This window comes from Penicillium roqueforti, assembly GCF_015533775.1.
Source record: "Penicillium roqueforti strain LCP96 04111 chromosome Unknown scaffold_42, whole genome shotgun sequence".
Taxonomy (NCBI): Eukaryota; Fungi; Ascomycota; class Eurotiomycetes; order Eurotiales; family Aspergillaceae; genus Penicillium; species Penicillium roqueforti.
In genome coordinates, this window is record NW_024067606.1 from 1861 (window position 1) to 136669 (window position 134809).

Here is a 134809-nt window from a genome sequence, read left to right on the forward strand (position 1 = left end):
TTAGGTAGTCTATATCTTAATTTAACCTCTTAATAGAATAGCTTAGTTAATTCTATAGTATCTATTATAGTTAAAACTAGGAAGAAAAGGTACTATTTTAAGAAGTAATCTATAATAACTAAAATAGTATCTACTATCTAACCTTTCTAGATTAATTAAAGTAATCCTATAATAAAATCTATTAATAACTTAGTAAAAGGCTTAGATAGAATTAGTAATAATTTAAGCTTATTATAGGGTTAATACCTTAATACTTATATAGTTTAATAGACTCTATAAGACTTAATATATTTTTTAATATCTTATATATTTACCTAGTAGTAGTTATATTTTAGTAATTCCTCTATTCTTATATAGTTAAAATACCCTATAATAGGTTTATTATAGTATAATTATAAAAGCTTTATATATAGGCCTTCTTTTTTAGGTATATATATATACTCCTAGTACTATAGTAATCTAGTTATATTAACTTCCTAGCCTTTTAAACCTAGTTTCTAGGCTAAAATATCCCCTTTTTAGTAGATTATTTCTTAGTCTTCTTATTAAAGCCTAGTAACTTATTAGAGAATATCTTTAATATCTATACTAATAGACTAGATAACTACCCCTATAGTATCCTTAATACTAAATAGTATATCTAGATTATTATAGAGTTTTCTCTATTTAGACTAATTATCTAATTCTATACTAATATATTTTATATTTATCCCTATAGGTATACTAGATCTAGGACTTTCCTATATAGCCTTAGGCTCTAATCTAAATTATAAGTTATATTTATTTAATATATACTCTAAGTTATATTCTTTTAGATTATACTCTAGATCTATATCTAGATCTTTTATCCCTATAATTCCCTAGATTATAAGAGTAGTAGTATCCTTAATCTAACTTTAGATTAGGAGTTCCTTACTTATAATTTAATTTTAAATTAAGATTATTAATTCTATTCCTAAAGCTATTTACTTAGAATTTAGAATTCTAGATAGCCTATCTATAGGATTTATCTTACTTAGTCTATACTTTATAATAAAGTTAAAAGGTATAAGAAATATATATTAATATATTTATCTTCTATTAAGTTTCTATTAGATTATAAATATATATAAATTAGTATAATTAGAAAGAACTTTAATAGTATACTTACTACTATTAAAGTAGTATTTCTAATATTAAAAAGAGTATATAATAGTAAATAGTTCTTAATCTAATATTATATAGTTTAATTCTATACCTAAGAACTTTCTTAACTAAAAGGTAACTAGATACTATTATCCTTCTAGGTCTAGTTATAAGAAAATACCTCCTATTCCTTTATTTAAGGTATTAGTTTTTAACTAAATAGGTTACTTAGGATTAAAATAGTAAAGGAGAGATATAGACTTAAATACCTCTTTTAGGTTATAAAATACTACTAATTTAGTACTAATTAGTATAATTTAGCCTAGTTTCTTTCTATTTTTACTTCCTTTTAATATAGATATTAGAGGTAAGGAAATATATAAATATCCTTTAATAAAGTACTAATAGAAATTATAGAATCCTAAGAATACTTAGATATTATAGTAGCTTTAAGGTTCTTCCTATTCTTAGATAACTTAGATATAATCTAGGTCTATTTTTATACTATCTCTATTTATAATAAAGCCTAGGAATTTAACTTCCTTTTAATAGAAAGTATATTTAAAAGGTTTTATATAGAGCTCTACTTTTCTTAGTTACTTAAAAACCTATTATAGTACCTTAGTATAGCTTTTATAATTAAGTATAAATATTAGGATATTATCTAGATATACTATATAAATAATATTAACTAGCTTACCTAATATTATATAAATATAGCTTTAGAAAGTAGCCGGTATATTTAATAAACTAAATAGTATAACTATATATTTAAAATAGCTATATCTAGTATAGAAAGCTATCTTCTATTTATTACCTTCTTATAGTCGAATCTAGTAGTATATATCCTTAATATTAACTTTACTAAAGTATTTTACTCTAAAGAGATAATTTAGGATTTCTAAAATAAGGGGTAATAGGTAGCGATTCTTAATTATAATATAATTAAGACCTCGATAGTCTATATAAAGATATAGACCTTTATCTTTCTTTAGAATAAAAAGGATTGGTATACCTATAGGACTTTTTAATAGTTAGATTTACTTCTTTTTAATATTATCTATAAGGTAAGCCTATAATTCTTTAAGCTCTATCCTAGAGAGAGGATAGATTAATCTATAAAGAAGGGTTTTACTTTCTTTAATTTTAATTATATAGTTAGATAACTTAGTTTATAGGAGAGTTCCTACCTTTTTATAGTTAAATATATTATAATATACCTCTAATTTAGGTAGAATCTTAGAGGTATTAAGGTAAGAATAGTTACTATCTTTATCTAGTAACTAGATTTCTTCTAGTATTTTAACTAAGGTATAAATAATAGCTATATTCTATAATACTTTTATAAACTTATATAGATTTATTAACTTAAAAGCCTTAGCCCTAAACTACTAGTAATCTATACTTAGTTATAGAATAATATTAAATTTATTAATAAATATCTTAGATAGGAATATAGGGCTTCTTTCTAGATATAGGTCTCTTTCGATACTAATATATAGCTATTTTATAACTTTTTCTATATTCCTAGAATCTTTAATAGTAAATTTAACCTAATATATACTATATATATATAGCCTTTCTAAGGTAATTCCTCTTAATAATAGAGAGGATAATAGAATAAGAAGAAGTTTTTAATTATAAGTAAATTCTTTACTAACTATATTATATTCTATACTAATATTAAGGTCTATATATATTTTATTACTATTTTTAAAGGTAATTAGTATATATAAGTATATAGTAGTCCTAATAAGTAGATATTAAGCTAAGGTACTAGGATTTACTCTAGCTCTTTTACTTTCCCTAATACTTAGGATTTACTTTCTTTTATTATTTAGACTAATATTTAGATAATAGCTTTCTAGGGATATTTATTTACCTAATAATTCTTATCTCTATAAAGGAAATATACCCCTATTATAGTAGTTTTAGTACTATTTCCTTAATCTATTATTAAGGTAGCGTTTATTCCTAAGATATTTAATTTTATATTTTAGTATTCCCTATATCTATAACCCTTATATTAATCCCTTCCTTTTCTATAATTACCTCTATATCCTTCCCTAAAAGTAGTTAGATTAGTAATAGAAGAGCTAGATTAGGACTAGTTTAAGGTTATTTTAATAGGGTTTTCTTTTTACTTCTTAGACTAGGATTACTATAATTAGTCCTTTCTTTTAGAAGGTAGAAAATAGATATAGAATAGGGTAGATACTAGTTTTAATATTTTATCTCTAGTCTTTAGTAAAGTACTATTATTAGATATAATTATTATATCTTTAAGAGGTTTCTATAATTTTATAAAGAGGGTTTATACTTTCTACTCCTTAATAGTTTCTAGTAGGTAATACTCTAGTAATTTAAAGTAGGTTTTAAAGATACCTAGGTCTTAGTATAGGTATATCTCTACCTTATTAAATAAGACTAAGATATCTATAATAATATTATAGGAATTTTAGAGTAAAGTCTTAGTCTAATCTTTAAATACTTCCTAATTCCTTATATTTCTAGGATTATTTTATTTATAAATTACCTATTTTCCTTTATAGTTTATATAAAGGAAATTTATAGTAGTTAAAACCTTCTATTTTCCCGAAATATATTTCTTTAAGGCTCCTTTAAAAAGGATATTAAGGTTATTTAACTAGTTTTCTCTATTTTTAATACTATAGTTCTTTTCGAATATTATAATATCTCTTTTAATCTTACCCTTCTAATTATATTTACTTTCTAATATTAAATTACCTTTATTCCTAGGTTAGTTTAACTCCTTTCCTCTTTAGTAACTCTTAAGCTTTCTCTAGTTTACTTCAATAAGTTCTTTAGTAATAATAAGTCTCTCTTAGAATACTATTTTAGCTTTAAGGACCTAGATTCTTTCTTAGATAAGTTAGGTAGTTTCTACAGTTACTTTAGGAGGATTAATTAGATTTTCCTAGGTCTAGGATTCTATTTATTCTATTCTAATAGTTAGAGAAGTAGTTCTTATTTTATTCCCTAGTTAGGGCTAATTCTTAGGGAGTTCGGTATTTCCCTAGGATTACTAATAGGTTAAGGGAGCTATTATATCTTAGGTAGTTAAAGAAGAAGAATTAGAATTATAAAGGTATACGTTATATAGGTATACAGCCTATTAACTAGGTAAGATATAAAGGGCTTTATAGAGGGAATACAATATATTAATAGTATACTAAGACTAATTCTTACTAGTCTCAGAGGGGCCCCTAGGGGGTCCTAAACTATAAGGAAATCTATCTGCCTATATTTATATAACGAACCCCTCACGGATCGACATCGAAACAGATGTATGATAATATAGATATTCCTTCCTAAGCCTATATAGGTTTACATGTGTTTCCCTCTTATACGGACCTTTATCTGTTACATATAATCTTATATAAAAATATAAAAATATACTCTAGGTATACTTAAGACCTATTTAGTAATCCTAATACTAGGATTATTATATAGGAATAATATTACTTTATCTATAGCTTCTTTTAAATAAATTAATTAAGGATAGATAGGAATTACTAGATAAATAAAGGTATATCTATACTATATACTTAGGGGTATAGTAGCTTATATCTTGAGTAGACTATACTTATATTTAATTAGTATAATTAAATATTATTAACTAGAATACTAGGCTTATAACTATTAAATAAAAGAGAGGCTATTTATAATAGTATAAATCGTATATATACTTAACTAAAGGGGAAAATAAGTATATATTATAGGAGTATTTCCCTCTAAGTTTATCCTACTATATATTTATATAATTATAGTAAGTAGCTACTAACTACTAATTATAATAAGAAGTATAAAGAATATATAGAAGTATACTATTTTTGGTCGATATACTATAGATCTAACTATTTTATAATAGTATAAATCCTCTCTAGTTTTATAGATATACCTTTAGGTATAATTAAGAAGCTAAGGAAAGCTACTAACTTTATATAAAAGGTATATTTCGCTATCTTTATATATAACTTATATATATATAGTCTATTTAGTACCTTATATATATTATATATATACTATTCCTTAGTTTATAAATAACTTTCTGTTTCGTTGAGCATATCGCGCGTTTCTTTGAGTTTGGACTCAATCTCCTCATTGTCATGCTTTAATGAGTTAAAGTTGCCTGTGATCAAAAGTAGCTCTTGAACCTTGTGGCGAAGGCTAGTTTATAAATAAATAAAGATATTATTAAGATATATAATATAGTAGATATTAAGTAGATTACTTAATATTCTATTAATATATAATTAAAAGGTTATAGGTATATTTACTAATCTAAATAGTATAACTATATACTTAAAATAACTATATTAGGTTTAGAATATAGTCTTCTATTTATTACCTTTATAAATTTAGATATAATAGTATATATCTTTTAAATTAAGTTATATAAAGATCTTTATATTAGATAGTTAATCTATAGTCTTACTAATTAATAGTAAGGAATACTAGTTCTTAAGATTTAATATATTAAGTCCCTAATCTATATATAGATATAATTTTCTATCCTTTTTTAATATAAATAAAATAGGTATATCTATTAAGCTTTATAATAACTTAATTTAGCCTTTCTTAATATATTCTTTAATATAATCTTAAAATACTATAAGTTTTATCTTAAAAAGAGAGTAAATTAATTTATAAGGAATTTATTTACTTACTTTTATTTTAATAATATAATTATATTTATTACTTTCTAATAAGTTCTCTATTTTTTTAAAATTAAAGATATTAGTCTAATCTAAATATTAGATAGGTAAAGCTTTCTTTATACCTTATATTATAATAAAGAGTAGGATAGGCTTACCTTTTATAATTAAATAGGGATATATTATAAGTATAAGGGCCTTATAGAGAATCTCTTATATAAAGGCTATTATAGTTATCCTTTTAATCTTTTTATTAAATAAGTAATAATACTATACCTAGTTTTTTTAGTTAATATTAGGATTAATAGCTTCTAATTAATTAAATCTAATAATTAGGTTATATCCTATTATCTTAACTACTTTATAAGAGAGTATATATTAATATACTATATCTCTACTATTTTATAGTTTACTATTTAGCTTATAGGAATTATAGGAATAGACTATAGAGCTATCTATAGCTATAATAGATTTTAGGGAGCCTATATCTATATATAGAAGGTACTATTTAACCTAGTTCTAATTTATAAAGGTCTTTTTAACTCTACTATCTATTAGTATCTATATAATATATTTAGTAAATAAGCTATACATATAACTGAGCTATATACCCTAACCAACCTACTGGAATTTAAATGTATTTATTTTAACCATAATACTATTAAATTTATTAAACTAAAAAGAATCATTTATCTAGATATCTATTGATCTTATGCCCTATCTTTCTATACCTACTATACCTTAGTATAGCCTATAGATATGGTTTTAACCCCAATTAAGTACTTCTACTAACCTAGTAATTATTTTAGAAGCTTCTTAGACTAAAAGACCCTCTATAGTAGGTATTTACTATCTATATTAGGTCTATTTTTACTTCTTCTTCTTATTTTTAGTATATAAATTACTTATTTCTTTCTTAAGAAGTATAGTAGATTATATAGTTATTTAATAGGCTTTTAAAACCTAGTTAATTACTAAATTTAGTAAGCTTAGAGGGCTTTTTAATCTTATCTAAAGTAATACTTTAATAGATAAAGCCTACTTTTATAATTAAATATAGTTTATAGGGATTTTAAGATCCTAATCGCTATCTTAATTAAAGGAAGGGATTAGTATTTAAAGAAGGATATTAAGCTTTAAGATTATCTAATTAGATATAAATAGTATTAGACTAATAGCTAAGAAACTATTCTTAATAGCTTCTAATTTAAATACTTTAATTTATATAAAGGGATATATTTTAAGAAACTTAAGTTTATTAATATAATTAATTCTCTACTATATTTTTATTTTAACTAATTAGCTATATAATTATTTAAAGACTATAAAACTATTAAGTATTAAAAGTTAATATCTTCCTATTATATATAAAAAAATCGATAGTATAAAGAGTTTCTAAAGTTAATAAAGCTTAATTTTATTAGATATCTAATTATTTAGATTAACTTTTAATTATTAATTACTAAAAAGGCTATTAAACTAAGATTTAATAAAGACTTTACCTTTAAAAATAATATATAGAGAAAGGACCTACCCTATTATATTTATATATTTAATAGTAGTTATCTACTATTAATTTCTAGGTTATAAAAGTAATCTTTAACTATAATATTTATTTCTAATAATAACCCTTATAATTACTATTAATCCTATTATAAAACTAGTTTTATTAAAGTTATAAATATTATTTAGATTAATTTTATATTAAATAATAGTTTTTTTAAATAAGATTAAACTATTTACTAATTACTTTTAAGTCTTTATATTTTATATACTTATAATTATAATATCTTAAGAATTAAGATAAGAGGTTAGGGTACTATTTAATAAAGTTATAAACCTATTTCTTACTAACTAAAATAACTAGGATAGTTTTATATTATTAAAGAAGAATATTAGCTATTTCTTATATAAAAGAATATTAGGGGGATATTCTATATAAATCTATAGAAAGTATCTATTTCTAAAGAGATTCCTCTTTAATTATAGTTAATTTAGAAGAATTAGTATATAAAGTTATATATTATTAAATACTATATAAGTATATATAGAGTATAGATTTAGGTATATTAAAGATATATACTATCCTATAAATAGATATAGTCTTTTCTTTCTTAAAAGCCTAGATAGCTAATAAGATCCTATCCTCCTACTCTATTAATTTTATAGGTAATTAGGGGTATTTTAGTGGTATAGTAGGCAGTTAAATTAACTAAGTACTAATTTACAGACGCGTTTTAGTTAGGGTATATAGCTCGGTTATATATATAGCTTACTTACCGAATATATTAGTTTATTCTTTATTATTAATTTTAATACTAACTTTATAAATAAAAGTAAGTTTTAACTTATACTTAATATTATTAAGTCCTAATACTACTAATACTATAAATATTAAGGTAATTAGCTTTTTAATTATAAATTCCCTTTAGTCTCTTTATAGATATTTATATAGTAACCTAGCTTTCTATACTTAAAGTAGTTATTATAGAGGATACTATTAGGATTTATTTTTTATTTATTATATTTATATTTATTATTAGATTTATTATCCTACTTATCCTTACCTTTACTTTTAAACCTATCTTTATATTTCTTTATCTTTAATATAAATAAAGTATAAGAGTTAAGACTAATATCTAGGCTTAGATCTAATTTAGTAGTATTATTTTTACTATTACTAATACTTTTCTCTTTCTATATATAAAGTAATTTCTATTAGTTAGAGATTTAACTTTCTATTATAAAAAGATATCTAATATATATTTTATATATTTCTAACTCTATATACTATTTTAATAACTTAGTATAAACTATATTAATTACTTTAGCCTAAAGGTATTCTTTCTAATACTATTAATTATATAGGTACTTTAGATAATAATAGATAGTATTAAACTATATTATAAATATCTATATAGATTAATATTATTTCTATTATAAAATACTATATTCTAATATATTATTTTTATAGATATTTTAAGGATTATTTATAAGATATAGATAGAAGTCCTAGAAGTTTTATTAAATAGTAAATTCTTTAAATATCTTTATATAAGACTACTAATTATTTAATTATAGTCTTTACCTTATATAAACTAAAATTATACTATTACTAATATTTATTAAAATATAATTAAAATTAGTTAATAAAGGTATAGTATTATTAAGTTATATTTCTATAAAATAGTTTAATATTTATAGATTCTCTTAATATATAAATATAATATCTTTTAATAACCTATAGTATAATATAGTTATTTATATTTATTAAAATAAGAGACTTTATTTACTTTAAGATTTCTAATTCTATAAAGAGGTTTTAGTATTCCTTCCTTATCTTAGTTTCTTTAATATATTTCCTTAGTTAATTAAGGGTTAATAAGAAAAGATTTATAAGATATTATACTAATATTAGGTCTAATAGTATAGTAGTTTCCTATATTAATTCTAAGATATCTATAAAAAGATAGTTTATAATAGAAAGAAGGATTTAATTAATTAAAGCCTATTTATTAGGCTATAATATTATAGGGAGTCCCTATAACTATATATTATAAGGGTTTAATATAATATAAACTAATATAAATAAAGGGTAGTCTCTATTAGGTAATCTAAGTATTTAAAAGCTATTAGAACTAGACATCGGCAAAGCCCACCCGGCCTATAGCCCAGCCTAGCCCAGCCTACTAATGGGCTGGGCTTTGGGCTGACTTCTTCGGCCTACACTAAATTATGGGCTGATACCCTAGGCCTATAGCCTACGATAGGGGCCTATATGGGCCTTATATAATATAGTGATCTACCTATATAATTAATGCAATTTTAGGCCTGTATTCTTATTATAGCGCTCTCGTCTAATTATAATTCATATATATGCTAAGTATATACCTAGTATAGTTACTAATATATATTTAATAATATATCTCTGCGATATTCTAATATATATATTTCTACTATACTAATGATTATCTATAAATATTTAATAATTTATCTAATCTCTGTATAATGTAAAATCGTCTGATCTCTATATAATGTAAATTGGTCCCAACTTATTTGTATAATTATACTATAACTAGTAATAAATTATAGTTATATTTAATTAGTTAGATACTCTCTACTATTTAGTATTTAAATCCTATTTTTAGAATTAAATTATCTTAATTATTAGTGGTAGTTAAATTGATTAGACTAATTTATATTATACAGAGATTAGACTAATTTATATTATATAGAGATTAGACCAATTTGTATTATATAGAGATTAGACGATTTTATATTGTATAGAGATTAGATAAATTTGTATTATATAGAGATTAGACGAATTGGTAAGGTGATCTGGGAATAGCTTTATTTTTAATATTTATAGATAGATTATTTTTTTTAGTATTTGTGCGTAGATTAGATAAACTAGTTAGGTAATCTAGGAATAGCATTATTTTTGGCATTTATAGATAGATAGATTAGATGAATTAGTAAGGTAATCATGTTTTTTACCAGACTAAAATAAGTGATAAAAACCTGTAATTTATTAATCTTATATAATCTGACTTATGAGCGCCAAGACCTGTATAAAATACAAAAATGGGCTAAAATAGGCCTATTATGGGTTTATGGGCTTAGCCCACTGGGCTATGGGCTGGGCTGGGCCTAGGGGAGCTGGGCCCATAGCCCATGTGGGTTGGGCTATGGGCTGAAATCTTGGGCCCATGCTGGGCTTTGCCGATGTCTAATTAGAACTATAAGACCCCTAGGTATAGAATACCTAAGGGAATACTATATATAGGTTTATATATATTCCTCTCTTATACAGACCTTTATCTATTATACCTAATACTTGACTACCTAGCTATTTACCTATTTAAATACTAGGCATTTGACCCCTTAAGAGTATATTATAAAGTATTGTGCCTAGTTCTACCATACTCTAATAATATATGATAATAAAGATATTCCTTCCCGAGCCTATATAGGTTTATATATATTTCCCTCTTGTATAGACTTTATCTGTTACAGCCCCCTCGAGACTGGTAAGAATTGGTCTTAGTATATTATCAATATATCATGTTCCCTCTATAAAGCCCTTTATGTATTACCTAGTTAGGTCTTATACCTATAAAGTTTATACTAGTGTGAAAATGAGTGAGACAGAACTTTTGAAACTTCTAGTTAATACCTTATCCCTGCTCTTCCATTTCCCTTATTTTATATAAGCATAAATCATGGCAAGTGACAACCAGTGGTTCCATAGCTCAGTTGGTTAGAGCGCTGTGCTAATAACGCAGATGTCGAGGGTTCGACCCCCTCTGGGACCATTTTTTGCTCCTCTTCTATCAGTATCCGTTCCCGACCGCCTTTGGACTTTGATCGATCTTATTCTTCCCATGTTCTATCAGCCTCATCTCTTACTTTCTTAATGATGCAAAGCTCAAATGGTTAAGCTATTGCAGCTTCAAAAACCATCTGCCTTCCTCTTAGTAATGAATGGTGCAGACCTCTGGTAGATCCTTTGATATCGCTTTTTGCGGAGGATATCTATTTTGATCTCGAAGAGAACGATCTTCCTTCCCGGACGAATGAAGAAACTGAAGAGCAGCTGGAGCTTCGAAATAAGATTGTTAGATATCTCAAGAGCAACATGTGGGGGAAACATAATGGATATATCCAGTTCGGTGATAATTACGAGTACGATGTCTTCCCTATTGTTCTATACTAGTATCTAAACGATAGATCCCTTCGTGAGAGAAAGAATACTATCCATAATACTATTAACAGTATTTTTCCAGCTATTTGAGAGACACTCCCCTCGGCCGACTGCCTATACTATTGAGTGACATTTGGAGTATTACCCTCCATCTACTCCTGTACTTATCAGACGAGATTATTTGTGTGAGCCGAACTTGTTCTATGGAGAACGAAGTGTAAGTAATAGACGAACCCCGAACCCCATCCTCTTCAAAGTATATATATTAATTAAAGTTGTCTTATTGACATAGCTCGATGGCATTTATTCTGGTGAAGACCATGTTGATCGTTATTACAAACCACAAGTATAGGGTTAGCAGCAAGAGGAAGATCAGTGGAGATATCATATAAGAGGAAGTTTCTAGAAAATACTCCTCATTCCTTCGGATGGAAGTAGGCTGCAATGACTGCGAAGACGATTACCATGACGATAGAAAAAAGCTACCTGCTAAAAAAAAAGCCAGAAACCGAGAAGTAACTAGAAGAGAAGCTCTCGGTAAGGTATCTTGGTTGTGTCTGAAGGAGTAAAGAATGCGACTACTGTGCTGTGTTATAACCTGCCTTATAAAAGAGCCTTTTAAGATACTCCAGGAGATACCTACTAAGAAGATACTTACCAGTATTCTCGAGAGGATAAAATAAGATTTTCATGAGCGATATGAATCCTTCCTTGACAGCTATAAAGTGAGTACATTCGGTAGAGGAAATACTATAAGCCGCCCTTATACCAAACACAATCTCAACTTTAACAATCTTGAGATCCGGTTCTGTTGGGATCGATGAGTAAGTCCAATGCTAGTATCCATAAGCTATGGCCTAACATCTCTTAGATTACGGGCAATAGGTAGGTACCCCGAGGAAGAGGATAACCCAGGAGTCTACCTTCATATCTTATAAACCTAACAGAGAAAGTTTTGGTTGTATATTAGCCAATCTATTAAGCTAATAGACCGGATTTACAAGCACTGTGATAAGGTATACTGTAGGCTAAATCCATCACTTTATTACAGCGTGTGGGATTCCAGCTCTTATGCTTCGGACGCCTTAAAGCTTAACCAATGGCCGAGCGGATAGCTTTTCTCTATGTTAGGTGATAAATTTTCGTTTTCCCTATTGCAAAATCCTTACAGCTTTCCTGGCAGGTCGAAGATTAAGTTTTTTTTTTTAACCATTGCTTTCGAAGACCCCCAGGTCTTTCCTTTAGCGCGTCAGGTGTGTAGTATATATCCTGCTAGTAGGTTAGTTATTGCCGTGGAAGCTGTCAAAAAGGGTGGAGATGATTGGGTCTGGCCTTTTACTCATGGAAAGAGGGCATTTCTCAGTATGAACAGACTTTGACGAATTTCAAACACCTATGCTAAATCCGAAAAAAAAAGAAAACGATGTAAATATAACCCCAGTTAGTTATAGGGGAAACCTATATAGATGCTACCCCTTGGTCTATCCTTGGCCGGATCTGTCTACTCTATAGCCCGATGCGACACAACCCGTTGGTCCGCTAGCACAATGGCAGTAATGGATGATGTAGGATTCTACCTGAATATATAGATAAGAACAATATTCCGAAAGCTTTAAGTACCTTATTCCAGGGATCCAGGGAGGTATATATCAGCACAAAGTCTAAGTTTGATGGGGGTAGTCCATTCGCAAACGGTCAGAACCCAAAGAACCAATCAGATAAAAGAATATGAATCCTAGCTAATGAGACTACTCCAAACAGACTGTAAAATCTGCAGAACCCGAGTTGATGGATTATTTTATTTGAGATAGCTGAATGTTCTGCATCTGTACGTAGATGGTGCTTGAGGCCGTAGTGGTGATATAAATCTCACCCCCGCACGCTATCTCTCTCTAGCTTATTGTCTATTTCGATTCGCACAATCATGCAGCACTGGCTGAATCATGTAAAAGTTGCCTGTTGTGCTATGTAATCGGTTCCATAGCTCAGTTGGTTAGAGCGCTGTGCTAATAACGCAGATGTCGAGGGTTCGACCCCCTCTGGGACCATTTTTTTTTTCGGACAGAAAATCGCGATAATGCGAATGTATTGGTCGATTTCTTACAGCAGAAATATCTCTACATGGTCCGAAATGTATAATCTGGTACGGAGGTCCATTTCAAAAGTTCTGTCTCAACCTTTTCTTGGCTTTTTTAAATAATACACTAGCGTGTAATGGCATATAGCTACTACAGCGGGACCTCTGATATATTAGACCAGCCAAGGTACCTAAATAGACCGCCTTCCTACCAAATATTCTGCTGACGAGTTTTGAACTAGTAGAACTGGCAGAATTAAGAGGAAGTTTTTTTAGGTACATTTCTTAAGCCGAATATTTCGGAGGTCCTACCATATATACTATAACGAGGGGTTCGATATCAAGAACTAGGGCTAAGGCCTAAGAGAAAGTATGGGATGAATTGCCTTAGATGTATATTCCGGCTTAGATTGTAATGATACCCTTCTATATTAAGAGTTGCTTTAGAAGGTGTAAGGTAGTTGGTTTGTTCAACTATATAATGTATGTTGTATTTAATCAAATTAGAACGAGATAACAGCAATTTAAAACAGCCTTACTATATTAGGACTAAGTTCATACTAGCGTGAAAATGAATGAGACAGAACTTTTGAAATGGACCTCCGTACAGAGTACAGAGTAGTTAACCAGTTAACTTCGTTAGGACACAATTAATAAGCAAATGCACAGATAAAAGTCACACGGGCGGTCTGTAAAATGACCTGTATAGAAATAGTATCGATGTTGGTTTCTGACATTCTGAAAATTGTGTTTTAGTGCCTCTGCACCCACCACCTCAATGATGTAAAAAATGCTGGCTGTATTCTATAATCGGTTCCATAGCTCAGTTGGTTAGAGCGCTGTGCTAATAACGCAGATGTCGAGGGTTCGACCCCCTCTGGGACCATGTTTTTTTTCCCCGATCTACTGCAAAATGAACCAGCACGCTGTTGAATAAACAAAATTGAAAAGATCAAAAGCTGAGAAATTCGGTTCCGAATGAAAGTGTAAGCGGCGCGTAGACTGGTGTTCTGCTTATTCGAAAGGAAACGATCTCGTTGAGTCTTGTTGTATAGACGACGAAGTTGATCAAGATTTGTAGGGGAGCGTGTACATTGGAATTATAACGGTATCGAGTTGTGGAAGAACTATGACCTAAACTTGGCTGGCGATATTAAAAGAAGTTGTCGTAGTAAAAACCGAGCTGTTGAATTTCGAAGGCTGGTCTTGCACGAATGGCCTACTTTGCTGACTGGCTGACCGGTACATTTCTCTAGATCTGGAAGAAAACCCCGGAACAGTTTGGCGGGGTAGAAGAAGAAAAAGAAGGAGGTATAGCCTGCTAGAGCTGCTGAATCTTGCTATACGATTATTAATCGTGGCGGGCAAGAAGCTCTAAAAGCTATTATATTAACTAGCTGTCTCCCACTTTGCAACTTGCTTCTTCTTCCTCTCCCCATTTTAGTTATTCTGAATTCAATGCACTCTTCGTTTGAAAGACCTGGCATGTCACACTTTATACACCTTTTTGTTTTCGTCTGCTTTGCGTTCTAAGATGGATCTATCTCTGTACTGCCAAAACAACCTTCTTTATACATAGGAGTCATTATCAAGATACCAACGTGGAGGATAGTATCCAATCAACCTTGAAAATACATTTAAAGATGACCGTTACAAGATATATCACAAGTTAGAATGGGGTGGCTTTTCCACGGTATAGCTTACGAAAGACAGAGAGTCAGTTTACCCCATACCTCATTTCTAGCTAATCTTATACTAGCCGAAATCAATGGGTCTCCTTGAAAATCATTACCGTAGATTCGTCGCTACTAGAGCTGGAACATTTGGTAAATGTAATGGCAAAATTTCGAGGGGAGCTTTCTTCAAACTATATTGTTCAGCTACTTGATGCCTTCGTCTACGAAGGCCCTAATGGGTTATACCAATGTCTTATATTTAGCTTAATTGGTCCTATAGTTTATCAGATCGTCGCGGAACACTACAATAATAACGAAAAACTCGAGCTGGAAACTACGCCCTAAATTTCGAAGTAGCTTTTGAAAGCTATTAAATATATTCATAGTACTATTATGTATCATGAAGGTCAGGGTACTTCCTCCTCTATAGTTATTTTCTATAGTTAGCTCCATTTTACTTACGACTTGTTAGATATTAGCGATCAGAATACTATATTCAGTTATACTAATTTATCTAAAGAGACTAAGGAGCAGCTTTCGATATTCTTAGATCCCTAAAAGTTGAGCCGCTAAAACGGATTGATAGTATACCTCTAAGCAATAATTTGCGGGCCCAAATAGTCGAGACAGCAGACTAGATTAGATAGGTAGATAAGGATTAGAAAAACATTCGGATCCTCGATTTCGGAGAGTTTCTATCAAGGATATAAACCCCTAAAGCTGGCCTAGCTGTGTTCATTAAGGGTACCAGAGACATTCTTACCGATTACTTTGACTATTACATCGATTTATGGCATATAGGTTATATAGTATCTCAATATATCATTTATTTAAAGAAAATATACTCACAGCGATACTAACTATAGATTTATTAATTCTTATTCACAACCTGGTCATTCTGGTATTCCCGAATTAGTTTCGGAGACGACTTATTAATTGGTCAAATGATTGGGTTTATAGAGAAGTTACCAGCTGAATAGAAGCCTGAGTAGGAATCGATTAGGAAGATACCTAACGATAATAAGCCGAAAGAAGGTAATTGAACTGATCCATATACAGAAGTACTACTAATTTTGCTCGAAGATTATGGAACCTCGAAGCTTGAACAGATGTTTGCTAGTTTAGCACCTGGTCTAACACTCAAACCTCTACTTCGTGTGATGCAAGGATTAACGCGATTCTTACCGTCTACTCGCCTTACTGCAGAAGAGGCACTTGATTTGCTAGGTGACGCCCAAGATTAATAGATAAATTAAGCAAATAGATCACACCCCTTTATTGGAACATTATTTATTTGACATAAATGTTAACGTAGCAGATTGAAGAATAGAGTAACACGTTCATAATCAACATCTGACCCAGGGGGGCCTGACTTTGGGACCCCTCTGGCCGGCGCAGCAATAGCTTCCAAGTCGACCTTTGTCATGCCAGGGTGCAGATGGATATCATACGAAAGTGTAGTTCCATCGCCAGATGGATGAAGACGCTGCATACCCACGAGTGTAACAATTTTTACTTGTCGTTGGGAAGTACTAGCCGCCAAATGAAGCCTGACCGTCAGTATACTATGCGACGGAGGAAGATGGACCGTGATATTCTGTTGAGAAACAAGCGACGAAGGCGGTATATCTAGACAGAAGTCCGGTTGTAACGACAAAGAGGCATGTGTAAGAACCCGAACGTTACGAATCAAAGCCATCCTTGGGTCTGGCTCATAGTTAGCTGGAAGTCCTGCAAATCCCAGTGGGAGTCAAACCTTGGCCTGATCGCCTCAGAAGCGAATCCATGGGCGATGAATCAAAATGCGGCTTGTAGGGAGCACGTGCTAACAACGGGTCAACAAAGGCCGGGAGCTGAGCAACACTTCGCCAGGCGATAGAATGCCTCCCAAGCGTAACATACCTGAAGCGGAAGATGAATGCCGAGTGACATTCGAAGAGGCATCAACAGATGCATTTGGGGGATTTTGCGAAGTGAACATCGTCAGGGCGGTTGCGTTGGTCATCGAGCTCAGTAAACCTTGCGTGCTCATAGAACTGTTCTGTTGTTCCTCTGAGCCAGATGGTGTGTTTGTAGTGCTCGACCTAGGGCTGTCAAGTTGCCCCCCAAGAGACCATCCTCGGGGAGTTCTACTACCTGCTAATCCAGCTCCGGGAATATCCTGCGTATGGCCTTGGGATTCGTCCTTAAATGTGACATCTGAAGATTGCCCATCGTTTTTGGATAGTGTATCGGAGCTCTGCCCAGGCAGTTTCAAGGTTAACCTCTGCGCCATTAGGGGCACAGCAGTGCCCACTTTTAATCTGATGCGAGACATCTCAGGGGTTCCATCTACCTCACGGGGATTCGGAACAAGCTTTTTGGCTTCGGCAACGCGTCGGTGGAAGTGATTCTGGGCTCCAATGTTAGCCTGCCGAAGGGGACGGATGGTAAGAGCGTCGCGGTATCGTCTCACCTCCAAAACCCCTGCGAGAATAGAGATATCGCTGTCGTCTTCATTGTATTCCCTAGCATTTCGCCATACATAGCTGACCTCTTCTTCAAAGGACTGCCACGTAGGATATGCGGTGGTTCTGGATGAATTCTTCCTACTGTCTGTACCGCGAACTCTCTTTTGGATGCTTCGTAAGGACACGGGATGTTGAATAATCTCATAGTAATCCCGGTACAGATTCCGGTCTGGTTTCCCAATGAACGGGTAAGAAACCTCCTGGCCACTAATTCGGGGCATCAGCTTCAAGTAAAGGACCAAAATCAGTGATACCTACTCAGAATCCTTGAGCCGGGTCAACTCGGACATAATCTTGTCCTGTGCAGCCTGAAGACTGTCACCTTCAAAATCTCCCTCGGATTCGTCCTGCGACTCCGGGGTTCGATCTGCTTCCTCTGGTGGCTCTAAATCCAGATGCGACGACGCAAGATTGGACTCATCGGGAATCATGAGATCATCATCCTATCACACGCACCGCAACTTGAATTAGCGATTGAAACATGTGGCCCGATTTATAGGCGCAAAGCAACGATATAGCATAGTGAATAGAGTCGAACTGCCGGAGTTGTAATGTCGCGATTGCCCTCCACTCGAGTGTCAAGGGCTAATCGATATGTATTAATGTAACAAATTGGATACTTACGGAAACCTTTCGGCGTTTCGTTCTACGAAACTTCATATTTGGGGAAGCTGCGGCAGCCCGTCGCTTTGAGGTCATGTCTTAGTCCTGATAATGTCCCGAGTCGCGAGTCGAGTCACACATTGAAGATAGCAATATGTGACTGAAGACCACAGGAGAAGTGGAGATACAGATTTAATAAATAAAGGGTCAAAATTGATTGAACAAATTACAAGTAGTGATAGAGTATGGCAAAAGGGAGATATTTAGACATTCCTCATCTTAGACGTGTTGCAGACGCGTCTACGGCCCCGGGGTCATCCCGCCTTATGTAAGACTGGTGGGCCACGAGATATCATAGTACAGAATGGTATCATACAGTACTGTAATTAAATTTGTATACAAACAACTGCAAATCTGATGTACCGGCTTTTGCAACGGTGTAATTTTGGTACCAGCTACATACATAGTGCATGTGACTATTTTGAGTATGATCATGTGACCAAAATTGGATCGACACCTGAGGCATCAATAGTTTCTCTCCCCCACTATTTTCCCGAGTCCCGCAAAAACAAGTCCGGTGCTTGTTGTTTTGACAACTCACATCCACTCCTTTCTCTGTCGCGTCACTTTTATTCTCACCCGATCATTCATCCTCCGTACCTTTGATTCCTTAATATCAGATCATCTTGCACAACCTTAGGGTCCCTACAAGAGCACTGCGAGCGTACGTTTTTAGTTGTCGCTACATGCGATAATCATTCAGCCACATTGTGAGCCGCATCCTCAAGCTATTTATTTACTGGCCTTCTTGTTGGAACAAATCGAATTGACGTTGACAATCTATACAGTTGAGAGATCCTTATACTGCCATCTCTTCTCATTCCACTATCCAAATGGACATCGACCCAGCTAGGCGCAACAAGAAGCCCCGTCTCCTCCTGGAGACGGAGCGCGAGAAGCTTGATGAATTTGTGGACTCTATTCACTACTCGGCAAGGTGAGGACTCTATGGCAATGCGGTAGACCCTCCATTGACTCTGTATAGATACAACGACGACAAATTTGAATACCGCCATGTGCAGCTCCCAAAGAATATGCTCAAAAAGATCCCCGCAGACTACTTTGACAGTTCTAAGGGCACTCTGAAATTGCTTTGGGAGGAGGAATGGCGAGCTCTGGGTATTACACAAGTATGTTGAACATAACTGAAAGATGTGCAGGGGTTCTAATAATGTGTGCGCAGAGCTTGGGATGGGAGCATTACGAGGTGCATGAACCTGAACCTCATATCTTATTGTTCAAGTCGGTTATTTGCGAACTGTTCCCTTAGATGTATCACTAACCGTCTTGTAGGCGCCCTCTTAACTACCAACCCCCTCTGCAACAATAAGTTTGGCGTTATGCTTGGAAATATGAGCAGTTGAGAAGACATCGCTTTATGTTCGTGCATGGCAGGCACATGGGTTCGCAATATTGCCTATTAGCGTCCACAAAAGCTTCATATTTGAAGTTCTGGAATGACACCAAGTTCCATTTTCTCCTTGCCCGCCATTTCATTGACACGCTAAACCAGGCTATCTCTCAGTCTCTCTATTATGTCATACGAAAGACCAACATCTGTCTTGTCATAGACACCTGGACTGTTCTAGCATGACCATTAAATCGCGTTTTTGGCCAGTCATTCTCCCTACTAGGCTGTGATGAGGCTGCTACGGATGATGAGCTTCTCCACTTCCTGAACTTGATGTGAGAATCTAGAGATATGATCTCAGTCAAGTTATCCTAGATTGAAGAATGCTGTGGGAGAGACATGGACCTCCTCTGCTTGGTATTTCTAGTCGACGCTAGAGGGGGAAAAAAACAGACCGAGTATTTGCAAAGGGAGCGGATATACCTGGACTACCCATTGATGTCGTTGGTCATTTGTTTTCCAGCTTTAATTGAGTATTTCGCTAATGGTTAGCAAATCAAGTAACATCAAGTAACTTCTTCTCTCATCTATTTCCACGCTGCCTGCCACTTTCGCCCGTTCGTCGCATGACGTCTTTGTTGCGCATCTAATTTGTCACGCTGAGGGGACATGGCTTATTGCCCTAGATTGTGACTGGAATAAGGATCGGTTGCGCTGATCAAGTCAGCACATGGTATAGGGACTATAGTGGCTCGGTACTAATATAGCTAGATACATATGTATATCGTAAATAGCTCTTTGGAAACGTCATTTCAACCCAAGGTTGGTCGACTCCTAGTACATTAGACATAGGAAGACACAGATACAGTATTAATAATTCTTATAGCCATCCATGGCTGCTTATGCATAAATATAGAAGTAGTCGCAAATTTGTGGTAATTCTTTAAGTCACTATGGAAAACACGTATGTACATCGTATTCATACATAGGGCAAAATGCTCCACGCACATTTCATGAACATCAAGGGAGACCGATATTGAGGTGAAAGTTCTGGGTATATAGGATCAACTTCCCAATGCCTCCTGTCTCCTCATATTCAGATCCTTGAGCGTCATTTCCACTGTTCGCCATCCACGCTTGGCTGGATCATACTCGCCTTTCACCTCGTATCGACAAAACCCATTAGGACCCTTCAACCCAACTGGACCCGTGATAAAGAAGGCTCCGCGGTGAGCAGACCGTGATGCCTGGGCCTCTTCATGGTGTAATCGTAATTTGAATGCCTCTGATGCCAAGTGCAAATCCGACCCCGGGCCGAGGTCTGGTAACGGTAGCCGCTGTAATAAAGATATGAGTGAGGATGGGTGGTAGTTAGAATTCTCGGTATTAGGCGGCATATTTTCTTTGAGTCCGTCAGTCAGGGGAGTTTGTAGCTTAGATTGATCTTTCTGGCCAATCCAGTTCCTTCTCTCATCGGTAGGCGCGGCAGAAGAATCATCCAACAAATCAACGGCATCTAGCGACTTCCCTGCGGGTTTCCTGAAACGATCAAGTTGCCTCAGCAAGAGCACCAGATATGCATCTCTGATTGCTAAAGCAATATGAACTGGTTTCATGAATGTCTGTAACCTGTCACCTATCTCGGGGTCCATCGGCTTTGCGACCCACGATATACTGTCGTTCTTGATCTCCACCCTGTCTGCCGTCAGTATAAGAGCCAAGCTTTTAGAGATTAGCAGTACATACCCCGAGCGCACATATCCAGGAGGGGCACGGTCTGGAAATTGATGGACAAGCCAGAATCCCGTGAGGGAGAGAGGCTCGCCGAGTATCGGTGACATATGCCTCCCCGCGTTATCTAAAACGATTGTGGCGAGTTCATCTAAACTCGTAAGCGAATGATCTTCAACGGGTTTTGAATCGAATCCTTACCCCTAAGCTTCTGGAGCTTCTTCCGATCCTTAGAAAATTTCACAAACTCTTGCCACTCTGGATCCGATGTAGTGTATAGCTCGCCTTGCTGCAAACGTGACCAGGCAAGCGGAATGAATAACGCTCCCTCGTTTTCGACCTCTTTCCCGGTGATTTCGCCGCTTCCAACGGAGGTTCGACGCGGAGATGTCTTCTCCGGGTTGGCCATAGGAGATAGATCAGCATCTTCGGTATCGTCGTCAAATCGTATCAGTACGAAGGTGCTCCAGAGGTAGAATGCGGTGCCGTACAGGAGACATTTTGATATGAACGACCTGAGAGATTCTACGTTAGTCTGGCTAAAGAGATCTTGATTTGGCTTGAAATGGGCATCTTACCTAATCCGAGGCCGCCTAAACCTCACATGTCGCACATTTTGTGGGTTTAAGAAGTTGGAATGAGCGTGTGTAGGACCGAAGAGAGACGAGCGTGCGTGAGGACTTCGAAGCAGATACCTGAGCCGGAGCATTGGGAAAAGCCAATCCCTACAATGATTCTCACTAGAGTATCATCTCAATATGAAAAAATAAGGAATAGATAGAATCCTTGAAGCCTGATATGCACGAGGATTTGTGTTGCGGGTTTGCTAATAATGGCAAAGGGTTCGGCGGTTTGGTGGATTATGTAACGTGCGGCGTTGCGGCGTCAGGGAGCCTACCATAGACGTACACTACAATATATGTGTGTAGATAGGTGATGATCTCTCAGAATGAATAGTATTACTACCAGAATAAACTGTAAGCTTAAAATCTATGACATGGACCGTAGCATATATCGATAATTGGTTGAGCACTCAATATACATACTAGACCACGTGATAGCTTAGTGATATCTTATCGGATGCCCCAAAGTCGTCCGTAGCCAAATGGTATTCTGTCCTCGACTCCGTTTGTATCCAACAAAACGCTAGATACCCTCAGAGGAGAATCTTGGTTTGGGAATCGCCACATTTGCCAAAATAGTCTTGTCTTACCTCCGGCCCTCCCGATTCTAGCAATATGCGCTGGGTGTCCGCCTTCCTTGCCCTGGCATTAACAGGTGCACTGCAAGCAAATGCACTGGATGCTACAATCTTCACGTTTCCTCCCAAGACTGCAACCTCTTCAACTGCTAATCTCCAACAACAAACAATATCAGAAAATGAGGCTCAGCTTGTCTTAGAGCTTCGCATGAAGTCCTCTATAGCATCGGTCCTCGGAATGGTGGATGCAGACACCGTGAACCGCTTGAATCATTTCACCCAGGATGATCTCACTCTCTTTGGGGGAGCCACTGGGGGGATTTCTCTTGAGAAAAGCTTCTTTGTTCTGGAAGGGATCGACCAGGAAGTTGGTAAGTGGAAGCGGACTCACACTTGACTTAAAAACTTTAGCTAAGATACTCTACAGCCCTAGCCATGCAAAAAGCCCAGCCCAACCATCTTCATATTCCTCAGATTTCCTCACCCTTTATCGAATTTGATCTCCTGGAATCATTTATCGAAAGCAGCCTCACTGCGAAAGGGGACCGTGGGCAAATCTGTACATACTACAACGATGCTAACAGGGCTGCGTCATCGACATCCCAGGTAGCAAAGTCAACTTTAATAATCTTGGGGTTCCCTCGCTAATCTTTCAATTATACCAGACTCCTAAGGAATGCCTATCCAGGGACCCTATTTTTGCTGATGAGTCTGATATGCTTGTCCATGACTTCCTTACACTAGTTGATTCAGTGGAATCCTGGATAAGCAAGGATCACAGTTATTCAGCTTTGAAGTTGTCCTTTAAGGTATCGAGTTTCCCCTGCCTAATTAGTGAATGATTTCTGATTCCACGTCACCAATTGCAGAATGCCTCTGGTGATTCTCTTCTCAGAACCAAGCTCCTAGAGACATTGCTCCTTCACTTAGCTAGAATACCGTCGACCAGCAACCAGGAAATCACGATATTGGTTCTACCCGCTGGTGTTGAATCAGAAGGACTTAACCGCCGAGGCGCGAAGCAATCATCGGCACCAGTCACCCATCCCTTCAGAAGGTCGGCACCGCTGCAGTCAACCCTAGCGCCTGTCTGTCATGCTTCGAACTCTTCGTGTGCCGAATCAACCAATGACTGTTCCGGACACGGTTCCTGCTATCTGAAATACGGCTCGGGTGTTGAGGGAACTACAGGCAATTGTTATGCATGCCAATGCAGACAAAGTGTTGTTCAGAATAGCGATGGTACCACCAAGACAGTTCAATGGGGTGGATCGGCTTGCCAGAAAAGAGACATTAGCTCACCTTTCTTCCTCGTTGCAGGCGTCAGTCTGCTTGCCATCGTTCTAGTTGGGAGTGCGATTGGGATGCTTTTCAGTATGGGCTCACAGGAGCTACCCAGTGTCATCAGCGCTGGTGTAGGAGGCCCTAAGTCTCAGATGTGAGCATAGGGGAAGCTGTGTAGGTGTTAGGGTGTGTTTTTCCTCTTTTCTTTTTTTCTTGGCCGAGGGCTTCATGTTCTTTACCTCATTCATCCCTCAACCTTTAAGCAAAAAATTTTGCTTTACTTTGTTTCTAATTGCCCCTTCCCTACCCTGCGTCTGAGGGAAACTTTCGGTCAATACAGCAGTACATATATGTAAGGTGGCACAATCTATTTATAAGGGGCACGCGGCTATAGCAAAAGAATATATTGTATAGCATGTACAAAATAGTACTCTCTGTATGTATTCGAGTAATGCGCACCAAGAGATATATAGATATGCATAACCCATTCAGCCTGCTAAATGGACTAAGAATCGGGGGGAAGCAGTGGCTGCCAGTAGCGCCGTAGGACAAGAGGGAGACAAGACAATTCGTGAATCATCAGCCGCAAGAATAAAAGGTCCCCATGATCCAGACGCGCCCTAGTCCAGTTGCGCAAAGATCGATAAATTACACATATCAAGTCATAAACAAGGAAAATATAACTCCAGCCCACATTCCAGATGTGGTTCCGGCATGAAAATGAGTTGCAGATTAGTCAAATCGCGAAGAGTTATGAGAAGGATAGCACTCAAAGACCAATCATGTGGTACCAGCTTCGACTTGACGAGGTGTGCGTCTTTCCGAAGGCAGTGGATCCACAGAAGCCCCAACTAGAGGTGGTCTTCTTGAGGAGGGAAAATGGAAGGAAAGTTGGCGGAGTCGAGTAGGAATCAATCGAGACCAGGTGGATTGACCCGATGAACCCGAGGCATGGGGTGGGTCCCAAGGCTGATCACGCCTACTCTGTACATGCTGTTCTCGGTTTGGAGATACGCTTCTTTCCTCTGGAGATGTCGATTGGAATATTCGGCTAGGCAAGCCCATCTGGCCTCTGAATCCGCTTGCCCTGCCACCATTCCAAGCAACTCGAGGGGGTCTGAGGATTGCATCCGGGTGGTTCGAGGCTGTACGACGACCCTGACGATCTGTGACAGACTGTGCTTCGGTCTGTGCACGGGGTTTGGGGACATAGTAATCGGCCTTGCATAGAGGGCAACATGCCCTTCTGCTAGTAAGCCAGGGGTCGACGCATGAAGCATGGAAAGCATGGCCACAAGTAAGTCCCCGGATATCATCATCGTCCTCAATGATATCTAGGCAAATCGCACAAGAATCGCCAGGGTTGGGCAGAAGATCAGCAGTAACAGCATTACCAATGTAGGCACCTTCATCATGTTCCCCAATATCCGTGGTCATGTTTTCATTGGTCAAGGAATGCTGCCATTTCTCTTTCTGTATACCTGCACCAGTGGACTGCCGGTTGGAAGGCTTTGAAGATACTGCAGGGCCCTTCTCCGAAGTCTGCACCAGAGGGCCATCTTGTACCTCTTGAATGGGGGGTGGTAAGGTATCAACGGAATCCACCCGTACATGGCCCTTGGTAGACGGTGATATTGCAGCCGTGTGAACCCCAACCGCCTTTGTCACGATATCACTTTCATCCTTTAGGCTCTGTGGCCTGCTATTTGGGGCTGTGATACCTCCTTCTGTTGAAAGGCCCTGGTTGGCGCGAGATGATCTCCACACTTTGTACTTGACAAGTGGGAACCGCCCGTTGACTTCATCCATCGTCATTAGCCTTTTTTCCCTTCGCCTGCGATGAGTTCGTGGCATGGTGACCAAGTCTATGGGCTCTCCTACTTCTTCACTGCGGAGTTGACGATTTCGTTGGTTATATCGAAAGCAGTATTTGACTCCAACAATGATCCTGCGATGACCGTCAGATGCCATCCCTGAAACACTGGGAGGCTGGCCTGTTGGCCTGGGCAGGGGGTATATGAAGCAACGTACCATAGATTTGTAAACACAACACCAAACCCAAGAGCGACGAAGAACAATAAAGGTGAGCTTGTAGCATTATTCGAACTCGAACCCTCTCCGTCGCTACTAGCAGTGGTGGTGGCAGCAGCACTACTAGAGGCTGATGTTGGCGTTGAAGACATTCCAACCGAAATTCGATACGAAAAGGATCTCACTCGGAACGTTGGCGCTCGGATTATTGTTGGAGTCTCAGTTGCCCAAAGTTCGATCCTTCATGCCTTGAGTTGTGTGTACAGGGCAACCCTGTATGTAAGTTTGGGTAAGACTCCAGCAGATTAAGTCCAAGGCGACGAGAACGTGGACGGGAATGATCCAGGTTATGTACCCTATGTGATAGACTGGATATTTGGAGATTAAACCTGATGGTCTGTCATGGATGATTGACCGTAAGCAGAGCACACAGAACTTCCTACGAAGAGAAGGTGAATGCCGAGGGTCGGTGTCATATCATTATCAATAGCAAGAGCAGAAGGAACCTGGAGGTAAAGAGAAAGAAGAGGAAGAGGAAGCGAGATAGAGAGATAAAGAGATAGATAGAGAGAAAGTGGATCAGGGCAGGACGGAGGCCTTTTGATTTCTGGGATGCATGCGGATCGAGACTCGACACCTGAGGCTGTGAATCACGGGACTGCCTTACTGTAAGGTACATCCACATTTGAAGGGGGGATGAGACCAGGGCTATTTACCTGCCCCCTTTCTTTCTTTTTCTATTTGAAGATGATATTATTACATACCTGGCTACCTTCAAGGGTACATATAAGCTCGTATGCATATGTACACTACTCTATGAATCAGTATAGCTATATGTAATGTAGTATGGATACAGTACAATATATATGATATACTACTATACACACAATGTGTAATCAATTCACTACTAGTTCTTTAGATTGAATTATACGGTAAGAGTGGCTTACATTAATGTGTTGGTTTTGTGGGAAAGCCCAATTAGCCGACCACTTACCCCTCGTAAAGTGAAACAAGAAAGATGTCCTATATAGACATACATATATAATATAATGTAGTTATATGCTGGAAATATGGTCAATATCAAAGTTTCACACGGCTGCTACACCGCTCCGTACTTCCCGAAACCTCTAGTTCGGAGATCTATGAACTCTCCCCTTCATCACATCTGCACACCCCAAGTCTCATTATGGCTGAACCCAATCCAGTGGTTTTCTTTGATATTGCCCTTGGAGGTAAGTCAATTTAGTTATTTTCATGTCGGCTCTAGTGTGCGGCATCGGAGTACATAGTCTGGCATGGCGAACTCTGCTAAGTAATATAATCCATACAGGCGAGTCTCTAGGTCGAGTGAAAATGGAGTTGTTCGCCAATGTCACTCCACGAACTGCGGAGAATTTCCGCCAATTCTGCACCGGCGAGAGCAAAAACCCCAAGGGACAGCCTCAGGGCTACAAGGGAAGCAAATTTCACCGAGTGGTATGTGATGAAGATCCTTGGATGGCGATGCGGAATTAATGCTCATTGTAGATCAAAGACTTCATGATCCAGGGTGGAGATTTCATCAATGGCGATGGGACTGGGTCATGTACTATCTATGGCACCTCGAAATTTGCCGATGAAAATTTCACTCTCACACATGACCGTGCCGGGTTATTAAGTATGGCTGTAAGTCTGAATCTCGAGACCGAGGGGGATGTTTACCCCGAAAGGATCTTTTTACTAATACCAGCAGAATTCGGGCCCAGACACCAATGGTTGCCAATTCTTTATAACAACCACAGCCACACCATTCTTGAACAACAAGCATGTGGTCTTCGGCCAGGTGATTGATGGGATAGATATCGTTAAAATGCTTGAACACACCCGTACCACCAAAGACAAGCCCAACCAAGACGTGACGATTGTGCAATGTGGAGAGATGTAATAATAATTACAATAGCAAACACGTCCTACAAATCCATAGCTCCTAGAATTGCAGGAAAATAATTTGAATCGTGGGAAATATATCAATTTCATATGGCTTTAGTAACCAGGGCTCTTCTGATATTCCATAGTGGGCACAGACGTGATATAAAAAAAAGTAACTTCACAGAATCCCGTCCTCAGGTCTAGAGCTTGAATTTATTCAGATAATCCGCAGCCAGTGAGATAGCCTCCTCGACCTTGTCAGCGTTGGTACCGTTACCAATGGAGGTAGGTCCTTTTCCTCCTGCTTTTCCTCCAACGGCGCCAGAGACGACGGCCGCCCAGTCACTTGCCGAAGCACCTTGGTCACTCAGTGCCTGTGTCCGAATTAGTATAAGAATCCATATGTAGTAATATTCTACCATTTGATTTCCCAAATGCAAGAAGGGTAGGGCTGATGTGTTCTCTTACTCACCTGAGAGATGTAACATCCGTGTGAAACCCGGCCTTGTTCAGAGTCGGCCGCCAATAGATAAACACTCTTACCCTGCATCTTGGACTTGACATGGTTGAGAGATTCACTGACAGCCTTGGCATTGGCAGAAATCGGAAGCTGGACCACAAGCCACGACTTGTCTTGGTTTTCAGGAGCCTCGAAATAGGAGGTGATAGCGTCGACGGCTTTCTTCGATTCCAGTTTTTGTTGGGCCTTTTGATCATCGAGAACTTGCTTATTGATCTTGGCAAACCGTTCGCGGAACTTGGCCTTGCGGACGGCGGAGATTGCAAGCTGGTTGAGATCCACCTGAACTTGCTTAGCCTCCTGCTCCTTTTCAGAGCCCAAAGGCAATGCATCCAGCCGATCAAGGCGCTGTCCGAATTCCTCGGCAACTCTCTGCACCTCATGTGCATCCTCTCCAGTGACGGCAATAATTCGGCGAATTCCCTTGGCAATGCCACTCTCCTCCAGGATGATCAAATCCTTGATATCGCCTGTCTTCTGCACATGTGTTCCACCGCAGAACTCAATGCTGACTTCCTGCCAACGGGGATCTTTGACATTCTGCAGGATCTCCTCCAATTCCACACCGACAGAGACAACACGAACAGGATCAGGGTAAGTCTCGCCGAATACGGCCCTGACGCCAGAAATTTGCTGGGCAGTGGCGAGCGGAAGTTCTTGGGAGTAGACAGCACAGTTTTGTCGGATATAATCAGTCGCCTTGGCTTCGATCTTCTCAAGCTCGGCGTCAGAGATTGCGCTCTTGTGGGAGAAGTCAAACCTAAGCTTCTCGGCGGCCACCAGGGAACCCTTTTGATCAACACCATCGCCTAGGATTTCCTTCAGAGCGAAATTCAGTATATGGGTTCCGGTGTGGTTATTTCGGATGGGCCAGCGTCGGAGCTCATCATACTCGCAAATGACAGAATTGCCGACACTGAATGATCCGTATTTCATGAAGCCGGTGTGTAAAACGTATCCGGCGTAAGACTGTACATCGCCAACTTCAAGCTCCGCTTGTCCGTCGATGATTATTTTGCCGGTATCATTTTCCTGACCACCCTGTTCGGCATAGAAGTTCGTACGGTCGAGAATGACGCCAAGCTGTGCCCCCTCAGGAACATCGTCAGTGCTATTGTGAAAAGTTTTCCCGTGGTAAATAGCCTTAACGTGAGAAGTGATATTACCCCGGCCGAATTTAGGCGAATCATCCGTTTTTTGTACGTCGTTCATTTTCTCCAGGTTGCCTAGGTCATGGACATCAAGCTTAACTGTGTTATCAGCAGCCTTCTTTTGACCCTTACTAGCTTCCTTTGCCTTCAAGCGAGCCTCTTCAAATTCGACATCGTCAATGCGGAGACCACGTTCCTCGGCCATGATTCGAGTTAGGTCAACAGGGAAGCCAAAGGTATCGTACAGTCTCCAAACATCAGCGCCATGGAGCATATCGGTGCCCTTGGCTTTAGCATGTTGGGCATATTGCTCAAATTGGCGCTCACCTCTATCCAAGGTCTTGGCAAATGACAACTCTTCCTCGTCTAAGATTTCGATGACATCTTGCTGCTTGCGCTTGAGTTCAGGGAACATTTCACCCAACTGATCCACAACAGTCGGCACTAGCTTAGCGAAGAAATTCCCAATATCGACCTGGAAATATTTCCGCGCATACCGAGCTCCTCGGCGTAGGACACGGCGAATCACATAGCCACGGCCCTCGTTGTTGGGAATGACTCCATCCGAGATAGCGAACATCAAAGTCCGCACGTGGTCTGCAATAACACGGTAGGCGGTGTCAATTCCATCGGCATCGTCGGCGCCAAAGTGGCCGCGGTATTCCCTGGCCCCAGTGGCATTCTGGATAGCCTGGAATATAGGAGTGAAGACATCGGTATCGTAGTTGGAAGGTTTGTCCTGGAGAATTGATACCAGTCGCTCGAAGCCCATTCCAGTGTCAACATGTTTGTTGGGAAGGGGTCTCAAGGAGCTATCCGGCTCGCGGTTATATTGGATGAAGACGTTGTTCCAGATTTCCAGCACATTTGGGTCGTCTTCGTTGACGAGATGAGCAGCGTTGCGTCCACCGATCCGATCGTAGTGCACTTCACTACAAGGTCCACATGGGCCCTGGTCACCCATTTCCCAGAAGTTGTCTTTCATGTCTCCAGGAAGGATGTGAGATTCAGGAACGCCCACCGATTTCCATATTTCTTTGGCTTCCAGATCCGGTTCCAATCCACCAGCTTCATTGCCCTCAAAATAAGTAACGTAGAGGCGATCGGGATCTAGCCCATAGACTTCCGTCAACAGGGTCCACGAATAAGTGATAGCTTCTTTCTTGAAGTAGTCGCCAAAACTCCAGTTGCCGAGCATCTCAAAGAAGGTCTAGAGACTTTGTCAGCACTTCTTCTGGTGAATGATAGAAAGCGAGTTTCTATACTGACATGGTGATAGCTATCTTTGCCAACATCATCCAGATCCTGTGTCAGGTTAGTCAGTGTACCATAAGACCCTCTTAAAGTTTATCAAGGCACACCCACGTTATGTTTTCCACCGGCACGGAGACACTATCCAGTTGTATCAGCAACAGTCCCAAGTCGGATGTTTTGGTGAGTGTGAATTATCCAATACCTTTTGCGAGTTCGTTGCGCGTTTCATCTTTCCAAAGTCTGATGAGGCGTCAACGGTGCCCAGGAAGATGGACTTGAACTGGTTCATTCCCGCATTGGTGAAAAGAAGAGTCGGATCTGACAGAGGAGCGACGGGGGAAGAAGGGACTGTATACAAGAATAACTTCAGGTCAGTCCATGTCGTTGGCGGGGGTGGAGGGGTAGGCAAAAAAAGAAGAATAATGGGCTCAACGCACCGAATGTATGGCCATTTTGTTTAAAATAATCTAGAAAGGTGTCTCGGACTCGTTGAGCAGTCCATTCTGGACCGAGAGAAGTCATCCTGTCGAATGTGGGATGCTTGGTTGACAGGGAGTGAACAAGGCAAGGAAAGAATGTTCTGGGTTGATTTCTGCGAAAGAGATGAGTCAAAGCCCGTTCCCCGTTCGTCACCACCCCAGAAACCCGCATCGAGCAACGAAATGCACTTGACCCCAGATCTGTGCACTTAGAAGTTCAAACGCTTTTCTTTCCTTTTCTTCTTCTTTAATTATTAACCCCACACTTCCAAACACTCGCAAGAGAAGGAGAGAGAGATAGAAAGTGTGGATGGCGGGTGAGGAAAATCACGGGAAGAAGCGCCCGGCCGAAGCTGACCCCGACGGCGCGCAACCGTTAACGAAGAGATTTGGACACCTCCGAATAGGTAGGCAATTGAACTTGAAAGAGTTGTGGAAGTTGTCAAGTTAACATATTTGTAGAAAATAACGTGCCAATCTCCGCTCGGGCCAAACCCAAGGGGCATATCCAACATATCCAGCCTATCCAGCCTCACATTGACCAATATGACCAACATAATCAACATAACCAACGTAACCAAGACCTATCCTCCTCAAACGATGCAATGATCTTGGACGACACCAAACATACGACCTACATTCACAACCTGGATCAAGAATTAATGGAAGCCGACTCTCCTGGCTTGGTGTTTTCACCATTCGCAGAGAAAGTGCTCTCAGTCCCTCAATCCGTTCTATCCGACTCGAAGCCCTCGGGGAAAGAACTCGTTCTTTATACGGAACCATCTTCCCTCACGGTTCCCAAGGAAAAGGATAATGTTCGAAAGGCAATTCTTGAATCTCGAGCGCGAGCTAGAGAGAACAAGGTTACGGAAGATTTATACGATGATCCAATGGATATTGATAGTTAAAAGTAATTAGGGATAGGGAATGTATAAACTTGTACCTTTAGGCATACAAATGTACGTGATCTACATGGTAGTACATGGGTGTACTGGACTCTACGGAGTACATATCCAAGTAGTTATCAGATTGCATACCCGTATGTAAATTACCGATCCCCTGTAATTTACCGTAACCGGACTCACGTGACTCACCGCTCCCGAAAAATTTTCTGGTTTTTTTGTGTGGCTCCGACTAAATATGCACTCGGCTTGATAAAAAAAATTTCCTCTCTCCCCCACCATCCCTCTTCCCATCCCTCCCTCAAAATCACATCTACAATTTCATAATGGCCGATTCTGAGGTTTACGACGGTGCCGTCGGCATCGATCTTGGTACGTTTTTGCTCTACTAAATTCGACCGCACAGCTGCTAATTGCCTTTTTTCTTTTTCTTCAGGCACTACCTACTCTTGTGTTGCCAACTACGAGGGCACCAATGTCGAGATCAGTACGCTTCCCCCCTCCAAATATTCGATCTTTCTCTCGAATACTGACTATTTGATCAGTTGCCAACGACCAGGGTAGCTACACTACCCCCTCCTTCGTCTCTTTCACCGACAAGGAGCGTCTGATTGGTGATGCCGCCAAGAACCAGGCCGCTATGAACCCTGCCAACACTGTTTTCGATATCAAGTGAGTTGGAAAAAAAAAAACATCAAAAAAAACCTCGCGCAGCCTATCAATTCGCGATATGCGCATTCTCCACAATTCCAAATTCGTTCTGACTCTAATGGAACAGGCGTCTGATCGGTCGCCGCTTCGATGACCCCATTGTCAAGAAGGATGTTGAGTCCTGGCCCTTCAAGGTCATCGACCAGGGTGGCAACCCCGTTGTCCAGGTTGAGTACCTTAACGAGACCAAGACCTTCTCTCCCCAGGAGATCTCCTCCATGGTCCTCATGAAGGTATGGCGAAATGTATATCTCATATTTGTTGGATTTGTTTGCTGACTATTTGGGCCAGATGAAAGAGGTCGCTGAGATCAAGCTCGGCAAGAAGGTTGAGAAGGCTGTGATCACCGTGCCCGCCTACTTCAACGACAACCAGCGTCAGGCCACCAAGGATGCCGGTGCCATCGCTGGCCTGAACGTTCTCCGTATCATCAACGAGCCTACTGCTGCCGCTATCGCCTACGGTCTCGGCGCCGGCAAGTCTGAGAAGGAGCGCAACGTCCTCATCTACGATCTCGGTGGTGGTACCTTCGATGTCTCCCTGTTGAACATCCAGGGTGGTGTCTTCACTGTTAAGGCTACCGCTGGTGACACTCACCTTGGTGGTCAGGATTTCGATACTAACCTCCTTGACCACTTCAAGAAGGAGTTCCAGCGTAAGACTGGCAAGGATCTCTCCGGTGATGCACGTGCTCTCCGTCGTCTTCGCACTGCTTGCGAGCGTGCTAAGCGTACCCTGTCCAACGCTACCCAGACCACCGTCGAGATTGACTCTCTCTTCGACGGTGAGGACCTCAACTCCTCCATCACTCGCGCCCGTTTCGAGGACCTCAACGCCAAGGCTTTCTCTGGAACCCTCGAGCCCGTCCAGCAGGTCCTTAAGGATTCTGGCATGCCTAAGAACAAGATTGACGAGATCGTCCTTGTTGGTGGCTCCACCCGTATTCCTCGTATCCAGAAGCTCCTGAGCGACTTCTTCGATGGCAAGAAGCTCGAGAAGGTAAGACAAGACAGCACTACTTGATCTAACGTCAAAGCCAGTTACTTATCTTTTTTCCAATAGAGCATCAACCCCGATGAGGCTGTTGCCTACGGTGCTGCCGTTCAGGCCGGTATCCTCTCCGGCAAGGCCACCTCGGCTGAGACCGCTGACCTGCTCCTCCTTGACGTTGTTCCTCTTTCCCTTGGTGTTGCCATGGAGGGTAACATTTTCGCCCCCGTTGTCAACCGTGGCCAGACTGTCCCCACTATCAAGAAGCGCACCTTCACCACTGTTGTCGATAACCAGAGCACTGTCCAGTTCCCCGTCTACCAGGGTGAGCGTACCAACTGTGCTGACAACACCTCCCTGGGAGAGTTCACTCTTGCTCCCCTTCCTCCCATGCGCGCCGGTGAGGCCGCCCTCGAGTGTGTCTTCGAGGTTGACGTCAACGGTATCCTGAAGGTCACCGCCACTGAGAAGACCTCTGGCCGCACTGCCAACATCACTATCTCCAACGCTGTTGGCAAGCTTTCCAGCTCCGAGATCGACCAGATGGTTGACGGTATGTTTCTCCCACTAACACTAATATTTTTGACTATATGCTGACTTGACAATCTGTAGACGCTGCCAAGTTCAAGACCAGCGATGAGGCTTTCACCAAGCGCTTCGAGTCTCGCCAGCAGCTCGAGTCTTACATCTCCCGTGTCGAGGAGATTGTCTCTGACCCCGGTATGTCCATGAAGCTCAAGCGCGGCAACAAGGAGCGCATTGAGTCCGCTCTCAGCGACGCCATGGCCCAGCTCGAGGTTGAGGACTCCACCCCCGAGGACCTCAAGAAGAAGGAGCTTGCTCTTAAGCGTCTGATTACCAAGGCCATGGCTACACGGTAAATGCATACATGGGAAGACATGAACATAGACTTATGGCCAACGAATTTTTCCTCTTTCCCGGGACTCTGCTTCTCAGGGAATCTGCGCCATGTAGACCTTGGGCAGGGTTGGTCTCTGTCGCGCTTTGTTTATGAAGCCGGGCAACTTGGGCGCAGTTTTCTTTTCTTGAAAAGTATGATTTGATTTGTTTTTTGTAGACGAAGTTCGCCATCTGCAATTTAATGACATTGTGATGATCTCCTCTCATTGTAATACTTGGAATACCGGGTAGTTCTACATGGTAATATAGTGTATGATATTTTTGGCCTCGAGGCGGAAGCGCGGGGGTAACGTGAGAGATACTTCTGGACTGCGCACCTCCGCCCTGGAACTTTTTACAACAATCGCTTCCACCATGCAACGCATTATAGCCCAATCAATTCGCTCCTCTTGTCCTCGTCTTGTGGAACACCCTCAAACGACTCGATCTTTATGTCTTCTACCCCGAGCCCAGCGCGCCGTTCCTCTGAACCGGCGTGAGTTTGCCAACTCGCCTGCCTTGTACAAGAAAAAGGACAAGGCCAAGAAAGCTTCCGCTTCCGCTTCCGCTTCTGAGCCAGAGGAAAGCTCCAGTGCTCCTTCTGAAGATCCCTTTGATCTTTCCCAATTGCACAATGGCATCTCCACGGCTGTTGCTCGGCTAAAAGATGATCTGTCCAAGCTTCGCGCAGGAGGGCGGTTCAATACCGCAGTCCTAGAGAGTTTGAGGGTCCATCTGAGCAAAGACAGCAAAGATTCGGTCAAATTGGGAGATCTGGCGCAGGTTGTGCCGAAGGGTGGACGCATGATTACTCTTTTGGCAGCCGAGGAGGATGTAAGTTCATGATGCCTTGTTAGGGCGTGAGCCTGCTATTGCTGTCCCAACGAGCCAACTCTAATACATTTCGAGCAGCACTTGAAACCTCTTACTTCAGCGATCGTCTCCTCAAACCTCTCCTTGACCCCTCAGCCCGATCCTCACAACGCCCTCCAGCTCAACATTCCTATTCCGCCACCTACAAAAGAATCTCGGGACAAGAACGTTCAAGCCGCCAAGCAAGCATTCGAAAAGGCTGCCGGTTTAGTACGTGACTCTAGAGGTGCCATGCATAAACGTCTTCAGGATATGCAGAAGAAGAAATTAGCTCGGCCAGATGACGTGCGCAAAGCTCACGATCAGATGGAGAAGATTACAGACCAGGGTCAAAAGGAGGCGAAGGATGCATTCGAAGGTGCCAAGAAGACATTGGAACAGGCCTAAGCCAGGAAAATAATGAGAATCATAACATATGGCATGGCAATGGCCGATTGTAAAAAAGACTTTGTAAATCTAGGTACAGACAGAGGCATAATTGGGGAAGATATGGGGAGGATATGGGAAGAACAGAGGAAAACCCGATCAACGAAATAAATATAATACAAATCACTTCTAGCACTTAGTTCACATATCCTCAGACACTCTTGGTCTTGCGGCCAGCAGAAACAAGAGATTCAATTTTGGCCATGAACTGCGAGGTCTTCCCGGTTGTCTGGTAGGTCCCGTTGTTCCGGAGGTTCTTCAACACCTCTCTCAATACGGCATGCCCATCTTTCCCGACTTCAGACGTGGGGTAGTTTCCCTGAACGAACGTTTCCATGAGAGACTTGGTGCTTTCCGCGTCGATGGGACTAAACTCGACATTCCGTGGCTCCACAAGGTCACCCTTGCGCTGTGAAATTCGATCGGCACGAAGCTGAGCCAATCGCTTGGTCTCTTCCAAAGCCTCCGCCTTCTCGTTCTCATTGTTGAAAAGAACGCTCTGGCCCTTCCACAGGCGCCTTCCAAGCTCATAGGGCGGGATATAGCCGTTGGCAATGCGGCCGCCCAGGCTGGAAAGCTTTTCGTAGACGGCAGCCGAGCGCGAGTTCACGTCTGTAGGAATTGAAGGCCATGTCTCTTTCAAAGTAGAGTAGCTGATCTCCTGAGGCTCATAACGAATAGGCGTTGGCCTGGATTTGATGATTTGCTCTTGAAGAATTTGATCAATAGCCGCCGCTTCGCTATCTTCGCCGTCGTCATTCTCAGGGGTTTTTGCGTTCCTGCGCGGCCCATTTCGGTTACCCTTGGCGCCTTTGGCGAAGGGTTTAGGTTTGCGATTTTGAGGTTGATTGCCGCCTCGAATGTCGCGTGATCTCGGGCTGCGGATAATCTTAGGTTGCTCTCCACCGCTAGCTCGTGCGGCTGCAAAAGATCTAGCGTCAATCACTCGAGGAGGACGAGTTTGATACTGGTTGGTGCGAGCTGGCGGGCCATTGGGATTGCGAGGCCGGTAGGAAAGCGTGGCCGATGAAGAGCGGGGATTGGGTTTACGGTTGTCTAATGGGCTTATGTTAGAATTCAAATTCCAGATGGCCGAAATAGTTGCGCTACTGCATTTATTTTGCCCAGTGCGGCTTCCCTTGGATGTACCTACCGGATGGCTGGGCTCGATTTTCGGCGGCCACTGTACGAGTACAGGAGAACTGGCGAGCAGGTGTAGAAAGACCGAGTTTTGTCCGTTCACAGTGCAGCGAGATCTGCCTCAGCTGTGGCCGAAACATGTTGTATTCTGAATGAACTAGGTCGTGTCCCTAGAACGTTTTGGTAAAGAGACGCGGAAAGATTGAACGAATAATTGCAGTCACGTGAGGCACCGCCTTCCTGCCCGCTCCAAGTAAACGCAGCCAAGTCTTCCTTTGGTTCATTGCAATACCTTTCGACTGTCAAAATGCTTCGTCGAAAGCCAACGGCTATTGCTATTACTTCTGAGGACATTGCTGCCTTTGAAGAAGCTAGACTTCGCAAACTGTCTGAAGAAAACAAACACCCAGAACAGCACGCAAAGGCAACCTCCAATGTCAACATCGACCCCAGTGATGAGCTGAAACCACTTCCAGGTGACAAGGCTAGGATTGTCCGAACCCGTGAAGAAAGAATAGGCATTAGTCGACGTGGTTGACTGTCTACACCACGATCTCGAACCCCTAGACCACCATTGCATGTTGGAAGGACTTGTTCCACACCATGACATTTGGATATGAGGTACATAACCCAATTTTGATATGCTTGCATGTATTTCTTGCCCTTTGAAACATTGAATTCTCTTTTCGTCACATCATTCACCATTAACAAGAAACAAATAGTGCAGGATCTTTGGCGTTGAGGATATGACAGTCTCATACATAACACACCCACCATCTTGCTTGTATGAAAGCGTATGACAGAGAGTGATCGAGCAGTCATAGAGCGTGGTTTTTTTTTTTTGAGCATCAGATCACGGCATTCCTCTGATATATCAATCTAAATATGCCAACATATCTCACCATTTCCCCTATGGTTACCTATTGGCTAGGACGTTGGTTTAACCCCAGAGAAGCGGAATGGTACATTGGAATATCTTGTTAATAAAACAACACAATGCATACTACTTTGTTCATCCAGATCACCTCCATCGGGCATCTTGGAAAGGACCAATCCTTTAAGTGACCTCTCTCTTTTGGCCTATTTCGAGATATGTTTGTTCTGATCAGAGGCTTTAGCTTGAAAATAGACACAAAGCATCAAAAATATTGACGAGCGAGGATGACCCGAGAATCCATCTCGTATAGAACAAGAGTATTTCACCACTCCTCCGCCCAATCTGAATAGTGTCTTTTCCACGGGTATCAATTATTTTCTAAATGTAGTCTACTAAATAGACCAATTCATGTAAGCTGATGATGTATAGCAGGGTTCAGGCATCAACTACTATCCTAGCCGGTGAGATATCATGATGGTTGGACGTGTCTACCTCAAACTTTTCCTCATTGAGCCATGCTTATGTCCCTTGGCGGTTGTGACGTGATAAAGAAAAACAGAGCAAGATCGCACAAAAAAGAAAAAAAGAAAATAGGGATATAGAGTGATAATAGCAATGGTTGCCTGGGATACTTAAACAAGAACCCGCAGGCCGTAAAATCTGGCGACTGAATTGGAGAAAAACAAGGTCGTAGATGATTTGGGTATATGTGCGTCTCATCCTCTTTGGCGCTTGGACATATTGTCGGAGGTAACATCAACTGGGTAATTCCACCGGCGTTTCAGCCCTTGTGGATCATACACACTAGCAACACTTTGTTGCCAGTCTCGCGCTGAAAACACAACAGGGGGTACCTGGAACTGAGGAGGCGAGAGAGACTGGGTAGACGTGACAGAGGGCACTTTGTTAGGTGTCTCGTACTGGATGGGGTATTGGGAGTTCATAACATTTTGTACACCTGGCACTGAATTGTTTATAGCCATTGGCGGGGAGTTTGCGCTGACGGTAGAGGGGTTCACGGAGAAGGCCATATCCCATTGACTAGAGCGAAGGATCAGTAAGAGACCAAGCAGAAGGTGAATCATTTACGTACGTGATAATTCGGGTCGGATCCCAGTGGTCTTCATCGACCGACGGGGCATCTAGAGGATGAGTTGTTTGAGGCTGATGGGCAACCATTCCGAGGGATTGTATCTGAGAAGATGTGTCGGACTTCGAGTCTTCAGCATCAGTCGAGATCGGAGGGGTTACCGGAAGCGGATTGTAACGCACTCTAGATTGGAGTTGACTCAAGTGCGGATGATAGTGTGCATCCATAGGTGGACTGGGATGGTAGGGTTCCGAAGGACTCCCGTATGGGAAACTGGGCTTCAACTCGAAAGGACGATGCATGTCGGCGGAGAAAGCCAGCCTCAATGAATCGATTTGAGCTTGAATCTCAGGCATGGGCCAGGCTGTGGAGCACGTCTCTAGAATTCTCATATGACGGGTGAAGAATTCACGGGCATCTGAATTGAACTCAGGGTCGGGGGAGGTAATTGCAACCTGCTCGCATTAGAATGGGTTTGCTATGAAAAAAAGAAGAAAGTCCCATAAATTGTTGAATGCTTACCAGGTGCAGCATCGTACAAGTCAGGATACAATATATGGCAAAATTGATGCCTCTTTGCATGTAAAGTAGGCCAGATAGCCCGAATCTTTGCAAGATAGCTTCTTGTAGTCGACAGAGGCTTTTTGCCGAGGAGTAGCATAGTGACATATGAGTCTTCCATTCACCACCGGCCGCAAAAGATTGAGAAGCGAAGAGTTGAGGGCGATGTAACATAATAATGGCGAGATGGCAATGGGAATGCATATTGCCCACAAAATGGGATGGAAGCCACGGTGGGGAGCCATCGGCAGGATAATTGACCTGCAGGTCTGGAGGAAGGTTACGAAGCCATTCTGCGAAAAGCGGGTTGATTTGTACGAATCGGGCATCTGCGCCCCAGTCCTTTTGCTTCTTAACTTTGTGATAGATATCTGTAATGATGCGGATGTGATGTGCGTTGCGAACGAAATAGGCGTATTGTCTTGAGCGGTCGATCTCATAATGATCGAGACCTCTGATGTCTAGCGTCGGACGCATGTCCACCGTCTCAGGATCAACACCGTAATCCGAACGGCCTACTTTGATCAGAAGCTGGTTGATTTAATAAAGGATGCGACGGAGTAGACTTACCTTGGGGCCCACCGATCATCACCTCAACCACCAAAAGAGCCTGCCACACTCTGGTGTGCACCAAGCATTCGATTGGTCCGAGTTCACAGGGCTTGCCATCGGCGTGATTGCTGTAATGTTCATGAATGTCCAAATCTTTCGCCATTGAGACAATCGTCTTAACAGTCTGCCAGGATCGATAATAGTATCCTTTCTTCGGCAAAGATTCCCTTGCTTTTAGTAGCAGAATTAATGCTTGGATAGTACTCAGACGTGGTACATCCATGAAGCTAGTCTCGTGTCCTATGAAACGTCAGTCTTTTGAAGATGGCTGGACGAATATCAAGTATCGACTCACGGTTAGCCAAAGCAAGCCACTGAGCGCCTTCTGCAGGTTCATCAGATAAACGGCCCGCGCAGGCAAAAAGGGCCTCGAGAAGGAGAGGAGAGATAGAATGGCGATCATGCTGCCATTGATAGTACAGATGGGCACGAGATACGACAGGAACATAGGGATGTATTTCATCAAAGTAGATCTTGAAATAAGCCATAACGTCGTCTTCGGCAGGCATGAGCTCAGGGGGGATTCGAATCGTCACGCCCGATCCCGTTCTGAGAGGTGGAAATTGCTCTTCAACGTCGTCTTGGACAGGGGCGTCGGGCTCAATTCGATCGGTGCGTTGCCTTCTAATGTATGGGGCTATCGAAGGTAGAGTGTTAGCGGGGAAATCCGTAGAACGGGTAATGATGCCATACCAATCCCACTCTCGTCAATCTTCAACTCCCCAAGTACATCACTGAGGTTTTCTGCAGTTGACTGATCGTTATCAATATACACATTCCGATCCGATGGACCCATGGACGAAGTTTGCGGCCCCGGAAACATTTGAGACTGTTGGAAAGTCTGGTGTGACATTGTCATTTGTGGTGACTGAAGATCGTTGTAGATGTTGGGTTGAGCCTGAGGAGGGACGAATTGGGAATACATGCTCATGTGATCATATGAGGGGATAGTATTCATGGTTGGTTGACTGTTGTCCTTGAAGACCGGAGCTGCTGGAAATGTATGAGAACCCTCGGCTGCGGCGGAGGGGCCTCCGGTCTCTAGAGTCGACTCGCCCTGGCCATCAGGGAGAAAGTCCCCATCTTGCCCGATGGTCGGAGGGACACAGACTAGCTTTAGACGAGTGCATGCAGAACAAGGCCATGTATTTGTCGTAGCCGCATCACATTTGATTTTCCTTTTCCGGCAACCGTTACAGGCTCGCATCACTAAACGTCAGGCTTGTCAGTATGTTTTTGTTGACTTGCGATGGACACTTTTCCTACCCTTCAGCCTCTTATGTCGGTTATGCTCATCAACGAACACATAGTCTACACCGATGAATGGTTAGTTGTCAATGAAATGTGTAAGGGATAGATGGTGCTTGAGGGTCATACTTTTCTGGCCTTCTCTCGGGGGGCCCGTTGGGGGCGCAAATGAATAACCTTGCATGCTTGCCCGTTTGATAACAAGTGTCGGGTTTGTAAAATGGCGTAGACTGTGATGATAGAGGCAACTCAAGTTGGTATTGGGACTATCAGGGTATCAAGAAAGGAAAACAAAAACTGTGCTGGGAGGCCTATCCACAAGGACCTGCCTCGGGAAATTGAAGGAGTGAGAGAAGGTGGAGGTCGAACCTCGCTCTGCGAGATGGATCGAACTGCACCAAGAGACGATAAGGCAGGATGGTGGAATCTGTGGGAGTAGTCGAGGCGCAAGCGGATTAATCGGGGCAGACAACGGCTATGGTTGCAACAAATTCTAGAGACGTTGCTCAATGACAGATTTCAGGTTGTCCCAATGTTGCGACCAACTTGCTGAGGCTTCGCGGGAAATTGACCGGCAGCAGTCGCCAAAGTCCCGAGACGTGCAAGTGTCCTGCGAGGCTGTTATGGGTTGGGAGATTTGCGCTCTCGTATATCAAGCGCGTGGGGCTAGACACGGAAACAAGATCAGGCCGTCTTTGGTCTCGAATGTATGTAATGAACAAATAGTCGAATGCTGTCATAAGTACCGGGCAGATTAGCGTCGGTTCCCACACATATGATCCAGATCAAATAAAATCACACAGAAAAACATTGAGAGTACCCCCGAGGCAGCTGCTTACGATTCAGGTAAATAGAAGGGTTTCGGGTGCATATCCATCGATGTCAATGTCGCAAAGTACTCCGCATTCGAATCAACGAGCCTGGCGCATTGCATCTCAGTAGGGAAGAAGCGGAAGAAGCGCAGAGCATTAGGAAGAGCAGCAACGCAGGTTCACAGGTGGAGGCATAGAGACATTGGCGAATAGGCTGTAGTAGTTCAAGAATCCCCGGGGAGAAAAAAGAAAAGGGGAAAATTCGAGCTTGTTGTGAGAGAGGGAGGGAGGGAGAGAGAAGGTCAGAAGCTGAGGGGTGGGAGGTACCGCGGGTGCCAAGTGTGGAAGAGGATCCAATAGCGCCCGCCGCTGTGGATTTAGGGTGGAGGGGCGATCCGGACTGGTGATTTTCTATATTTTCTGTTTATGAGGTAGCTTATGGAGATCTAGGGCTGGATTTATTCTGGCAGAGACATCGAGGAATTATTCCAGTGGATTGTCGCGTATAACATACTACGTACACCTATATAAGGTAGGGTTATATAGCGGTTGATGAATCAGGGATGAGGGAGTCTCCACTTAGGAGCGATACTGTTACCTTAGTGAATCAGTAGTAAGTTTTATGCTAGTTGACTACTATTACAATAATTATCATTATGTACGTGGTTATATAGAGTGCCGGGTATACGGAGTACCTAGTACCTAGTACCTAGGTACATATGTACACCTGTAACATATGTACCTATAACTATATGTAGTGATTCAATTAGGGAAAAAGCAATCCAAGAATAAACACAAGTGAATCTTTCTGAAACAGCCCCAATTATTCGGGAAAAAGACACGTTCTGTGAAACTCGAGAATCAGCCAAAACTGCCGTGACTTCGGACACATAATGAGTTTAAAGCCAAACTCGGCCTGTCGATCAGCCGCGGGGATTGTCAGGTTACATACGGACGGAGTAACTTTAGCCCTATTCTGAGGGATAGAGTGGGATTACTAATGATGCATTAAGATTACTAATGATATACTAATCCAGACAATATAACGGAGGAGTTAAGTAGGTTTATCATGGATATTCCAATTAGAACTCTGGCAAATTAGATATGCTGCTCATCAAATCCCTCAAAATATAGAATCCCTTTTCACAGACTGTCCCCAGGTACTCCATACTCCATACGCCGTACGCGGAGTCATCCAGTACTCGCACGTGGACAGGATAAGCTGATAAACGTTATCGCCGCAATTTTTACCCTCAACACACTACCTCTACTCGACCATAGACCACATTACCCCTACCCCTCGTTCATCATGGCGGAAATGCAAAATTCAAACCCCACGATCCTCAATGCCGCTGATCTCCCCACGCGGTTGCGACCCACCACCACTCGAAAGTCCGAATATGGTGGTATCTTTACATCGGCCCTGCCCCTCGCCCCAGTAGACTTCGAGAGTCCTCCGTCATCGGACTCGGAGGATGACAACCTACTAGAGGAGCCTATTGATGAACAGGAAATATATGGTAAGCCTCTCTCTCACATATCTCTCCCAGGAAAAGAAAAAGCCCATATGTCCGAGATGATTGGCCTAGCTCAAGTCCACTAAAACCGTCAGACCTCATCTCGTCAATCTCCGATCCGGAACACCCCATCTCACTCGGTGAATTAGCCGTGGTCTCTCTCCCAGATATCATGATCAAGCCAACCCTCCCTGACGTCCCTGATTCGCCTCTTCAAACTGTCACCGTGCTGATCACGCCCACAATCACTCACTGCAGTCTGGCAACCGTCATCGGTCTTGGCGTCCGTGTTCGTCTGGAACAATCTCTCCCCTCCAGATTCAGGATGGATGTGCGTATTAAGGAAGGTACACATAGCACCGGGGACGAAGTTAATAAGCAGCTCGCCGATAAGGAGCGTGTTGCTGCGGCCTTGGAGAATGGTGCGTTGATGGGGGTCATTGCCAAAATGATGGAGACCTGCCACTGAAATTTCAAATACCCTTTGTATACTATAAGCCGGGTCCTCGAGGTAACGAGCTATCACTGGCAGATAGACCAGGCCCTCTTGTGTGACGACCGCCTACGATGAATGACTCTTCCGGATTTTTAAATGACTTGCATTGGAATGAGTATTAGAAGTACATATGAACTTTGATACCACCATAAGATTGATCAAACCGGATCAAAGGACTCCTCCTGTAGCCAACCCTATTTCGAGTAGTGAAATTTTTTGAGGTCATGAGTCTAGCACGCCACTTTCCTTCAAACCCTTCCAAAGCTCCGGCTCCAAAAACTTACTCACAGTAACATCCTCGGCCAGGCCCTTGCGTCTCCGTGTTTTCAAGACAAAGTCACGCGCAGTAGCCATGGCAGGAGCCATCTCCAAGGGCTTGAGCTTGATATCACGGTCCAGTGGATCACCAGGAACCACACTCCACTTATCGAAGACAAGGTTTACCATAGCCTGACCTTGTGTGTGAATTCGAAGATCGGTCTCAAATCCAAACGAGTCAATCACTGGGATCAAACCGCGTACGGAGTAAAGAGGAGTTCCCGCAATGGGACCATCCGACAGGACGTGACCTCTTCGGCGCGACAAGACTGTGTACACCGAAGCCACGGAGTCTGCAGGTCCTGTCATTGTGACAGAGTAGATCGGTTCCATGAGACGCGGAGATGCCATAAGGAACGACGAGTATACAGCACGACGGGCTGTAGGGATGATCTGGCCTCCACCGCGGTAGATAGCTTGATCGGCCAGGGACACGTCCGTGAGCCTAAACTTTGTGTTTCGAATGGCTGAACTTCAATTAGTCTCACATTCGTCATATGCGAATGAGAAGGGGGAAAGAAAACTTACGTTCTTCACAAAGAGGGCCTTCTCGTGTACCCCAGCTGAAGCCTTGGGTGATAGAGTCCCTGACAGTACCGAGAAGTTTCTTATCCACTTGAGAGGGTAAAGTGTCATCTTGGAGTATGTTGGGACCCATTTCATCCGGTCCAAACGCCCAGATGCTTCGCGCTGCAAGCTTATCCCAATCGTAATTTTCCTCAAAGTATCGAGCAACCTTCCGAATAGGGTCCTTGATACTGACTTTACCACTTTCAATATCCTCTGCAATCCCATCATCCAAAGGCTCCGCAATCATCGTGATTTTATTTTTCTTATTCGGAGTGATTGAGTAACACATGATGGCAGAGGTTTCCACCACAGTCTCACAGAAACGTGTAACGGGGTCGGAGACCTTGATCTCCATCTCCGAGTATAGTTTCCGGAGGTCATGGAGCACACAGTCCATGTAAAGCTCGCCGGTTCCTAGAACCACATGCTCGCCAGACTCCTCAACTTTGGTTGAGATGAGGGGGTAGCTCTTGTTAATTTTCCGCAATCCATCCAACATTTTGGGAAGTTCGGATGGATTGACCGGCTCAACGGCGACCTTGAACACTGATTCGGTCATGTGACGAATCGGGCGGAAGATGTACACATCCTCGTCATCTTCAAGCTTAAGGGGTACCAGCGTCGCAGTCTTCACAATGGAGTTGTCGACACCACCCAAAAGAACCCAATTTCCGGCGGGGACACCGTTGGTCGGGATATTGTAACGCGTTTCCGCAATCCACGTGTCGGAGATGGTTGCTACCACCATGTCTTCTTCATCTTCTGGCGTGTAGCCCTCGCCGAGTACACGGACCTGCTGACCAGGCCGCGCTGTGCCACTCATAATTCTTCCAAAAGAGTAGAAGCTTGCGGCATCAGTACTGCTGAAGAGTTTGGTAACATGTATTACCAACGGTCCGTTTTGATCACAAGCGAGCATCGAGGCCCCAATTTTGGTATCCACGGGCCCAGTGTAGTATCGCTCCAGGAACCTTTGGGCACCTTCCACCGGGGAAGGAACGTGTTGAACAACCATGTCCACGAAGCCAGTGGCCGGCCCGAAGAAATTCTCACAGACTAGACTGAGCAGCTCCTTGGCATCAATCTTGAGCTGAGATGGCTTCAAATTGACGCCGACGCTAGCCAGAGTCTGTTTCAAATCCTCGGGACTCTCGCTAAGTGTGTGGGAGTAGAGTTTGTAGATCGGCTCCAAGACAAACTTGACGAATGACCGCTTTGCGTTCTCCTCCACTCCTTTGCGAGTGAACTTTCGGCTCTGGGGATTGTAGAAGATGTCACCCCAAAGTCGCGCGGCAAATTCTGTCGAGTCCAAGCTCGGATAACTGTCTGCGTACATCCTGGCAAATGACTGCAATGTAAAGCACCAGTTCATTGAGCTTGATGCGAATCCAACATTGCCCTTCTCGGGGCTCAGTCGGAGTCGCTCGCCTTGGCCTGGCAAAACGTTCTCAATAATCGTATTGACCTCTTCGATCACATGCTTCAATTTGAAATAGGCATCATTGGGAGGAAGTTTGAGCTCCAGAATAAGTCGATCCATCTTGTTGACTACCAAGGTCAAGGGGAGACCTTCCAATACTGCATGCTTGATAATTTGCTCAGTGTTCGCCTGGACACCCTCGACAACATCCACAACTAATACCGCACCATCAGCTAGGCGGATAGAGGCAGCCACCTCATCAACAAAATTCACATGCCCGGGGGTATCAAGGAGGTTGAGCAGGTGAGATTTGCCTTTGGTGCTTGGAAGAACGAGACTCATCGGTGCCGATTTGATTGAGAGACCGCGTTCTCTCTCTAGGAAATGAACGTCTGTGTATCGCAGTTGTTCTTCTCTCTTGCGTCCTGTGCGCTTGTCCAGCCGCTCTGTTAGGTCGTGCGTCTGTTTGACCAACATATCCATGAAAGCGGTCTTTCCATGATGCAGGTGACCGACGATTGCAACGTTTCTTATCTGTGATGGGAAACTCAAGAGATCTGACATGAACTCCCGGGAAAAGTATACAGGTGGGAGTTCGGTCTCTGCGATCGCAAATTTCTTCTGCTGGACGGGGGCAATGATGGGCTCCGACAATGGCTGAGCATCTTCCTCCTGGACCATGGTTTCAACATCCTCGCCGTAGACTTGTTGTGCGCTGGGGTAGTATTGCTTGTCTTCGTGCAAGATGACCGCATTTGAAGGACCCTCTAGACGTGAGATTAGTGAGATTGCAGGCTTTGAAGAAGACATATTGACATACCATCAACTTCCATCAACTGTAGATCATTTATCTCCTCTTCTTCTTCATCGTCAAAAGCCTCATCGAACTTAAAGGCTTGAGGTTGGACATCTTCATGGTGCTCCTCGTCCGATTCCGCATCGCCGATGTAGTTACCAAATCTAGGCACAATTAGCAAGGCTCCAGATTTAGAGAGTCAAAAGAAACATACTCATCATAGAGGTCATCCATAATGAATCGTAGAGAACGCGAGCGTGTGAGGTAAAAAAAAGAGGGACCCGTAGCTCCAGACGCGTGATGCCGGAGGATCTCAACTTTCACCTGGTCCGAGCGTCTCTTCGGAGTACTCGTGCCTACACCGTACAGCTCCTCACTCCCCACCATATAATTTACTCTTATAGATGCCCCTCCCTCTTTGATCTTTTGGATCTTTCTTTACTTCTCTAAAATCCTCTCTACTTCTGTATACTCTTCCGGTCTTCCCTACTTCCACCACCTTTTCTTTCTCCAAAATGTCTTCTCTTCCTCCTGTCTACATTGTTTCTACTGCCCGTACTCCCGTGGGCTCTTTCCTGGGGTGAGCATGCTTGCATTCGTCTTTTCCCCCTTGAAGACTTGATCTGACATCGGTTACTGTAGCTCCCTGTCTAGCTTGACTGCTCCTCAGCTTGGTGCACATGCCATTAAGGGTAGGGCATATACCCCAAGCTATACTATACCTATTTTCAATGCTAATAGTAACTTGCAGCCGCTGTTGAACGGGCCGAGGGTATCAATGCCTCTGACGTTGAGGAAGTCTTCTTCGGTAACGTCTTGTCTGCTGGGTAAGTTATCTTTGCTACATCTTATACTGCAATTGAGATTGACGTATTCCTTATAGTGTTGGACAAAATCCCGCCAGACAGTGCGCCCTCGGTGCTGGCCTTACCGATTCTACCATCTGCACTACTGTCAACAAGGTCTGTGCTTCTGGCCTGAAGGCCATCATTCTTGGTGCCCAGACTATCATGACCGGAAACGCGGATATTGTTGTCGCTGGTGGTACCGAGTCCATGTCTAACACCCCTCACTATCTGCAAACATCTCGCAGCGGTACCAAGTTTGGTAGCCAGGCCCTAGTTGACGGCATCCAGAATGATGGTTTGACTGATGCCTACGGCAAGCACGATCTCATGGGTGTTGCGGCCGAGGAGTGTGCCGCGGAGCACGGCTTCAACCGTACTCAGCAGGATGACTATGCTATCCGCAGCTATGAGAAGGCCCAGGCTGCCCAGAAGTCCGGTGCATTTGACAACGAGATTGCCCCTATTGAGATCCCCGGCTTCCGTGGCAAGCCTGGCGTGACTGTTTCCCGGGATGAGGAACCCAAGAACGTGAGTTCCTCTTGTTCTCTGCGTTAGATTTATTGTGACGTTCATTGACCGTTCTTTGCGACTTATAGCTCAACCCTGAGAAGCTCCGCGCTATAAAGCCCGCCTTCATTCCGGGAACTGGAACCGTGACCGCCCCCAACTCTTCGCCCCTGAACGATGGTTCTGCAGCCGTTGTCTTGGTTTCGGAGGCTAAGGTGAAGGAGCTGGGCCTCAAGCCTATTGCCAAGATTCTAGGTTGGGGAGATGCTGAGCAACAGCCCAGCAAGTTCACTACTGCTCCTGCTTTGGCTATCCCCAAGGCTCTCAAGCACGCCGGTGTGAGCCAGGAGTCCATCGATGCCTTTGAGATCAACGAGGCCTTCAGTGTTGTGGCTCTTGCCAATATGAAGCTCCTTGGTCTCTCTGAGGATAAGGTCAACATCCACGGTGGTGCAGTCGCCATTGGACACCCTCTTGGTGCCAGTGGTGCCCGTATTGTGTCTACCTTGCTCGGTGTCTTGAGCGCCAAGGAGGGCAAGCTTGGCTGCGTCGGCATCTGCAACGGTGGCGGCGGTGCCAGCGCCCTGGTTATTGAGTCTCTTTAAATAGTAAATTCTGTTAAGGAAAAAAACAGAGATGTGAAACGACCTTCGATCTTTGCATATGAGATACCAATTTCATTTTTGACGGGGAAGATACTCGGTGGTTTTCTGCAGACATACCATACCCATCCTGCAGCGACGAACATTCGCAGTATCAGTACCATTTCTTAGTATCTAGAATAGTTAATGAAATATCTTGTATGTTTGTGTCCTTCCAGTTGTTGCTTCGGGGGTTGGTCTGAGATGAAGTCAGAGATTCCAGCATTTCAACACCAATGTACTCAGTTTAATATTGTTGGTCACTAGACTATTGGATGGCATCAATGTGTTTTAATAAATGATACAGGGTATGTCTGTAAAGCAGTCACTCTGCCCCAGTGAGAATATTAACTTCATTAGCCTGATTTTGTGTACATCTCCGCTAAATTTAGGACAGCCATGCTGCCTCAAACCCGAAAAAGACAAGAGAACATTAAGAAAAATCGTTTTTGGGAGAGAAATATGAAAGAGTGATATCGGGGATGCTGTAAGACATATGCCTCTGTAGACTGCATTTATATCGGTGGATATACCAGCCCTGAGTGTTGCAGTGCGTTGTCCCGCTCGAGTCATCAAGTCGGCATGTAGATAATGCAAGTGTTCCATGTGTTTCATGAGAATCCCCAGAATTAATATATATCAGTATATAATTCCTCAAGTGAACATAGTATTATTAATTTGGTATACATTTAGAAAAAGTATCGCATGCGTCGTTAATCTATCAGACATTATAATTGAGAAACCCCACAAAACAAGAACTCATGCTTTCAAGCAAAGGCTCCGACGAATGCCATGAGGAGAGCACCGCAGGCAACAGAAACACATGCCTCAACGCGTCGTCTGCCCTTGAGGGTCTCATAACTCGACTCACTCAAGAAGTCCTCGGCGAGGAGTTCCACCAGGCCCGCGAAGAGCAAAAGACCGCTGCTAATGGCATTGGTGATGCCAACCATTAGCAAACCTGTTGCGCTGCCAGGATCGTAGAGGTTGTGTAGAACCAAACCGATAGCCTGGCCAAGAGGAGTTGTCGTTCCGTATGCTAGTGACATAAGCCATGGTTTCATTGAATTCGGCGCGAACAGATCCGGTATGAGCGACGCAATCCGAGATCCTAGGGCAAACCCTTCAAAGGTCTGATGAAAACTGATTGCAATTAACAGAACGACAAAGGAGGTGCCAGTCGCAACACTGAGCGCCATGCCGATGAAGATGCTGTGAAACAAAATGCCAGCTTCCAAGAGGAGGCACTGTAGAAGCTGACGTTGCGGATTCTGGATTGGCACATCTGTGTCGGTCTGCTGACAGTGGCTTTCGCTTACACGGGATCGATGCCGGTGGACAGGCTGTGACTGCGCAGAATGAGCTTGTCCACTGATAAGTCCGTCGTCATCCATGTAGTCATCCAGTCCATCAAGGTCATCTTCATCGTCCTCTTTATCCGGTGATGAGTCCGCCAGGTGAAGGCGGTCCGATTCATGGGACGAGCTTGAAGCTCTCGTCGTCCGCAACTTGGAGTTGTGTCCCATGCTATCTAGATTGAGATTATCTGAAACCTGCCGGGCCTCTAGGCCCGAGTAATCAATATCTGCGTTCCCCCCGTCACGTATTGAGCCACGCCTAACCTCGCCAATGAGATTATCATATTCGCTTCCATGCACGTGCTTGGCGCCTTTCATTGCAAAGAACATTTCCACGATAACAACGGCAAAGACCGATATCATTGCAACAAAACCTGGCATAGCACGATATGTTTGACTCCAAAATCGAGGGAGACATGGATCGGTCAGAGAGACAAATGCTGTGGGGAGCAGATGTACGAATGCCGTCGCAATCAACACACCCGTTCCAAAATGTCTCGATATGAAGAGGAACCGACGGGGAATCGGAAGACGAGGGAAACGGCGCGCCAGAACCGGAAAGGAGCAAGCTATTGTAATCCCAGTATTAGCAATGGCCAGTCAGAGAGCCGAGAGAAGCCAGTGCATACCGAATGTACTCAGCCCTAGGATGAGGAACAGTGCCATAACATGCAACGGGGTGTTATATTTCCCCCGCTGTTTAGATCCGCATGCCGGTGTGTCCTCTGAAGCTCCACCTCGCCGAAGAAGTTCTGCTCGCAAGAGAGCATCGGGGATTTCTGAGATTGCGGAGAGGGCACGCTTCAAGTCTACTCGGAACATAGTTAGAAACTGTCCACGATCAATTTGCAAAGACAGCTAACCTGAGGGTAGATCCTTCGCAGTCTGCCAGTCTTGGGCATTCTGCATTTTGTTATAGTCTCGAATTTGTTGAGCTGTAACCACATCCCCAGTTGGAGAGGGGAATTGTTCGTAGGCCGGGTAACTGTCCAAGAGATATAGGTATAGTGACGCAATTGGGTTAAGATAAAGATGAGACTACACGAGATGGTCGATCAGGAAGACAACAAAACCAGCAGAGATATTATTTTAAAACAAAAAGGCCAGACGGTGGTTTTTCAGACGCGATCCAGTGAGTCTTGAACTCCGGGGCTGCCCCTTTCGCTTAGTCATACATACTACGCACGTGGGCAAGACGAGTCCTGTGATTTATTGCAGTGAAGTTGCCGAGAAGTGATCTGATTAGATAAAATAACATCTTAGGCGGCTCCATGTCCTCTATCTGCTACCTTAGTCCATCCCTTGGTACCTTTGGGTCGTGAGGAAGAGGCATCTTGGCCTTGAGTCCTAGAACGTGTTTTTGAAGTTCTCTCTGTTTCCACCGATCCGAATTGAGAGCCCATGGCCTTGGGGCTTTGCGGAACAGATGGCTGAGGGGAATCCATGACCGCATCGTCCCATTCTTTTTCTTCTAGCAATTCCCATTCCGCACTGGCCATTTCCCCTAGAAGATTGGACTTCAATTTATCTACGATCCTGGTTGGGGTTGGGAGTTTCCATATTCGCATGAATTCAACTCCTTCTGATGCTCCCAGGAAAGAATGTGCCGTGCCATGAGAATAGTGACCCAACATGGGAAAGGAAGTTGTCCGCTGAATCGTGGTTCTGGGAGAGTCTTTTGCAGATTTCATTTGTGTCTGTGTGTCTCGGCCGGCAAATACTCGCATCAGAGTTGAAGGGTGGGCTGGCGGAGCTACCAGCAGTTGCCACAAGCTCTTTCCGATGTCGCAAACTTCCTCCCAGGAGTCCGATGAGAGGTTTATCCCTTGAGTTCGACATAACCATGCAACATTCCATGCCAAGAGGGTGGCTCCTTCAAGAAAGAAGGCGTATGTTGCGGGATCTTCCTTCGCTAACCGGGGCAGAGGCTTATCGATGAAGAGAGGCCGCGGGCGTGATGTGTGGGTGCGCGGGTCCACCGTCCTCGATGCAGCCGGGCTCGACGAAGATTGGTAATCAGCTCCATCGTGACCGTTGCGCGAGCGATATGATGCCGAGGGGGTGTAGATCGTAGGTACAGGATAGTTTTTGTGAGGCAGTGTAATTTCGGCGGGAAGTCTCAAGGAAAGATAGTGTGAGACAATGATCAGAAGATGAGCGATGTTAGAAAAAGACGTGGATATCTGTTCCTGTGGAATACCTGTACTCGCTCTGTTAGTACGCCACGAGATGAATAACTGCTTGAAAGCGACCTCGGGACTATGGAAACTTGCCATTCATATCTCTCAAGTCAACGATCAAACCACATCCAAGCACATAGGTCTCCCGACCTTGGCCCTTCTTCGTCGCCTTCCGCAGGCCATAGAGATTGGCGACTTCTCGACAAAGATAAATACGTGACTCCGCCGTCTTGCTATGGAGGGAATGCCAAACGTGCTCCACCCGTTTGCTGGTATTTTGAACGCCCGCCAAAATTCCAGTCTCCCGCTCTTCTAGTTGAAAGTTGGCAGATTCAGCATCCGACCGTCTGCGTGCTAGGGCTTCTTTTTGCTTGGCAATCTCGGCTTTTTTGGCTTCGACCTCTAATTTCAAAGCCTCAAGCTGATGCGAAACCAATTGTCTCTTTGCCAAAGACACTGCATGTCTAGTGCTTATCATTTGGAGGACCCAGCGGGGAGAGCAAGCTTTGTCCGTATCGAGCAGGTCTTGTCCGTGCGGGGAAGGCTCATCCCACGAGCTACCGCAGGTAACAGCGGTCTCGATCTGCTTTCCAAGGACTTCTTTCTCTAGAAGAACTTGAGTGCTGTCGATTCGTAGTTGATATAGCTGATTGCGGGCACATGTCGGACAGTGGAAAGAAAGGCGAGATTGAGGGGCACGCGAGCATATGGAACAGCTCATCGTAGATAATTTGATTTTATTTTCAGCTGTTCTTTGAAGGCGTAAGGGGCATTTCCATGTTGCGTTCCAGGATAATTATGGGTGCTACTTGAGTCGCCGCCGAGAACCATATAGAGGAGTGAGAAGGGGTCGTCAAAGAGATAATAATCCCACATGACTCAAATAATACGTTGATATAGAGGATATGACCGGCCTCAAGACATCACCTTTAGCCAATCTTTTAGAGGAAGGAAGTGAAGAAAAGACGGGATGATGTTCACATGCACCTGTCGTCACCTGACGCTCCGTTATCGCAATCTTATCTCTCATTTTGGATAAGGGCATCTGGAACATTCACGAATCGAAACAAAAGTGACTTCTAAATCTACTGAAACAATCATCGGTCTTGGTATGGCTTTATTTTGACACCTCATCATATCGAGTCAGCAAATCCAGTATGCAGGCAACACCAAACAGGACCAGCAAAATTCCTCGACGGGGGACAATGTCACCCCGTGTCAGCCAAGGAAGCAAAAGCCCTACGGGCAGTGGGAGCCCCCAAGAGAACGGAAGCCCTCAATTACCGGTCGAAGATCTAGCATCTACATCTATCCATGATGAAGCCCCATTTGCTTCTAGGTTGACACAAGGGCTGGAGGACTGCAATTGGGAACAACTCCAGGGGAAATATGCCGATGCAATGGACGAACACGGCCGAGTAGAAGAGAACATTCGTGTTGAAACAGCCAAGCTTCTTGAAGTAAGTCTCAAAGCATGTTCTACTTGCAATTTTGTATCTGAGCAATCGGTAGGCTTTCATGGCATGGTCTCAAACTACTGTTTCGCAAGATGAGAACAGGGCTTTGAAAAGGTTCGATCAATCCAGCTTTGGTTTAAGATATCGATTAATTCTCTACAGGTTCAAAACCCAAATGCAGCACGTTCAAAATTCCGAAGTCAATGTGGAAAACAAAAAGAAGCATTGTAAGTATCTTGTCCTCGTGACTTGAAAACAAGATCTGTTTGCTGATCTGTCTAAAGATGAGGAAGTAGTAAAGGCTTTCCAAAATGCACTTGCCTTGCTAAACGATCAAATGAAGATTTGAGCAAATGATTGACGCGATATTTATGATTATGAGTTTATGTTACCCCATCCCTTCTCATCTGAAAATCGATCTTCAAGACAGAAATTGCACCAGTATGCAAGAAGCTATCCAGTGTGTCTCACCTACGATGGCCTAAAAAGAAAAAGATCAAATCATTGAAAAATGAATGTACTACAAAAAGAGACAGTTGATATTATGGGAGTCATCCAAATGGGACTGCTAGGAATATCACCAATCATTATTGCAGGCGAAAGAGTTACAGGTTGGTAGTCTGGGAGAATACGAGGCTCTGGACTCTAGTCACTATCATTTTAAGGCCTCGGTGATTATTCCCGGGGGCGGTCACTCCGGGTAGCTCTCCCTGTGATATCTTGCCAGCTGGCGTTGAAGCGTCTGCCGGTGTTGGCCAATAAACCTTCCTCCTCAGCTTCCTCTGCATCGTCGTCGAGTTGCGCTTCATCCAACTGAGGTGAACGGAGAAGGGAAGTAACAAAGACAATTAGATATAAGCCTGTGATGTTGGTGTTAGATTAACGCGAACATGGAACTCTGGTAGGAATGCAACAAGACAAGATTGAGACTTACCGAGGAAGAAGAACTGAGCCCAAAAGAACACCACTCCAAAGAATGGGTAGTTCAGCGTGACCCGATTCAAGAAGGTGCTCACGACACTTGGTGTGCAGACTTGCTGCGCAGCAGGATTCTTCGCCAACTCTGAGCATGGCTTGATAAGTTCTTTGGTGTTTGAACAATCTGGCATTCCAATGAAAGCTCCCGGAGCGCGATCGCAGAATGTCTGTGGCCCAAATGTCGCATACTGGGGCGCGACTATCATTGAAATCGAATAATTCAGCGCTAAAATGATCAGCATCAACATGGCGGTGGCCAAAAGTAGAGCCTGGGGAGATGTGTGGCCGTTTCTGATTTGGAAAATCCTGACCCATAGGAAGCGGATTCCGACCACGGCGATTCCAACCACAGAACTGCAGAAAAATAGCAATACAAGTGCAGTAAATATGGCATAGTCAATGGGAAAGAACCTGGCAGATTTAACAAGTGCCCAGTTGACGGGATTAAAGATGTTGACATGTGCGAGGATGTATCCACAACGATGCTTGCAAATCGAATTCTTTGCTTTGTCAATTGCGGTCAAGAGCATGGATACCCACGTTAAGAAAGCAATGAATAGCAGCAAGACGCCCCCCAGGAGCTTGAAGGGACGGAATACTGCTCCAAGTTTGTACCATGCCCTTATCAACCAGCTGCGGCCTCCGCCTTGGGATTCTTCGGCTAGGCGTTGGCGCCGAATCAGGGTCCTTTCTTCCCGCACTAGTGTATCAAGTTCTCGACGATCTTTGGAGGACAGAAGGTCGGGATCTCCGGCACATCGTCCCTCAAGCTGCCGTTGCCGCTCCTGGTTTACGTCAAGTTGTTGTGTGGTGCTCGCTCGCAGGGTAGCACTAGAGATTGATGGTGCAGTCTTGATCAAACTGATTGGCAGAAGGGCCAGTCCCACGGATGTGTATAAGACATAAAGACAGAGCCCAATTGTCATCAACAGACCGAGAGCAAAAGTGAGAGCGCGCTCCCCATCTTTTCAGAGTTATGTCAGCTTCACATTTGTGTTACACGACAGAATACTCGAATACTCACGATTTTCAGTCAGTAAGCGCCTGAAGTAATCCAGGTCCATATCATTCTTTCCTCGTGACACTGGGACGAAGAAGCCAACTAAGAACAAGATCACGACGACTGCAAAGAATGAGAGAGTGTATTTGAGGGCACCCCAAATCCGTTGGCCCAAAGTTTGGTCCCCCTCCTCGGTCGCAACCTCATCATATTCCTCATACCAGAAATATGTGAAGGGGATGACCAGAAGACAGAGCAAGGCATCCAAAGAGTAGAGAAGATAGTAGATGATGGTCAAGGAATAAGTGATTCTGTCCACCACATCCTGTGTTGCCCAGTCCTTTCGCTGGCCTAACTCGGACGATGTAGTCGATGATACCAAAGCGACATCGACAGGCAGCAGAAGCACTGTTGCGAGAAGACTAGTAATTGAGATGATGCAAGCCAGAGTGACTGAAGGAGAGCGGTCACGGGGAGTTTGGTAGACGTAGATAAACACTGACGCCACTGCCAGTAGAATAGCTACCACCACCCCATACACAGCCCAGATGAGGGAAGTCTGAAGGAGTGCCATATTGAAGGATAGCAGTTCACACTATGCAGATTGAGGTCTGCATCAACACTCCTAGCAAAATACTAAAGGAATGATGCGAGGAATGAAACTTCACAAATACACCAAATATCAAAACAAGAAAAATGATCTTCCCTTCCGGAAGCTATCGCCTGTGTCGTCATTGATCGTTTGACGCTAACCCATTTTGAGGCATCTACAGCCAAGGGCGGTATGATTTATCCAGCAGAATAGATTGACCGCTTGATTCTGCCAGGCCAGTCAGCTGACCCGCTTCTGTCTCCGCTTTGCTTCCGCTTCGAAGGAGCTACAAACTTCACTGCACAAGACAGAGATCAATCTGGATCTTGATCTTGATCGCTTCTCGTGTTAATATTGAAACTTTTATCTGTGTCATCTCTTTTTTTTTGCAAAGCTTTCCATTCCCAGTTTTCCCCCTAGGTTTGCAATTGCAATGTGCATCTCAGGCCATATCAAAAACACAATTTAGCTCATTAGCGGTTCTCTAGCAGTATCAAGCCTTTCACGAGCTTTGTCGGTGGACGAAAACTTCAAATGCAGTGCTACACGGAGCTTTTACCCCCTACGGGGGTCACCCATGCTTTGGCAGTTCCTTTCATCTCAGCAACCACCAGCAATTTGATTGTTGTCAGAACCTCTCTATTGCAGGTTTTCTCTCTCGTTAAGGTCACCTCCTCTCAACCACAGACGGAAGATTCAGAGCCTCATTCTTCACAATTTTCTCAGCCAGAAACAAAATTAGTACTGGAAAAAGAATACCCGCTATCCGGAACTGTGACTGATTTAAGCCGAGTCAAAATCTTGAATACCAAGAGTGGCGGAGAAGCCATATTGATTGCAGTCCGCAATGCCAAGCTTAGCTTGATTGAGTGGGACCCTGAGCGTCATGGAATCTCAACAATTTCCATCCATTACTATGAGCGGGATGATCTGACCCGCAGCCCCTGGGTGCCTGACCTGAGCCGGTGTGGGAGCATTCTGAGCGTTGACCCAAGCAGTAGATGCGCGGTGTTCAACTTTGGAATTCGCAATCTTGCTATTTTGCCCTTTCATCAGGCGGGCGATGACTTGGTAATGGATGACTACGATTCAGAGCTTGACGGAGAACGCCCAACAAATCAGAACTCTGGCGGAGGAGCGCAGATCGAGAATGGCAAAGAAGAATCAGCACACCAAACACCCTACTCCTCCTCCTTCGTCCTGCCATTGACTGCCTTGGATCCTTCATTGCTGCACCCTATAAGTCTCGCGTTCCTATACGAATACAGGGAGCCGACGTTTGGTATTCTATATTCTCAAGTCGCAACCTCCACTGCTCTTCTTCATGAAAGAAAGGACGTGGTATTCTATGCTGTGTTTACACTGGACCTTGAGCAGCGAGCTTCGACCACCCTTCTTTCGGTATCTCGTCTTCCTAGTGATCTATTCAAGGTCGTGGCACTCCCACTTCCAGTAGGAGGTGCCTTGCTCCTTGGCTCAAATGAGATTGTTCATGTGGACCAAGCCGGTAAAACCAATGCGGTGGGAGTCAACGAATTTTCAAGGCAGGTTTCTACATTTTCAATGACCGACCAATCGGACTTGGCGTTCCGCCTCGAACGCTGCGTGGTTGAGCGACTTGGTGGTGGTAGCGGTGACCTGCTCCTGGCTCTTGCATCCGGCGACATGGCACTAATCAAATTCAAACTTGATGGTCGATCTGTCTCCGGTATCACTGTTCACCCCCTTCCAGCGCATGCAGGTGGAGATATTTTGAAGTCGGCCGCCTCATGCTCCACCTGTCTCGGGGATCGAAACGTCTTCATCGGCAGCGAAGATGCCGACTCGGTGCTCCTAGAATGGTCGCATTCATCCGCCTCCACTAAAAAATCTCGGCTTGAATCAAAACAAGCAGCCGATGGTCATGATGATCTGTCGGAAGATGATGACCAGATGGAGGATGATGACCTTTATTCCTCTGCGCCTGGGTCGACACAAGTCGATAATCGCATGGGAACCGACAACTCAACCCCCGAATTTTATAACTTTCGACTGAACGATCAACTGTCTAGCATTGGGCCACTGAGGGACCTCACTTTGGGCAAAGCTTTCTCGAATACGAATGGCAAAAGCCAATCTCCAAGTGAAACCGTTGCCGCAGAACTGGATTTGGTGGCATCTCAGGGTTCAGATAGAGGCGGCGGCTTGGTAGTCATCAAACGTGAAATTGATCCTTTGACTATCATGTCTCTGAAAGCCGATGATGCGGATGGTGTTTGGTCAGCTAGTGTCACAAAAAAGAGAGGAGCTCCCAGCACAGACAATCCCTCCTGTCAATATGTGATTATCTCTCGGCCTACGGATTTGGAGCAGGAGGTGAACGAGCTCTTCGTCGTGGAAGAACAAACCTTGAAGCCTTTCAAAGCACCCGAGTTCAACCCAAATGAAGATTGCACGGTTGATATTGGGTCTTTGGCAGGGGGTACTCGTCTGGTTCAGGTCCTGCAGAATGAAGTCAGAAGCTACGACATAGGTACATTTCAATTTAGCGTGCTAGCAAACATTGCATAAGCTAATTGTGAAACTCTACAGATCTCGGATTGTCACAGATTTACCCCGTTTGGGATGAAGACACCAGTGATGAGCGTGCGGCTGTGAGCGCAAGCTTTGTGGATCCTTATCTTGTGATTATTCGGGATGATTCATCGGTATTGCTTCTGCAGGCGGATAAGAGTGGTGACCTCGATGAAGTTCCGCTTTCAGATGAGATTAGCTTGTCACAATGGCGCTCCGGCTGCCTTTATCACGATAATTCACAGTCATTCAGCGTTGCAGGCTCATCGTCGAAGGACTTTCCAGAAGGCGAAATGATTTTATTCCTATTGAATCTGGAGTATAAGCTATCGGTAGGTCGTCGCGACCAGGAATTTCAGGCGTTGGTTCTGACTTGCAATACAGATTTTCCGACTTTCTAGCATGAAGTTGATCGCGATAATTGAAGGCGTCGACTGCCTACCACCCGTATTATCGACCGAGCCGCCCAAACGATCTAATACTCGGGAAATACTGACAGAATTTGTGGTTGCCGATCTTGGTGATAGTTCTAGTATTTCACCTTATCTGATTGTAAGAACCTTTTGTCAGTCCATCGCTTTCTCTGCTCTCTGACTCATGCATTTAGGTTCGAACCGAAAATGACGATCTCGTGTTCTACAAACCAAGCCTAATCCCGGCAAAGGCTGGCCATGAGTCGTCTCGTCGCTTGCAATTATTCCGAGAGTCAAATCATGTTCTGCCAAAAAGTTCAGGGGAGGTATCCTCCCAAATACAGAAGCAACAGCGATTGAGACCGCTGAGGGTTCTTCCTAATAACTCAGGGTTTAGCACCATCTTTATGCCGGGAGCTTCATCAAGCTTTGTCTTTAGGACAGCAAAGAGCTCACCGCACATCATTCGTCTTCGAGGAGGCTTTACACGTTGGCTAAGTTCCTTTGATTCGGCCAACACTGGCTGTGAAAATGGGTTCATTTACGTTGATTCTCAGGTAAGGTTCTTCATTCGGAGTTGTGATGCCATGTATATTCACTAATTCTCTCTTTGTAGAGCTGTATCCGGGTTTGTCAACTACCTTCCCAAACCCAATTTGACTATCCGTGGACATTGCGGAAGATTCCAATTGAAGAGCAAGTCGATTTCTTGGCCTACTCGACGTCTTCTGAGACGTATGTTCTCGGCACAAGCCATCAAGGAGACTTCAAGTTGCCGGAGGGTGATGACTTGCACCCTGAGTGGCGGAATGAAGGTTCGTGTTTGCTTCAAGCGTTTCCCATCATGCTGTGCTAATTTAATCCTAAGAGTTATCATTCTGTCCGAAAATTCCCGAAAGTAGCATCAAGGTCGTCAGTCCTAAGACATGGACCATTATTGACAGGTAAAAACGCCCACAAAGCTCGAGTCATGACGAGTCCGAATACTAATATTTATAGTTACCCTCTGGATCCCGATGAGCAGGTGACCGCGGTGAAAAACGTGAACATTGAGGTCTCGGAGAATACGCACGAGCGGAGGGATCTAATCGTCGTCGGAACGGCGATTGCTAAAGGGGAAGATATGCCAGCTCGCGGGACGATCTATGTCTTTGATGTGATCCAAGTGGCTCCGGACCCCGAAAAGCCAGAGACAGGCCGCAAACTCAAGCTAATTGGCAAGGAGTCAGTGAAGGGTGCAGTGACCGCTCTGTCTGGCATCGGTGGTCAAGGGTTCATAATCGTCGCCCAGGGACAGAAGTGCATGGTACGAGGTCTCAAGGAAGACGGGAGCCTTCTTCCCGTTGCATTTATGGACATGCAATGCTACGTCGATGTCGCAAAAGAGCTCAAGGGTACCGGCATGGTTATCCTGGGAGATGCCGTGAAAGGACTCTGGTTCGCCGGCTACTCAGAGGAGCCATATAGAATGACACTCTTCGGCAAGGACCCCGAATACCTGGAGGTGGTGGCAGCGGACTTCCTCCCGGATGGGAACAAGCTGTACATGCTAGTCGCCGACAGCGACTGCAACCTGCACGTCCTGCAATACGACCCCGAAGACCCCAAGTCCTCCAATGGCGACCGACTCCTCAGCCGAAGCAAATTCTACACCGGTAACTTCGCATCATCGGTAACGCTTCTACCTCGCACAGCAGTTTCATCGGAACTCGCCGAGTCATCCGAAGAAGCAATGGACGTGGATGAGACCTTCGCCAGACATCAGGTTCTCATCACTTCGCAAAACGGGTCTTTGGCGCTTGTGACATCAGTGGCTGAGGAGACATACCGTCGACTGTCGGCACTACAGTCTCAGCTGATCAACACCGTCGACCACCCTGCCGGTCTGAACCCACGTGCTTTCCGGGCGATTGAAAGTGATGGCGCTGCGGGCCGGGGTATGGTTGATGGCAATCTATTGCGTCTATGGCTGAATATGGGCAAGCAGCGGCAGGCTGAGATTGCGGGTCGGGTCGGCGCGGCGGAGTGGGAGATCAGGGCTGATCTGGAGACCATTGGCGGTGATGGACTCGGCTATTTATGATGCCGGCAACAGACGCCTTTCGGTGCATTAGTTTAGAGGGAAATTCCAAAAACGGACTCACTGGGTGAGCTTACTCTTGCAGTTTGATCCTATCATGTCTACGTCTCCGTAAGATAAAAGAGAAGGGTCAGCCCAAGATAGGATTTCAATATATTGATGGCACGAGAACATGTATAGCTGAAGTTCTCTCGGCCACAAGATCAAGTAAATAGCGTAATATCATAACACAATGGGATATAACTAAACCACACAAAAGGAGACACAGATAGAAAAAAAAGAGACCCCAGTGCCAATCCCAATCCAGTCCAACGTGGGTAATCCAAGTAAATCCAAGTAAATCCAAAAACCCAGCCAATCCCTAAATCCACAAAACAAAAGAGATAAATCAAGACAAAACACCGCATTCGCCATTCTCGCCTCGCACGATTCGAATTCAAAGATAAGAATCAAATGCTTGAAATCATTCGTGCCTCCCATGAGCATCAATATCAGTAACACATTCAGCATGTCAGCTTGGAGTCAACCATATTTTGTGCTTCGTGTTCTATGGGCAAACACAAAGCCAAGTCTAAAAAACGTCAAGAAACACCAACCCCGTGATAATGCAGATGCGAGAAGGAAAAGGACAAACGCCACTCAGCGCCATTACCCCAGCATCCCAGTGCTGGGGAGTTTAGAACACATCTTCTGCGGTAAAGTACCGCTTATTCCGGCCTCTGGCCACAAATTTCATCTCCGGCATGTTGGTGTGATGCACTACATGTGGTCGATAGACAGCGTCGACAGGGGCTTGCCATTCATCCATGCCGAGGGGGAAGTACTCATAGAGAAGATCATCGTTTTCGTTCGGGAAGGGGAGCGACGATGCGAATGACTGGGGCAGGTTGGCAGTCTCTAGCAAGGGCATAGATGAAGCAACGCTCCGCGAGGGGGTCTGGGAGACAGCATGCGAGAGCTTGCGCATCTTAGAAGGCGGGACCGACTGGTCAAGACTCAGGGATCGCTGATGTGACAACTCGGCAGCGAAAGGGGACACCATCTTTTGCTCAAGATGAAGGTTATGGTCACCGCTCTCTTCCTCGTCTAGCAATGACAGATTGATCGGTGCAGCGGCCGCTGTCGTGGAATTGACTCGACGATGTGAGTCAGTCGCCTGGGAGAGTTGCTCCGGGCTGGATTGACGGAACATGGACTTCGGGGCATGAGACATGACATTGTTCGACGTGGACTGTGGGATAGGGGTCCAATCCGGCGTCGCTTTGCTCTGCTGCATAATGCTCGGCGGGGGAACAGACGTTGTTTCAGGAGAGCTGCTCTGCGCGGCTGTCTTCGTCTTGGCTGGAGTCACGCTGGCACGCCGCGGGACGGAGTCGCTGGTTGGCGTGCGGTTCACGGCGGAATTCGAGGAGTTGGCCTGATTCTTCCGGGAAGCGGCCGCACTCCCACTGAGGGGGAGATCTTTGCGTGACTGGAAGTTGCGTGGGCTGCGGCCACGAACGATGACGGGGCCTGACTGTACCTCGGAGATGGAGATCTTCGCACCCGTGGATAAAGTCGCGACCACCTTGAGTCGGACGACGAAGTGTTGCTGTAGCTCCTTTCGGCGACCATTGTTGGCGGTCGCAACACGGAATTGTAGACGTTTCCAAGCGATAGGGAAGGTAGCATAGTCCGAGTCCAGATCCTGACCGGCCATGATGTCCAAGGGAATTGGGGGAGGCTCCTTCTCGATCTTAGCGCCAGTGCTAGGGTTGTTCTCCTCGGGCGCCGTGCCAGAATTAGCGGCCGCCGCTGAGGGGGTCTTCCATGGCACCGAGATAATCTTCACCGGGTTTCCCTCCACAGATTCGGTGGCTGATACGGTGAGTTCCTGGGCGAGGATGGGAATTCGATCGCCTTGGTCGGTCATGATATAGCGCATCCCGCGAGGCAAAGTTACCGAGCCGGTAATTTGGAACAAATTGCGACGATAACACGTCAACTCGGCACCTTGTTGCGGCGGGGCATTTTCCGAAGGGGATGTTGTATAGGGGGACTCGGCGAGAAAAAACATCCCATGTAACTGGGCGGACACCGATAAGGATGTTCGGCGCATGGAATAGTCGAGGAGCGTAAAGTGATACACCGGTAGCGAAAAGCTTAGCAGCTTGTTGTTGTGGTCGATCGATGAGTCCTGGGGTTGTTCCTGGGGCGCTGGGTCAAAGGGCGCCACCATCTCGGTGAAAGGGTCATCGTATGCGGAAGAGAAACGCCTCAGTTGATGTGCCAGAGTAGGAGGCGCGAAGGTAGCGAGATCCTCACTAATGTATACCAAATTAGCCCAACCATTTCCCAGTCGAGCGGAGTGGATGATCCACCCCTCTCGTCCCACTTGGAGATCTTATCACCCACCTAACAAAGGTCTCGGAATCGAAGTTGGAACGGTGATCGGGTAGATCCAGGCCGGACATCGCATTGAGATAGTCGGTACTCTGCAAATTCCCCAGGGACAATGGACTGGCCATGTATGGTGGCATCGCCATAGTGTCGAAGCCCTCCATGGTAAGAGGTGCGATACGGAGACACACACCCGTAGACGATGCGGGGAAGGAAGAAGTATAGGATTGCCTCTTCTATATAAAGGCAGTCGAACGAGAGACAGAGGAGAAGAAGGAAGTAGACTAAAGGGAGGAAATAGACAAGAGAAAGAGGTGAGACGAAGATAAGCCAAGGACGAGTAGGCAAGACCTGGGGAATGCTGCAAGCAACGGAGCGGAAAGATAGGCTAAGGCGGGAGTGAAGGCGGAGAGGACATTTGAGACGGAAATGGAAAGGTCAGTGGAGAGCGAGGAGAGCGAGGAGAGGGAGGAGGGCGAGGTATTAGACGGAGGCTATAGAGGAAAGAAAGAAGAGCAAGTGACCAGAGCCGGGAGAAAGAGAGAGGAATCTCGACCTGCACCCAAACGATCAACGGATTCGGGGAATAGTGGAGCCGCGGTTTTTGCGGAGAACGAACGCAGCGCTGAGTCAGTCACCTTATTATTTGATTTTATAGAAAAGGTTTTATTAATGTTTAAATGTTTAATGTTTTATTCGGAATTCCCTTTTGATTAATCGGTTTAATCGGTTTTGGATACAGAGTACGGAGTAGGACGGAGTATCGCAGACGCTCATGACCAATGGCAATTAATATCCAAATCCCTCAGCACCGATGGGGTAAGACTTGATCGCCGGCTCTCGGCAATCATTCCCCCCAGGCCCTGAAGATCAAGGTGTTCTTTTTATATATGATCACTCCCAATATAGCATTCATTGTCCACGGAGTACTCCGTACAGAGTACATCTTCGGATACTACAAGGACAGGTAACTAACTATAACCTGAGATTAAATCCACTTTAATGCATACCCACCTGCCTATTAAGGTACTCCTGCTTCGGGTCCACCCTCCTGAAAACGCCACATATTAATAATATTATCATTTTCAGTAACTCACTATCCTTGGATTAGGATAAGGATGAGTAATGATGCACCTTGTCTGTATAGGTTTGACTAGATTAATAGTTGTCTATACTCGCAGTATTCCAATCAAGCCATGTACCTCCAATTGTATCACTTAATGCGATCATAATCGCCTCAAGGATGATCATCATCGGCCGTCTGACATGCATCTGTAGGGGCCAACAGCCATCCAATCAGAATATGCGGCGCATTGGATCAGAAAGCGGTGCCCCCCGTACGGAGTACTCTGCTGGACCCTGTACTTTGGCTATGAGCGCCCCACTGAAAACGGCAATGATAATCTGCAATCTGCAATCTGCAATCTATAATCGGCAATGTTATCATGCATGTAATACTTAGATAAGTACACTCCGTACTTACTCCGTACGGAGTAATACTTGTAGATAGTGCCCAATCTACTCCGTACCGTAAGTACCTGCACTTTTTTGTTTTCTTCTCTCGCCATCGAGATTTAAATAAAATAAAATCCATTGTGGAAGGAGATACAACATACAGCCTGGTCCAGGGGATGTCAGACGGTAAGAGAGTGGCGAGAGAAAAAGAGAAGCTTCCGCGGGTTTCGCATGTGAGCCAATGGAGAAGTCTGTGCATTTACCCGATTCGATTATTACCGAGGCAATTCCTTCTAATTCTTCTTCCGGCACGTTTCCCGATGCAGCCTACAAAGTATACCAAGGTTCTGACCACGGGAGCCATCCACGGACATGACGTCCTCGTTCCAAGGTTCTAGCCTTCGAAGGTTCGAAGGTTCCAAGGTTGGAAGCTCCAGCCCTGGGCTTTCAACGGTGCCGATTAACCTTTGGGTTTGGGCCTGAGATCCCGAAAAGCTTCATACAATATGTACTGTACTCCGTACCTGAAAGATCTCTCTGCAATATTCCGGGGGGTCGGAGACCAGAAATGTAGACCTTCACAACATAACAGACTTCCAGTTCAGTTTCAGCCAAAAAAAAAAAAGAGAGAGAGAAGCTCCGCTTGTACAACCGAGGGATTTTTGACGCAAACAGAAAACTAAATTGGTTTGAAACTCTGAGCCAATGAAACTCATTTGCCCGGGTCAAAGTTTGGACCCAAGGCCTGAGGAACCCGTTTGGGGGTTCGATTGTTGGGTTGTATACGGAGGAGGAGTACGGAGTATAGAAAATTAGAAAATATAGAAAACACATTGAAGAGAGAGAAATAGTCTCTTTATATACCCATTCCCTTCTAACGTCACATTGGAAATGACAAAGACCAAGACACAATACTCCCCAACACAGACCTTGTTCTTTTTTTCTTTTACCTAAAGTGCGCCAAAGCGGAGTTCCGTTCGAAGCCCTAAAACCCAGAAGATGTGCCTGTGCGAAGGACGTCCAACGGAGCTCCGGACCAATCAGAGCTCGGGGCTTAATTGTGATGCCTTGGGAAAGCTAAAGGGAATTAGAATTAATCTCAATTTCCCCACAGGTTGAATGAAGGAACTGATAGCCGAGTATATTTGTATACATATAAAATACATACAGAATATCCCAATTGCAGTTCTATCTGTGTATGTGGTCAGAGATGTATTTGTTTGGACCAGATGACGCCAGGACTGACTTTCTGTCCTACCCCGGACCTAACTGCCCAAGAATCAAAGATGTGTGAAAAGAAACTCCTCGGAAGAAACCGTTACTGGATCGGGTGAAACAAAGATGGAGGAAATGGAGAAGAAACAGAAAACTGGATAGAATAGATCCCAAACCCAATGCGATATGGATATCATAAACGCGAACAGAAACGCAAAGAGAAAGAAAAGCAGAATCGAACCAAGTTGATCAAGAGTCTTCTACGCGTGCATCATCGTCCACGAAGCGGCGTCACAGTTCACTTCCTCAAAACTATGTAGCATAGTGAAGCCCATCATCGAGAGATTGTCGAAGTTGCCGTCACCATCGACCTATTCCAGTGTTAGAAGATAACCGGGGAAAAGGAACAAGCCCAAAAAAACATACACAGTCCATAACCACGGCATCGGCACTCAGCTTCCGGATCTGCTTGATAGCTAGCAGGACCAGGCCCTGCATTACCGTAGAGTAATGTTCGCCACAAGGAGAAATCACCGGAGACGAAATGCCTCCGACGGAAGCCTGGGTGGCGCGCAACACGGGCATGTGCTCCGCCAAAGCGGATCGCTCATTGTAAATCACGATACTCCCGAGTATAACCCCGTCGGAGGGCCGCTTGGCCCGGATGATCCCGCAATTAGGCGCCCCGCCCAGAGCCATGCGGTAGATGTCGGCCACGCCCTGCCGCGCATACGTTTTGATGTGGTCGAGAATCGCGGGCGCAAAGTCCCAGCCATATACGAGATCGTATGTGACCTCGGCATTCTGCAGAGTCGCCGTGAGCCCCTCGGGCGGCACCCATGTCGACAGGTTGCGCATGATCACGCTGCACACTGGTCGCGAAAGCGCCGTGTTCCACCCCATGTTCGCGAACCACTGCCGCAGCCGCTTGCGCTCCACAGGGTTGACGGTCGGGATGCCAAGGTAGATCCCTGGTAATCGGGATCCTAGCTGGAAGCGTTTCATGCCGGTCCGCTGGAGCAGAGTCCGAATCGCGCGGCTGTGAAGGGAATGTCCGATTGAGAGTTTCCTTCGAGATGGGTCTACGATCAGACATGCAATCACACCGGTGCCCGTGGATCGAAAGAAGTAGGTCGCGCAGAACCCGTAGAGGGCATGCGTGCTACTGTTCCGGACAACAAAATGGGCTTCGTCGATATCCTCCTTCCGGAGCAAGAAGCTGCTAGCGGTAGCTCCAAGAAGTTCTGACGGCTGGCCTAGTGTACAGTCGACACGGATAGTGTCGAGCAGGGCATCCAGCGCGAAAGAGTCGCGATCCTCGTTCCAATTCTCGACAAGCCAGTGCTGTCGAGACTGATGAATCTTCTGCGTTCGCCCAATGGAGCCAGGCAGGGCCGCTGAAGGTGTCAAGTCGCCATACAAGACCTTGACCAATGCCTGGAGGGCAGTTTCCGTGAAGTCATACGTGCATATGTAAGTACCAATTGAGGAATCCATGGCAAAATCATATGGCGAGCTAACTGCCACCACAATCAATGGTTTCGCGCGACGTTCGCCAGATGGGGTATACTGCGATTGGCAGATCATGGCGACGTGTTTTGAGAACCCTTGCTGGTAGAGATTGCGATTGGCATCGGCCGTGACAACTACTACAGCACTCGCTCTTTGAATGAGGTCGTCGTGGATGGGACGCACGCCATTGGAAGTATAGGAGGTGTGCAACACGCGCCCGTTCCTCTGCCGCGAGAGTGATCGTCCAAGTTCTTTGAAGACCCCCTCTCCACTCAGAATCGAGGAGGTTCGTTCCGAGCATAATGGATCCAGTGACCCACGCGCAGACTCTGCGACCGAGAGAGAAACCGCTGATGTTGGGAGGGGCTTGACCAGCGGCGTCAGAAGCAAAAGTTCTTCGTCTGGCTCGATGACATTGGACAATGGAAGTAAATTATTCTTATCTCTCATCACTGTGATGGAAGAGTTGTAGGCTCGGGTGGAAAGGTTGGTATGCGAGGGTTGCATCTGCGTAAGTGAAGAAAGCCCCGGAGGGTTCAGTGCCTGTTCCCACGAAGTACACCGCGCCTTCAAATCCAAAACGCGGCGCAACGATTGTTCAACCCGCTGACGGCTGATGATACCGTTCTCCACGCCGAGTTTCAACCCGTTGATAGCTTCCTGTTGGACGGGGAATGACCGACATAAAAGCATGACGTCGCAGCCGGCGTTCTTCGCCATCACTGTGCCACCTCCTACTCCAATGTTATGTGTGAGCGCCTCCATCTCCAAGCATTCGGAAACGACCACCCCTTGAAACTGGAGATCCTTTCTCAATAGCTCGTTAACCACCTGATCACTCAGGCACGCGTGCATCACGTTCATCCCAGCCGATGACAATGAGACACCTCCCACTATCATGGCATCCAGGCCCTGGTTGATAGCGTTGCGAAAGGGCACAAGCGCGTTGAGACTGAGTTGCTCTAGGGATTCCGTAATAATTGGAACATCCGTCGGGGAGCCGAGAAATTCCAAATTACCATAGGACGGAAAGTGTTTTCCACAAGTTACTAAACCTGCTTCTTGATACCCTTTCATGAACTGGACACCATATTGAGACGCCTCTTGGGGATCGTCGCCAGCGGTACGAACGCCTAATGGTTGATTTCGCACATTGGTCAAAACATCCAAAACGGGGCCCAATATCCAATTGACCCCAACGGCCTTGAGCTCCTGTGCTGTCGCGACAGCCACCTCGTGCGCTAATGACTTGGACCCAGTAGCTGCAATGCCCATGGTACTAGGGAATTGGCGGATATAGATCTCATCATACAAACTGTTGACGCCACCATTCTCCTGATCCAAGGCAATTAGTAACGGAACAGGATGGCCTGCATCACGCGCAATGGTCTGTAATTCCAGAACCAATCTAGTTGCATCCTCGGCCGCTGTAAACGTGTCAGTGACTGTCTAAGTAGCTAGTGACAAAGGGCCTTTTTAAAGATACATTTCAGGTTTTTAGCAGATAGCATCACGGTACCCAAGTGGTAATTCTCAATGAGTGATCGAATCTGTGGATTGACCTCAGTCCCATCAAAGCCCATCATAAAGAGCTGACCCATCTGTCTGTGCCATGTCAGCGTACTCCGGTGTCAAATTTCCTAAAGTGGAAATAGTCTACATGACGCTCTCCAGATTGACAGTTAGGTTCCACATTGAAGGGAGATACCCCAACAGGCAGATTTTAGGGGGGGGAGGAATGGGGCGAGGGTTAACGCCAATAGGGGACGAGCCAAGCGAAAACAGTAGATCGACATACCTATCTAGGTCCTCCCAGCCCGGGGACAGCATGCCCTCTTTCCGGGCCATGGCCCGAGGAGGAATGCCTGTAGCGGCCCAGAGAGGTAGGATACAGAGGGTGCAGTGTCGGGGGATCCAAGGTGTGGACACCGTAAACGTCTGACGGGTACGGAATATGAAGCCAGTGCACGCGTAGTCAGGTGACAAGGGAGGGTTAAAGGGTTGCAGGAGTCAAAATTGGACCTCGGGAGCTTTGTCTTTCTCCCCCGGAGCCGCAAATGTTGGGGAAGAGTCGGGACCAGAGAGATAAGGCGAGAGATAAGGAGATAGGAGCTTAGTATTCCCCGCTGAAGGGTCACGGGATCTTGGCATTTCTATTATGTACATAGTTATGTAAGATTTATATTCAGAGCCTAGGACCTGGGAGGTGTGAATATAAAGAACACGATTTATAGACATACATCTACATAGTTATATAGCGTAGATGATTGACACATGAGAACATTTCGATCCACTCTGTATACACCCGAAGAACCGTCACGTGCTTTGTATGTAACCGTCTCCGGATCCATTCCCCATCACGTGCCATACATACCAATACCAATACCAATACCACTGTCATACCTGCAACGGCTACGACGCTACAACGTCCAAGGTTGCACTGAACACGATATTCTCCAGCTTCGTACCGACACCACCGGATGCAACTCCTACACTTCGCAATGGAACCTTCAAACCACCATGTGGGCTATGGAGCTCCATACTCCAATCACAACGCCCACGTCCTTTTTTTTCCGGCGTCATGTCACTTTGGGCTTGATTGTTGAGCCACATGGAATACACCCGAGTGGACATTGATAATCAACCCGTGGAATCGGCCGAATGAAGTCAACGGCTATCTGTCCAGGGTGCGGTATCCCGCAGACGTCAACCCTCTAGTTAGATAGGGGCAACCGTCTTGCACGTGGCTTTCTATGCGACGTTCTTTGCTGTCACTGTCGTACACTCCACCCAGACTGTAACCCATAGGATTCCTTTAACCTTATCGAATGGTCTCTTTTCCTTCCTCTTGATGCCAACTTTCTCCTCTTCCTTTCTTCTTCTCCCATACTCCTCAGCCCTACTCCAATCCAAAGACCCGTGACGTAATTATGTGTGTGACTTCTTCTGTGTGTCGCCTTCTGGTTCTATACTAACCTGCTTCTCGATAGGCGTGTCATTATCAGAGAAGATCCTCGTGATGTGTCTGTATACATTGCAGACTACATTATCAGTAAGCCGCAGCCGAGATCCTCGATGCGCGAATGCTGAGACTAACTCTTCCAAGGCCGCATCAAGTTGTTTAGCCCGACGCCCGAGCAGCCATTCGTGCTTGGTCTGCCTACTGGCAGCAGCCCCGAGCTCATCTACAAGATCCTCGTCCAGCGTCATCGCGCCGGCGAGATCTCCTTCAAGAATGTCGTGACTTTCAACATGGTAGGCGCAAAACCAATCACGGGGAAAAACAGCCCACTAACCTCAAATACAGGATGAATATGTCGGGCTGCCTCGCGATCACCCCGAGTCCTACCATAGCTTCATGTACAAGCACTTCTTTTCCCACGTGGACATCCCACCGCAGAACATTAACATCCTTGACGGCAACGCGACCGATCTTGTAGCCGAGTGTGCATCATTCGAAGCACGGATCGCGCGCTACGGTGGAATCGAGCTCTTCCTGGGCGGAGTCGGACCAGACGGCCACATCGCCTTCAACGAGCCGGGCTCCTCGCTGACCAGTCGCACGCGCGTCAAGACACTGGCCTACGACACCATCCTGGCAAACTCCCGCTTCTTCGGCGGTGACACGGACAAGGTACCCCGCATGGCTATGACTGTCGGTATTCAAACCATCATGGATTCCCGCGAAGTGGTGATTGTAGCCACCGGAGCGCACAAGGCTATTGCCGTGCAGAAGGGCCTCGAGGAAGGCGTGAATCACATGTGGACCCTCTCCGCTCTGCAGCTGCACCAGCACCCGCTCGTCGTCTGCGATCGCGACGCCACTCTCGAACTCAAGGTCAAGACCGTGCGGTACTTCGAGTCGATTGAGCAGGCCGGCACCGATGCCCGCACCCAGGGACCCGCTCTCGTTTACCGTCCTCGGACCTACGTCCCTTCCCCTGTACAAGTTAAGACGCCCAAGTCCCAGCAGCCTACTCCCGATGGCACTCCCGAAAAGGTGCCCAAGGACCTCCGCATCAACACTGAGCTGCACCGCCGCGCACTGGAGGAAGAGGAGCTCACCCCAGATAGCATGTCCTCGCGCCTGGTCGACTCGGCCATTGGCGGTATCGACGGTGCACTGAAAGGAGACCTTATGTTTGACCGCATGGGCACCAGACTTACCACACTCTGATGGGAACACCTCTACACTTTTGGCATTTTAATTCGGGGTTTTTCTTTTTTTTAAAAAAAATCTTTTTGTGAGAGAACAGGAATATGGATTCTGTCTCTACAAATCATATATGCATGGGTCTGTTTTACTGGTTTGGCTTACAGGAACCATGGGTGTTATTTAAGGAGTTTCGCTGGTCAATTCGATTATTCTCGACTTGATAGATGAGATGCAATGCGTTTTCTAGGAATCAGTGATATCAAACATTTAGCTATGATAATTTAAAGTGTGTACAATTAATTTAAATTTTCTTGTTTATGCGTATCATTCAGGATATATATACTTTAAAAAGGGCACCTTGACGGTGTAGACTTTCAGCGCGGATATATGGTTATAGATGCTCGAGTAATAGATTAAAGATACAGAAAGAACTAGAATATGCTTGTGTGTCGCTCAAATTGTATATTCTGTACATTTTATTCTCCTTGCTTTTGGGTCGTACTGCATGATATATTAACATTATAGCTTGGCGAAGACATTGACCACAGTACCGCTCATATCAACAAGAGTGCTCTTGTTCTGCAGCCAAGCCTCAATACCGCGGCGACCATTCTCCACGCCCAGACCGCTCTTCTTCCAGCCACCGACGGCCATCTCAGCAGGGCTCTCGCCCCACGTGTTAACCCAGGTAATACCAGCCTGCAGCTGGTCAATGACGCGGTGAGCCTGGTTCAAATCCTTAGTGAAGACACCAGCAGCGAGACCGAGTTCAGTGGTGTTGGCGCGTCGCACGGCTTCCTCGACGGTGTCATAGTACAGGATGGACATAACGGGACCGAAGATCTCCTCTTTAACAATTGTCATGGAGTCAGTGCAATCGGTGAAGATGGTCGGCTGGACCCAGAAACCGGCCTGCAGATCCTTGGGCACCGAGGGCTTCTCGACACCGCCACAGAGCAGGGTGGCGCGGTCAGACTCAATACCGTGGCGAATGTATGCAACGACCTTGTCGTAGTGGGCTTTGGAGCTGAGGGGACCGAAGTTGGTCTGCTCGTCAAAGAGCGGGCCAGCCCGCACATATTGGATCTTCTCGAGCAGGCTCTTCTCGAAAGCAGCCTTCATGGTGCGCGGGACGAAGACCCGGGTGCCGTTGGTGCAGACCTGACCCGTGCTGTAGAAGTTGGCCATCATGGCGCCATTGACGGCGCTTTCCAGCTCAGCGTCTGGGCAGACAATCAAGGGACTCTTGCCGCCGAGCTCCATTGTCACGTATTTCATGTTGCCCGAAGCAGTGCCTGCGACCTTCATACCGGTTGCCACTTGGCCGGTGAAGGAGACCTTGGCGATGAGTGGATGGCCAGTCAGATAGGCGCCGACATCGCCGGCACCGTTGATCACATTGAAGACACCGTCGGGAAGGCCGGCCTCGGTATAGATTTCTGCAAGGGTCTGACCGTGAAGCGGGGTGTATTCACTGGGTTTATAGATCATTGTGTTACCGGCGGCCAAACAAGCAGCAGATTTCCAGAGGGCACTAAATATACTAGTCAGCTTTTTTTTTTCTCTGCTGTTGCAAGCGCAGGATCGGGGAAATTACATTTGGATGGGGTAGTTCCAGGCACCAATGCCGGCACACACACCCAGAGGGGACTTCTTGGTGTATACCCAGGCATCCTCACGAAGTTGAGTGGTTTCACCGTTCAGACCACCGCCACCAATGAAGTTGGCATAGTACTCCAAAACATCGGCGCCAGTCGTGACGTCGACGGTACTAGTCTCAGTATAAGCCTTGCCGGAGTCCAAAGTCTCGACGCGCGCAATTTCATCGTTCCGCTCCCGTAGCAGTGCAGCGGCCTTTTGGAGAATTCGGGCGCGACCAATCAGCGGGGTCTGCGCCCACGAGGGGAATGCGCGATGGGCAGCATTAATAGCGGCATCAACGTCCGCGTTGGAGGCAATCTGGATGTCGGCCAACGGAGTTGCCGTGGCGGGATTGATAGTCTGGAATGACTTGCCGGAGGTCGCTGCTTGGACCTTACCGTCATAATAGAGCTGACGAGGAGGGAAAGAGAGCGACATGATTGTGTATATGATTTTCCAGCTATGTAGAAAGCTACAATAGAAGATAAGAGAGGCGGAAATAACACACACCGCCTTAGAATTCCACAAAAGGGAAAAAGCGGAGCTATGTAATCCTTTCCGGTTTTATGTACTCGGTACTCGGCCGCATAGCATAACTAGTACGTAACAGCCAAGTACCAAGTACGCCATCCCCGTCAGCGGCTGACGGTGGCTGAAACGGCATCGTCCTGGCGCGGGGTTGTTATCTTTTGGCCTTTGAGCTTCTTCTTGCTCTCTCCGGTTAGAAAGTCCCCGGGAAGTTCATACTAAGAAAGGCATTTCTTCGCCAGCGGGAAAGTCGACGTACTCTATCTACGGAATCGCGCATCGGAAGCGAATTCCTATCATGGACCGGCCTCCTCTTTTCCCCAATCTGCCGAGATTAACTCGAATGCAGGAAGTATGCCGATAAAGGGCTGATACTCGGCTGGTAAGAGTCGGTGGACCTCATTATCCGGCTCATCTCGACTTCTCTCCACTTTTAGTGATCGCCACCACTCAGAGACCCCAAGATTCGCTGAGTCTGACGGAAAGAAAAAAAAAAGAAAAAAAAGCCCGAAAAAAGGTTTGGACGAAGCTGAGCAATCCTTGGAGATTGGATCGAAAGGTTTTATCCGATCAGACCACCCTCCGAACAGTTTGGATATTTCTCTTTTAGAGACCGTCCTTTCTTCTCCAATCTTCTCCAAACATTCTCCTCACTATATCGGTCCTTGCCTATTCCCCCGGTATTCAATATGGCCACCACTAACGAGCTCCTCGCCGCCGATGTTAACAGCTACGACTACATCGTCGTTGGCGGCGGTACCGCCGGCTGTGTGATTGCGGCTCGTCTGGCCGAGTACCTCCCGAACAAGCGCACTCTGGTTATTGAGGGAGGTCCTAGTGATTTCATGGATGATCGCGTTCTGAACTTGAAGGAATGGCTCAGTCTGCTCGGAGGCGAGCTTGACTACGACTACGGTACTACTGAGCAACCAATGGGTAAGAAACTTATCTTTTCTAAATTTCTAAAAGAGCTTATGCTGACTATCCCCGAAGGTAACAGTAATATCCGTCACTCCCGTGCAAAGGTCCTGGGTGGTTGCTCTAGCCACAACACTCTCATCTCTTTCCGTCCCTTCGAGTATGATTGCCGTCAATGGGTGTCCAAAGGATGTAAGGGCTGGGACTTTGAGACCTTTACCCGCATAATTGATAACCTGCGCAACACCATCCAGCCGGTGCATGCCCGCCACCGTAACCAGCTGTGCAAGGACTGGATCCAGGCCTGCTCTAGCGCTATGAACATCCCCGTCATTGAGAACTTCAACGATGACATCCGCAAGACCGGTGAGCTGACTGAGGGTGTCGGCTTCTTTAACATCTCCTACAACCCCGATGACGGCCGCCGCAGCAGCGCCAGTGTCGCTTATATCCACCCCATTCTCCGTGGGGATGAGAAGCGTCCTAACTTGACCATTCTCACCAACGCTTGGGTTAACAAGATCAACATTGAGGGTGATACCGTGACCGGCGTTGATGTTACTCTCCAGTCTGGTGTCAAGCACACTCTACGTGCCCAGAAGGAGACCATTCTGTGTGCCGGGGCTGTCGACACCCCTCGTCTGATGCTGCTCTCCGGTCTTGGTCCGCGTGAGCAGCTGTCCGCACTCGGCATTCCCGTCGTGAAGGATATTCCCGGTGTTGGTGAGAACCTGCTAGACCACCCCGAGAGCATCATCATGTGGGAGCTCAACAGCCCCGTGGATCACAACATGACCACCATGGACTCTGATGCCGGTATCTTCTTGCGCCGCGAGCTGCCCGACGCCGCCGGATTCGACGGCAAGATCGCCGACGTGATGATGCACTGCTACCAGATTCCGTTCACCCTGAACACCACTCGCCTCGGTTACGACGAGCCCCTGAACGCCTTCTGCATGACCCCCAACATTCCCCGTCCCCGCTCCCGTGGTCGTATCTTCTTGACCTCCGCCGATCCCTCCGTGAAGCCCTCGTTGGACTTCCGCTACTTCACCGACCCCGAGGGCTACGATGCCGCCACCATCGTGGCAGGCCTCAAGGCCGCTCGTGAGATTGCCAAGCAGTCCCCCTTCAAGGAGTGGATCAAGCGTGAGGTTGCCCCCGGCCCCAAGGTGCAGACTGATGAAGAGCTGTCCGAGTACGGCCGTCGTGTCGCCCACACCGTGTACCATCCCGCTGGTACTACCAAGATGGGTAACGTTCTCACCGACCCCATGGCGGTTGTAGACCCCACACTGAAGGTCCGCGGCCTGAAGGGCATCCGTATCGCCGATGCCGGTGTCTTCCCTGACATGCCTAGCATCAATCCTATGTTGACGGTCCTGGCCATTGGTGAACGTGCCGCCGAGCTGATTGCTGGCGAGGCCGGTTGGTCCCGCAACCAGCCTCGTCTGTAAAGTAGGGCTTATGACGCGTCAAGGACCTGATATGTATGTAAAAGTTGTTTCTTTAGTTTGGTCTTAATTTGGTGTTATTATAGCATAGGAGCGAGCGGCGCAGGGCGCGGAGGATCGCCTTTGAAGGCATCTTTCCGAGTCTTATTCTCCCCAGCGTCTGCGAGACAGACCTGGTATACAATTGGTTATGGATGAACTTGATATCCAAGAATAAATTTCTTATCACAATTTTTGAAATTGAAAATCTAAATATTGGAACTGAAGATGGATTTCATGTTCAATGCAAAACCACCTCAAAACGCCTATAACCAAGATGAAAGCTATTTAACATGACAGCAATATAAAAAAACCAAGAAACAGATCGCATCTAAGATCGAACACCTTATACCTTCACAGCGCCCTTATCAGTATCGTGGATCTTAGCACCCAGCTTCCATACCTGATCGACTGTCAAGGTCGGCCCAGTGAAGGCATCCTCACTCTCACCCAATATGATGAGATCGGCATCAGCACCGCTTTCTAACGTCCCCTTAACACCCTCCAAGCCAAGCAGACGTGCCGGCGCAGCAGTGACAGCATTGATCGCCGCAGCCGTCGACGCACCCGACCAACGACGGAAGTTGTTAACACACTCGATAAGCGTCGCTGAAGATCCAGCAATCTTATCCGAGCCCTCCAGCGTCAACCGCGCACCGCTTTTAACAATCCGTTCCCCATTAGTCCACTCATAGACACCGTCAGGCAGACCACACAGACGCATAGCATCGGTAACCAAGATCAATCCATCCGGGTGCGCATTGTACGCGATCTTGATGGAAGTGGGATGCAAATGGATGCCGTCGGCGATCACTCCGTAAAACGGCCTACGGCGCTCACTCTGTCCCAGCAGACCGAAGATACCTGGGTTGCGGTGGTAGAAGGGCCGCATGGCATTGAACAGGTGGGTGACCATGCGGGCACCCTTGTGCGTGGCTGCGACAGCCTGTTCATAGGTTGCATCGGAGTGGCCGGTGGAGTAGATGATGTTGCGCTTGGTGATTTCGGGAATGTGGGCCATCATGTTGCCGACTTCGGGGGCAGCTGTGATCATCTTGATTGGGCTGGCGCTGCCCATGTTCTCTTCGCCATAGCAGTAGATGATGTCGTCGAAGGTTTCCGCGGCGCGCAGCACTTCGGGCTTGTGGATACCGTTGCGGTTAGGGCTGATGAAGGGGCCTTCAGCGTGTGCGCCTAGTGACTCGGCGCCGTCTTGGGGCTTATGAGTTCCTGCTGTGGGGCCGAGGGAGGGGAGGACCTGAAATATGGATTAGTATTTCTTATTCTCTTCCCTGGATACTTTGCGCTCTGCTTACCTTCCAGTACACCTCGGGGGTGGAGCTCACGAGCGTCGGCAGGTAAGAAGTGACACCGGTTCGGGCCAATCCTCGGTTTACCATGCGCAAACCCTCATCGTATTCCTCCTTCGTTTCACAGGGTACGGAGAAATCAAAGCCATGAGCACCGTTCAACTGGACATCGATCATGCCCGGGGCAATGATACGGCCACCGAGGTCGATGATCTCATCGGGGGACAGGTGCAATCCATAGAAAGCCTCTTGATCCTTGAGGATCTTTCCGGTCAGAGAGTCAATCCATAGATCTCGCTCGACCAAGTTCGAGCCGCACACCAGGCGACAATTGGTGAACTTGGTAATGCGCGGGGTAGAAGTCTTGCCCGGCATTATGAATGTTCTTATCAGATCAGATTAAGTTGGGTAGTTCGAGCTCGAGGGAAAGAAAACACAAGAAGAAGGGGGGGAAACCCAAGTACATAAAGATCTAGACACAATGATGTAACAGTAGACTGCGTGACATTCGGCATGCCGATGTGGTATACAACATAGCCCATAGTAACTGTTATCGTTGCTTATCGGCCTTATCGTTACGTGTAATCTCCCGTACGTATCAATACTCGGCCCGTAAATTACCAAAACCGGCCTTGACAATACCGTCACGGCCCAACTGCTACACTCCGCATGCGGGTCGTTTCCCTTCCCTTCTCTTTCTCAATGCAACATCTCTCGTCGTCGCATTGCAAAGTGGATGAACATGACATTTCCTATTATATTATGACTCTTTTCTAATTTCCCTGGTTTGCGCTTCTCCAGATGACTCCATATTTCCATGTTTCCTTATCTCCCTTGACATTGTCGCATTGAAAATGGTTACTAAGATGAGGCAAACCGGGAGACTCGGTTAAGTTGCATATTAATTTATCTACTAAAAGTCCTTAGCTTCGTCCTAGTCCTCTTCTTATTTAGACTTTCTCTTGGCAAAGGGATTAGCTATCTACATTCTTCACCATTCTTCAGGCTGTTTCTCACGTGGCGAACATTCTTTCGGCCCCTTGGCTCGCTTGTTGATCGCTACAGCTTTTTTACCCCTGTAGATCTTTGTTCTCTACAACCATGACTGAGCCGGGGAAGCAAAAAGCTGAGAAGCACACGGATTTGCCGACACATGCAATGTCTGCGTCCGTATCTACTCCGCAGGACCCGGAGTCAGGTGTGGACCAGGCAGTGATAGGTCCCGCTTGGATGTACAAGCCACTATTCAAGATTGGCAAATGGGAGGCACCTTACTTTGCCTCACCCGAAATGCAACTATATTTGGTGTCATTTGTCTGCTTCTTATGTCCCGGCATGTTCAATGCCGTTAGCGGTCTCGGTGGCGGCGGTCAAGTGAACACCCACGATGTGAACAACGCCAACACTGCACTATACAGCACTTTCGCAGTCGTCGGCTTCTTCGCCGGCTCCATTGCCAATCGCATTGGTCTAAGGCTCACCCTCTCCGTCGGCGGGTTCGGGTACTTTCTTTATGTTGCCTCGCTCCTCTCGTACAATATCAACCAAAATGCGGGCTTCCTCATTTTCGCCGGAGCCCTGCTCGGTGTATGTGCTGGTCTGCTGTGGTGTGCTCAGGGCGCGGTCATGTTGAGTTATCCACATGAGCATGAGAAGGGAAAGTACATTGCTATCTTCTGGGTGATTTTCAATTTGGGTGGTGTCATCGGTAGCTTGGTACGTTCACTTGCATATCTCGAATCCTCAGAAACAATATATTGATATCCACAGATCCCTCTCGGTCAAAATATGCACTCGACCGCCGGCAACGTCAACAATGGCACCTACATTGCCTTCCTTGTTCTAATGGCTATTGGTTTCGTTCTCTGCTGGTGTCTCGTCGATTGCAAGTACGTCAAGCGCAAGGATGGCTCGCGTGTTATCGTGATCAAGAACCCGACCTGGAAGTCCGAGTTTTTGGGTCTTTGGGAGACACTGATCCACGATTCGTACATCGTCCTGATGTTCCCCATGTTTCTAGCCAGCAACTGGTTCTACGCATACCATTTCAACGCAGTCAATCTCGCCTATTTCAATGTTCGCACTCGAGCCCTAAACAGTCTTCTGTACTGGCTGATGCAGATGGTGGGTGCGTTTATCTTCGGCAAGCTGTTGGATTTGAAGGGTCTCTCGCGTCCGTGGCGCGCCAAAATCAACTTTGGCATTCTGCTCGCTGTTACCATGGGCATCTGGGGCGGAGGATACGCATTCCAGAAGCGCTATACCCGCGAAACCAAGGGTCTCGGCACGGATTTCACCGATCGCGGCTACATTGGACCCATGTTCCTGTACATGTTCTACGGATTCTACGACGCCGCTTTTCAGACCTGCACTTATTGGTACATGGGTTCTCTCTCCAACAATAGCCGCAAGTTGGCCAATTTCGCTGGTTTCTACAAGGGAATCCAATCTGCTGGCGCTGCCGGAATGTGGAGGTAAGCAACCATTGCTCTTTTTGCTCTATTCTTCACTAACAAACATACTTTCAGCTTGGATGCAAATGAGACCGCGTACATGACCGAATTTGCCTCTTGCTGGGGTATTCTGGTCGGTAGTATGCTTATTGCCTCACCTGTGATTTTCCTCAAGGTCAAGGACAGCACTGCCGTCGAGGACGATCTGCGATTCTCCGACGAAACCGCCGCCGACGTGCGGGGCCATACCAACGAAATGTCTCCGATAGATAAGCCTCACACTGAAACCCATACCCCTACTGGGACTCTCCCCGACTCTCACGAGGAGACTACCAAATAATGAGTTGTCGGCGAGGGGGACAACCCTTACCGGTCATTTATCACCACTCGGTCAATATTCGATTTGATCACCTTTATCACTACAGTGTGACGAAATACAATACCTGCATTTACGAGGCGTGTGACTTTTTTATGCTCGCGAAAAAAATCCTGGCCACAACTGCGCCAGGGACCGTGAGTATCATGTTCAACAAATACTCAATCTCCGTCAACTCCGTTTTCTTTAATAATCTTGTACATGATCTGCGTTGGATTTCTCTGGGTGCATTGGCTCCCATTCGGGTTGTACTTTAGGTCTGCCATGGTCATAGGAGTAGTCTATCTAATGCGTACATAATGTCATATCTGCAAACCACAATGCTATTGAATATATTATCAATATCTAATCAGGTCTGCTCACGACAACTCACCAAACCCAGAAGCCTTTGTAGCCGTAGGCAACGGTACCGAAGCCTGGGTATGAGTCGCCGTCTTAGGGCCAGTCGAGCCAGAATTCTGCTTCACCTTGTCTTCTCCCTTGGTCAATTCCCACCCATTCAGAGTACGATTAAACAGCTGCAACGCAGCCACCGGCTGATAGTACGGCACCTCATGACCAGACTCATAAACACGGGTGAAAGAGAAGTTACCATACTCCCTCGTCTCGCCATACTCGACACCATCGACGAGGAAGGGCGCATAACCGGCCTTCTGGAACTGCTTGCTGTGCTTGTACTTCGCCGCGAGGGAGATGGCCTCGCCGCCGAACCAGTTGCAGATGTAGTCTGCGTCGCCGTAGATGAGAGCGACGCGGACGGGACGGGAGAGGATATCCTCTAGGTCTTCGAGGAAGTTGGGCCAGACGAAGTCGCCGGTTTGCTGGAAGGCGAAGTAGACTTCGTTGTTGGATTGCGTGTAGTTTATGTCGACGCCTAGGGCGTTCAGGACCGAGTCTTTGGCGAGGTAGTTTATGTAGTAGCCTTCTGGGGTTGGGTCGTCGCTCGGGTGGCGGATGTCATAGGCGCCTCGCTCGCCGAAGACGTAGTAGGGGCTCTCTAGAGTTAGGGATTGTGTCAGTTCTGGGTAGATTTTATATGGAGTCGGGGTATATCATACCGACGTTATCTCGGCACATGTTGGTTGCCTCGGTGCAGAGTGCGAGGTCGGATAGCGAGGTGCGGTTTGTAAGCTTGCAGGTTGCGATTTGGTCCTGGCAGCCGTTTGGCATTTCGTTGGCGAATCTCATGTAGTTGTAAACTGTCTCGTTGACCTGCATTATTTGTTAGTGTGAAATTAGTATCATGGTAACTTTGAAGACTTACAGCCTTGATCCCATAGGTGTTGTTCACGGCAAATTCAGGGTAGTGCCTGGCTTGAATTCCTTCATCGATGATACCATTGATGATACCCAAGGTGTTGAAGTCGAGTTGAATGCCGTGCTGGGTGCCGTTGGCAATCTTAAGGTTCTCTTCATAGAAGTGATCGAAGAACTGCCAGTGTTAGAACTTCAACAAAATAGGAGCTACTGGTTGACTCACGGCAGGGCCATAATGCCTTGAAGAAGTCAGCAAGGATATATCAATATCTCGAACAGACGAACTCACCCTCCATAGCTTTCGGTCCACAAATTGAAACTCTTCGACTTGATCTTCGAATCCAGCTTGGGCAGACCACCCAGGAATCCCTGCAGGACTTCCCAGGTAGCTTTGGCAGCGAGTACAGTTGTATCAATTGCGGTAGCGTTGATGACTGGATAGCGACCATCAATTCCTGCAAAGGACGGGTCTTCATATGAACCTGTGATAGGGTTAAGAGTGCCGGCCGCTTTCTCAGCGTAGGAGAAACCTGTGATTATATTAGCCAGATGACCTAGAAAGAGAATAGAATAGAAAGATATCCATACCAACACCCAATGGCTGAGAGATGAATAGCAAATTCGAGACCTCATTCCACGAATTCTTGTTGATATAAGATTCATTATTCTTGTTGACACCACACGGACCCAATTCCTCGAACAATCCAATCAAAGAGTCACTGCCCGGTCCACCATTTAACCACAAGGTGATTGGCGCATTTTCAGGGTCATGGCGAGCCTCGAAAAACCAGAAGAAAGTGTGCTCTGTGGGTGAGAGGTCCACATAACCCGAATAGGAGTTGACACCGGGGGTAGTTTCACAAACACCCTCTTTGCCAGGCTCTTTATAGCGAATGGTGACATTATTAGCCGTCTTGATAGTCTTGACGTGTGTTGGATGCTTGGGCAGCTGGCGACGGATGAGGGCCTCCAAGCCCTCCAAGCTATCTGAGGGCACGGCAAGCGCCGCCACAGCCGGTAATAATGGAATCCAGTGGGAGACACGCATAATGGGCTATTTGTTTACCGTTACGAGTGAGGATTACCGGGGCGTGCTCGGGATAACTTATAGTCCCAGAAGAGGGGAAGTAAACAAGAATCGTGCATGATAAGCAGCTCACGCAATCGACGATTGGCAGGGAAAGCTGAATGCTAAGCCGGGTATTTACTTGATCTCCGTGGGAGCTCCGGAGAAGGTAGCATCCCCGTTAAGAGGGGAAAAGAGTCAAAGCTCCACCAACTCAGGGTGAGAGGTTCAGTTATTCGACTAGGTTAGGCGGGGAGGGAAAAGATCGACGGCGCTAGATTATACCCTGTAGGCTGTGATCGAATAGCAAAAGACCAGGCATCTCCATGGGCTGATGCCAAGAGCTGTTGGGCTCCGAGACAAGGATGTCGTCTTCCGTAAAGCAAACTATTATGACGTGCTATGTTTGATAGTGTATTAATATGTTGAGAAAGTAGATTGAGTCATATAAAGGTGGTATTGTCTGCACTGCAGGTGGTAGGAATAGGCCTCGAGGACCGGGTTACTAGGGTTAGTAGAATCCACCTAGCTATGAACGTATTGCGGAGAGTGAAAGAGCCAATTTACCTGGCTTGAGTAGAGTGTCACAGTAGGCTGTGTTCACAATAAGCAATCTATATAGCTTGGCCCCATCACTAGCGAACTCATCTATCAGATGCCAAGGCGTGTTACTCCAGAGCCAGTCGTTCTTGGATAAGTCCGAAACAGGCTAATCGATAGCCTTGGGGTTTTAAAGTTGACGAAGCAGAAGTTTATCTGACGTTTTATATGCCAGATGGGATAGTTTAAATACAAGAGTGCGATCAATTCAAGATGCAGAAGATGAGGAGAGAGGAGAAGTGGGGGAATATGTAACCGGAGTTGAATGCAAACCAATCAAACAAGCAAATGAAACAAATGAAACAAATGAAGCAAACAAGGCAAACAAGGCAAATTAAACAACAATCCGTACCCTATTGATGATGACAGTAAATGTAATCACTCCGTATATATATATATATAGTTGTGGTTATGCATACTAATATGATTCGTATATATGATTATGTATACTCCGTAAAAAGCCATAAATATAAAGAACTGTTAGAAGCCTGCATCAGACAATCATATTATACTTTAACTAGCCACCGGTTTCAAAATGGACTGCTTCTAGAGTTGCCGATCTCACTCGAGCTAGGGTTGCCGATAATTTCCTATTATTCTCTTTCTCTAGGACTAAACACGAACTGCCCCAATACCCACATCCTGCCGAGTCTCGTATTTGCCGATTTGCCACGTTTCACACTCCTAACAATCTGGATGTCTACTCCGTACTCCGTACCTAGATAGATGCCTCACTTGGTAGATAACTAGAACCGGAAGAACCATTGATGCGAAATTAATTGGTCTCAGAGTTCTAAAGTTTGGTGGTTTGATTTGATTCATTTCCCGATGCATTGGTGGATGATAATTGGCTGGTTTCATGTATCAAGTGGGAATGAGTGGGAATATGCCGAATAAAGACCCCCTGGCTACCGCGTACTAATACTAACAAGCCCCATAATGAGGACAAATAGAATTACGCAGCAATTTCCTCTCTTCTCCGATACATCTTTGTCGAAAGGGGCCATCAGATCGTTTATTTCGCTGGGTTACAGTGTTTCACTGGTGAAACATCTCCAGACTTCAATGTTCCCAGAGTAAGTCAGATCCACTTCTATTGATTCTCTTTCTGATCCGATATAAAGTAGTACCTTGCATAATCACACCAGCCATCTTCACCATGACTAAACCCGGGCTGGTTGCGATTGTGATTTTATAAATGGATAGGGGCATTGCACTATATCAAGCTCGAAAAATTGTCTAAAGTGTGCATCCTCGATTGTATACTTGGGACGAGTGTTAGATCACCATGGACTCTATGGAGACTCATGCGACGCCCAAGGATGCTGAGAATGAGCAATCAATCACTCAGAGAACATCCAGTCCTTACCCATCCCATCCCATTGCCCAGCTCCAGGGCCCGTTTGAGGAATCAATTGTGGAAACCACCGATGGTTCTGTAAATAAATGGGTTGTGGACATCGACGCGCAAACACGGCGGCGCGATCTACTAGAGAATGACGAATACGAGCGGCTTTGTGGGCGAAAATGGCGCCAAAGGGCATCTGAAAAGTGAAAACTCATCCTCCTGTCAAGCATGATCAAATCGAACTAATCCAACCATACAGATACCATCCATTCTGGAAATTGATTTCCCAAATGGTCTTCGGAGTTCATCTCCTGGCCAAGAGTCTAGCGAAATCCGAAGACTCAGTCATGAGAATTCTACAGAAACATGTGGATGAGTTAGATGGCTTTCTGGAAAGGACCACTGAAGACTTTATGATCGTCCGACTAGACGTTCGCACTCGAATTCAGTATCTCAGAGTACCGCTAGGAAATCTCGATGTCTTCGATGAGATGCTGGAAGACCGGAATTTCCGGCTATCGATTGTCGCCTATAACGATCAGATCGAACATTCTATTGAGAGATTCACCCTTTCCATCACGGACTCGCTCAAAGACCTACAAAAGGCGAAGGAGGCTATGAGTGCACTATGGTTCTACTTCCGGAAACTTACAGACGAGGATTGCTTCAAGTCCGAGAGCCTCAAGCTTTTTCATCAGGCCATGATGGACAACATGGAGGGCTGGATTGTCGCTATCTCAAAACTTCGTCGACGGGGCACTGCTCTCCAAAAGGCCCTGACCCAACTTGGCTTGGCGACTACAGAAATGCAACGACGAGTCGGAGTAGCAAGTAGAAAGGATGTGGTGAGTTAGGCTTGATTGGGCCTTAAGATTCTAGCGCTAACTATCACAGCGATCATTTATTAAACAGACCAGCAAGACCGCAAATCGAAACAAATCAATCAAACAAAGACTGTTCGATAAAGGACGCCCCAAATCAGAAAAACCACTTCCTCGCGATCCATTATCGAAGCCAAAGAGGACATCAACGGCTTCTAAACAGGTTGAGAATCCTTCTGCTCCAGCTAGAGCTCAAACCGACACTCCTACGGATCTACCCATCCCGAGCGATGGCATTCGGCGCAGGATCATGAGTCGGGCTAGATCATGCAGTGCTCTTATAGCAGAAGCCAGCGCAGGCGCCGGCACCGAATCACCACCTCCCCTCCCATCAACATCCGGAAAGCTCAAACGCAAGCTCTCCAAGCCCTTCCTACTCAAACGATCCGCCAGCGTGAAAATCGACTTGACCCAAAGTCGACCGAAAACAGCACCATCACAACCCTCACGACTTTCACGCAATATCTCCATAGAACAGCTCCGAGCATTCTGCTCCACACCACGCCCTCAAACCGGACAATCTAGAGTCAAATCACCCACACAAGCGCGACAGGAGGCCCACAACCAACTCACGAATGGCCGAGAGAACATGAAGGAGCAGATATCCCAATTCCTCAAGACGGACCGCGTGGTCGAAGCATGGGATAACGTATCCAAGAACACATGCTGTACACTCCCGATTACCAAGACAAAAGACTGGCCTAGCAGCGTCTTCCAAGCCAAGTCTTCCACCCTAGAAAATAAGGGCAACGACACAAACCCGGACCTGGACAGACAGATGTCTTGGATACAGGGGAAATTCGACGTATTACCTACATACTCATTCAAAACAAAACCTGACATGTCGCCCCGGATCCATGTTCTATCGGTGCAGATGACCCATGACAACGCTAATGGGGTGACTGAGCGAGAGGCGAGTTTGGATTTGAAAAGTGAATTCGGGTCGAGTATTACTGCGTTGCCGGTTGTACCGTCATCCATTCCACCGGTTAGTTGATAAGAGGGTTTTCGATATTCATGGTTGTTGACATTATTATATAGATTGCACTGGAGCATCGATCTAGATTGATTGACTGTGCTCAAGGTTGAGTATATATGAAAGTGTAGTACATTGGACTTATAGAGATATATAATTATAGAGAATTAAAGTGAATATGCATAGCCATGTGTATTAATAATATAATATGTAACTAACTATTCGTCTTTCGTATATATACCACGTACTCCGGATTCGTATAGTCTCAGCCCTGCCCGACTGCGCCACAATGGAGATTCTTTCACTTTTCTTTCTCTTTCTCTTCCTTTTTTCTTTATAAAACTTCGAATACATTCCTCTTCCTCTTTCTAGTGATTTCCTTTCTTTTACAAATATAAAAAAAGTACCAAGTACCGGTACCAATCTGCCCCATACACAATAGGGCGGCCAGCCAAGTCACTGTACCTTCCCCAACCCCCCAGACTGCAGCCTAAACTGCCAAGGACCCACCGCTCTCACCAGCCCCCGTTGACGTCGAACATCTCACATCCTTTGGGATTCTTACATTCTTCTCTTTCGGCTTCAGATTCTTCACTTTATTACTTCTGTGGTCGCAAATAATTAGCCCGTCATGCCAGCCCTATATCCTCGATACTGGTAGGTGCTATGATGACTCCCGTCAAGAGACATATCACTGATCCGTTACAGCTCTGGTTACTTTGGGGATAATGACTGCTATTCCACCTGGGACTCTTGGGGTCGCTGGGTAGCGTTCGCCGTGATCGTCGGTGTAGCCTTCCTAATCTTCTTCGGTTTCGCGTGAGTCTTACCTAATTCTCTTCTATGCGATGTCTCGCGATTTTAACAAGCTTGTCACAGATGCTTCAACGCACGCCGTCGCCGAAATCATGGCCAACGCCCTCTCACAGGAACGGGATGGATGGCTCCTCCTCCGGGCCCTCCTCCGCCAAATCAACCCATCTACCAGCAACCCCCATATGGCGACCCCTACTACCAGCAAAATGCGCCCCCTCAATACACCCCGAACCCTCAGAACTACGGCTACTTTGGTGCGCAAAACGCACCACCACAACAGCAAGGCATCGAGTTGCAGCAGCCTCCGAATGCGTACACTGCCAACAGTCCCCACGGATATGCGCCGCCTCCTGGTCCGCCGCCCAACGGCAATAAGGACTAAACTCTACATCATTTTAAAGCTTAATACGCATGGCTTTGAAGGTCTTCCGATATTGCATGCCTCTCGATGAATTTGCCGGAAGTTAATGGTTTACGGCGTTTTTAACTGCGAAATGTGGTCTTTTTTTGGATTTGGTCGCATACCCACATGGGTGGATGTTTTTCCTTTACTACTTAATGCTTCATGTCTTCCATGTCACATTTAACCCAAGTTCAGCTGAATTTAAGTATTTGGTTTGCAGCCTGAGATCCCTGAAACAGCGGGACTTGAGGGTTATAGTTCTATGTTCTCTCGTACATCGTTTCTCTTTAATATATCTTGGACGGTCAAACTTGAACTGAACTGAATTAGAATTGCTCTTTCAAAGCTACCGGCTCTTTTTATTGATTCACTGGGACATCGTGTGATTCGATCACGCGGTTTCGGAGCAGAAGAACAGAAGGTCCAATTGATACATGGTTTGAGATTGGACCAGTTGAACTCGCTAATTTAACAACTCAATTTTCAATTGTAAACCGGTCTCGCAATATATTCAGATTGATATATTTGATATAGCGGGCTGATTAGTGCCCCAGGCACCCCATCTCCGCCCTCCGCCCTATATCGGGCTCCGCTCTGCGTTTTCTCAATGCGACAACCTCTGAGCCCATGGATATCGACGACATTCTCGCGTCAGTGGATCGCGGTCCAGGCGCCAGCCTGGAATCCGCAGCGCTAGATCACCAGCTCCTCACGCGCTTCTGGGTAGCTGAACGCGCCGTGTCGGAGGTACTACCGTGGCCGGCGCCACTGATGGAGCGCATAATGGATCGCGTGCGGATACAGGTACACAGCACCTTCACAGCACTCCCTAAATCCAAATCACTAATGAAACCAAATACCTACAGATCGAAACAATCGAAGACCTAGCCGCATCCTCAGAAACAACCCCAACAACCGGAAACACGCACAACCCCAATCTCAACCTCCGCCTCTCAATCCTCCAAACCGACCTCGCCCGCAGTCAATACATAGTACGCAGTCTTCTGCGAGCCAGACTGGCCAAAATAACAAAATACAGCATGCACTATCTAGTCCTGCTCGCCTCGCGCAACAAAAACCCCCTCGCATCGCAAACACAATCAACCGCCTCCTCACAGAACCCGAACCAGCAGCCCGAGGACTCCGTGCCGGACATATCAGAGCTGACGGATCTTGCGCCGCTGTCGGAGCCGGAATCGTCGTTCCTGCATGCGCACCAGACGCTCCTGGCGGGCCACTATGCGGGGTCGTTCATGGGCGCGTTCCCGCGGCAGCTGAGGCGGTTGGATGATAATGCCGGTGGGACGAGTATGATCCAGGGGCCAGAGTTGAAAGAGGTTGTTTTTGTTCGGTGTCTTGGGGTGGAAGTTCCTGTTGTTGTTGGAGGGGAGGACGAGGAATATGATACGGGGGTTACGATGCGAATGGGGGATGTTTGGGTTGTGAGATGGGAAGGAGTTAAGGCGGCTTGGGGAAGAGGGGAGGTGGAATTATTGTGAGTCCTGGAGTCTTCTAGACTGGTTTGATATTCAACTTCATCATAGCGGAGTGGCGTTATTTGGGTTATTTTATGATATATTTTCCCTACTTTTGCGGGACTTGATTCAACGATGTATGTATGTCCTACCAAGGCGGTTTCCATTGGCCGTGCTAGTAAATATCAAATACTAAATCGGATGGTTTTCTATAGCTATTTCATTTCTTTCAATCCCCTAAAAGACGCCAATCGCTAAGCTCAGAGAAACGCAAGCACTCCGAAAGCAGACACATATACCGAGATGCGAGGACACCCCAGATCATAAAATCATAACAAACCAGAAAAGAAGTAGACCAGATAGAAGGCAGATGCCATCACCGAGATCGTATGACATTATGCGACATACCCGTAGGTGGGCGGATCTTCAGAGATTCGCTCCAGGTATTCGCGGTCAATCAGACTCTCAATGCGACGCTTGATCATGTTCACGTCTGGGACAAAGCGGGCGGAAAGTTGCGAAAGAGTCTCGTTCATTAGTTGAGCATGAGTAAGCGTTTTGCGTTGTCTGCCAGATATTAGTTCGTCAGATCATATACGAGGATTATGTGGGAGTCATACTTCATAATGCGGACGATAGCAGCTTCGATGGTACCGTTGCGCTCGTCATTCATTTTCTTTTCAGTGATCTTGCGCTGATCTTGGTTCTCGACTTTGTTGGCACCGCCGCTGACAACTCCGATACGCACTTTCACAAAGGGGCTGTGGAAATCATTGTTGAAAAAGAAGCGGTCAGTGGGCCTCACATCCTTGCTCATAGGCTCCTTCTTCAACACTCGAGTCTTTGGGGCAACCGCAAGCGATTGCAAGTTGCGGATCAAGTCGTGGTCTTGTATCAGGGTGCGAGTTTTGATCTCGTCATAGGTGAGGCCTTCGCCGTCTGGGATGTCGTTGAATAATAACAAGATGATCATGGCGTATGTTGACACGTTGAGTTCATAGCGCTGGACCTTTCCATTGGTGCGTACAAAGGTGGTTCGAAGATCGCCAGTGCCCATGCTAGCCTGCCACGACAGTTTGCGGCCACTGTGCTTGTCGAGATAAAATCTCTCAAAGCTTTGCTTCAGTGTATCAATCTCCCGTGGGAAAATGCAAGGCAATTGGACCGTTCCCTCTTTGGCTCCCATGATTTCCATTGGCCACATCGTACTGGTGAGGACGTTGATCTCCAGGTCCACGGGTTTCTGGTCAGGATCACCACTGCGCGCAATGTGCTCCTTGTAATTGGTGGTAAGGTCTTCCGAGATGGTCATATCCTTGAACATGGACTCAATGCGTTGAGTAAACTGGTTACCGACCTCTAACTTCATCTTCGAAATCATCTGTCTCTCTGCATCCATGCTGACAGAGCGTTTCATCAGAAGACGGCGTGATAGATGTTTCTTATAATAAGTTTCAAATAGATCCTTGTCCTTGATGTACCGCAACAGTGTAATTCCGCTGTCTAGGAGAACGTCTACCTCGCTTTCTGTCTTTCCCTTAATGCCCTTCTTCAGGTTTTCATCGAAGAAGAGAGATAGGTACTCGGAATTTCGCGAGTTTTGGTTGATGAAGTTGGCGAAGCTCGCCCCAATTGAGCCTTGCATGCCCTGGTCCGAGGCGAAGGCATTCTCCCAAATGTCATCGAATTTCCGCTTGAGGATGAGAATGTCATCGACCCAGCGGATTGCTGACACTGTTTGCTGACTCTGAGGCTTTTCTTTGTCTTTTCCCTTCGCCGGCTTTTTCTCTTTTTCACCATCTTTCTCTGCTGATGGGGCTGGGGCTTGTGGTAAGAGTATAGACGAAGCATTGATTTCTTTGCCCATTTCCACAATTCGCTTGCTGACCATGTTTGTCAAAGCTTGCTTCTTCTTGTCGACTCTTTTATTAAGCGTGTAAATATTCCGTAACCCCTCCAACTGATCGTGATCCAGCATTTGCCGGACGCCGGTCCCCTCGAAATTGACGACCTCGTCAATATTGTTCCGGATGAGCTCCTCGTCAAGCAACTCAAGGACCTTCGGCTCTGTCGTGACCGCCAACATATAACGGCATCGCTCCTCCTCTTCAGTGATTCGCTGGGTTGCGAATCGGCAAAACATGGTAGCATCTCCCATTTCCAAGAGCCGTTGCCCTTCTGTCCGGTAGAACTCCTTACTTGTTTCGAGAAAGGCTGGTTCAAACTCAGTCAGATAAAGTTTTGAGCTCTCCTCCTCTGTAACAGTTTCGTAGAGGCCCTCCAACATTTGGATGCAATGCCGAATGAGCGGCCGTTCAATAATGTGCCCAGAACGTTCCAGTTGGATCATGAATAGTATGGTGGATTCGAGTACATCCATGACAGTCAAATCAGAGCCGGCACGGACGGGAGCTCGTAGGATATGGTCTCGGAATAGAGCCAAGCAGGCAACGTAGATGGATGGGTGAGTACGGCTTGCCACCATACGGTCCTGCGCAAAAAGTTAGCGCATTGTATCAATACCGTAGAGCGTGAAAACCCCACCATATACATCAGAACATCGGTAACCATGCCCATGCCCAATTGATGATCTTCCCAGGCATCCTTCAGGACGGTGAGAAACTTCTCCCCCGCCTCCCTCCTCTCACTTGACTGGTCCTGCGCATCGGTGGATTTTTGCGCCCGCACGAGGGTCGAAGAGATTGAATCAATAATGTGGGTTCTGACATTGGTTTTCAACCAGTCCTGCTCTAGTTGTTTGACTTGTTCGTAAAGATCGGAAGCCCGCATCATCAACACGATCTTGTAGGCATGGCGGTAGAGCTCTTCAAATGCCAGGGTTGAGGCATTTTTAGTATTAATTTCAGTCAAGGATGACGAGAGGACTGTCCAGATAGAATCGAAATCTTCGGTATTGGCATGGGAGACTCCCTAGAAGTATAGTTAGTGAATAGCCTCATAAGTTTAACCCCGCATGGTCAACGAACTCTGCGAGGAGCTCGAATCTTGTGACGAGCCCTCATTGCTGCCATCTTGAAGGCAATGCAGTAAGTCCAAGAGAAAGTGAGTGAATAGAGAACTTAACAAAAAAAAAAAAGGTGAAGAAAGAATGCGCTCTTCTCTCCGCGGAGGCCAACCCCGGAAATTCTAAAGTTCCGGCTGTCACTGACCGAGCATCGTCATTTCACCTGTGCTTTTTCTTTTTCTCTCAAGTTTTGTCTGAAGCTTGCCTGAATACTTTCTCTCTGACTTGCAAATATCTCTACTATCTTTGGACTTATTTCTCTGTCAGCTTTCAAACACTTATCACCATGCGCCCTTTCACCCCGGGTCTCCGCCCATTGAATGCCCTTCTGTCGCAAGCACAGTCATACACTACTGTTGCGCGCATACAATCTTCACGCTTCCTCTCAACACAATCTTTCTCTCTAAACTCAGCTCGCCCATCATCTCTTCTCCCCCGCTCGCAGCGTATCTTCCTCCAAACCCAAATCCGATACAACTCCCGCGCTCCTCACCCTCTCACCGAATCACCCAAGACACCCAAGAGTCAGGCGGAGCAGGAGGCTGAATGGGAAGCGCGGAACCAGGAGCGTCGCAAGGATGAGGAAGCCTATCGCATTACATTCACGTGTAAGCCGTGCGGTCATCGCTCTTCCCACCGCATGTCCAAGCAAGGCTACCATCGTGGGACTGTGCTTATCCAATGTCCTGAGTGTGACTCGCGCCATGTCATGAGTGATCACCTTGGTGTCTTCTTTGACAAGAAGACAACTCTGGAAGACCTTTTGAAAGAGAAAGGTCAGACATTGACCCACGGCCACACGGAGGGCAACCTGGAATTCTGGGAGGATGGGTCTGTGAAGAGCTATGACTTGGAGGGCAAGGAGATACTGGGAGCAAGCGATGAGGGTAAGTCGGCTTGACTTCATTCGAAGTGAGGTTCCTGCATAGATTATTGGTGGAGTCGGTGCATATTAGGTGTTTTGTTTGTCTTGTTGGATGTGTATATTATGGCGATGAAAGACTCTCTACTCCCAGCATGGCAGGATCCAAGCATCGACGAGAAGAAGGATATATATTGGGGGCTTTGTACATTAAAAATCACTTTGACTGAATTCTCAGTCAACTCTTAATTTTCAAGGACAACCCTATCTTCAAAGACGACATATTGAGAAAACATAAGATTGTGTACAGAAGAAATCAAATTGTTCTGAGAAGGTATATACAATGCAAGTATAAATGTAGTAATCCATTCCACCAAAACGCCCAGTTTTTTGTATGCCAATAACACCATTTCATGACACATGCAAATAGATGTCAAATCCTCTACCAACCGCGTCTCTTTCCACGGTGCTCCAAGCCCTTCTCACGGCGCTTGTCTCTCTTCCGCTCGTTCTTCTTCATCTTATCACGTCCGTGCTTCTCAGGGTCAGCAACAGCGTCGATGCGACGCTTAGCCCGTCGTCCTTCACGGCGTTCCTTGATAGCCGCCTGGACTCTAGATATATGCTCCACGTACTCGGTGGTGCCGAGTTTCTTCTGGAGAAGATCTAAGACCTCGTGACAGTTGGAGACGAGGGATTTGTACGTGTTCTGGAAGGTCTCGTCCGAGGAGCGTGGCGCCGGGATCGATGGATCCGTCAGATGCTGCAGGGGAATGAGAATAACGCGCAGAGAAGGCCGGATCTGCTCAACCTCGATGTGGCGGATAAGTGCGGCAAGAAGTGTGATGGAGGCTGTCTTGGGAATGAGGGCTTCTGCTCGACCGGAGATAGTTTCCCGTCGCAAAAGGGAGGAAATCTGCTTGAAAATGTAGTGGATGGCAGATCTGTTGTATTCCACCTTGGCTTCCTCCTTTGCCTCTCCTTCAGCTTCACTGCCAGCATCCTCATCCTCGTCCTCATCTTCGGATTCAACATCCTCACCTGCCAGCTTTGGAAGCTCGAGTCCGTTTTGAGAACAGCAACGTCCAAGGAAGACAGTGTTGCGTACACTCTGCATAGCAAGTTCCTCGGCAATGCCCGGGGTACGCAGACTGCGAAGACTGGCGCGAAGAAGCTGCAGCATAGCTGGCTTGTCTATGGCGAGACCGGAACTTCCAGTCAAGGGAAGGGAAGCGTAACCCGCAGCGGCATTTGTCTTGGCTAGATCAGCCATCCACAAGCCTACAAGGTTCGCAGCACAGGTCTTGACCCATGCGTGTGGGAAGAACAGGCACTCTTGGACAGACGTCCAGATAGAAGCGCATTGCGGGCTCAGAGCAAGTGTGGAAGCCGTCTTGCAAAGCTTTGTGAAAAGTTGCAAGGCATAGTAAAGAGCTTCCCAATTGCCATTCTCATGATCATCTAGAACGGGCTGCATCAAGCCAGGGAGGATTCCGATGACAAATCGAGCCTGTTTATCTTTCTCGGTCTGCTCGGCCTCGAAGTAGATGCGCATGGCCTGCAATCCAATACTGCATAAAGCCATGTTGTCAGTCTGCTCCAACCACGACCGAAGGGGAGTAAGGATAGTCTTCATCTGCTCCCGATCCGCACGATTGAAGAACTCTCCTAGCAATGTACCAGCCAACTCGCGGCATTCCGGCGAGTCGTCATTCGCCATAGCAAGAACGATAGGCAGGAAGAAGGTGCTAATAATATCTTGTGCCAATTCTGGGCCGGTCTTTGAAAGAAGCGCGTGCATCGCCTCCATGACTGACTGCCGCCCGGACTGATGCTTGTAATCCAGGTTCTTTGCGAAGAAAGCGAGCTGTTTGGTCCATCGACTCTTTGCCTGCGGGTACTCAATCAGAAAATGAACATAGGTTCCGCGAGCAAGATCCCGCGCAGACCGAGTTTGGTTTGTCACCATCATGGTCGCGATGTTGTCCATAAGCTCATACATCTCCGGAACGACGAGTTTCCGGGACATGACTGCGCGGATGAAGTTGAAAGTCACACCTTGGCGATCTGGCTCCTCAATGTCGGAAGCCAGACGCTTGAGCAAGTATGCGAGATGTCCGTCACGAAGCTTGGTGTCCTTTCGTTCACGCAGCATGGAAGAAATCAATTTCAGGGACGCTTGTGCCGCTTCGGAGTTTGTGCTAGGAGACTCCTTAACAAGCTTGACTGCTTCGGTGAAATAGACGTGTGAGTTCTCGTCAATCTCCGGTAGCGGAAGCTTGATGATCGTGGATAGTAAACGGAGAGCAGAAACCTTCACTTCCTCTTGAGACTGAACAAGCGCATCACCAATGATGGGAATGAAGCCCGACAAGTTAGAAGCTGTCAACAACGAATTGAACTTGTTGAGGATAGCACGAAGCACATCCAGCGAGAACCGGGTCAGCTTGTAAACATGTGAAGATGTCGTACCCCTGTGCTCGCCCCGCTTAGCTCCTTGCAATCGGATCAAGAACCGCTCCTCGTATCTGGTCTTGGGCACAGCTGGGCCCGCATCTGGAGCATTGTCCCGATAAGCCTCTTTGATGACCTCGTAACAGAAGACTAACATATCGCGACTTTCGGCGTCAGGGTTTCTCAGAAGACCGATGCCAATCCTTCGCATGAGCTCATCAAGCTTGTTGACGAGCTTCGAATTGAGCTTTTCGCGTAGGAGTGCCTGGAGAGGCCTAATCAGGTTTGACAAGTGGTTGATAGTTGAGATCTTAGCCAGAAGCTCCATAGAGTCGTAGCTCTTGCTGCTCTTGACCTCCTGCATTTTACTGGTGTATCCTTCGGCATCCTTTTCTTGGCCGACTGTGCCAAAGGTATCATCCATCACAACCGCAACCAGTTCTTTCAAACAGTAATCCAAATCTCCTTGCTTGAAGTGATCGGTGGTGGTCACAAGCATAGAGTGAACGGTGAATGAGAGAACGTGAAGCTGATAACCTCGAGCGAGCACATTACGGAGTTCCTTGAGGATGTAGCCGAAATAAACAGGACCCAAAAGGAGAGCGAGCTCATTGAGTGTTTTCCGTGCAGTATCACGAGAATCCTGTGCTTTACTCTTGAGGGTTGCGCAGACATCTAGCAGGACTGGCGGGAGACGAATAGCCAGTTCTTCTTCGGGGAGAATCTTGAGAAGCTTGACAGTGGTAATCGAAGCCGGCAGGCGCATACTCATTTCCTTCTCCTGCTTGTGGTGAATGTACTTGGTCAGGAAAGGAATGAAGTTTGTGGTAAGCTCTGTTGACACCTTCGCAAGAGAAGGAACAGTCTTGGCGAGGGTGCACATGGGCAGCTCGACAACATCCATCTTATCAATTTCACCATCGATCTGGATTTCTGTCCCTCTCTTTCGGTTCATTGCACTAGACAGCGCATCGGACATGCGGCCTAGCAGTCTGAGGATGTTCTTCTCCTTTTCAGGCTTGCTTGCCATGTAGCTGCGGTATCTCCGAAAGTTTGCTCGGAACTGACCCCATTCCAACCATTCAGAGAGAACGCCAAGGGTCGCAACACCTTCGGCAATCAGGTTGTGGGCGTTTTCATCAGCAGCATCCTCGAAGATGAAATGCTCAATGAGGGGAATGAAGATGGTGCCCAGATTCGTAGCCTGAATGCTACCTTGAGCTGCGTCTGCAGCCAGACGTCGCAATGCACGTTGCCGGCGGTGCTGTTGGATGTGGAGAATGTTGGTGAAGAAAGAGGCCTCTTCATCATCGCCGACAAGAAGAACGTGCATGTCCTGCACAGCAGGTCTGGTGGGGTTGAGTTTGACGAAGTAGCCAATGACTGCGACAACTTCAGAGCGAATAAGTTCAGACTTCTGTCGGATGCCGTATTGCAAAGAGGGGAACAGAACATCATTGATGAGTGCCTCAAAGTCTGCGTCTGGTTCTGTGGACGCTCTGTCGATGAATCGTCTCAGACCGAAGGAGGCGCTAGATCGGATAGAAAGCTCATCTTCATCCCTCAGATGGAAAAGCATGTTGTAGAGAAGAGGCTTCCACTGCTTCGCGCTCAGAGTTTGAGACAGTTCGTCGCTGACTGTTCTGAAAGCCTGCAGACGTCTGGCATAATCGGGTTCGAGTCTTTTAGTTGAGCGAGAGTTTAGATCTGCACACAAGTCGGCAACAATCTTGAGGTTCTCGTCGTGCGTAGCAAGAGCACCAAAAACTCGGGCCAATACTTCTCTGTTCGCGTCATCCTTGAAGTAGTCGAACATCGAGCACACCGCATCAAATACTTGTTGCGCGAGCTCGGCATCTTCCTTGGGGTCCCATAAGGGCAAAAAGTGTTCGAGAATCTTCAACAAACCAGACTTGGTTCTGGGGCTAACACGATCCGCGGGCTGACGAAGCAGATATGTCGTAATTCCGACAAGACTAGCGGTCTCTTTGGAAGATTCGACGCAGGGAGCGATCAAGGAAAGAGTATTGACTCCGGAATAAAGAACGGGCTTCGAGGGGCCTCTCTTGAGAAGACGACCGAGGTGGAAGAGAGCGTGCTCCAGGTAGGGAGAGAGGACTTCGGATTTGATTTGCTCAGCTGGGAAGTCAGGCATCTCTTCGGTTTCCTGTAACTTTTTGTCCGTAGACTGCGCAACTAACGGAACGAGAATCTCATCCAAGATAAAGACCTTGACTTCATCGCGGGCAGATTCGACCGCGAGACAGTCAATCACCTTAGTCAAGACCTTGTCATTGTGCTGCACCAAGTAGAACGTTGACCTTGGAACAGCGGCCCAAGTGGAGAACAATCGTAGAAGGCCCGAAACACCTTGTGCTGTCTCAATAGGGAATTGATCCAGTCTGCTGTCAATCATCTCCTTGAAGATGATACGGACGTAGGGAGTCCAATCATGATTCGGGACAATTGAGAAGACCAAATTGAGACAGCGAATACACTCTGAACGAATACTTTGGAGCACAGGCAAGAGGCGTTCATCTGGGCGATCGCTACCCTCGTTGTAAATCGCCCGGCATGCTCGCACCAAACAGTAGACAACCACATCCATCGTCTGCGATGCAAATTCGGTCATGCGGGTTTGAAGGGTCTCAAAAACAGTATCGATCAGCTTAAGCAGACCCAGCTGTCTTCTTGGGGTTGTCAACTCTTCCTGGAAGGCAGTCGGATCGCACTCATCATTGTCTTTGACAACATGAACGTTTGCAAGAGGACCAAATGAAAGCTGCATGAAAAGCCCAAAGTCGTGCTCTGAAAGGTGCGAGATAGTTCGAAGAATAGTCTTTCGTCTGCCAGCTTGGCCAGCGGCCGCTGAACCAGCCTTAGAGATCATTCGACCATAGAGTAGTCGAAGGACAACGGGGAGGAGGACAACGCGGTGCTCTTGTTGAATTAGACTTTCTTCGTCGCCGACATGCACGAACACTGCAAGCTCATCTTTGAATCTAGCCTCATCTAAGAGATTAAGTAGGTTTTCTTGATACGGGCGTACATTCGGATCTTTCCAAGTGAAAAGGACTTTCAGCGCATGCTTCTGCAGATCAGAATTACCATGGCACAGGAGTCCCAGAACTGCCGCATGGACCTCGGGTGCCTTAAACAAGACAATGGGGTTGAGGAACTGCGCGAACAAAGCAAGCATCGACAATCGATCTCGGAATCCCCAACGCACTTGCGCATCATCAGTCTCAGTATCTTCGACCTTCGGCTCGCCAGTTGCGGGCGCGTCATCTTGGTCTTCGCGCAATGCCCAGGACAAAAACAATGGCACAATCTGGCGCGAGCGTTTCTCAGCAACGCCCGGTGCAGCGTTCAAGACACGAAGTGCATGGGTTCGCGGGGAAGCGGGAAGTATGTTTGCGACTGTGTGGTCTTGTTTGAATTGTTGAGATAGCACATGATACGGATCCTCTGTGCTCTTGGTATTTGCGGCGAGTGTTTTTTCAATCTTGGCGACATTGTAACACTGGAAGTGGCTCTTGACGAAAGAGCTTTCGTCGTCTTCTGTTGGAGTGTCGCTGGACGCTTCGGAATCCCGCTCTGACAGCCACTGGATAGACAAATCGGACACAATCTTCTCACCCTGGGGATTTTCGCTAATGGTCTTTAATGCAGCAGCAGAGTCATCCCACAATGGGGCCAACTTCTTCGAGAACAATCCGAAGCAAAAGTAAGGGACCAGGGTGGCCATCCATCTGCGGTGAGCAATTTGGGGGTAGAGAATCGCAAGTTTGCGGATATGCATAGAGATAGTTCTCACGGAGTCCATTGTCAGCGGGCTCTCTTCGACTTGGATGGCTAATTCCACGGGCGAGGGGTCGTCTTTGGCAAGGCGAACAATTAATTCCCGTAGAATCTGAAGAGATACCAGCCTCAGCCTGTGCGATGGGCTTGCCAGGTTCACAATTAAATCTTGAGCAAAGGCTTCCAGGGTGGGATGTTCGAGGTCTGCGGATTCTGGGAGAGAGGAAATGAAAGTAAGAGCACCCTCCAAAAAGACTGGCAGGCGAGAGAATTTTGTAGCAGTGGCGATGATTGGTTTCAAGAGGCTCGAGTCAAGCTCTCCAACTTTGTTAGCGAGTTCGACATACGTCTTGAAACCTTGACCAAGGAAAAACACTAGGCCCTTCGTCTCGGCGTTATTGCCTTCAGCTGCACCATCTTGGAACGCTGATAGGAGGTTACTATGCAACTTAGAGACCATCTTGGAAATTGTAGCAGAATCTGCAAACAAAGAGATAGCGGCTGGAAGCTTCACCAGCGCATTCAAGAAGGCTTCATCTTTTGTGGGGTATTCCAATGAATCAGTGATGCGGGATTTGAAGGCATCCGGGCAGGAAATGTAGCCAGGTTGCGAGATCTCGGACGTGATGCAACCAGCCTCATGCAGGCGTAACAGGGTGAAACAAGTCTCCCACTCGGATTTTTGCCATGATGAATTAATAAACTTCTGGAAAGGCGAAAGAAGCAAGCTCTGGAATCGCTCTGATCCCCACTCTGAGAATGTTGCGCAGAAGAATAGGAAATATTTTGAAAGCTGGCCTGTAGACACTAGGTCTATAATAGGGCGAAGGAAAGGTAGTAACTCGTCCATGGGGGACATTTGAAAGGCATATGCAACGCTGGTAAGGATCTGTAATATCGTTTCTGATGATACATCAGATGCGGACACCTGCTGGAGGAGGGACAGTTGAATCTGATGAACGATCTTCCAGTTTTGGATTCTGACACCCTTGCGAGTGGTCACAAGCAGGAACATTATACGGCAGCACTCCGAGAGATTGAGATTCGGGGTTGATTTTGAACGATCTTCGATATAAGCCTTGATTGTGTCGAGAATGGGACCGAAGGTATCGGGAGTCGTGGCGTGGACAAGACTGACAATCAGACCGAATATAACTTCTGCAGGATCATTGTGGTTTTCACTAGTCGGCGGCATCTGGCTTAGAACGCAACTGAGGATGTCCATGCCATTGGAGTGAAGCCCGTTATTGACTCCCCTGATAGCATCGGAGAACATGTTCATCAATCCTTCCCTGTAGTTCTCGGTATCCTTGTTGTCGTCGGCGGCCTTCGAGATATCGTCGAAAAGGAACGAGACCGCAGCATCGAGGGGTGCTTTGTTCTTGTAGTAAACAAGACCGGCCTTTCTAATAAGGAACGACATCGACTCAGCGGCGAACCTCGCCACAAATGGCTTTTGTCGTTCTTTTCCGAGATATGGAGTCATTATACCCAGCAGCTGCCGTAGGTCTGGTACCAACAGACGAGAAAGGAATTTGAAGATCCATGCAAGACAGGTGAAACTCCATTCAACGACCTCAATATCGGGATGTGTTGCCGCAACGGACGACACCAGTGTCACTGCCGTAGCAAAATGTTTTTCGAACTTGACACCCAGGTCCCGAGCAAATTGCGCAAGCAAGCTCAATAGCGGCTCCATAGAGAGCTGGTCTCTCTTCTCGATGAATTCCACCAATAGACCCATAATCTTTTCTTCATGATACAGAACTTGCGCAAAGCTCTCGGAAAGAGGGTTGACACGCCGTACAAATTGTGTAAAGTTGTCTGAAAGGTTCATCTCGAACCAGTGATCGAGAGCCGCTCGGAAATAAGAAGATGTTTCGTCTTCATCTTCGCCGAAACTGGCGCGGCGCACGCGGTGGATCGGGTCGATTTTGAGCTTGGTGATGCGTGATGAAAAGCCCTCGAATCGGTGGTTCTTTGTGGTTTCGGTGCCTGTTTTTAGGCGCCTAACAGGCTTTGATTTTGTGCCTGTCCCCACCATCTTGACGGGTCTGACGAGCAGCACTGTTCGTGAGAAAGGTACTGGCTATTTTTTTTTGGCTGATCCGCATGGAATACAAAAAAGTTATTCGGGACGGGATTTATTTATTCCGAGGCCGATATCTACTTACATCACGTGCTGATAAGGTGGCCCAAGCTCCTGCTTTCGAGAAACCCGAGGTGTTCTATCCTGCGCCTAGTTGCATGTAGTCGATCTTTGGTGGCAGCTTTGGACAGTTCGGGTGTTTGAAAAATCTTATACTTTTCGGGTCTTTTGTCTGTCCGTTTCCCCCCATTTTGGCTATCTTTTATCAAATTATTTCAACATCTTCCTGTACCGAGTCGACCTTCCACAAAGACAGACTCAAAAATGGCTCCCAAATGGTATGTATGTTTAGGTCTGCATGTATTCCAGTCTCTAACCAAATCTATATGTAGTATTGTCATTGGCAGCTTAAACGGTCAGATACGGCCTTTGTTCAGCAAGTTAGCCAAGCTGCAGCTAAAACAACATTTCTCCTTTGCGATCATTCTTGGCGACCTCTTCGGTGATGGGTCAACTGAAGACGAGCTCACTGATATTACCGCATTGCTACAAGGGAACATTACTGTGGCGTGCCCAACCTACTTCACGCTTGGTAACCGACCACTTCCCCCTCAGGTGGTCGAAAAGATTGAAGCAACTGATGAAGTGTGTCCCAATTTGTTCTTCCTGGGAAAGCGAGGAACCTTGAAGACAACAGATGGTATCCGTATTGTGGCCCTCGGTGGAACCATAGGAGAGGCAGAGGGTAGATCCAAACCCGAGAGCAATGCTAGCGGCAAGTTCCAACCCACATACAGTGAATCTGATGCTCGTGCACTGTTCGGCATTCACAAAACCGACATTCTTATCACCAACCAATGGCCGAAGGATGTCCGTCTAGGATCTAACTGCGAGGTCTCTGGGGATAAGGAGACTGTGCCATCCGAATTGCAATGCATTGCTGATGTCTGCGCGACTCTGAAACCCCGGTATCACTTTTCTCGGTCAGACGGTGCTTTCTTCGAGCGTGAACCCTTCTTTCACATGCCAGCAGAGGATGAAAATACCTACCAACTCACTCGGTTCATCTCATTGCCTACTTTCGGCTCGACAAAAAATGCTATTTATGCTTTTAGCTTGGACCCAACAGCACCTTTCCCAACCAGTATCCCCACAGGCTCCACCATTTGCCCTTGGTCGGCGGCGCAAAGTAGACGCAAAATGCTCCCAAGCCAAAATGAATCATACCAGCGCTACGCCCCCTCCGACAGAGATAGAGACCCAGGGCACCAGCGCCGACACAAAGAACGCGCCCCTCCGCCAGGCCCGGAGAATTGTTTCTTCTGTCTCTCAAATCCCAACATTGCCACCCATCTCATCACCTCAATCGGCAATGACAGCTACATCACCACCGCCAAAGGACCTTTGCCCACAACCGACTTCTTCCCTTCCCTGGGCTTCCCAGGCCATATGCTCATCATCCCCTTTGAACACTGCCCGACCATCGACCTAATCTTCGACCCGGCCACCCGAGCTTCGACATTTGCCGAGATGCAACGGTACCGCGAATCCCTGCACCAAATGCTGAACGAGCGTTCAGGAGGCAAGCTGGGTGCTGTCACATGGGAAGTCAGCCGCTCAAACGGCATCCACACACATTGGCAATTCCTGCCGATGCCCGTGGAGAAGATCCGCTCACGCCTTGTGGAAATGGCATTCAAGAAGGAAGCCTCGAACCTAGAATATTCGACGTTCAAGACCGTGCCAAACCCCGATGAAATGCACAATCATCATATGATCGATTATTTCCGAGTCTTCATTTGGACGCCTGCGCTCAGCAGTGAAGCCGAAGCCGAAGCCGATAATTGGTCTTCACCTGAGCACAAAGGCGTTTGGAAGACTGAATCTGGAGAAGAGAATGTTATTATTATGAAAATCCTGCCAGAGACCCGGTTTGATTTGCAATTCGGTCGTCGGGTCATGGGCAAGGTACTCTATTTAGATGACCGTATTAACTGGAGGGATTGTGTGCAGACCGACGACGAGGAGACGAAAGACGCGGAGGCTTTCAAGGAGGCTTTCAAGAAACATGATTTCGCGATGGAGGTTGAGGAGTGAATGTGAGATCAGCAAGTTTCTTCTTTATTTTCCAGGTTCATATATGATAAATGTGTGGTATGGTGATCAAGGGGTCTTTCCAGGGGGCGCGTCTTCGGAAAGCTCCCTTTTCGTGTATAGTACGATGAAATGTGACATGAGTTCAAAATTGAAGCCAAAATTCAAGTTTCACAGATTTTTGCAGATTCCACGCGGACCACATATAAGGAATACTCATATTAATGCGTTTTCCTATGCTGTTTCAAGCACTGAGATTCTAGCGATGCGAAACTGCTAGACTATGCCCGGATGCTCGAGATGCTAACCTTGGAAGATACCTGCGCTTTTAAAAAGCCTAACGCTTAATCAACTGCTTTATCGTCAATTACTTTAGCAACTACTTAAGCAACCAATTAAGCAACCGCTGTAGTAACTGCTTTAGTGGTTAATTAAAGAGGATCGTCGTTTCAAGTCTGGTGAATGTGATAGGCCGAAAGGCGGGGGAAACTATGGGGATGTGTCCCTTGTTGACCCTGTCAGACCTCATCTCTTGGTGTTTCAGCTATTTCCCTCTTCTCTCCTTCGTCGAGGCTCTTCTTCCGGCCATTTGGCAGTTTCAATCATTTCCAGAGTCTGCAACTCATCGTTTAGTCTTTTTTTGGATCCTCTAGGGTCTCACACACTCTCTCTAGTCTTTCTTCGTCAATGTCTCAATGTTCTATTTTGGTAACTTGCTGCCTGTTCGATCCACCCTCTTGAACTAGCATCTATTCACTCCATATTCGCTCATATTGAATCTATTGTGTGACTTCGCATCTACTTCTACACTCGGACGCGCCCCGCCTCTTGATACCTCCGACCCCGACACGCTTGTACATCTCATTCGCGCTACAGTTCACACTAGACTACGTCTAGTTTTGAATACATTGGCTGTTCGCAGCCATTGGAAATCGGATGATTCCCTTATCGCATTGCGCACCCGCTATTCATTTACAAGATGAGTCCGGCAAATATTACACTATGGGCTCGAGATACCGCGAGTGATCTCGCGGCGGTTCCAAGCACCTTCTCCAGCTGGGACAAATGTATGACCAAATCGTACTGCAAGTGAGTTCCCTCGAGGGATATGCTACCTTTGCGCATGGTCTGCATTCTGCATGATACTAATTAATTGGCGCAGGTGGCCCGTCATCGTTGGTATAATCGTCGGTTCGATAATTTTACTCTCCGTATTAGCTTGCATCTTCAATTGTCTCTGTTGCGGCTATCAAGGTTGCAAGTGCTGCTGTAGCTGTTGTTGTCCGTCAGGCAGGCGCAGGAACAAAACGCCTAAAGACTTTGATGACCCTCCTTTCCACCAGCACCAGCCTCCGCCAGCACCAACTCCAGTCTATCAAGCACCACCAGCCCCGCCCTCATATCGTGGTGCGCAACAGACTGCACATTTCGACGCGCCCAAGTCTCCGGCCGCCCATGTTAATGAGGACGCCCTGCCTGAAATGCCTACCTGGGCTGGTGCCGTTGACAAGCATGTTGAAGATTCGAATCATTACGACGACGTCGAAATGGAGCCTTTGAATCCGCCGAACAGGAATCAGGGTGCCGGTACACCTGGTGCCGTTTACTCTGACCATTCACCCAACCCACCCATGGGTGCAGCCGCGGCCGGATACAGAGGATTTGGGCCTACTGATCCGCGTGTACGCCGGTCCCCCGGCCCACGAGCAGCCTTGAATCCCGTCCAAGATCCGTACGGGCGGCGCTCGCCCGGTATATCACCATCAGCCCCAGCAGCTGGCTATGGTGCCGCGGCCTATGACCCCTACGGTTCTCGCTCTCCGACATCGCCTGTTGAAGCACCAGTCCACAATCCTTACGGCCAGCAACAATACCAAGATTCCTACGCTATCCACTCCTATGGCGCAGGAAATGGCTACCACGCCGTAACCGCCCCCTCGCCCGTGGCTGCATACAGGCCGCACACGAACTACAGCCCCGTGCCAATGGCCTTCTCCCCATCCTCGGAGATAGACCACGCGGCCGCGGGCCCAACATCAGGCTTCCAGCGCCAGCCATCCTTTGGCTCTAGCCAGTATCCCCCAACATATACCTCCCAGCCTCCATACCGCGGCTTCTCCCCCGGTGCATCTTCTACGCCCCCTCCTGCTTTCTCGGCTCCTTCACCTTCAGAGTACACTACCTATAACCCCCACGCCAACACCATCCCCATTCCCGAGCCCGACAACACCAGACCTCCGAGTCTGTTGCAGAGCGGTAGAAAGCCTACCGTCAATGCTTATGGCAACTTTTGAGTATGACCCTTGTCGATCGAGGCGGTTTCATGACCAGAACGTTTTTTTTTTGTTTTCTCTTCTACCTTTTTTCGTTTGATACCATTCTGAGGCTTTATTTGTCTTCGTTCATCTTTTATACTTACATGCCATGACCTTGGGCCAAATTTGGGCCTAGAATTAAAGATATTTCCTTTCTTTCATCACTTCTCCCACTTGTACTCTTTTGCATCCACGGGTCGGCTTTGACTCGTTCGACGGGTGGCGGGTTTTTTGAAAAACAATGCGCATTTTTGCCCAGCAGCATATGTCCCCCATGTGATTCCTCTTGATTGCGGAGCGAAGCGAAGCAATTAAATCATAACCTCGTGTGTATGTCACGTGACCGTTCTTTTCTCCTCCAAAATCATTAGTTAGAATCAATGCAGTGAAGAAGTGATGGGCTAACTTTGGCAGAATAATCCAACCGGCAGAATATATAGACTGGCCTAATCTGGCTAGACGATAATTTCTATTACGTGCTGTAGGCTAGTTACTCAAGCGGTTACTAGAGTGGTTAGTTACACGAGTTGAATGTTTACGAAGGACTTGAAGTTATTTGAATATTTTTTTCATTCTCACAAAAGAAAATCAAACATTTGTGAACTGGTTGTCTCCTCCGATTACCCTTTCCAGACCATTAAAATCTCACAAGGAAACATATCCAGAGAGAAAAGGCCTGTAATACACAAGCAATTCTCGTTATGTACAGCTGTAAGAGTCGCACTCGATGCAAAGATTACATCCTCAAGATCCTCCTCACTACCCCAATGACACGGTTCAAAGGGGGATATTATCGGGACAATGCATGAAAATACAAATGCTCCTGAAGAATTCAGCCAGTCAAGGGACTGGCGTTGAGCATCGAGATGCAAATTTGGACAGCGTGGAATGATCCACAGAAGAAAGTGTGTACATAGAAGGACCAAATAGTGGATTAAAGGGCGATAATGGTGTCAAAAGAATGTCCGGAGAGAAAAGGAGATGCCAAAGTGTCGGCAGAATGTTCGATGGGAATCGTCCTTGGGGGTATTGTCTTCATGAGACCCATGGAGGTATGAGAAAATGGAAATCAGGTGATGGTAGGCCGGGGGCGTCTTCGTGCGCATTTTCGGGTTTGAAAGTTGCGGTGTCGTAAGTAGACATATGAAATGGGACTCAGATTCAAATGAGGTCATAGGAGTCAATAACCCAGTATGATCCTGGGTTGTGGGCATAGAGAGATGTGGCGAGAGGCCACGCAAGGAAAATATTGAAGCAAGAACCCATGAGTTAAAGAGGGTCAGCCAAGGAGAGGACGATACCAAAATGAGGTATCAAAGAGATGAGGAAAAAGGTGAACAGCGCGGGGTATGCAGCATGCCAACACGAATCAGACGTCAGCAGAACTGAGGTGGTCGAGAGAAGAGAAGTTGAGGGTAAAAAAAAAAAAAGAAAAGAAAAAGCCAGCATAAAGCATCTTGGTATGCATCAGCCAAACACCACGCTCCAAGTACAAGACGACAAAAAAAAAAAAACAAAGAAAAGACATAAGACGCAAGAAAATGCAAATCACCAAGAAGGAAAGGTGAGTCCCTTAGTAGGAAAGCATGCGACGGCCAGGGGTCCGAACAGGCACTGGGCTTTGAGAAAAGGGAGAGCTTGGGTAGCGGTTTCGATCCTCGCCAAGTCGGCAACGTCCGGTTGGGCTGTCCTCCATCTGGGGTGATTGTTCACCAAAGGCAAAAGTCTGGGCGCGGTTCAGCTTGGAGCGCTGCTTGACCTTGCCAAGTCCACGCTCGCAGGCAAATTCGTGCTCCTTGGCGCTCATCTCGACATAGTTCTGAGGGAAGCAGAAAGAGCGATGTTCAGCGAAGAACGAGCTGTATCCACCATCCAGAATGTACATATCAGGATATGACAGGTTAGGGTAAGTATCAACATTGATAGCGCGGTCGTGGTGACGCAGGTACTTGGCCATGATGGGAGCCCGGTGGGCAGAGTACTCGCAGTGCAAGACAAGCGCAGTGCGAGCCTGGGGGGCATTGAAGAGTTCACCTGCGAGGCGTTCCTTGTCGTTATAGTTCAATGCACCATTGATATGGCCACCCTCATACTCATACTCGAAGCGGCAGTCAATGATGAGAATGTTATCGAAATGCTCATTGAATTTTCCATTCATGAGTTCCAGAAGAGTGCTCTTGTCGATGCGAGGCAGAGAGTCCGCGCGATCCTCAGGGATGAAGTGAGGCAGCTTCATGCTGGGCGGACTCGAAATGTCACTGATGGACTGGACGGGTGTATTTGTCGCTACCTTGGCCTCTTTATCGGCAATAACATCTGCTGGGTTCTCAAACATGCTCAATGATCGTCGGCATTGCTTGCGAGGACGCATCATCGAGTGAGCGGGTTTGCGAATTGAACAGGGAACGGGCGAGCCGCTGCTACGGGCATGCTGGAGGGATGGCCGCATACGGGGCGGCGCCAGGTGAGTGGAAGAATTGTTGCGCGAGATTGAACGCTCATGGGGGGGCGAATCCCCAAACATATCTTCCAGGGAAGTGGACGTGCTCAGAGTGGTCTTGGCCCCGGTTCCAAATCGGAAGGGGGGTGCTTTGCTCTCTGGTGCCGGCCGGGTCAATCCAAGCTGGAAAGACTGAGCCTTGCTTCTAGCCAGACTCGGACGCAGGAAGTTAGGTCGCTTTCTGCTGCCAAATAAGAATCCACATTAGCAAAACTGTAGTTGGTGGCTGAATAACACGTGAACTTACTCAGTTGGGCATAAAGGCGACTCCATGGGCGACTCTTGAAGAGGGCTTGGTAGCGGAGACACCATGGGTGATTCCATAGGACTGCCCCCGGGTGTCGGCGACTGGATCTCGATCTCTGCTGTGACAAAAAATGCGGGCTTGTGAGGCAGAGGCGACATATCCATCAGGTCCATAGCCGGAGCTGGTGAAGAAGATGGGAGCGGCGGGGTGGTCATCACATCATCTATAAAGTATCAGTCAAACAGTCGCTACCCCACCCTGCCATTCTCGGCACTGCTTACCTCGTCCATTGACCTGACCAAGCATACTGGCCGTGAACAAAGACCGGCGTGGTGTGGCCAACTGAGGACTAAATATAGAGTTAGCCGGGCTTTGTCCCTTTGAACCTCATGGAAGGACCATGGACCAGCTCCACATACCTCTGATCAATGTGGAAATTCTGAGACAGGTCCGCCGCCAGACTGGCAGTTGGGGATGATCCTCGAATGGGTTTCAGGTTGAAGTAGTCCGAAGTAGACTTCTTCATAGACAATTCCTTGAAATTGAACGGGTTCCCACCGAATCCAGACATTGAGCCCAGGGGATAAGTGGAGGCCTCTGAACGAAAGCAATGGCCAAACATGACCGACGGAGGCTGCATCGCAGCGAGAGGTGAAGAGTGTTCCATGGCCGGTGACAAATCGGACCTGGAGCCAAAAGCCGACGTAGTACAGTTTCTGGCAAAGCAACCGGAACGGATTGGAACAATGGCAAATCAGGCCCTGCGCAAGATGTCTACCCCGTACTAGGTCCTACAAACTGAGGTTCAAAGAAAAAATTGTCTCAATGCACGTCTCCACGTTTGCAATTTCAACGTTATGGGTCCCCACGATCGCCGTGACAACCAGTCCGGGAAAAAAAATTCCTAGGTCCCAGACCCTCACCACCAACGGCCAGAGTTGTGCTGTGTTCAAGACAACTAGATTTAGCGGGCCATGGCAAGATGTCGACCAGGTAGGTGAATATGGATTCCAGAGGGCGACTATGTCGGACGTGATTGGAGGGGTCGGGGGGGTAGCTCGTGGGTGCTGCAGGAGGGGGAAAGGGTTCCAAGAATATGATATGGCTTGTCGGACGGGAACAACAAAATTGAATCTCACGATGCCGAGTGAGGAATGTCGCGAGTAGTTAAGAAGAAGAAGAGAAAGTAGGAACAAAGACGATTTGAAGAAAGAAGCCGTGAAGCTGAAGGGATGGGCTTGTTGCAATGGGCAACGCAGGTGGGGAGGATCTCCGAATGTACAGAGTATTGAGTAATACTGCGGCTCCGATATTCATGTAATGAATATTTTAATATTAAAAAAGGGTATACTAGAGGTATTGGGGGTAATCGACGTAATCTGGGAGTAATCGAGGTATGTATGGGGGTGGAAACCGCTAGTTCCAGAGTACGGAAAAAGCCCAAAAAAGAATTAAAATCAGACTAGGACGAAAGGGAAGTCAAGAATAAACCTATTAATTGACTAAAAGAGACTGGGGAAGACTAAGATCGGTATGCAAAGGCGAGTAACCGGAGACAGTAAAAGATAGACAGTCCCCATGCTCTGGCTAGGGGCCAAATACTTTTTTTCGTCGTTGCCCGGGGCTCCCTTGCCGCAGCAACCCAGCGCCTATCACAGCTCGTCGGGTTGCTGGTATAGACGATGATGTCTCGGGTTTAGCTTTGTCTCCCCTGCTCTATGGAAGGAGGATTTGTCTTGCTATTACGGAGTAGTTATACGGAGTATTACACGGAGTACTATTACTATGTATGACCAGGGCTACATATAACTAGGGCTATATGTATGTAGTTCTCTCGTCCCTTCTTACGTTAAATAACTATCCAGTATCCACCAAAAAACTTTTTTTTCTCTCCCGTGTGTGTCCGTCACCGTATGAACCACAGTTCAGCTGAGAAAAAAAAAACGGAGCCAAAGAGATCGAGTCTAATGCAGAAAAATATCCACTTTCCTATTCTCGGGAGAAAATTTAAAGCTTCTGCAAGTGATGGGAAGCAAGTGATGAAGGAAGTAAGGGCGCGACTACGGAGTACATACAATTGAACGGCTTCTTTTTTATTGCGTTGCACTTTAACCTCACGATATGCTTCGAAATCCAAAATGCTGAGAAATGTGGTCTGGAAATTAGCTCCATTCACAATTATAGTGCAATATAGTGCTCGATTGACTCAACTAGTGCGATAAGAAGCCCTCTTACCCGAGGTATTGATTGGCCCATACCGGAGCGTGTAAATCTTAAAGATCTCGTCTTCGCAATGTGAAAAGAGTTGATCCTATCTCAGCCCTATTAGGGGATATCAAGAGCCGATCTGAGCTGGAATCTGTCTCCTGTACGTCGTACGGGGTATGTACAATGCGGCATCTTGCACGGGAGTGTCAATTGCCGTTGAATTGTCGAATTGCTTCGAGATCGGAGCGTCCAACGTAGTATCGTGTAAGGAATGGTAGATAATCTCATTCTCCTCTGGAAAGCGAAGACGCCATACCCGTGCTGCCCTTACTTGTACCGGCATTCTTGTTGATCAAGGGTTCACGATGGCTTCCAATGTCGCGCATCCCTTCCATCCCCCTTGGTAGGATGTTTGACTTCAATATACATTAATTGCCTAAGGGTAGTTCGATTGGAGTCCCGCTGAATGGCATTCACCGCGCTTTTTGCAACTTGACAATGAATGCGATTGTATCTGTATTGCCCTCGCTCCGGAATTAGGGCTAATACTCGCATCAAGGACAAGCCGGGATCACGATTTATGCGATTGACACAACAAACCACCGGTGAAGAACCTGGTACGGTCAACAACCTTAAACAAGTTTATCAGTATAGATCTCCTCCATCGGTCCTATTCAGGCTATCAGATGCGATATTTACAAGGTATACTCCGCACTCAATCTCTCAATTCGCCACCATCCACAGGCTTATACTTTGAACAAAGTCTGCGGAGTGTGTTCTACGGGGTGTGAAACTGCTAATCGGCTATAGTCGTCAGGTCATGGTGGACACTCGGCTGATGATTTCATTACTTTATTCTGGTATTCTAGACCCTCTCGTGAAACACCGGAACCTCGGGCTTCCCTGTTCATGGTATGTCCCGTCAATCCGAGATGCATCAACCCCCAATCCGTTGAATATTAACAATTGGCTGTCCTCGCTGTTATATAGCACTTGGTGCAGGCATCTTACACAAATCCCCCTGTGGCAGACGATGCGGTGTGCTCCCCGACGCTGTTCGGAAGATTGTATTGCCCAGGTGGCCCGTGATACTACGTCATATCGACTGCACATCTATCTATTTGCGTCCCGTGCACAGCTTGCAAACCTGATATCCTAATTTAAGCTTGGAAGTCGAGGACTAAGCCGATCTTGAAACCTTGGGAAGTGTCTCGGGTCGCGTCGACGCTTGTTTGGGGGTGTTTTGGTCTACTCCGTATTGACCACAACACTGGAATATGCACGAATTAGCAAGCATCCACTTTCCAGGCGCTTACAGATGCAAGACTCTCATAACATGCTAGCCATGTCAGCCCAAGTGCCCCGATCTGAGTATGTATCTGCGCCACGCCTGCAGTCATAGCTAAGGTGGGGTCGGAGAGGACCGCCCGATGATGTGACCGGTCAATTGCATCACAACGCCATGTGCGATGGAGCCAGTCATGTCAGTTCTCCAGCCGACTGACTTTCGCTGCTGCGGGGTCCGTCACATCTCACCTCGTGTCCTGCTAAACATAACCTGCATGGAGAGATGGATAGGGTTGTCTAGACCTTTTTCCCCTCCTTGTCCAAGAATACTCCCCCTCTTCCCGACCAATGTGATGTCACGATCGTGTTGATTGTTGATAGCGCGTGCAGATGAAGGTAAACAAAGCAAACCAGATTCCAAGCTAATGCGATATCCCGTGATCGCACATGACATCAAAGGGAAACTTGCCCAGATCAGGATTTCCGACCTCTCTCAACTGGGATTCGATGTGTATTTTGGTATATTATACCTCTAGTAAGACATACAGAGTACTGGAAATACACTTACCCTACATTTCCCCTGGGCTTTTCTATATTTGTTAATTATTATTCTCCCGTCCCGGGGACCCCGATCTGCGCCGCTATTGGTATCCTTTATCCGCCTCATCGGCTTCGTGCCTGTCAGCTCCCCTCTCTCAAATCGTGCTATCACTTTTCTAGTGACGCCCTACTCCCTATTGGGCTCGTATCACATAGCTCCGATCGTGGCTGTCTCTGTGGAATGCACCCGCCCAACGTGATAGATCGAGAGGCCTAGACGCCGCTGGACTGGTATATTCGACAGCCATAAGTTGGATTGTACTGGTTTAGACTTTGTCTCGTGGCATCGAATAGCCTCTTTTGGTCAATTATTATGCTCTTTTATGCTCTTAATACTGCATCCAGACCTCAAGCTAAACCCCGTAGCCACCCCCGTCTTTACTTAAACCCCGTGTACACTCCCCAATATCCCAGGACTCCGCCAGATTCCACTCTGAACCTCCGAACAACCTCCCAAGTCACACAGACCCAAATAATAGGGTCCCGGTTGCATCAGGCAACCCCCCTGAACGCGCAAAATCTGACACCCGACTCTACATCTATCACACCGGTTGCCAGGGACTCCCAGGCCCACCACGACGTCGGACTCCGTACACCATCACCCCGAGACCCATCCGCCTACATCAAAACCACCTGCGTGATTCCCACGAAATGAATTCCACATGTTACCAAGCACGACTAACTAACCTAATTCTAAAAAAACTACTTGAACCATGCAGATCCACGGTAGACGATCGCTCATCCGTTCCAACACATCGATTCTGATACAGAGGTAATTTTCTCCCGACTCCTTAATATGGATTCTCTCAGATGTCGAATGGTCCCGCCCAAGCCAAATTGATAGCTCGATGCACGGTTCCTGGTTTCACTCTCTCTCTATCGCCCGACAGCCCAGGAATGTTGCTCTGTCCGGTCATACTCGTATACAGATCAGCCCGGGCGGGTCGGTGCATCCGCGAAGGCAGCACCAAGCGGAGCCCGGATAGTGAAGCTCGGATCTAGCGCAATTAGCGGGTTTTCCTCGGCGACATGCGATTGTATAAATGGATGCTGATTTCCCGGTTGCCTTTGACAACAGGATAGCTTTGCGTCTGGACTGGTGTGGTTTGAGGTTGATAGCCCGGCTAGCACTTGGGTGATCTCGTTTTTGGGACGTCATTACCCCTGAATCAGTCTGGACTTCTTTTTGATCCCGGTTGCCCTGACAGCTTCGAATACACCGTGTTATTTTATCTACTGAAACGTTGGTTGCATGTTCCCATGTCCGATCTGTTGTGTGGTATTTGAGGTATCTTTGATGCGGCTTCCAGGGGCTACATTGGAGAGGTACGGACCACTCCGGCTTACTTGGAGATTGTCTTGAGGGTTTGGGGGCTAGATTGTCTTGGCTTGGATCGTAAGCTGGGTAGCGTTTGACTTTGTGGTTTGGATCTGCCTCCAGAATGCTGTCAGCAAATATTGCTTGTTGGAGGCCTTGGAGTCTTACTGAGAATAGTCACATGCTCTAATATATATGTGCCTGGACCTTCCATATAGCTTCGCACCACACTTGGTTTCCTAACGCGGCCAACAAATCATGAGCTCCAGAAATCCTCCCGAAGATTCTAGAAAATATCCACATTGAATGAGGTCGATTGCCCGTTCAACCCCAGGCTCTTTGGAGCATCGAAATTCTTATCGGCTTATCGGTCTAGGCTAGTCCTAAATAGGCTAAAGCATGAATTTTTCTGAGCGACTTGAACGGCCGCAAGGAGTGTTCAACGTGCCTTTGGTTTGCAGATCTTCATTATCCAAGGCCTGAGAGCGGATAATCCAATTGTTAATTCAACCTCGCATCTATCCGCTATCCCCAAACCCCCCAGACTCAGCAATGGGCCCCCCCTTCGCCGGTTCAAAGAAGCGCCGCCGTGAACCTCACAATGTCGACGTGAAGCTGGTGGAACTCTACGAGGATCTCGCTAGCGAAAAAGATGATATCCGACTCAAGGCTGCTCAAGCCCTAGTGTCGCAATTCACTCCGGACCAGAACCCTGCCGATGAACAGATCAAGAAGGTGCTGTCGAGACTCTTCCGCGGTCTCTGCAGTAGCCGCAAAGCTGCTCGAATCGGATTCTCCATTGCCTTGACAGAGATTCTGAGTCAGGTATTCTCGTCGCCGAGGGAGACATCACGCTTTGGCTTCTCGGATGCTCTGAACCTTTGGGAGTCTCAGTCGAGTTCCTACGGCAGCGAGTCGGGACAGGTTAGTGGACACACATGAGTTAAAACGTCGCATGCGCTAACTAGGATTCGTTCCATATAGGAGCAACGCGATCACCTTTTCGGTCGTCTTTTCGGCGCTGAAGCGATCATAAAATCCTCCGTTCTGTTCCAGCCCACCGTGCCCTTCGAGCAATGGACTCAGGTCGTCGATTTGGTTTTCGAACTCGCACAAAAGAAGCCATGGATTCGCGAAGAGTGTGGGTGGATTATCTACCAGTGTGTCTACGACCTGGCCGCGCGCAAGATGGAACCCAAGTACGTCCAGTCTGCGCTGGAACAGCTCTGCTTGCGCGACCTCGCCCGGTCGCCCGAGGGTGTTGCTATCTGGTTGGCGGCGAAGGATCTGTTCCCCGATGCTACTTTCCCGAGCAAGATCTGGAAGCATGACGATCCCCTGGATACGAAGGAGCGCAGCAGCATGTCGAAGATCATGAAGGAATCGGGTGCTGCGCCCAGCGAGGGCGAGACCAAGGTGAACACTGCGAAGTCCTCTGGCGTCTGGAATAACAAGCTTCACTTCGCCTGGGATGCGGTTCTCTCTCGGACCAGTGTTGAGGCGAAGGATAAGTCGAAGAAGTCTCGTATGACCTTCGCTGATTTTTGGACAGAGGTTGTGGACAGTGAGTACCTATCTAGCGGTGGAATTCTGCTCAAGGCACATGGAACTGACAAAAAGTCTCTTTACAGATGGATTGTTCGCTGCTGCGTCCTCGGACGAGCGTAAATACTGGGGCTTCCTTCTTTTCAACAGAATTCTCAACGATGGCGGGTCGCAGCAGGCCTCTCAGATTTTCACCAAGAACCTTATGCGATGCTTAACGAACCAGCTTGCTGTGGAGGACCGGTACTTACACCGAATGGCCGCTAAGGTGGCCAAGGCAATCCAGGCCCGTGTGTCCAAAGAGCCTGAATTCGCAGCTGCGGCCATCCGTGGATTGATGGGAACCAGCGGCACCCTGAACTTCGACCAGGCTACAAAGACCAAGACTGTGGAAAAGATTGTTGCCGAAGCCAACCACGAGGCATTGGAAGAGATTGTCCCGTTCTTCGAACAACTTATTCAAAATCCCGGCACCACCGAGGAGAAAACCGCCGCATCCAACCGTCAATTCGTCGCTGGTCTCCTTTTGTCAATTGTTCGCTCCAAGGCTTCTGCCGACGAAGACGATGCCGAAGACCTCCAAGCAAGCCTTGAGCAGATCCTGTCTATATTCGTGCGCTTTGCGTACTTTATGGATGCCGGCAAGGGATCCACTGCCCCTGAGCCTCCTCTGTCATCGGCGACACAAGAACTCCTGCGCAATCGAATCAACTCCTGCTTGAACAGCCTTATTTCCAACCAAAAGTTCGCCGCTACCCTCCCGTATGCTGTGGTGAAGCAGATTCGCGATGCAGCCAAGTCTGGCGAATTCGGCAAGTTCATCATCGCCATCGATGAGAAGCTGTCGGAATCTGTGAAGGCTGCTTTCAAATCTCTAAAGAAGTTGTCCAGCAGGGTATGATTTCTCCCCTTATCAGCTTTTAGCTACTTGTACTGACCATCACATAGGAGAAGAAGGAGAAGGGCATGGCCGCATTCAAGCTGCTTTACTCTATGACTATCATGCAGGTGTACAACGGAGACGCAGACGCTGTATCCATGCTTGATGAGCTGGAGTTCTGTTATACCAAGTTCTTGGGCGACAAGGAAACTAAGACAGAAGACGCCGGCGATGCCTCGGATGCGTTAGTTGAGATCCTTCTCAGTTTCGCATCCAAGCAATCGCAGCTGTTCCGTCGTATGAGTGAGCAGGTGTTTGGCGCATTCGCTAACCAGATCACCGAGAACGGATTGGAATCTTTGACCTCGGTATGTCGCCTCAATTTCTATGAGATATGCATTTTCTAACTAGACCTAGATTCTGGAGGCCAAGGAGAGTCTCGCTGGACAGCAAGAGATGTTTGAAGAGCAAGACGATGAAGGCGTGGAGGAAGGAGAAGATGACGAGGATGAGATGGATATCGACGAGGATGAGCTCGACAGCGATGTCGAGGTTGTCGAAGCCGGCGGCTCCGGCTCCGACGATGACGATGACGATGACGACGAGGAAGAAGAAGACAACGAAGAAGATGCAAAGGAAGTCGCCGCCTTCGAAGCCAAATTAGCCGCAGCTCTCGGCACACACCGCGCAGACGAAGACGAGTCCGATTCCGACGCCGACATGAACGACGACGAGATGGACGAGCTAGACGAAAAACTGGTGCAAGTATTCCGCGCGCGTCGTCAAGAAACATCCCACCGCAAAGACAAGAAAGATGCACGTGAGAACATGGTGAACTTCAAGAACCGCGTCCTGGACCTACTAGAGATCTTCGTGAAGAAGAGCCACACCCGCCCGCTCGCGCTAGATGTCCTCCTGCCGTTGCTCCGACTATCTCGCCGGACCAACGTGAAGCAGATCGCCACCAAGGCCAACGGAGTGCTGCGCGAGTACACAAAGGTGTGCAAGGGCAATTCGCTCCCGAAGATCGAGGACGAGGCACAGGCCGAGGCGCTCTGGGAGCTGCTTCGGTCTGTTCATAATGAGGCTAGCCACAGTGGCCCTATGGGCCATGCGACTGCTTGCAGCCAGGCTAGTTTGCTTGTTACTAAAGTGCTTGTTGCACATGATAAGGATGCTATTGCCCGTGTTGTGGATGTTTATGCTGCCACTCGCAAGGATCAACTCATGAGCACTAAGTGTCATGTGCAGCCGTCGTTCTTTTCGGAGTGGAATAACTGGTGTGTTTCTGCGAGCAAGCAGTTGAAGTGATGATGGGTTGTTTTATATAGAGATTGCGAGTTATGATCTGTCGCTGGACTTCATGTCAATATTATTATCAGGTTCATTCAACCTGTCTATATAGTCCACCTCTCTCTCTACCTTCCTTTAAACCCTCCTCCTGTAAACGACGAAGCTAAGTCCCGGCGGTGAGAAGATAACGTTGATATATATCACTGAAGGTCATACTGCGCGGGTATAGGGATAATTATGAAATAGTGAGGGTAGTAGATAGAATATATATAATAGGCCTCGCGGTTCCAAAGCGAGCCTATATGAATTATTAGTTTATAATGCATTATCCTGCAGCTGTATGTTATCCTCATCACAACGAATTATAGAAAACTCCCCTAAAAGCCAGTAATATATCGATGCTCATTCGTCTCTTCCAAAACCTCCAACCTCATCCCAACCTCAATAGCCCCCTCATTACGCGGCGCACTCAACATACCAAAACAAGGCTTATACCTAATCCCCTCATCCACCCTACGGTACGAAACAAGTGTATCCCACGGCTCCTTCTTATTCTTGAGCGCCGTATCTGGATCAACATTAGGCACCTGGCAGCGCGCACAGCGAGCCACAATATCCAGGTCAAGCGGAGACTGAATAACAGCCTCTCCGCTACCAGCGGAACCAATAAAAGTACCGCTAGCATTTCGACCAGTAATGCGAACCAACTTCCACGAATCCTCACTCCACGGCGCCCCGCCGCGAACAACGATATTCGGACGGAACCGCTCGACAGTAATCGGGTCGACGCCCACCCTTACCAGACGAACATTGAGCTCTGCCAGCGAAGCCTCCGACGCAATCAACACCGGATGCACGTCCGCAAAGCCGGTTGTTTGGACGCGGCCTAGGTAGCGGGGGGCGCCGTTACCCTTCAGCACGCGCGGAGCCGGGCCCTTGTAGACGAGAGCGACGTCGCGGCGCAGGAAAGCAGAGAAGGGAGCGTTGATTTCCTTGTTGTACCTGTACCCGTCTGTCTCTGTGTCCCAGATGTGGACGGGGCCCGTATTTGTATTTGCCGCTAGCCATTGCGGTGATGGATGGGAAGGGATGCGGATGGTATGAAAATGATGGTCTTGGCCTTGGTATTGGCTGGGTTTGTTGATTTCGGGTTTCGGTATACTCACGACCAACTCGTCGCCGTCGGCACTTATCGCGGTGCGAATGCGGGTCATGTCGGGGATTTGGCGGATGGTTAGAAACGTATTTGAGGATGCGTCAATGAGCATCCAGCGGCGGTCAAGGTCAAGACCATGCTGTTTAAGGACCGTTGATTGGACTTCTAGGCCTCTACAGGATTTTATGGGGTACATGCGCAGCGAGACGATTTCGCTGGATTGTTTGGGGCGCTGGCGCCATAGGCGGAGAAGTTTGGTAGGGGATTGGACTGATTTGGGCCATCCTTTGAAGCGCGGAATCAGGATGATTGGAATTAGGAGCAGAAGGCCTAATATCACTGCTGACACCATGTTGTGCGACTGAAGCATGCTATTTGGGAAGGGTATACAATTACAGGCCACCGAGGTGAGAAGTCGGTTTTGCCAAGGGGGGCCGCCTTATGATGTACGGCATATTCAGGCCACAGAGAGATATGTGGTACTTTCAGTTTGCTGTCATACTGTTCTGTCGATATGTTGTGCCTTATCGATTATTGTATATGGTATTTGCTTTAGGTCCAATAATAGAACTCGGAAGTATGAATTAGACAAAAGGTAAGTACTTGAGACATGCCACATATGAACACCACGTATAAATGCAATAAATGAGAGGGAAAGAAACCGGAAATGCACGTATAAGTCCAGGAGAAGCAACTGCTGAAGCGAACCAGATATTACAGGGGGCAAAAAGAACAACATGTACCTAGGTCGACCTCATTAAGGGGTATATGCCCAAGACACAGCTGACTGCGATGCCGCAATCTCGTTATGCCGAACCCTTCTTATCAAACCAACACGCGACCATTGCCTTAATTAAGGCGAGTGCGACAACCCGGCCCTGCTCAATATTCGCATCCTCAGACGCCCCAGGGACATGGAGGAATAGGACATTGCGGTCCTGGCCTTGTAATTGGGCCAAAGACATGCTGGTATAGAAGATGAAGTCGCACAAGTAGTGACCCGCGTCATTGGAAATCCGAAGATCCGAATCGGGAGCAAACGAGCGCCACGTCTCCAGGAACTGGTCATCGGGCTGATAAGGTGAAGCAGAGGAGGGGTCATCTGTAGCACGACCTGGGGTCAGAATCGGTGGCAGACCCAAACCTTTCCATTGTTTTTCGCCGTCCACATAGCCGGGGCGACCGTCGACATCTGTGATGTTATAGTCATCTCGGTGAGCTAGAATTTCGACGGAGTAATATTGCCGCGGAGCTGCGATGCCGATATGAATAATGAGATCAGGTCTGCAACCACCATGAGAGGCAGCAAACTCCTCCAGAATCAAGGGAAGAGTCTCTCGAACGGTGGCATATGCCACTGGGATCGGAGTGGGATGCACATGGAGTGAGACTCGACGCGGGCCTGAGTCTTGGTCTTTGGGTGACGGAAAAAGGAAAGATGATGGAAGAGAGGAGGCGACCAGATATGATGCATTTACAAGGTTGGTCTTGAAGGGCTGGTTACACTGTTAGTTTCGGATTACCAGCATCCGAAGTGCAGATCACTTACCCCAAAGCCTGTTATCAGGACGGATATCTCATTAACCGAAGCCGAGGGCCGTGGCGGGCTGTTATCGACAGGAGTGGAGGATATATATGGGGCAGCAGTACCGTAGTCACCCATGATCACGGTTATTCTCGAGGTGAAGTTGAGAAGAAGATGACTTTTGTGCGGGGAAGTTAAACCTTGGATGGCCAGACGAATGCGGGGGTCTTGGCGGGATGCAACCCATGGATTCTACTAACCTAATTCTGTTAAGCTATATATAAGTGCCCAGGTGGCGGCCAGTTAGGGCTTCATGTTTTAGGCTTATTATGTTGTATGTTGTAGGTTGGCTAGTTTACCTTTTCAACAAAAAGTAACAAAAAGAAAATCTCGGATGGGTTACCGAGACTTCTTCTCCTTGTACCACGGAGTACAGAGCTGGTTTCTCCTCTAACTATTCCACCGTTTAACTCGCAGAATTTGCAGGCTTCTATCATTGGCACGCTTATAGATTGAAAACCATCTGCATATGCAAGTGGATCCAGGCGGAATAGAAACCCCGGTCAAGAATTGCCTGTTCGGGTAAGGATCGCTTAATTTGGCTCTCGTTCTCGCATTCCAGGTTAGGTTTGGAGTATACCCATCAATGTGAGCTAAGAATATGACTCCGGAGCTTTGACATTTGGGTGAAAGGAGTTGGTCAGCTTAGATTTTATTGGACCTGTAGATTTCCAATGTTGCTTGGCTTTGGCTCGGTTCGGTTCAGCTTGACAACTTGATACCTACGTGGGTCCCCCCTGGTTCGAATATCCAGTCCAAGATCGGGTTGGGAGGAAAACGGAGTCTCCCTTACTGGCGGATGGCTCGGGAACTATTATAAATGAGAAGGTCCTCGGAGAATATCAGTTTCTAGAAATCTGGGGTGTCGCTTCTATTGCTGTCCCCTTCCCCCCTTTTCAGTCTTGACCTTGACTATGGCAGTCATCACTGAATTGCTCAACAGTCCCTATGTCGTACAGAGTGTATGCATTGCCCTAGTGGCGGTGTTTATAACGAGCTTTTGGGCAGATATAGCAAACGAGATTCCCCATAGACACATTCCTCTAGTTGGAAAAACCTGGTGGGAGCTTACCAACAAAAAGGCCCGGCAACGCTTTACTCGGTCATCTCGCCAACTAATTACCGAAGGATTTGCCAAGGTGAGTCCTAAGAGAAATAGATGACAGCATTATCTACTCTCAAATATGTTAATAGGCCTTTGCAGGGAGCAAATGTCTTTCAGATCATCGGAGCCACAAACCCGATAGTTGTATTGCATCCGAAGTTTGTCGATGAAATCAAGAACCACCCAGATCTCAGTTTTGAAGACTCCATCAAAAAGGCAGGTTATGAAACCGGAAATAATCCCTGACCTTGGCTAACTTGTGAATAGACATTTTTTGATAATCGCATTCCTGGGTTTGAACCATTTCATAATGGCACCTCTTTGAAAGCTACCGTGGAGATTGTGCGGACCAGTTTGACCCAGGCGCTCGGTATGCATGTTTGCATCTATCTCACCCGAGAGACATGATTGACTTATTTAAACAGGGTCCATCTCACTTCGGCTCTCAAAAGAGACAGGCGCGATATTGAAGGAATCCTTGCCCGCCACCGATGGTATGCCGACGCACCCCATTTGCAACCCTCTTACTGACGCTTCCTCTCTTGGTAGAATGGAAGCCCTACTACCTCGCGCATAAGATTCCGTACATGGTAGCTCGCCTCTCCTCTCTGATATTTGTCGGAGAAACCATCTCTCACGATGATGAGTGGATCGATGTTTCCGTTAACTATGCCATTGATGCGTTTATGGCTATGCGCGATCTACGAGAATGGCCATCTATTCTCCATCCGGTCGTACACTGGTTCTTGCCCTCTACCCGAAAGCTACGCACGCACTTGGGAATGGCTCGCTCCATTATAAACCGCGAGATAGACAGGCGGGCATTGATTCGCGCGGGCAAGCTCCCAGCAGACGATCCACCTCGTGGGCCTGATGCTCTGGACTGGTTTCGCGAGACCGCCGAAATCCGTAATAACTTGACCTTTGACCAGTCTTGTGCGCAGGTTGGATTGGCGCTGGCGGCCATTCATACCACATCTAACTTGTTAACTAACGTCATGTATGACCTCGCGGCGTACCCGGAGTATATCCAGCCGCTGCGTGATGAGATTTTAGCGGTTGCTGCCGAAGATGGAGTTCTGAAGAAGACGAGTTTGCTCAAGTTGAAGTTGATGGACAGTGTGATGAAGGAATCGCAGCGTACTAATCCACTCTCATTGAGTAAGTCATCCAGGTTCTTTCGATCCTCTTTCGATTTAAACCTCTTATTGACACCCCAATAGCTTCCATGAATCGCCTCGCCCTCAAGCAAATTGTGCTCTCCGATGGAACTGTGATTCCTAAAGGTGCCAACATGTTCGTCTCTACGAAAACCCTGGAAGATGACAACATCTACCCTAATGCTGGCACTTATGATGGTTACCGGTTTTACAACAAACGCCAGCAGCCCGGCAACGAACACAAGCATCAGTTTGTCGCGACGACAAGTGAGCACTTCGTCTTCGGCCATGGTGTTCACGCCTGCCCTGGTCGATTCTTTGCTGCCAATGAAACCAAGATTATGTTCCTTCATTTGCTCCTGAAGTACGATTGGAAACTGCAGAGCGGCGGTCGACCTCCGAACATTGAGAATGGTGTCGAATCTATCACCGACCCACGAGTTCAGATTTTGTTTCGGTCGCGTGAGTCGGAGGTTGACCTAAGTTTCCTAGGAGAGTGAGTATTGGGTGGATGTAAGCAGCGCATTGTTTTCCCTTTTTGTTCTATACATATTGGATATCGCTAGGTTTTCTGATTTAATCACCATGGAAATGATGTTACTTATAAGCGGTGGGACAAGCTAGATTATCGAATGTCCAATGTCCCCATTTGAATATTATCGAGTCATTTGAAAAAGGTCAAGTCCAAGTCTTCGAGGTGACCAGGCAAGACTCGGCTCCTCGAAAGTGGAGATGATTGGCATCTGGCCCACAGTTCTGCGGGTATTGTGGCTATCCATTGTAAGCGAGATGAGATCTTGTTACTAAATTGGGAATGGATCTCTGAATCGGAGAATTTAGGAACATTCACAGATCTCAATGAATGCTCAACGGGGCATAAATCACACATATACGCCGTGGCAGTGATATCAAGGAAGTCGAGGGTCTCGTTTAGGGTTCAAATATCGACAGAAATACCACGTGACAGGTAAGTATACAGTATATATACGGTAATTTTCAACAACGTGTGTTGGACGCGTCGCGCGTCAGTGGGGAAGGCTGAACGTGAAGCTTCTCCAACCGCAGCGCCTCCACCAACTCTCCCCCCAATAGGGTTATATGGGTCTTTTGGCTTGTCTCTTTCGTTGGGTCGCTCGGGCTCCAGGGCCCCAGACCGCACAATGAGAAATTGTGACCGCTGATCTACGGTACCCAGGTACCCGTACCAAGATGGTTCGGCTTTTCTTTGAAGGCGACAAACCAATTCACTCTGAAAGGAGACAAAAGAGAAAGGATTCTTACTTTTCAAGGCCCGAGCGACTCTAAGCATGATTGGAAGTCAAAAAAGAAAGAAAAATGAGCTGAAAGGTATCAGTGCAGACGACCATCAGCTGCACTTCTATACGCAGGCTGGCCGTTCTCCGTTCTGTTTGGTACGACATGCAACATACAAGCCCTTGCAGCTATGGTGTGAACGGCTGGAGACGATGTCTTGGATATGGAGCAACGATCTACCATACGGAGTACTCGGCACTGATCTCAAACACCAGCCCCTTCATTTATGAGGTCTACAACGTACAGAGTACAGCATACAGCTGACAGGCTATACATTGTACCTTTGCAATGGAAAAGAGCAAACAGCGGTCATTCGCTAGGTGTCCTTACCTCCCAAGATGGTTGTCAAAGCCCGGCCAAATTATTCGACGGTGCATGCATCAAGCAAGGCCCTGATATGCCCACCGTTCTATATAGGAAAGACTCGAGAAAATCTAAACAAAGCATAGAGAACAGAATTAGACTTGCAGACTAAAAAGAATTTCGAACAACGCATAGGATTTTCGCAGTGGGCCGTTGAACAAGTGCACAAGTACAGGGTACCACGTCCAGTAGGCTGTCCACCACGGGGAGCGCAGGTACCAAGTACCCCCCACTGCCGCACGCCTCACCCTACGCCCAATCCCCCATCCTCTTCCTCTTCCTCCTTCTCTCCCTCCCTCTCTTCCTCTCTCTCTTTACCAACCCTTTCCACCATTATCGCGAGATCTTTTCTCGCACGCTTCTTCGTTTGCGGAGACGTTCTTTTCTTTTGTGTGTTATTTTTTTTCGGGTAATGACGAAATCCTTCATTCCCTACTACTCGGACGGGATGGAGCCGCAGATGTGATCTGGTGATCCCCGATTTCAAGTTGCCGCATTCCTCAGGAAGCACACGCACACCGAGACCTCGGTTTTTTTTTTTACTTTTACTTTCGCATTACTCCTGTATCTCTTGCTCTCGTTGCATTTTTTCCTTTTTTTCTCCCCTTCACGATTCACGACATTGACGCGACGCTGCGCGCTTCGAGTCGAAGCCGCGCCGTACTCATCTACTCTCAACTCCCCCAACACGCCCTCGAATTCTTCCCAGAAGTCGCATTGACCCACTGCGATTCGCAAGATCGCGACATCGCCATCATGCCTCAACGTCAACTTTCGCGCACTCTGCCGAAGAACTTTACCTTCTCCCTCGGCGATGAACCCAGGACTCCCGAGCGCCCTCATACCGCAATGAATGTGCCTCCACCACCTCGTCACTCAATCTCCAATGGCCGCCTGCCCAGGGTTCGGGCTCGCGCTGGTACCAACGTTTGCGCTCGCATGGACATGGATATGTTCCACTTCCACGGCTCCGATGTTCCCCTGCCTTCAATTGAAGTCCCTCAATCGACTACTAACTTCGAAGCGCCTTCATTCCGTGGTTTCGCCCACGACGAGGGATATCTCGCGCCCCCTCGCGCGCGAATGGATTTTAAGACGCCACCTGCACAGATCCGCGGCACGCCTTTTGATTCCCACGACACTGGAAACCCGTGGCCTTCGTGGGACCACACTCCTGGCCCAAACAACTTTAAGCGCCCAGATTCGGCCTGCTCGAGTGTGTCTAATTCGTCAATCGAATCCATTGAAACGTTCGCATCACGACCGTCTGTAGGAAGTTTCACCAGTGTCGAGAGCGATCTGTTTGACTCGTACTTCCCTTTGGAGATGTCCAAAGAACCTGAGATTGAGTCGCCTTCGCGACCTCAGAAGCAGTCGGCGCATGTCAAAGCGTCCAAGAAGTCCTGGACTCGCGATATGGATACCCACTTATGGAATACCTATCAAATCTACCTTCAGGATCCTACTATGACTCCATTTAAGATGACACCTGGCAGTATCCCCCCTCTGGGAGTTACCTCGCGTGTTGCGCGACGCGCCAAGAAGACATGGGGACAGAAGAGCAGTCGCATTACTGAATCTGTCTCGATGCGGTCTGTTGATCCCGATGAAATTTCTACACCCAAGGCCATGGACGGAGAGTTGGAACGAGCTTGGCCCAAGTCTGACTCTAAGACTCGACGACGCCTCAAGATGCTATGTCGACGCAAATTCTCGATTTCTCCCCACTATCAGCGCATCATGCAGTCTCGCACTCCCGAGCCTGTCGCCGAAATGTTCGGCCCTGCCCCGGATACCCGCGTCAAGGACTTTGCTGATAACTCGGCCTACACTACTCGTGACCTCGGCGTTTCTCTTGTCACCTCCTCCGAGCCCACTCCACTTTCTCGGGTTACACAAGACTTGCCGTCAACGACGGACTGGTTCAACAACCCTGTGTTTGCTCATGTCGAGCCACCAGTGACCAAGACTCCTAGTCAGCATCTTCGTGTCGAATCTGCCCCTAGCATCCCTCGTCTTGGATCTCCATTCGTATACAGCACTTGGGGCCCCGGTGGATCAAACCGCCAGCTCCATGACCCTAGTGCTCGACGGGAGACCATCCATGTTCCGGGTTATCGTGCCCGACGTAACACATACTTCGATCAATCTTTGCCCAATCCTGATGATGTATTCGCAAGCGTATCCAGGCAGCAGCAGAATTCTTCCGATCGGGATGTTGAACGTCGCTTGGAGGACTATGTTCGTGACAACAAGTTCCAAGACATGGGCCATGGTCGGGTCCGCGTTCGCAATCGTGGAGCTACCACTAGCGCTGTCAATCCAAGAGATATGGACCAGCTTTTCTCTCCGCCCTCGTCCCTCAACTCAGGCCCAATTGAGCCAGAGGAGACTACACCTGTTTTAAAACCCCCCATGAACCCATTGTTAGACCTTGGCGAAAATATCAAACGCCTTGGCTCACCCTTCCGGGTCGAAGGAGGACATAAGCGTCGCGAAGCCCCGAAGCGAGTCATTAGAGCACCTGCACTGTCTGATCCATTCTCGAGTGGTGGCCCTTCATATGTCGGGCCTCATGACAACACCTCTCCAATGCAGGTTTCTCCGGCTCAAGTCCGAGATAAAGCTCCGGTTCCTTTGCCATACAATGCCTCAGAGGACGGCCTTTCTGATGCTGAGCGAATCCGCCGGCAAATCTTGAATATGCCTTTTACGCGCAACTAAGTTGCAGCCTTTTTTTGCTGTCGAATTTCCAAGTATCCGTTTCATCGTGGCGTCCATTTCTTTGCGAGATTTTATCCCCTTTGCATTATGACTTGAACGAGATACCGACAGGGCCCTGGTACAACCCTTGCATTTCCAGCATTTTTACGACAGCAACACCACCATCCACGACTGTAACGACAAGTCTGATTCACGCTCAACTCCAACGACAAAAAACACCCTAAAAAAGTGATGGGTCTTTCCCTTTTTTCATTTGATCACAACTCGCACACAGTACATCGACATCTGGCTGTTGGTTACCTGCCTACGAACATTGACCTCGTTTGTCTTGTAACAACACCTTGTGTGTAGTTCTGTTTCGCCCCTTTTACTCGAGACCAGCATTTCTCAATGCAGTTTCATCATTCCTTCACTCACCTCATTTCCTTTTCTTCCAACGGGGCTCTCACCTCGAACAAAATAACCCAACACCCCAAAAAAAGTTGAAAACAACCGAAAACCCATGTCTGCTGTCAATCAGTTATCATTCGCTATTTTCGCGACCCACGTTCCTTACATATTCTCCTTATCTTCTTTTCTCAGACCTTGTCTAGTCGTTCATCCCCTGCATTTCCTACAAGGTACAACATGCATTTCTCACCATGACATCTTGGAGATGTGGTCGACTTGATAATGGTCGCCTTCCGAATTACCCGTCACACATGGCAACGACTACCTGCATCTATGCTGACCCTTGCCAGTCAACATAGATGGCAATGCACTCCCTCAAAAAAGCGTGCAACGATACATATGCAAGTACATAGACGAACTGAAACGAAACGAACGCGCATGAATATTGCAGTTGACCAACGGCATCCCTGATACGCAAGCGAGGTGTTTGGTTTTCTTTTGCCAGCGATTCCCATTTCTTCTTAATTTGCATCTCATGATCTCAATCTTGAAGCTGATTTCCCCGTGATTTTACTTCTCGCTTGGTGATCCACGATTTACCACCATGCCCTCGATTCTCGATTTGATTTAGCTCGCACTCCATGATTCCCCTTGTGGCGAGCCTTATTGGGTTTGCATCCGGATAATCGCGTTTCTTTTTCTCCGGTCTTTTTCTTGCCTCTTCTGCGTCTCATGGCGTATGGATGTCTGTCTTTTTTTCTGCTTTTTCAGAGCCCTTTTCTGCTTGATCTTTGTGATCTTCCTCTGGAACTTGTGAGAGTTTGGCCGCTTTATCTATTCTTCTGCTGATTTATTTTTCTTATGCGAGGGTTGATCTTTTAGAGCAATGGCTTTGTTTGATCGAACTGATCCGCCAATTGAATTATCATCTTATTCCATTTTCATATATTCTTTCGGTTGTAAGTCACCGATTGCCTGGTAACTTTGTACCTGGGTTCTTGAGCAGATCCATTCTTACAAGAAGAGTTAACTAGCTGCACTTCCAGCACGGATTTTCATGTGCGTCTTGCAGGCAATTGCCAGCGAATAGACTCCCTTCATTCCTCTATCTCGCGTTCAAGGTATGCTACTAATTGTCTATGCTCTTTCATACTCGGCTTTATCAGCTATAGGTACTAACTAGATAAGCTCTAGTTTCGTCCATTTACCCTTGGTTTGTTATACTCGAAGTCACAGTTTAGCAAATAGTATATGACCTGTGAAAGTTTGAACAGAAGCGAGTAGGGACTCAAGATACTCGGACATTCAATGGATAGCTTGCCTTAATGCAATGGGGAATCAATATCAGATATTATCTACAGATCAGACAAGCATATGAACAAACAAAAGTAACCAGAATAAGGACAACGAGCAACAGGTAATATGAGCGGAAATGGGGGTATAAGTTATAAAAGATATCTGCGATGAGGCAATTCAACACAACAAGAAGCGGAACAAAAAAAAAAAAACAAAACAAACAAAATCACTTCTCCAATTTCCTCTTCCGCTCAGCAAGAAGAACCTCAATCTTGCGAATCTGAAGAGCAAGACCCTTCTTCTCGGCATTGGCAAGGAGCCACTCCTCCATGTCTTGACGAATGTGCCGCATGGAATGCAAGACAGGCAGAATAGGCACAGAGGACAGACCGTCATCGACTCCGTTCTCGCGCTCATTATGCTGCCAGCGCTCGGCACCGGGGTTGAGCAAGAGATCGAAGACACCGGCCCAGAGTTCACGATCCCAGTATCGTTTCAGAGACTCGCGGATGCGATAGTTGCGGAATGATGGGTTTCCGTTGTTGCCGTCGATAGCGGTGGATTCGATGTATTTGCCGAATAACAGCACGTGGATCACGCCAGCAATACCGTACAGATCAATATGGTAGGTCCAGGGGCGCATCTCGCGGATTTCATTGCACTCATGCGCACCGGTTTCCCAGTCCGCGATGAATTGCACGGCTGGTGAGAATGCTTGCATGTCGATGCTGCGGCCGAAGTCGATCAGTGCTAAGCCCTTCTGTCGCCAGCCGTGAGAGCCGCTTGGGGAGTAGTGGATGCTTTCCCGGGGATCGAAATCGGTTTTATCGGCGTCAAGGTCGAGCAGGGAAAGGGCCTTAGAGGGAGGTTCGTTGGGATTGTGGTCATCTAGGCGGACGAGGCAGTTGTCGGCTTTGATGTCACCATGGAGGACGCCGTTGGCGTGGAGTGCTTCGACGGTGCGGAATAGCTCAACGGAGAAGAACATTGCTAAAACCTCCTCAAGACCGCCTTCAGAAGTATGGTTGGAGTTGATGGCTTCATTGCGGACGAGGTTTACGAGGTCGAGTATGGTACCCTGTCCTCGATAGTCCTCCACTAGAAAACTTTCACGTCGGTGGACATGCAATTCGTGCGCGCGAACAATGCTATCGGTGGCGCGAGAATGATCAATGGATTGTCGTAGGCGAATATAGGCTGTGCGAATCATATAAAACTCCCACGCGCTTGATGGTCCATTTTCGACCTTGACTGCTTCGAAGGGGAATCGGGGAGTCTCATAAGCGTTCGAGTTTCTCCGTCGGGAAATTTTGCTGCTAGGGCTTGTACCATCGTCGGAGTCAGATTCGTAGGATTCAAGACTGTCAACACTTTCGGCGAGATAGACAGGGGCATATGCACCGGCTCCTAGCTCACGTCTGATAATGTAGCTTCGTTCCGCTCCTGGAAATTCGAGGATAGGCGTGTCAAATGCGCCATCCCCACCACTCTTTGATCGCCTGGTGTTGGTTTTGACGAATTTCTGTATCATCGAAGCATAGTTACTATCTTCGACGTGACCGTGATAACCCGTGTAGGTCGCAAGTGGCTTTTCCAAGGAATTGAGGATTGTGTTGCGAATACCCTTGTCAGTCGGATTGCACTGCACATCCCTGATTATCGGTTCCCGTCTCCGGAGCTTAGGCGCGAGGGCCTTGAAGGCCATGGGACTGAATGGTACATCGGCTGTAGACGCAATAGTATGATCTTCTTCGTATGGCGTATCTGTCCCCACTAGACTAGAACGAAACAAGTTACCGGCCGGTGATCGTGGCTTCGAAGGCGTTTTCGCGTTATAAATGCTGTTTCGAGCGGCTGTCAAAGAAGGAATGGATTCCGTTCGCTCCACGATAGGTGTCATAAAGGGAAGGCGATTTTGGGCCATAATTGCAGGGTCACGGTAGGTACCCCATGGAGGAGCATAATCCTCGGGCATTTCTGGAATGAATCCTTTCCTCTCCGGTGTTCCTTGTGTCGAGCTACCTTCCGCTCCATCACTAACGACAGAATGTGAGGTGACTTCATAATTTTCGATATCTGGGATATCACGGTCTGGGTTGAACTCCGTCCAATCGCTTTCATCGCCATCAACGCTCTCAGCTCGTGTGGTGTTGGCATAGTCGGTGTCATCGTAGGATTTGTGGAATGTTTGTGTCTCCTCGTCTCCAAAGTCGCTCGAGGCCGCTGATATGTGCCCTGTGCATGTACTATCTCCATTACTAGCGCAGTCGTCATCTTCGTAATCGCTACCGCAGAAGCTATCTGCGTCTGCTTCAGTCTCTGCCTTCAATGGTTGATTGAAGATGCTATATATCTCATCCGTCGCTGCACGAGTGTGCATGGTCATTGTCGGTTCCCCGGTACTCTTTCGCCGCACCTTTTTATTATTGGTCGGGGAGTCAAACTTCATTTTCACTGCACATATGTGAGTTTATTCTGCCCAAATAATGACAAACCGATAGCACTTACCTGTTTGTGTCTGTGTTGTTTCCCCTTTAATCTTAGTGCGACTCGCTTTGGGTTTGCCTCCATGGCCTTCATGTTGATAATGAGAATGACCGTGACTAGATGTAGTAAGATTCTGGCCTAAATGCTCCGGCAAGTCCTCTGGTGAATGAGATTTCCCTAGCAGGGACTCAGTACTGCTTGCGTTTCCAGAGATCTGTTGCAAGGGTTCTTTTTGTTGCCGCCAATTCTTGCCCATCCAACCACGCTTGATAGCCCTAAGCTCTTCAAAGCTCATCTCATGTGCAGGGTTGGTGCGGTCAGGGTATACGGATTCCAGGTCGACAAATACACGTTCCCGTCGGCCGGTTCGGGGGTTAATCGCTTCCCTTACGTGATGTTCGGGTAGTTCTTTTGGTGGAATTGGTTCTTTGAAAGGAAGATCTGGATTGGACTGAATACATAATAAAACACCATAGGTTCATGCCAGCAATTAGTCCTGTGATCGTAAATATGTGGAGGTCTGAAGAAGCAATGGGTAACTTGGAATGGGAACTCACCTCGTCCCTGAAGATGGCCATCTTTTGTGTTGGCGCTGCTTTCTTCCCAACCTTCAGTGTTTCTCCTGTCCATGGCTTTGGCTCCACTTCGTTCTCCTTCTTGCGGTCCCGAATCGATCCAATGCTATCCCATCCCTTTGTCGACCCACCAGTTGCGGGACCGGGCGCAGCAGAGTCAGCGTCCGAGAAAATAGCCATCTTAGGCTTTCCGGACTTGGTTTTCGCGGTACCGCCCGTCTGAGGCGAGGGCCGTGAAGCTTGTGGACCAGCAGGGGCATCTGATGGCGCGAACGGGTTCATCTTGGCGGCCAGCGCGGGACGGACAGTCGGCAAAGCAGGCGACGAGGGCCCGGTATCTTGTTGGCGTTGGTCGTATCGGAATTGAAACTCGCTGTACTTGCGTGCCAATCTCTCAACTGGTCGCGCCTCACGGTCCATGCCGAGCTTGTACACTTCATCGGCTTGTGACCACCGACCAGCACCCTCCAGCCACCCGGCAAATTCCTCATAGAAAAGAGCCAGACTTTCACCAATTTGATGACGTGCAAGGAAGGCAAATGTTTCGCGCGGGGCATCGGAGAAGAGTCGAACATAATGAAGCCATAATCGTAGATACCGAGGGTCGTTTCTGTAGTGTGATGATGAGAGGAACGACTTCGTTGCCCGTTCCAATAGGGGGAGAAGACCGGATTCGGTGGTCGCTTGTGCGGACGGATACGCGTTCAGAGTCCATTTGACATAACGGTCATAAACATCGAGCGGATCGTCCGATTCTCCTATCGACTGCAATTCACTTTCGAATTCTTGGCGCATGGCATCATTGATGGTCCTGGTGCCATTCGGCGATGGCGAGGGGATCTTGTCACCATTGCTGCCGGCTGAAAATATCCGGGCGAGTTCTCTGGCTGATCGGCCACCGGGGAGTGATTGGACGTTTTCCTTTTGTGCTTCGATGATATCGAAATCGACCAAATCATCAGAGGCTGCCATGTTAGCTACGACGACAGATAATGTGAGATCGGAGAGATCCCAAATTCCGTCGAAGACCGAAAGTTCAAAAGAGCGAGTAACAACTCTGGCGGGGCTGCAAGGAGATTGATTCTGTGGCTATCGATAAACATCACATGACTGTTACCCGGGTGACAGGTCACGTGTCCCAGACAACGTCTACTGTATCGGAACAGAGAATGGTCAAGTTAGGCTATTCAACAAGCTCGATCTATTTTATGACCACATACTTCATCTGTATTCCTGTGCGGTATTTGTGGGTCTTCAGAGTGTGTAGGGTCCCGTCTTGATCAACGAGGCTTGGCAACATCAACAACCTCTTCGGGTCTTCAATCAGGGTACCCACTCAGCTCAAGAGGCTCTACACTGTGACACTTTCAGTGCTATGTGTTGTCAGGAATCTGGATCGCCAAGGTGCGAAGACTCTGAATCTAAGGTCAGCCATAAACGGAACCTCAGCCATGGAACATCTGAGCTCTCGCCACCCAGACGATCCAAACGACAGAAATCCACTACCAATTTGAAAGAACTTTCTTCTCCAGAAGCCTCGGAGTCAGAGGCCGAAGAATTTACTCCTACAGTTAAAAACGAGGTTGACAACAAACCTCTGGTTGATACTGCCAAGGAGAAGAAAAAGAAGGCTCCAGTTAAGAAGTCCAACGAAGACGCCAAACC

The 134809-nt window shown here is 46.7% G+C and overlaps 46 protein-coding genes across 46 annotated transcripts in view; 24 read left to right on the forward strand and 22 right to left on the reverse strand.

Annotated features, from left to right (window-relative positions):
- Positions 1-16567: 16567 nt before the first annotated feature.
- LCP9604111_9117 (bromodomain-containing protein) lies at positions 16568-18431 on the reverse strand (the record flags this gene model as incomplete). The annotated part of the gene is made up of 6 exons (XM_039077336.1): positions 16568-16968; positions 17018-17086; positions 17164-17653; positions 17717-17978; positions 18030-18214; positions 18396-18431. The coding sequence occupies 6 exons, from the start codon at positions 18429-18431 to the stop codon at positions 16568-16570; spliced, it is 1443 nt and encodes a 480-aa protein (XP_038924834.1).
- A 430-nt stretch (positions 18432-18861) lies between these two features.
- Positions 18862-19764, forward strand: LCP9604111_9118 (cyclin-dependent protein kinase regulatory subunit CKS1; the record flags this gene model as incomplete). The annotated part of the gene is made up of 6 exons (XM_039077337.1): positions 18862-18869; positions 19138-19144; positions 19223-19371; positions 19420-19564; positions 19618-19676; positions 19728-19764. The coding sequence occupies 6 exons, from the start codon at positions 18862-18864 to the stop codon at positions 19762-19764; spliced, it is 405 nt and encodes a 134-aa protein (XP_038924835.1).
- A 1085-nt stretch (positions 19765-20849) lies between these two features.
- Positions 20850-22225, reverse strand: LCP9604111_9119 (uncharacterized protein; the record flags this gene model as incomplete). The annotated part of the gene is made up of 4 exons (XM_039077338.1): positions 20850-21480; positions 21532-21667; positions 21718-22031; positions 22095-22225. The coding sequence occupies 4 exons, from the start codon at positions 22223-22225 to the stop codon at positions 20850-20852; spliced, it is 1212 nt and encodes a 403-aa protein (XP_038924836.1).
- Positions 22226-22754: 529 nt separating this feature from the next.
- Positions 22755-24159, forward strand: LCP9604111_9120 (DUF3844 domain-containing protein; the record flags this gene model as incomplete). The annotated part of the gene is made up of 4 exons (XM_039077340.1): positions 22755-23088; positions 23145-23323; positions 23383-23526; positions 23587-24159. The coding sequence occupies 4 exons, from the start codon at positions 22755-22757 to the stop codon at positions 24157-24159; spliced, it is 1230 nt and encodes a 409-aa protein (XP_038924837.1).
- A 622-nt stretch (positions 24160-24781) lies between these two features.
- LCP9604111_9121 (E3 ubiquitin-protein ligase RNF103) lies at positions 24782-26184 on the reverse strand (the record flags this gene model as incomplete). Its single annotated transcript, XM_039077341.1, has 2 exons — positions 24782-25949; positions 26033-26184. 2 exons carry the CDS (start codon positions 26182-26184, stop codon positions 24782-24784), a joined length of 1320 nt encoding a protein of 439 aa, XP_038924838.1.
- A 1034-nt stretch (positions 26185-27218) lies between these two features.
- Positions 27219-27956, forward strand: cyp3 (putative peptidyl-prolyl cis-trans isomerase; the record flags this gene model as incomplete). The annotated part of the gene is made up of 4 exons (XM_039077342.1): positions 27219-27264; positions 27363-27508; positions 27560-27697; positions 27765-27956. 4 exons carry the CDS (start codon positions 27219-27221, stop codon positions 27954-27956), a joined length of 522 nt encoding a protein of 173 aa, XP_038924839.1.
- Positions 27957-28140: 184 nt separating this feature from the next.
- On the reverse strand, positions 28141-31387 carry LCP9604111_9123 (alanine--tRNA ligase; the record flags this gene model as incomplete). Its single annotated transcript, XM_039077343.1, has 6 exons — positions 28141-28314; positions 28413-30821; positions 30881-30916; positions 30977-31003; positions 31068-31213; positions 31303-31387. The coding sequence occupies 6 exons, from the start codon at positions 31385-31387 to the stop codon at positions 28141-28143; spliced, it is 2877 nt and encodes a 958-aa protein (XP_038924840.1).
- Positions 31388-31654: 267 nt separating this feature from the next.
- LCP9604111_9124 (uncharacterized protein) lies at positions 31655-32255 on the forward strand (the record flags this gene model as incomplete). The annotated part of the gene is made up of 2 exons (XM_039077344.1): positions 31655-31751; positions 31807-32255. 2 exons carry the CDS (start codon positions 31655-31657, stop codon positions 32253-32255), a joined length of 546 nt encoding a protein of 181 aa, XP_038924841.1.
- Positions 32256-32575: 320 nt separating this feature from the next.
- hscA (putative Hsp70 chaperone (HscA)) lies at positions 32576-34831 on the forward strand (the record flags this gene model as incomplete). Its single annotated transcript, XM_039077345.1, has 7 exons — positions 32576-32621; positions 32686-32736; positions 32795-32921; positions 33028-33193; positions 33252-33959; positions 34023-34503; positions 34563-34831. 7 exons carry the CDS (start codon positions 32576-32578, stop codon positions 34829-34831), a joined length of 1848 nt encoding a protein of 615 aa, XP_038924842.1.
- Positions 34832-35225: 394 nt separating this feature from the next.
- On the forward strand, positions 35226-36110 carry LCP9604111_9126 (ribosome-recycling factor; the record flags this gene model as incomplete). The annotated part of the gene is made up of 2 exons (XM_039077346.1): positions 35226-35684; positions 35763-36110. 2 exons carry the CDS (start codon positions 35226-35228, stop codon positions 36108-36110), a joined length of 807 nt encoding a protein of 268 aa, XP_038924843.1.
- Positions 36111-36300: 190 nt separating this feature from the next.
- LCP9604111_9127 (uncharacterized protein) lies at positions 36301-37429 on the reverse strand (the record flags this gene model as incomplete). Its single annotated transcript, XM_039077347.1, has 2 exons — positions 36301-37205; positions 37303-37429. 2 exons carry the CDS (start codon positions 37427-37429, stop codon positions 36301-36303), a joined length of 1032 nt encoding a protein of 343 aa, XP_038924844.1.
- Positions 37430-37596: 167 nt separating this feature from the next.
- Positions 37597-38089, forward strand: LCP9604111_9128 (CDC26 family anaphase-promoting complex subunit; the record flags this gene model as incomplete). The annotated part of the gene is made up of 3 exons (XM_039077348.1): positions 37597-37782; positions 37857-37910; positions 38012-38089. 3 exons carry the CDS (start codon positions 37597-37599, stop codon positions 38087-38089), a joined length of 318 nt encoding a protein of 105 aa, XP_038924845.1.
- A 793-nt stretch (positions 38090-38882) lies between these two features.
- Positions 38883-41861, reverse strand: LCP9604111_9129 (Zn(II)2Cys6 transcription factor; the record flags this gene model as incomplete). The annotated part of the gene is made up of 8 exons (XM_039077349.1): positions 38883-39207; positions 39260-39711; positions 39779-40332; positions 40388-40669; positions 40725-41066; positions 41123-41638; positions 41696-41740; positions 41807-41861. 8 exons carry the CDS (start codon positions 41859-41861, stop codon positions 38883-38885), a joined length of 2571 nt encoding a protein of 856 aa, XP_038924846.1.
- A 1937-nt stretch (positions 41862-43798) lies between these two features.
- On the forward strand, positions 43799-44475 carry LCP9604111_9130 (iron-sulfur cluster assembly protein CIA2; the record flags this gene model as incomplete). The annotated part of the gene is made up of 2 exons (XM_039077351.1): positions 43799-44009; positions 44102-44475. The coding sequence occupies 2 exons, from the start codon at positions 43799-43801 to the stop codon at positions 44473-44475; spliced, it is 585 nt and encodes a 194-aa protein (XP_038924847.1).
- Positions 44476-44724: 249 nt separating this feature from the next.
- Positions 44725-47840, reverse strand: LCP9604111_9131 (U5 snRNP component Snu114, putative; the record flags this gene model as incomplete). The annotated part of the gene is made up of 4 exons (XM_039077352.1): positions 44725-45287; positions 45349-47577; positions 47631-47770; positions 47821-47840. The coding sequence occupies 4 exons, from the start codon at positions 47838-47840 to the stop codon at positions 44725-44727; spliced, it is 2952 nt and encodes a 983-aa protein (XP_038924848.1).
- Positions 47841-48121: 281 nt separating this feature from the next.
- On the forward strand, positions 48122-49566 carry erg10B (acetyl-CoA C-acetyltransferase; the record flags this gene model as incomplete). Its single annotated transcript, XM_039077353.1, has 5 exons — positions 48122-48186; positions 48249-48298; positions 48358-48433; positions 48490-48982; positions 49051-49566. The coding sequence occupies 5 exons, from the start codon at positions 48122-48124 to the stop codon at positions 49564-49566; spliced, it is 1200 nt and encodes a 399-aa protein (XP_038924849.1).
- Positions 49567-50369: 803 nt separating this feature from the next.
- Positions 50370-51869, reverse strand: LCP9604111_9133 (putative ZIP family zinc transporter; the record flags this gene model as incomplete). Its single annotated transcript, XM_039077354.1, has 3 exons — positions 50370-51529; positions 51590-51769; positions 51824-51869. The coding sequence occupies 3 exons, from the start codon at positions 51867-51869 to the stop codon at positions 50370-50372; spliced, it is 1386 nt and encodes a 461-aa protein (XP_038924850.1).
- Positions 51870-52219: 350 nt separating this feature from the next.
- Positions 52220-53861, reverse strand: LCP9604111_9134 (Atg14 domain-containing protein; the record flags this gene model as incomplete). The annotated part of the gene is made up of 2 exons (XM_039077355.1): positions 52220-53160; positions 53234-53861. 2 exons carry the CDS (start codon positions 53859-53861, stop codon positions 52220-52222), a joined length of 1569 nt encoding a protein of 522 aa, XP_038924851.1.
- A 436-nt stretch (positions 53862-54297) lies between these two features.
- On the forward strand, positions 54298-54946 carry LCP9604111_9135 (uncharacterized protein; the record flags this gene model as incomplete). Its single annotated transcript, XM_039077356.1, has 4 exons — positions 54298-54600; positions 54653-54711; positions 54760-54824; positions 54882-54946. 4 exons carry the CDS (start codon positions 54298-54300, stop codon positions 54944-54946), a joined length of 492 nt encoding a protein of 163 aa, XP_038924852.1.
- A 326-nt stretch (positions 54947-55272) lies between these two features.
- On the reverse strand, positions 55273-57149 carry LCP9604111_9136 (uncharacterized protein; the record flags this gene model as incomplete). Its single annotated transcript, XM_039077357.1, has 3 exons — positions 55273-55457; positions 55532-56539; positions 56600-57149. The coding sequence occupies 3 exons, from the start codon at positions 57147-57149 to the stop codon at positions 55273-55275; spliced, it is 1743 nt and encodes a 580-aa protein (XP_038924853.1).
- Positions 57150-57701: 552 nt separating this feature from the next.
- On the forward strand, positions 57702-62216 carry LCP9604111_9137 (cleavage/polyadenylation factor CFT1; the record flags this gene model as incomplete). The annotated part of the gene is made up of 7 exons (XM_039077358.1): positions 57702-59679; positions 59739-60052; positions 60105-60272; positions 60328-60690; positions 60750-60948; positions 61002-61077; positions 61133-62216. 7 exons carry the CDS (start codon positions 57702-57704, stop codon positions 62214-62216), a joined length of 4182 nt encoding a protein of 1393 aa, XP_038924854.1.
- A 673-nt stretch (positions 62217-62889) lies between these two features.
- LCP9604111_9138 (NDT80/PhoG-like DNA-binding family protein) lies at positions 62890-64756 on the reverse strand (the record flags this gene model as incomplete). The annotated part of the gene is made up of 2 exons (XM_039077359.1): positions 62890-64516; positions 64608-64756. The coding sequence occupies 2 exons, from the start codon at positions 64754-64756 to the stop codon at positions 62890-62892; spliced, it is 1776 nt and encodes a 591-aa protein (XP_038924855.1).
- A 2766-nt stretch (positions 64757-67522) lies between these two features.
- Positions 67523-70622, reverse strand: LCP9604111_9139 (putative beta-N-acetylglucosaminidase; the record flags this gene model as incomplete). Its single annotated transcript, XM_039077360.1, has 4 exons — positions 67523-67633; positions 67689-70201; positions 70261-70379; positions 70573-70622. The coding sequence occupies 4 exons, from the start codon at positions 70620-70622 to the stop codon at positions 67523-67525; spliced, it is 2793 nt and encodes a 930-aa protein (XP_038924856.1).
- A 980-nt stretch (positions 70623-71602) lies between these two features.
- LCP9604111_9140 (uncharacterized protein) lies at positions 71603-72951 on the forward strand (the record flags this gene model as incomplete). The annotated part of the gene is made up of 5 exons (XM_039077362.1): positions 71603-71605; positions 71672-71706; positions 71765-71826; positions 71881-72029; positions 72082-72951. The coding sequence occupies 5 exons, from the start codon at positions 71603-71605 to the stop codon at positions 72949-72951; spliced, it is 1119 nt and encodes a 372-aa protein (XP_038924857.1).
- A 498-nt stretch (positions 72952-73449) lies between these two features.
- Positions 73450-75009, reverse strand: LCP9604111_9141 (betaine-aldehyde dehydrogenase; the record flags this gene model as incomplete). The annotated part of the gene is made up of 2 exons (XM_039077363.1): positions 73450-74464; positions 74528-75009. The coding sequence occupies 2 exons, from the start codon at positions 75007-75009 to the stop codon at positions 73450-73452; spliced, it is 1497 nt and encodes a 498-aa protein (XP_038924858.1).
- A 779-nt stretch (positions 75010-75788) lies between these two features.
- On the forward strand, positions 75789-77474 carry LCP9604111_9142 (GMC family oxidoreductase; the record flags this gene model as incomplete). The annotated part of the gene is made up of 2 exons (XM_039077364.1): positions 75789-76035; positions 76093-77474. The coding sequence occupies 2 exons, from the start codon at positions 75789-75791 to the stop codon at positions 77472-77474; spliced, it is 1629 nt and encodes a 542-aa protein (XP_038924859.1).
- A 382-nt stretch (positions 77475-77856) lies between these two features.
- LCP9604111_9143 (N-acetylglucosamine-6-phosphate deacetylase) lies at positions 77857-79195 on the reverse strand (the record flags this gene model as incomplete). The annotated part of the gene is made up of 2 exons (XM_039077365.1): positions 77857-78768; positions 78827-79195. 2 exons carry the CDS (start codon positions 79193-79195, stop codon positions 77857-77859), a joined length of 1281 nt encoding a protein of 426 aa, XP_038924860.1.
- A 726-nt stretch (positions 79196-79921) lies between these two features.
- Positions 79922-81613, forward strand: LCP9604111_9144 (unc-93 family MFS transporter; the record flags this gene model as incomplete). Its single annotated transcript, XM_039077366.1, has 3 exons — positions 79922-80536; positions 80591-81294; positions 81349-81613. 3 exons carry the CDS (start codon positions 79922-79924, stop codon positions 81611-81613), a joined length of 1584 nt encoding a protein of 527 aa, XP_038924861.1.
- A 395-nt stretch (positions 81614-82008) lies between these two features.
- On the reverse strand, positions 82009-83954 carry LCP9604111_9145 (uncharacterized protein; the record flags this gene model as incomplete). The annotated part of the gene is made up of 6 exons (XM_039077367.1): positions 82009-82646; positions 82708-82861; positions 82914-83081; positions 83130-83145; positions 83196-83436; positions 83495-83954. 6 exons carry the CDS (start codon positions 83952-83954, stop codon positions 82009-82011), a joined length of 1677 nt encoding a protein of 558 aa, XP_038924862.1.
- A 1906-nt stretch (positions 83955-85860) lies between these two features.
- On the forward strand, positions 85861-87890 carry LCP9604111_9146 (uncharacterized protein; the record flags this gene model as incomplete). The annotated part of the gene is made up of 4 exons (XM_039077368.1): positions 85861-86123; positions 86180-86765; positions 86815-87789; positions 87843-87890. The coding sequence occupies 4 exons, from the start codon at positions 85861-85863 to the stop codon at positions 87888-87890; spliced, it is 1872 nt and encodes a 623-aa protein (XP_038924863.1).
- A 518-nt stretch (positions 87891-88408) lies between these two features.
- Positions 88409-88975, forward strand: LCP9604111_9147 (resistance to Congo red protein; the record flags this gene model as incomplete). Its single annotated transcript, XM_039077369.1, has 3 exons — positions 88409-88434; positions 88486-88596; positions 88657-88975. The coding sequence occupies 3 exons, from the start codon at positions 88409-88411 to the stop codon at positions 88973-88975; spliced, it is 456 nt and encodes a 151-aa protein (XP_038924864.1).
- Positions 88976-89623: 648 nt separating this feature from the next.
- Positions 89624-90495, forward strand: sld5 (putative GINS DNA replication complex subunit Sld5; the record flags this gene model as incomplete). Its single annotated transcript, XM_039077370.1, has 2 exons — positions 89624-89800; positions 89863-90495. 2 exons carry the CDS (start codon positions 89624-89626, stop codon positions 90493-90495), a joined length of 810 nt encoding a protein of 269 aa, XP_038924865.1.
- Positions 90496-90866: 371 nt separating this feature from the next.
- LCP9604111_9149 (cullin family protein) lies at positions 90867-93503 on the reverse strand (the record flags this gene model as incomplete). The annotated part of the gene is made up of 4 exons (XM_039077371.1): positions 90867-91038; positions 91092-92962; positions 93016-93402; positions 93459-93503. The coding sequence occupies 4 exons, from the start codon at positions 93501-93503 to the stop codon at positions 90867-90869; spliced, it is 2475 nt and encodes an 824-aa protein (XP_038924866.1).
- A 279-nt stretch (positions 93504-93782) lies between these two features.
- On the forward strand, positions 93783-94397 carry LCP9604111_9150 (DNL-type zinc finger protein; the record flags this gene model as incomplete). The annotated part of the gene is made up of 1 exon (XM_039077373.1): positions 93783-94397. One exon carries the CDS (start codon positions 93783-93785, stop codon positions 94395-94397), a length of 615 nt encoding a protein of 204 aa, XP_038924867.1.
- A 403-nt stretch (positions 94398-94800) lies between these two features.
- Positions 94801-102657, reverse strand: LCP9604111_9151 (uncharacterized protein; the record flags this gene model as incomplete). Its single annotated transcript, XM_039077374.1, has 1 exon — positions 94801-102657. The coding sequence occupies one exon, from the start codon at positions 102655-102657 to the stop codon at positions 94801-94803; it is 7857 nt and encodes a 2618-aa protein (XP_038924868.1).
- Positions 102658-103026: 369 nt separating this feature from the next.
- Positions 103027-104799, forward strand: LCP9604111_9152 (CwfJ domain protein; the record flags this gene model as incomplete). Its single annotated transcript, XM_039077375.1, has 2 exons — positions 103027-103040; positions 103095-104799. The coding sequence occupies 2 exons, from the start codon at positions 103027-103029 to the stop codon at positions 104797-104799; spliced, it is 1719 nt and encodes a 572-aa protein (XP_038924869.1).
- A 976-nt stretch (positions 104800-105775) lies between these two features.
- Positions 105776-107090, forward strand: LCP9604111_9153 (uncharacterized protein; the record flags this gene model as incomplete). Its single annotated transcript, XM_039077376.1, has 3 exons — positions 105776-105885; positions 105959-105975; positions 106087-107090. 3 exons carry the CDS (start codon positions 105776-105778, stop codon positions 107088-107090), a joined length of 1131 nt encoding a protein of 376 aa, XP_038924870.1.
- A 1594-nt stretch (positions 107091-108684) lies between these two features.
- On the reverse strand, positions 108685-110525 carry nimT (putative tyrosine protein phosphatase MIH1; the record flags this gene model as incomplete). The annotated part of the gene is made up of 4 exons (XM_039077377.1): positions 108685-109792; positions 109859-110081; positions 110140-110207; positions 110278-110525. The coding sequence occupies 4 exons, from the start codon at positions 110523-110525 to the stop codon at positions 108685-108687; spliced, it is 1647 nt and encodes a 548-aa protein (XP_038924871.1).
- A 5298-nt stretch (positions 110526-115823) lies between these two features.
- Positions 115824-119007, forward strand: LCP9604111_9155 (DNA-directed DNA polymerase POL5; the record flags this gene model as incomplete). Its single annotated transcript, XM_039077378.1, has 5 exons — positions 115824-116195; positions 116256-116835; positions 116903-117711; positions 117765-118064; positions 118114-119007. The coding sequence occupies 5 exons, from the start codon at positions 115824-115826 to the stop codon at positions 119005-119007; spliced, it is 2955 nt and encodes a 984-aa protein (XP_038924872.1).
- A 359-nt stretch (positions 119008-119366) lies between these two features.
- Positions 119367-120497, reverse strand: LCP9604111_9156 (MOSC domain-containing protein; the record flags this gene model as incomplete). Its single annotated transcript, XM_039077379.1, has 1 exon — positions 119367-120497. The coding sequence occupies one exon, from the start codon at positions 120495-120497 to the stop codon at positions 119367-119369; it is 1131 nt and encodes a 376-aa protein (XP_038924873.1).
- A 454-nt stretch (positions 120498-120951) lies between these two features.
- Positions 120952-121808, reverse strand: LCP9604111_9157 (putative pyroglutamyl peptidase type I; the record flags this gene model as incomplete). Its single annotated transcript, XM_039077380.1, has 2 exons — positions 120952-121641; positions 121695-121808. 2 exons carry the CDS (start codon positions 121806-121808, stop codon positions 120952-120954), a joined length of 804 nt encoding a protein of 267 aa, XP_038924874.1.
- Positions 121809-122644: 836 nt separating this feature from the next.
- LCP9604111_9158 (cytochrome P450) lies at positions 122645-124495 on the forward strand (the record flags this gene model as incomplete). The annotated part of the gene is made up of 6 exons (XM_039077381.1): positions 122645-122869; positions 122935-123051; positions 123103-123205; positions 123261-123329; positions 123385-123996; positions 124059-124495. The coding sequence occupies 6 exons, from the start codon at positions 122645-122647 to the stop codon at positions 124493-124495; spliced, it is 1563 nt and encodes a 520-aa protein (XP_038924875.1).
- A 1933-nt stretch (positions 124496-126428) lies between these two features.
- LCP9604111_9159 (uncharacterized protein) lies at positions 126429-128396 on the forward strand (the record flags this gene model as incomplete). The annotated part of the gene is made up of 1 exon (XM_039077382.1): positions 126429-128396. The coding sequence occupies one exon, from the start codon at positions 126429-126431 to the stop codon at positions 128394-128396; it is 1968 nt and encodes a 655-aa protein (XP_038924876.1).
- Positions 128397-130308: 1912 nt separating this feature from the next.
- Positions 130309-132864, reverse strand: LCP9604111_9160 (putative checkpoint protein kinase (SldA); the record flags this gene model as incomplete). Its single annotated transcript, XM_039077384.1, has 2 exons — positions 130309-132536; positions 132591-132864. 2 exons carry the CDS (start codon positions 132862-132864, stop codon positions 130309-130311), a joined length of 2502 nt encoding a protein of 833 aa, XP_038924877.1.
- A 195-nt stretch (positions 132865-133059) lies between these two features.
- LCP9604111_9161 (uncharacterized protein) lies at positions 133060-134116 on the reverse strand (the record flags this gene model as incomplete). The annotated part of the gene is made up of 2 exons (XM_039077385.1): positions 133060-133065; positions 133127-134116. 2 exons carry the CDS (start codon positions 134114-134116, stop codon positions 133060-133062), a joined length of 996 nt encoding a protein of 331 aa, XP_038924878.1.
- A 403-nt stretch (positions 134117-134519) lies between these two features.
- LCP9604111_9162 (DNA-(apurinic or apyrimidinic site) lyase APN1) overlaps positions 134520-134809 on the forward strand; it is a gene marked incomplete at both ends in the record, with an annotated part of 1764 nt that continues 1474 nt past the window's right edge. Inside the window, one exon of the mRNA XM_039077386.1 lies at positions 134520-134809. This exon is cut by the window's right edge and continues 110 nt beyond it. Within this exon, the coding sequence (XP_038924879.1) occupies positions 134520-134809 (290 nt within the window).